Here is a 144,179-nt window from a genome sequence, read left to right on the forward strand (position 1 = left end):
CACAGAAACAGAAAGACCTGATTTCATATCCAGTCTTAGACACTCACTGTGTAACTCTGGTTAAGTCACTTAACCTTTGTTTGCCTTCCTCAACTACAATATGGGGGTGATAGTAATAGCAACTACCTCCAAGGGTTGTTGTGAGGATCAAATGAGATAATAATTGTAAAATATTTAGTACAGTACCTTGAACTATATATATATGTATGTATATATGAGTAGGCACTATATAAATACTAGCTATTATTAGGATTATTTCCCCCTCCCAAAAAATTAGATTATGACTTAAAAGTCTAAAGAAGTCTAAAAAGGAAGGAAGAAAACAAAGTACTGAATGAACAATATGAATCAGGGTATAGAACAGCTAAGTTATTCCTACATGCAAAAGAATACTAAGCATAAAAGATTCACAGTGTACATTTACAGAATGGAACAGAATTCAGTTCCAACTTATAACCACTGTTGCAGTAAGCCAGGAGGCTAATCAAAACAAAAAGCACTTTTCAGAATGGCCAGTTAGGTATATTGCATCACACCGCAGCTGGTCACTATCCAAACAACTCCTGGTATACATTTTTTGTACATAAAACAGGTCAGACTGGGGTTAAACATTTTGTAGGTGGCTGACTTTTCAATGGGAAGCTAGGTGGTGCAGTAGATAGAGCACCAGTGCAGGAGTCAGGAGGACCTGAGTTCAAATCTCACCTTAGACACTTGACACTCACTAGCTGTGTGACCTTGGGCAAGTCACTTAACCCTAAACTGTCTCATCCTAGGTCATCTCCAATCATCCTGATGAATATCTGGTCGCTGGATTCAGATGGCTCTGGAGGAGAAGTGAGGCTGGTGACCTACACAGCCCTCCCTCACTCAAAACAAAGTCAAGTGCAAGTCATGTCATCATTTCTCTGATGGCATGGTCTTCTTCGGCAATGAAGGACAAACACACACACACACACACACACACACACACACACACACACACACTTCAATTACCTTGCCAAACAGTTCCAACCCACTACATCCTTAGCCCTTTCAAACTTATTAGGTTGCCTCAAATCCTAGACACATCTAACCTGGGATACTCATTTGCCTGAGATCAGGAAAGAACAAACATCAAAGGGACAAAGGTAACTGTAGGACTTGGTACAAACCCATGTACTTGAGTTCATGCTTGAACTGGGAATGAGCAGTGGAAGACACAGTGGTATTGAGGTAGAGAAAGACATGCTTTTCCAGCCCTCATTGAAGTCACATGATGACACCTAGAGAGTTCCAGGCACATGAAAAGAGGGGACACCCAGGGGACTATTCAGGGTTTTGTGCACAATTTTAAAATGCTTTCGTAAAGTTGGTCATAGGCAGCCAGGAAGTTTCATCCAAAAAAGAAGTCAAGCTATGAGTCACTTGGGAGTTGTGGAAGTTTCCAGAACAGCTCTAGGTACATGGTGCCTGGGATGACCTTTACAGGTCAATTCAAGTTTGTTACAAATAGATGATATTGCCAAGGGTAAACGTGTAGAAAGAATAGAGAAGGTCAAGGACAGATCACTGGAGCAAACTCCTACTTGGGGGAACAGGAGATAAATCAACAAAATACTGGAAAGAAGCTGTCAAGTTGAAGGAGAAGTTATCCATTCAAACAGGGAAGGAGAAAGTTGAGCTGGGAAGAGGCATCAAAAACTGCAAAGAGGTCCAGGGGAATAAGAAACTAGGAAAATTACATTGAATTTATCATTTTTGAGAATACTGCATGAGCAGTTTCTACAAAGTGGTCAAGTTGGAAATGATATTGCAAGGGGTGGAGAAGTGAATGGGTTATTAGGAAATGCAGGCAGTGGGCATATGATTCTCTTCACAGTGGCATTATCATAGCCAATGCAGACAGTACAATTATTGCTGGTTTAATAACAGTAAAAAATAGCAATAAATTTACATTCCATGAATGATTGGATTTGTCAATGAATAAAATAAAGAAAAGTGCTGATGAACCTACAATGAAAGGTTTATGAAGAAATTGCATAATTAGAATTAAAATTGGTGGAATAGTCTTCATGTTTAAATGCAAGTTATAGAATGGAAAAAAAGGTTTTTCTTTTTAAAAATTAAAAATAATAAGATGATAAGCCTATATGTGATATATTGTGGAAGTAGTGAAAATAAAATAGAGATTTCCTCAGTATATCAACTTGTCTATATTTTCTAGTGTGATTATTAATGTACATATTTTATAACTTATTTTTCAAAATAAGCTTTTATGGTTACTGTCATAAAAATTTTGGGGTCTAAATATGTATTTAGTTGGTTTATTTATTCAACAGTATCATTTTCCAAAATACCTCAGAGCAAAATACTATGAAATCATCGGTGTATGTAAAATATTTAGAATGACTAGCTGTAGTAATAGATACTTTATATTACTTTTTTAAAATACGAGAATATCATCAAATGGACACATTCAATACCATCACTCAATCTAGGTTGGACCTTTTACAAAAGCCAGTTTTACATAATAGACTGAAAAATGAGAACCAAGGAGGGCAAAGAATTCCACAAATGAGACTCAACAAATTTTTGCAAGTCTGCCTTAAGTTTCATAAAATTCCCTGAGGCCTGAGATCATAACTGTTACTTTGTATGGGAATACAGTGCCCGTGTGCTTGCTTAGTAAATCTTATAGTGGTAAATAGAAGTGGGATGGAACTCAGTATTATCAGGAATATAGCCACTAAATCTCACATTGCAGAAATACTTAAAGCTTAATTATGATCAATAGATATCTGTTTTGGAGGATTTAATTCTTGATTTACATTCTACTCTTTCTTTTTCAGACCAAAACTCCCAGTAAGGAAATTTCCTTCTACCAATGCAGATTGGCAACTCCTCTGCAAACTTGACCGTCACAGGGTTTTCTTGTTCACTGAAAGGTTAAGTGATTTGCCGAAAGTTTCATACCACACAGGCCAGAAATCAAATGTAGCAGAAGGCTGGGCAATAATAGAATGAATTTTGCCAATAAAGTTCTCTTTATCAATTTATATATTTTAATCCGAGAGAAGATCCACAGTTAGGAACCTGCATAATTTCCTTGAGAATGTTTGCATTACTAATGTTGATATGTCTAATTTTGTCACTAAGTTAATTATTTAAAAAGAAAAATAACTTGCTTGCAACATTAATAACGCTATAAGGCAGTATAACTTTGCATTATTACTCTGAAGCGTAAAAGCAGCAAGGGAAAGTATTTGAAAATTCAATAAGCGGGCACATCAGGCATCAAAACGCTTCCACAACTGCAGTTTCTTTATTTTGGAAGAAAAATGTTCTAACCAGATATGTGGTTACGTATTCCTCTAGGGACATTCCATAACAAATATTAGAAAATTAACATTTGGACCTTTAACTTTTTCGTGCACATGCTCCAAATGTGAATATATGGGGGCAAATTTTCCTTTTCTATCTTTTCTTCCCCTCCCCATAGAACACGATAAGTACTCTGCAGTTTAGAGGCTGGAATCGGACCCCAGGAATTTTGATTTGCCACTTCCTGCCGGCTCTAGCACCCTGCTGTAGGTCCCGTTCCCACCCAGGCCGAAGTTATTTATTAGACTTTTGCTACTTATGTAATACAGTCCCGTTTAATGAAACAGTATAATGGAAATGAAACTGAAACTAGCAGCTTGGCAGCCAGGGTAAAACTCCTGGGGCTCGTTGCTGGGCAGCGGCAGATCCACCCGCACTCGGGGCACGGAGAGCGCCGCTGCCAGGACTTGTCGTTTAACGAGACCAAACAGATTTTGAAATAGGCTCCGACGCCGGGCACCGCACCGGGGGCTGGGAGAGGGGCTGACGAAAGGGGCCAATGAACGGCCATTCAGACTCTTTTCAAGTCGGGCCGCTGCGCGGCGGAGGCTTTAGCAGACACTTGCTTGAACCCAGCGGGGAGGAGAGGAAATAGAAGCAAGCGGCCGTTTGATGATCAGCCATAAATCAGAGCTTCTTAGGGACACGCAGCCGCTGGTCTGGCGTAGGAGGCACATGGCCCCAGTTATGACAGGGGGAGGAAGGCAGCTCCAGGGAAACTGCTGAGCTCTGAGACTCACAATCAATGCGGGCCCTCATCCGCTTCCCTCCTCCCTCCTCAACGTAGCAGCAAAAGCCTTGGCAGCTTTCATCACCTTCCCCACTCTTCCCCACCCCCACCCCTGGAATTAGGGCCCAGGATATGAGGCGTAGGGGTGGTGGTGGTGGGGGTAGGACCCCTCCCTCCCCAGCTGCGCAGAAAGTTCCATCCAGAGGTGACGGCTAAGGGGTCCCGCTGCGCAAGCGCCCTCGAGAGCCGGCCGGGGTGGTACAGGGACCCCGGCTGCCGGCGTCTCGGCTTTTCTGAGAGGTTCCAAATGTTCCCGCTAGCAGACACCGCGCGCACGTCTCTGGGTATTGGCCCGGGTCCCAACGTGTATCCGTGTGTGCCATGTCAGTCCCAGCAGCGCGCACACATGCACACACATCCACATTAGCCTCTTCGTCCTAGGCCAAGTCCATTTTAAAAGCAGCGCGGGTGAGCCGTCTCCGAACCCTCCAGACACCTCTCCGACACCCCCTCCCCAGCTCCACAGCCCCTCCCTGTCGCGTACTCCAACATCTTCCATCTCGCCTCCCCTCCGCCAGTCCCGAGGAGAGCCCTAGTGCGCAGTCGTGGTAACCAAGGCGGCGGAGTCTAGTGAGGATTTAAAATCAACAGCACATGCGCAGTGTGAATTCTGTTGCCGGCGAGGGCGGCCCTCCCTGCTCCCCCCTCCCCCTCCCTCTGCCCGCCCCCGGCCCCTCCTCCTCTTCCCCCCCTCCCCTCATTGGAGCCTCGGCGGCGGCCTCCGCCTCGGTCCGGATTCCTGCTCTGCGCTGCTGTTTTCTGGACTGTCTGTGCCTGAATAGCAGGGGCTGGAGAGTGAGCGAGAAGCCCCGGGCTTCGGGTAGACGTAGCACGCCCGCCGCCCGGTCCCCTCCTCCGGGGCGTCCTGTGCCGGCTGCGCGGCGGCTGGGCCCGCCCCCTCGGCTGCCCCCCCTCCCCATTCCCCCTCCCCGCCCGCCCCATTACAGATGGCCGCTCCCCCCGGCCTGTGGATAACGCCGCCGCCGCCGCCGCCGCGGCCCCCGCTCCGGGGCGTGTGACTCGGGAACCCCTGAGACAGAGAGCGAGCGAGAGACGCGGAGAGAAAGCCCGGAGCCGCCCGCCAGGAACGTGCCGAGAGCCGGAGCCAGCCCGCGTCCCCGGCCTCGACCCTGCCTGTCCCGGCCCCGGCCTCCCAGCCTCAGCCCAGCCCGGGCCCGACGCCTCCGCCACCGCCTGCGCTCCCTCCCCCTCCTCCCTTCCTCCCTCTCTGTCTCCCTCCCTCCTGTCTTTGCTCCCTCTCTCCTCCCACCCCGGCGGCGGCGGCCGAGACACCGAGGGGGGAGAGCGAGCAGCCGGCCTGGAGCAGCGCCGGGGCCGCACCGCGCGGCCGGCAGCGCTGGGTGTCTGTCTGTCCGTCCGTCTGCCTGTCTGTCTCTGGGGGTGGGGGGTGGGGGGGTGGGTTTGTGTGTGAGTGAGTGTGTGCGAGCTTGGGGCTGGGGGTGGAGGCGTTGGAGCCCGGAGGGCAGGGCTGCGGGGCTGTGCTCCGCCGCCGCCGCCCGGGAGAGCCAGGGGGCGGGGTTGCTGCCGCTCTTGCCGGCTCCCGAGCTTACTCTGTCTGGGGTGAGTGAGTGCCGGTCGGGTCTGAGTGTGAGTGAGTGTGTGTCTTGTGTGTGCGCGCGCGTGCAGGGGGTGGGGAGGGTTCGTGTGCTTGCAGTCGTCTCCGCTCGGGGAGGAGAGGCGGCCGGCGGAGAGAGGGTGAATGGATCCGCGTGTGGCCTGGATTCAGCCCGAGCAGAAAGGACCCGCTAATGCTCTCTGGATGCAGATCTGGGAGACCTCGCAGGGAGTGGGGCGGAGCAGCTCTAGCTACCCGCCGTATTTCTGCCTCAACTCCCCGGCCCTGGACACCACCGCTGCCGCTTCCTCCCCCTGCACCCCTGGCGGCGGCAGCCACAGCTGCACCCCGCTTGTCAAAGCTGGTCCTGTCGCGGCTCTCGCGGCTCCGACCCCCGGCGGCGGCGGCGGCGGCGGCGGCGGCGGAGGCAGCCTCTCCTCGGCCTCTTCGCCTCCGCCGTCCGCGGCACTGCCTGTGCTGCTGACCGGACTGGTTCCAGCCGCTGCGGCCGGGAGCGCCGACGGTGGGCGGCGGCTGCAGAAGTCTCCCTCCGTGTCATCGTCGTCGTCCACCTCTTCCAACAACGAGTCTGGCACCGAGAGTCCCGGCTTTTCCTCCTCTTCCTCGTCCTCGTCCTCGAGCAGCGCCTCCTCCGGCCGGACTCTGTCCGGGGGCGGCGGTGGTACCTTACCTGGCCGGGGAGGAGGCGGAGGCCCCGGCGCCTTTTTTAACTTCAATGAGAACAAACTGAACAATCTTAACAGCGTGAATGGCCATCACCACCACCATAACCCGCACAGTGGAGCCAACAGCAACCTCCTGGCGCCGCCGCCTCCTCCGCCCCCGCCGCAGCCGCCGCAGCAGCAGCAGCAGCAGTCCCAGCCCCCGCCCCCGCCGTCTAATGCCCCCGCCTCAGCCAACTCCATCCAGCAGCACCAGTACCATCCGGGCCGCAGGAAACGGGAGAATAAAGCTAGCACTTATGGGATGAACTACCTGCTGTCCGGGAGCCGGGGGGCTGCGCTGAACAATAACCACCTCCCCCAGGAGCAGCAGCAGAGACCCGGCACCCCCTGGAAGACCAGGACGTACAGCCCGGGCATCCAGGGGTGAGTCATGCCCTGCAGAGAGCGGACAGCACTCGAAGGGTTAAAGTAACGGGGACCTGGGAATGCAGGGTGGGATGTAATTGTTCTATTGCAGCCATAAATGTTAGGAAATGGCGTGCTAACGTGTGTGTGTGTGTGTGTGTGTGTGTGTGTGTGTGTGTGTGTGTGTGTGTGTGTGTGTGTGTGTGTGTGTTGGGGAAAGCGGGAGTGATCGGCATACCCTAATGTATTGAGAAAGGAGGGGCTTAGGGAGCAGTGCTTAGTTGGTTTCTTTCTGAAGTGCAACACTTTTATAGGGGGTGGGGTAGAGCAGCGGATGCTTAGTTATACAAAGTAGGGTTGAATGGGCTATAAAAATAACTAGAGAACTTGGGGATTAAGTCACAGCCCCTTATGGAAAACATTTATTCATCTATTGCCATAGTGAAGAAGGGCTGTTGAAGTGTACATGAAAGTGATTGTTGTTAGGGTGTTTAGAGATAGCAAGGAGATGCCCGATTTTAAATTTTCTGCTCCTTATTTGGCACAAAACCTGTAAAAGAGACCCGGGTGCTAGAGATCAGGTCTAAGTAGGGATCCAGCAGGAAGAGTTGGACAGACACGTGAATTGTAGGGTACCAGTCAAAAGTCACTTGTACTGAAACAGAGAGTGACATTGGTGCTGAATAATTTCCTTTGAAATTATTCATTTTCATGAATTTAGAGGCTCTGACCTTTGAGGTAAGTTTGAATATAATTTATAACTACTAACTTCAATTATTCTTTAAAAGGAGAAGTCTGGATTTTAATATGAGTGATAGTTCAGATCATGAAACTAACAGATAAAGGAAAAGACTGCTGGAGTTTTACATATGGCTTTTCTACAGTGGTACTGTGCAAAATTACTAATCACTTAGGAAAGGAATGGAAATTTTAATTTTTCTTCACCTAAGTATTCTCATATAAGTTGTCTTAAAGAAAATTGGCATGGGGTTTTGATTAGGTAGGTTCTATTGTTAGGATTGTCACAATTCCATTTTTTAAAGGGAAATATAAACAGCTTAAAGACAAGAAAATTGGGGTGTGTATTGCATTAAATTATAAGATTTTTCTGTAACAATGCAATTGAATAGCCTAAAAACAAATTCAGGAGTTATATCTTTTATATTACAGTTAAACTGTGGTTAAGTGGTCATACATTACATTAAAGAAAAAAAAACCTGAAACAGTTGTAGGTCTTTAGTCCCAGCTTTCATAGTGTTATTCTTTTACTGGAATCTGTGACTGAAAATATTTATTCAGTTCACTTAAAAAACTTTGTTATGTCTGAATTTTGGTGAAAATATTGAACCTGGAAGTTTCAAAAAAATGTGCTCCATTTTGCTGCTATCCTAAGTAATGAATGCGTAAAAGTATACTTCCCTTTCTGTCTCTTCCCTCATCCCTCATTTTGAGATTTGTATAATTGAGAATTTGGAAACAAAGGCAAAGGTTTTCTTCCTTTTTTATTCCATGTGAGTTCATTTCAATAAACATTTATTAATAAGTACTTCTTGTGAGTAAAGCATCATGCAGGTTGCTTGGGGCAGTCTTGTGTTATGGACAGTTAACATTTATTATTATGCTTTTCCAAGCAATCAAGCTAATAAACTATACTCAACATAAAAACTGTAACTTAAATCTTTTTAAGCAGGCACATGCAGATTTTGCAGCACTATAGCATTATTAGTAATATTGTTTATTGTTGTCCTACAAATGTGTGTGGGGAAAAGTGATAGTAAAGGACTCTGTTTAAACTAGATCTCTTTAAATCGTATTGTGTGTTTTTAAAAATTAGTTTAAGTACTTTGGAATGCATGGAAATTGATACTTGAAAGTATGCATGATACATTATAGCAACTTGCCCATAACTTGTTTCACCTGGTTTGAATTTGAAGTCTCAATCTGTGGCTACTGAGAATACTTGGTGGGATGATGAAGAGAGCTTTAAATTTTTTTTGTTTTTGACTTGTTAGAGCTTCCTAAGTAGAGATTGGATTTAGAAATTTGAATAGTATAATACTTATAAATTTGGTAGTGCCATTATGCTTAAAAGTTAAAGTATTTGAATAGAATTTGTCTTGTTAGTAAACAAAATTAGACTTGTATATCCTGTAAGTAACATCTTATTTACAGGTAATTAAATGCTGTCCATTTTGGGAGGCATGTCCACCATACATGTCAGTGCTTTGCCAAATGATTCTGCTGATTGTACACTGGACCCTAGTTGTTCTCACTGTTTTGCTTGTTTTTCATTACTTACCTCTCCACCAGGTTATAGGACATTTTGTGGAACGTGGAACATGGCTTATGCTACCAGAATTAGTGGTATAAACAACACCAAAGGTCTGTTAATTCTAGTGATCCTCAGATTGCTTTGGAACTTTTATCTAAAGTGTCTCCTCAAGAATTCACACTTTCCCCTATTTCCTTTGATGCCTTTTATTATTGTAAACTAAAGGCAAGCTCACTTTTGCATTAAAGAAAAGAGAGATTGATGGTTTGTTGCATACTTCCTGAAGGGGCTGAGGTAGTGGCTCACTTCTTATGTTACTGTCCTGTTACTTATACCTCTCCAATAATGGGTGAGAATTTGGAAGTAGAAAATCAGAGTTGTGTCATAGATTAAGGTAAAAAGACTATAGATCAAATCCTTATCCAGTTTGTATGTATGGGAAACCTAGGCCAGTCATAGACTACTCCTCATTCTGCCTTGGGGGCTGAACCAGCCAGATAGTTTAGCACTACAAAAAGGTCTAATCCACTTGAGTCTGAAAAGGAACCCGCTGGAAATAAGCAACAGATAAAACTTTGGAATTTTCTGTTGCTTAATTAGTTAACTGTGGAGGACCTGTTGCTGAAATTGCTTATCTCCTTGATAGTTCTAGATCTGGTTGTAGGATTAGGGTATGAAATTGTAGCTCTAACCCATAGTGCAATTGAACTTTTGCCTGATGACTGATGTGGCAACTTGTACTTTTCTGGAAAAATGTAGGGGGAAGTTCAGCATTGGTTTTCTACCCTTAGAACAAGTGCATTGGCATTATGAGTATTTGTCCAATCTGCTTGTGGAGTTAATTGAACCTTGATTGTGATAAGGCAAAAACAGGTCACAGGGTAAAGAGGGGAAGAATAAATGGGAACTTTCAGAAAGAAAAAGGGAATAGGTGAAATGTTTGCTTGGGTTTTGCTAATCTATATTGGTTCTATTAAATGTTATTATTTTTACATTAAAAAAAGCAGTTTGAGAATAGTTGATAAATTTGAGAGTTAGAAGAAGAAATTATGGCTGAAAGAGAAATTCTGTCAGTAGTACCAACAAAATCTAGTACCATTCCTGACTCTGAACTTCCTTGGGTTAATACCTAGTGTAACTTGGTCTTCTTTCTTGGCTTTTAAATACCTTGACTTTTTACCTATCTATCTCCCTGCCATCCTAACAGTCAGAGGGTGGCTGTGCAAATTTTTGTTTCGTAAGTCAGTAAAGGAGAGACACAACCTGGGTATGAGGGAGGTGGGGAGAGGTTAGTTATTGAAGTTATTGAAAGCCTGAGTAAATATTATAGAGAAGTGCCCAGGTATTTCTAAGATAGAAATGGGGTCAGTAGTTTCTTAAGTTTGATTCAATTCCGTAGGGTTAGGGATGTTTGAAATTGAACAATTGATGATTCAGAAAAAATACTCTTGAACACATGCAATGAAAAAGTCAAGGCTGCCACTTGTAGTTAATACTTGACCATGCCCTACATGTAGCTCTTGAACTTAATGAATATTATTATCATGTGTCATATATTTCATTGGTGGTTATTAGTTGTAACAGTTTTTGCATCAAGATCTTTACTGTTGCCCCTCAAGGATACTTAAGTTTGGTTTGTCTTTAATTCAGTTATTGGAAGAAAAAAACTTCTGTTATGTAGTGATTGTATATATGTTATGTAATGGAATAAACAATTGTTTCGACTTCAGAGAAGAGTGTTTTTTGGATTTATTTCTAACTTCTTTGTCTTGAATTCTTTCATCTTATTGAGGGAATTCAGAAAATCAAGGAAATTCAAAACACTCATTTCTCCCCCTCTCCATTTGGGCTCTACCTTTACTTATTTTCAAGATGCTTATTTCCTTTGTATAACAGATAATACCACTACTTTGTGTTTATATTTTCTCTTTTCCTCAGAATACTTATTCATACCTTATTATATTAATTATACTTTAAAGAAAGTTTAACAGGTTGCTTGAATATATTTTTTAAAAAAAAAACTTAAATATTGTTTTTCTGTAGTCAAATGTACATATATAGGTTCTCTGTATGTTCTATAATCTGATTCAGTAGTCAGATATATTATTTCCCAACTGGCATGTAGTCTGTTAAATGGAATGAAATTGTCTCAGCAGCTTTATGTTGTGGGGAAGGTAATAATCATTTTGCAGATGAGGAAACTGAAGTACAGAAAGGAATAAAGTGACTTATTCATGGTCAGACTTTATAGAACCAGAATCCTATTTTCCTAAGTACATACAAATAAGAGAATATTTTTTTTTCTAATGACTCACAGTGCTGATGTTTTAGGAGTAGCTAGGTGGTGTAGTGGATAGATACCTGGGCCCAGAAAGATTTGAGTTCAGATTCTGCCTCAGACAATTACTAGTTACTTAACTTTGTTTGCCTCAGTTTACTCATCTCTAAAATGAGCTGGAAAAGGAGATGGCAAAGCACTCCATTACTTTGCCAAGAAAACCCTAAATGGGATCAAAAAGAGTTTGATACAACTGAAACACAAAAATGATAAACTGATTTTTTATTTCAGGCAATTGACTGTTTTGGATTGACAAGGTGCAATTTATTTTACAAATATTAATCACCACCACCGCTGCCACTATCCTTCTTCCACTTATGCCCCACTCCTCATTTCTTTTCTTTAGATAGAGATAAACAGCCCATGTAGTATAAATAAAAACAGTGTTGGACTAAGGATAGTAAGTTCTAGGTTGAATTTCAAGCTGGTTTTCGTAGCTTTATGTGACATCAAGCAAGACACAATCTCTCTGAACTTTAGTTTTATCATCTGTAAAATTAAGAATTTATATTCCTTGAGGTAAGAAGCTTTAGATCAGGCTCCTACTCCATGATAAACTGGCCCTTCCTGACCTCTTACATAGATATCTACTAGTGCTATATGATGTTAGTGAGAATATGCCCATTAGGTTATGTGGGCAAATAAAAGACAAGTACAATATGAGGAAAAAATCCCCTTAGAACATCAAATTTGAATATTTATATGATAAAAGACTAACATTTCCTCATTCTTGAAGATAATTTTTATTTATTTATTGCCCGATGATTTTTCCAAGATTTGAATTCTAACTCTATAAAGTCTTTATGATGTACTGTACAGGTTTTTTTTTTTAAGGTTGCTACCAAAATTCTATTTCTTGTGAAAATAACATGGCTACTAGTTGTATGACCCTAAGCAAGTCACTTAACCCTGATTGCCTCCCCCTGAAACAACAATTCCCCCCCTGAAACAACAACCCTCCCCAATAGCATAGGTAAGCTAATTTTATTCTTTGAAGTATAAGATACAGAAAGTAGAAAATATTCTAAAAGTAAATAAACCTTATCAGTTGTAAAAAAAAAAAAAAAAGAAAAAGTGTATTTAGGTATATTCTGTAGTACTGAGAGAGACAGTGGGTATGATGGAAAGAAAACTGAATTCAAAATTAGGATGCCTGGGTTTGAGTTCTGCCACAAATATGTCCATTACTAATTATATAGTCCTGGGTAATTAATTTAACCTTTTAGAGCTTCAGGTTACTTTTCTTTACGATGGGGTTAATAACATGTAAATTCACAGGATTAGGAAAAAAGTGTTTTTGCAAATTTTGACTGCTAGTTAGATGTAGTGATTGTGGTTGTTGGACTGAGTCAGAAGGTATAGAAAATGACTCGAATACTTTCAAGTTATCATCCCCTCAGCTGTGACCAAGTCACTCTCTGAATTTGTTATGTCATATATAAAATACAATAAACTAGATTATTTATGAGAGAGCTGGACTCCAGGGGTTTGTGACTTTTTTTTTTTAATGGAGTATCATGGACCCCTTTGACAGTCTAGTGAAACCTATGGACTCCTCAGGATAACATTTTTAAAGAAAATTCATAATTGAAGGAAATACTAAGTTTCTCTTAGAGGTTAGTGAAAATAAAGATGTATTTTTTTTCTAGTCTAAGTTCATGGATTCCCTGACATCCAAGTCTGTAAACTTCAGATCAAGAATCCCTAGAATAATCTCAACACTCCTTTCTAGCTAAATTTATGATCTCATAATCATCAGTCTCTCTCCCATTGGTTCCTTCTCATCTGCCTTTGAATATGTTCAAATCTCCTCAATCCTTTAAAAAAAAAAAGCCTTCCCTTTACCCTGTCAGTCTTTTTCTCTTTGACTGCTAACCTCCTGGAAACAACAGTCTATGCTATACATCCATTCCCCCCACCCCCTTCTGTTCTTCAGCTTCTGCAATTCTGTTTCCACTAAGTACTCTACTAGTCTATTGAATCCATTCTCTCAATAACTCACTTTTCATCAAATTTAGTGCCTTTTTGGTAGATCCCATTTTAAAGGGAATAGTTGATTTCTGACAACTTCCTTCCTAGAATACTCTTTCTTCCTAAACTACAACACTCTTCATTCTCTTCATATCTCGTTAATAGCTTCTTCCAATTTACTTTAGTGATTCACCTTCCTAATCTCTTAATAATGGTGTTTCCCAAGTCTGTGGCTTTGACCCTTCGTATTTTAATTCACTTCCACTGTTTTGCCTGTTGTCTTGCTACAGTTGCCTTTCAAAACTGTATCTCTAGGTGGACATTTAACTTAATTCAACAAGTTGGTGATATTCAAATCGATTTATGATCTTACAGATTTGATAGTTTCTTCAGTGATGCAGATCACAACTGATTCATGCCAGTGTCATTCCTTTCTAATATTTCCCATTAGTTTACCACAGGTTCTGGTCACTGTGTTTAAGATCTTCCTCTGCTCCTCCTAGTTGGCACTATGACCTTCTTGTCATCTCTAGATCTTGTCATATGACCAACCCATCTTTTCTTATATAATTCCTTGATAAGGAATCTTTTATTCCTATTTTTCTTCAGAATTTCTCATTGATTACATTGCTGCTCACAACCACCAAATTCTTTTCCATTGTCTTTTGCGTGATAATAATTTGTAATTCTTTGGAGCACATTACTATTAGGCTGAGCATCTGGTGATGATTCCCCTCCCCCCCCCTTCCTTTTTGGCAACCCATGAAACAAAGACGATAATGATACAGTGACAAAATGAAACAATTCCTGACCTCAAGGAGATAACATTCAATTAGATGGAAACAAATTATAAGTACAAAATACATAAGCATTCATATGCTAATACAAAATATATGTTTGAAGTAATTTTGGAGTGAGGAAAGAACAATAACAACTTAGGGATCAGAAAAGGCCTAGCTAGTGTAGAAGGAGCACTTGATCAGAGACATGAAGGGAGTTAGGGATTCTGAGAAGCAGTAGTAAGCAGGAATCGAATTCTAGGAATGGAAGGAGGCCACAAAGAGTGGAGATGGAAGGTCACATGTGGGAAGCATCTAGGCCAGTTTGGTTAGGGGGGAGGAAGGAGATGAAATTGATCTGAAAAGATCAAATGTTGAGCAAGTGAATTTTTATTCAGTGTTAGAGGTAATAGAGAGCCAATGAGCAAAGTTTTTTTGAGGTGGGAGAGTCAATTTGGTAGCTATGTGGTGGATAGTTTAGAGTGGGAGGAACTGGCAGCTGGGAGATCAGTTAAGAGACTATTGCAAAGTCCCAGTGAGAGGACCTGAACCAGGTGGTAATCGTATGAGAGGGGACAGATCCAAGACTTGTTGAAGTGGTAGAATTGACATGATCATGATCTGCTATCTTGCATGGAGGATAGGGGGTAGGGAGTAAGGTAGAGTGTAGAATCAAAGATAACTTTGAGATTGTGAACCTAGATTGTGAATCTGGTTGACTTAAAGAATAATGGAACTTTTATCAGAAATAGAATCAGAAATCTTCCCCCTTTCAAGGGGAAAAAAAGACAGTTTTTTGGTGGGTATGTTTGAGATGTCTATGTTATATCTAGGTTGTGATTTCTAGCAAATATTTGGTGAGGTGGGACTGGAATTCAGGAGAGAGGTGAAGGCTCACTTTATAAAACACAATGCATGGCAATTGCAGTCATGTAATAAATTCTTGTTGACTGCATACAGATGCATATTGAACATATAAGAACTGATAGGATCACCAATGGAGAGAATGGAAGTGGTTGATTGTCCTTTGTTCTTGAAGAAGACCAAAATGATATCACTATGTTAGAGTCAAGTTACAGTGTGTTGGACTGTGGCTGCTCAGACCAATATGAGCTTGGAATGCTCTACCACAGGTCTGGCACAAATAGACCATGTTAACATTTGGGGTGGATTCTCTAAATTTGCACATCTTGCATTTCTTTTGAGCTACTTTACTTCTGCTTTGCTCATAGAGCACAGCACCTTCTCTGATGAGGGCTCACCGTGCTGGGCTGCCCTATGCCAGTGTCTGTCATGTCACACAATCAATTCCAGAGTTCTTAAGAGAGACCTTGAGAATGTCCTTCTATTACTTTTTCTGACCACCATATGAGTGCTTGCCCTGTGTGAGTTCTCCATAAAGTAGTCTTTTTGGCAAGCATGTTTGGCATTTGAATAACATGGCCAGCCCATTGTAGTTGAGCTCTCTGCAGTAGAGTTTGAATGTTTGGCAGTTTAGTTCAAGAAAGGATCTCACTCAGTGTCTGGTACCTTATCCTGCCAGATGATCCTCAGAATCTTCCTCAGACAATTCAGATGGAAGCAGTTCAGTTTTCTGGCATGGTGCTGGTATACTGTTTAGGTTTCTGTAGAGATTAGAAGATGCAGCCCTTTGGTGTAGGATGATTTCTAGCGTCCAAATGTTTTTTCTAGATTGAAACATTATTTGGGAATAAAAAAACAGAAAAAAATATTTCTTTTCCAGGCAAGAATGGTGAAGGTTTAGTTTACCATGCAATCCAATATTTTAGGTTTTGTTAAAAACTCACTTTTAATATGTTTATTTAGCTTTTTTGTGATTTTGGCATATGTATGGAAGATACCTTGTAAGAGGAAAATTGTACCCAGATGGTTTTTTTCTTAATATTCTATAGTGATAGGTCTTTGCATTCTCTGCATCTTTCAAGTAGGATGACAGAGATGTATTCTTCTATGGAATTTTGTTTGCAAAAGCCTGCTTTTTCTCATCAGAGATAGTTATGGAGATATATGCAGATTTTTTTTTCATGCCAGTTTTGTACAGATGGGAAAGCAGGCATTTAGTTCAGTAGGTATTGATCTCTCAGTTGCTTTTTTTTTGGTAATAGTAAGGTTTGAGATTATTTTTCTTTGCCTTTGATATCTTTTCATTTATTTGAGAGGAGAGAATTAGTCTTTCAACATCTTCAAAATTGTTGCTTCCAGCAAGTACCACCTTTGTATAGTCTTGTTTTAGTTTTCCATTTTCATTGTCCTCAGTGCCATTTCTCTTTTCTCTGCAAATATGTCCTAGATAGTAACAGAGATCAAGTATTGGGGATTCTTTTATGGTGAAAAAGTTTACTACCAAAAAAAAATCTTTGCAGATTTTTTCTGTCTTCTGTTGTCTGTTTTGTCCTTAAATGCCTTTGCATTTTCTTTAAAAGGATTTTCCTTATGTTAAAAATTTGCTTTTCTGAATGTATATAGCTGATTCAGGAGTGACTTCCTCATCAATCACTAGTTACTTAGGGTATTTTAAAATGTAACCATTTTAACTTTATTAAGCCTCTGCTGTATGTGAGGTATGCTTTTCTAGGCAGTGTAGATACAAAGACAAAAACGAAAATTTCTTTTCTGCAAGGAATTTACTTTCTGTAGAGTATGATAGCATGCGCAAATGTAGATACAAAATACATAGTAGGTAATTTTTTTTTCCTGGGAGGAATCAAAAGAAACTAAGAATTCTTAAGAGGGAAGGTGAGGAGGGGGAGGCATTCCAGGTGTGAGGAGGCAGCCTATGCAAAGGCACGATATAGGAGATGGAATGTCAAATATGAGTAATAGCAAGAAAGATAGTTTGGCTGAACTGAAGAATGTGTAATATTGCTGGTAGTTTTTAGTGAATGGTGGTTAGATATCTAGTCTCACTCACAAAAATGAATTATAATTACTCTGGCTCCACAGCTGTTAAGGGTGACCTGCACTTTGTTTAGAAGACATAGAGGCTCCCCTTCCTCTAACTGTATAGACTGAAAACAAAAACTTACAAAAAGCCCAGTTCTATCATAAATCCTTTTAACTGTTTTTTAAATGCACATATGCCAACCTTTCCAGCACTGGCTATAACTGCTTTCCTATAGAAACTACTAATGACTCTTAATTATAACAGTCTTTTAGGCTTGAGCACTGCAAACGGTTTGAGACTGAAACTGTTCTTTGAAATTAGAAAAAATTCTCCCCTTTTTCTGAGAGAAACCATTGTTAAAAATTCCCTTCTCCTTAATTAGTGAGAGCAATACTGCTGTATTTTCTTATTTGTATGTTTCTGGCATTTGTTGTATATAAATGTGCCCGTATTTGTGCTCTCCATTCAAAAAGGAATTATCATTATTGAGGGCAGGGAATAGTTGCTTAATTTTCTGTAGCACCTGTAAACCTGAAGGCTGGAGAAGATCAAAGAAGTATCTAAATTGTTAGCTTTAGAATCTTAGGACAACAGATTTTTAGAACCAAAATGGTCATTAGACAGAATGGTCTAGCCTATGTGTGTTTGTCCTTTGTTGTTGAAGAAGAACATGCCATTAGAGAAATGATGACATGACTTGCACTTGACTTTGTTTTGGGTGAGGGAGGCCTGTGTAGGTCACCAGCCTCACTTCTCCTCCAGAACCATCTGAATCCAGCGACCAGATATTCATCAGGATGATTGGAGATGACCCAGGATGAAGTTTGAGGTGAAGTGACCTGCCCAAGGTCACACAGCTAGTGAGTGTGAAGTGTCTGAGGTGAGATTTGAACTCAGGTTCTCCTGACTCCTGCACTGGTGCTCTATCCACTGCACCATTTAGCTATTGTTATTATTATTATTATTATTATTATTATTATCATTTTGATAGATAAGGAAAGGCACTTGGGAAAGTAAAGTGATTTATTTAGTTACAGTTAGTAGCAGAGCTAGAATTCAACTTATTTTTAACTTAGTGTTGGATCTGTGAACCATGCAGCTTTTGTTATCCAGCACTTTTCTAGTTAGAAGCTCTAAAAACTTTTATTGAAGACTAACCTTAACTAGACTAATTGACAATATTTTTATTAGAAAAGAGGCATTAAAATGGAAATTTTGTTACTTTTATGACAAGAAAAAAAAGTCTGAGTAGGAATATAAAAAGTGAGGTGACTCATAAATATTAGGAATGTTTAGGATTTACATTGCATAAAGTAATCAAGGAGAAAAGCAGTAGTAGAAATATACACCATAAATTATCCTTTAATCTCTTAACAAACTGAATACATTCAGAAACTGGATTGCTTTTTTTTTCTTTCACATCCAAATTTCCATTTTTGTAGGTTCAGAGTACACTGACAGTATGAAGTTTTAGAAATTCACAATGATAGGAAAGTGATTCAAAAGCCTAGTCAAAGCTAACTTGCCCTCCTTTTACTTCTTTTTTTCCACAGTCCAACTTTACTCTCTTTCATCTTTTTGCCAGTGCCCTGGACTAGGCTTTCTTAGCAGGGATCCAGAGTTAACTTCAGATTTGCATATCCACTGCTACCTTATTTGTCTCTCAGCTCTTTTTACTAACAGCCTGTGGCACTGAGGAAGTCACTTAAATTCATGAGCCTTATTTTTTCTCATTTTAAAAATGGAGACCATAATGCTTACATGTCCTATCTGATGTTCAGAGAATTAAATGAGAGACATATTATGTAACTATAAAGTATACTATGAGAGAGTAATACATGTAGCCGTGCACAGCGTGGTTTTTAAAATTGGGAAGCAGTTAAAATAAATGATCATGTCTAGTGCTTTAAATAATACTTTTACTTACAGATTTGTAAAACATAAATTAGGTTTTTGTTGTATTCTTCATTTTACAAAAAGTTAATCTTTAAAGACAAATATTGAGCCTCAGAATGCATTTAAAATGATTAAACATAAATATGTATATATGGAACATCTATTATATAAAGCTAAGTATTCCTACATATTTTTTAGGTTTTTAAATAAATGTTGCAGTTCTTCTTGGCATCTCTTTGCTTTTCAATTTCCAGTCAATTTTGATGTGGGGAGAGACTTCTCACCAGGTCTCAACTGTTTTTATGTAGGGATTGCAAAATTAGATTGGGGCATCTGCCAGGTCAGGGTTCTTAAAATCTCTTTTTGATGGTTCTTTCAAACCACAAGCTATGTTCATAAGTATATTCCCGTGAACTCTAAATACTTTAACGGCTATACCTTATGCTCTGTTTATTTTCAAATTGTTTTTTAATTAATACTGTATGCAAAAAGTCGTATTCTGATTTTACTGTTTTTATCATCCACCCACTATAATTAACTCAGATTTATTGTTTTAATAGCATATGAAATTTGGGAATATAAAGCCAGGGACAACCTTTCAGCATGTGTGTCTGTTGTATACGTATCTGACAGACTGACTGTGCTAGATGATGACAGAATACTGACTCTCCCTAATGGCTAATATAGTTTAGAGAAGGTTGATACAAGCATTTGAAAAAATTGATGATGGTAGACTCTGTGGGAACTAAGCTGGCTTTAGAATGGCAAATTTTTTTCAGTCACTGAGAGATGCATAATGTCATGAACAGCACATTGAACACAACTACTACTTTATTTTTCTTCCCTGGCATTTTATTTTACAGTTCTGTCTTTTTTTCAGTTCCTTCCCTATACTGAAAACAAACTTTTCTCAAACTCCTTTGTAGTGAAGAAGTTTATTGCCACAGGATGTCAGTGATTCTTCTGACTGGAGCTCAGCCTTTGGCAGTTCAGCCCTCTAAATAAATGTCTGTTGAGTTACATTATAGAATTCATGGAAGAATTCTGTAAATTAGAGAAGAGGGAGGAAAGTTCTTGCCTTTTGGGTCATTTGGATACTTTGCCTGATGCAGTGCAAGTAGAGGATTATGCCATTTAGATTATATTTTTACCTGACCACAGATGACTAATTTGAGAATTCTTTGTCTTTGGAGTTTAGAAAACCTTTGACATTTATGTGTGACCTGGAACAACTTATTTAACCTTCCTGGTCCCAGTTTCCTTATATGTAAACTGTGTTGAACTAGATGGTTTCTGAGGTTCTTTGTTGCTCTTGATCTGTGATTTTGTGTTGGATTTTAAAACTTGGTGAAATGAGCCACTAGCTGTTCTAGTAGTTTAGACAATGTTGAAGATGTTAAGCAGTGAAGATAGCTAACTTTATGGCATGATTCTACATTTGTATGGTGTAGAGTGACAGAACATAAGAATGAATGTATAGAAGATGAGAGGGGCACATTACCAAAGTCTACAGGGATCTTGGCTGACATAGGTCATGATACATCTGACTGCTAATCCCTTCGGATTCTGAATATCTTTTCCTTGAAGAAGCCTATACTTATTAGGAATGTTTTCTCTACAGCAAGCTAAATCTATCACTCTGTAAAGATTTCACATTGTTTCCAGTCCTGTCTGAGGGGGCAAAGCAGAGTAAGTTTAATCCCTCTTCCACATGAGAACTCAGATATTTGAAGAGTATTATTATTACTATATCCCTTCTCAAGGCTGTTGTTTAGGCTGAGCATTCCCAATTTCAGCTGTCTTCCTATGACCCATTCTCCAGTGCTCTCATGAAACTGGTCTCTTTTTTCTTAAAGTGTGATAGTATTTCATTATATTCACATACTATAGTGTGTTTAATCATCTCCTGATGGATGGGCACCTATTTTATTCCCAGTTACTTTTTCCTCCCTGCACCGAAAGTGCTGCTATAAATATTTTGTTATGTATAAGGCCTTTCTTTCTGATTAACCTCTTTGGAGTTGTGCTCAGTAGAGAGTCTGTTGAGTTAGAGATTGTGAACATTTAGTAATTTTTCCTAAAACCAAGAATTTTCCCTGAATAGTTAGACCAATTCATAGTTGTTCCAACAATGTATTAGTGTGTTGTCTTCCCACAGTTTTTCCAACATTAACTATTGTCACCCTTTATTATCTTTGTCAATTCAATAGGGGTAAAGTAAAATCCTCAGAGTTGTTTAATTTGCAATTCTGTTAATAGTATTTTGATGCATTTTTTTCATGGTTGTTGATGTGTTTGAGTTTATATTTTGAAAATAAGTTTTTTCTCTCCTTTGACCAAACTGGTCAAAGTGGAGAAATCTCTCTTTATCTCATACTGGGATTTATTCCCTGTATATTTTAAATGTCAGCATAGGTCAAAGTAGGCCTGCGTTTTTCCTCTTCCTATTTTTTTTGTGATGGAATTGTCCCTTAAATTCCTACTTCATCATTAAGGCAAATCACATATTAAGTAATTACTTTGCTTTTGACAGAGAGTTCCTGCAGATGGCTGGAATCTCCCATTATCAGAATATCATGCTTCTGTACCAGATTTTTGATCTGTTTTTCAAACTCCTCATCAAATTTTTCCTTTTGTCCAGTAAGTCCCTTTTGTAATATTGGAATGTAATATTGTAATAGGTCCTGAAACAATGTATCTTCTCTTTCTTTCTTTATCCTTACCCAATATTATGCAGTATATTTCCCCACTCTTAGATTCCAGGATTTCCTCAGTAAGCACCTACTATACACCTGCTGTGTGCCAAGCATTGTGCTAGGGGATGGGGATGCAAAGATAAAAATGAAGGAATTATCATACATGATTTCCACGTACCAGTTACATTCTAGTCCTGCTCCCATCTCAAACTCCCAACAATAAAAGCTAAAACAAATAAGCAAACTTTGAAAATTTTTAAGAAAAATTATATTGCCTATCTCATGAAAGTTGAAGTTAAATGTATAAGAATGTTTATTTTGAAAATATTTTATAGATGTCAGTTGTTATTACTTGAACATTTTCCCCCTTTACTTTGGATGTCTTTCTACTAAGCATTTTTATAATCTTTAGTTCAAAACATTATTTTTTAGTGACAAAACAGAAGCAAAATAGTCTCTGCTTGGTGGAAACTTATATCCTTTCAGGAGCTCATGTTTTCTTAATAGATGATTGTTTTTTTTCTCTTAAAATAATAAGATGTATTTTTTCCCAGACCTATTTTCTAGCTATGGGATTCACCACTACCATGTCTGTGATAAATGAGGTCAAATTTGCCTTCTTTCCTTAGGGATCTCTCATTTACTCTCCTTATTGCCTTTGTTTCATCTGTACAGTAGACTTCAAAAGCCATAGTTTTTATTGCTTTCTCTCTTCATGCATATTGTCCCTCATGAATCACTAAATTCTCTTTTCTGTGTTATACCTGCTTCTGTAGTACTGGATTTATGTGGACAGTTCCGCTCCCTGAATTTTTTTCGTTGTTTGTTTAAAGTACTTTTGATTATATTTGTGAGCCTCCAGGAAAACTTTTTCCCCCCCTAGGCCTTGTTAGATATACTTCATCCATGGTCAGGGACATACCTTTTTATAGTCTTCTTCTGTTGTCTTTGCCTATCCTCCCAGTCCTCTATAGTGATGGAAATTCCACCTTAAATCCATAAGGTCTAAAGGTTTTCAAGGACCAAGTAAGAGCGATAGGTCATAAACTGCAAGAACAGTATTAGTAAGGCTGAACTTCAGAATGAACTGAAGCTTTTGGAGAAAAAAAACCAAACCCAAAATTTAGGAAAAGTAAAAAGGACCTTAAAGTTAGCTTGGATAGAGGGTAAACAGTAAAGGGATAAAAACCATGTAGGTTGGAGGGAGCAGATGGTATAATGGTAGCTCAGTATAGTAGGATAAGAACTGTTTGGAAAGCCTGTTCTCAAAGCTTGACATTGCCACTTATCTGAATGGCCATGGTTAAGTTCCTTCACCTCTCCGAGTTTCCTTATCCATAAAATGTGTATAATAGTACTTGCAATAACCTTTTTATACAGTAGTAGGTAGGAAAAGAGTTTGTGAATTTTTATAGTTTTGTATAAATGTTAGTTGTTATTAATGATATTAGTGACATGAGAGGGAAAAACTACTTAGCTCTAATGTAATTTAATTTTTTTCTATGAAGAATGATCTTCACAGGAAAAATGGTTATTACAATGTTAAGAAGGAACTAGTATTTCAAGATAGGTGAAATAATTGCTAGGTTCTTAATTTCTTTGAAGGAGATCAAGCCTTCTGGACTAGAGAAATTGTATCACGTGGTATGAAAGAACTTGCAGATGGGATCATTGAAAGATTGTAATCCCTAAGGAATTTCAGAAAGCATAAGCTATGTCAGAATGTTGGAAATGGGAAAGTAATATCCTTTTTTTTTTTTTTAAGGGAGAAAGGTGGATTCTAGAAAGCATAATAGCCCATGGAGAATTTGAGTAATTACTGGCAGAATTGAAGAAGAAAAGAAAGTGGTAATCCTTAGGTGCTCCTTACCTCCTTGAACTCTTATTGCCCTTATAGAGAGGGCATGACAATGGAAATCCTTGGTTTTGTTTGAGTAGGGTGTTGGTCCTGAAGTCTTCAAGTTAGAAGTTTGAATATGTTTTTTTTTTAACCGTAGAAACATTGTGTTTAGGTTCTTTGGTACCATTATCATATCATTTACTTTTGAGTTTATTGAGGGGTCAAAAAAGCTTTTGTGGGTTGATTTGAGAATTTATCAATATTGTAATGTTTCTATTGGAAAATGGTTCAAAGTACCAAACACTGATTTAATAAATAAACTTTCAGAATGTGGCTTCTTTGTAAATGGGATACTGCTTGTACTAGTTACTTTTGCTTCTCCTCTCAGCCCCTGGGTGATGGTAGGACAAGATTATACCTATATACAGAGTAGAACTCTTTAAATTTTTATAGGTGCTACTTGGGTAAAACTTCTCCTGTACTTAAATACATCCCTTGTTTTTCACAGTTTATAGTACATGCAAATGTGTGATAACTGCCTCAAAGCTTTCCTCTCTGGGGCTCAGTGTAGGTTCTCAGATGGACTAGTGAATATTAGAAACATGTGGGATGAGATGTGTCCTATTTTGAATTGGAAAGCATTGATTTTTAAAGAAGGCTTGTAAAATAAGGTAAAACCTCTCGAGGGTGTGGGGAGAGTTAAGACTTAATGAAATTTAAGTAGTTTATTGATGAAGAAATCTAGTTCATTTTCAAAGCAAACCTGTAATTTGAATTAAGTCAATAAGCATGGCTCACTAAAAGGTCTTAGGGATGCCACTGTAAACCGATGACATAGACAGCTGGTGATGAAATATATAGAGCTGGAGTGCTGGACTGGGAGTGAGGAAGATCTGAGTTCAGATATGGCCCCAGACTTTGGCTGTGTGGTCTTGAATAAACCATTTAACTTCTGTCTGCCTCAATTTCTTTATCTGTAAATAGAAATTATATTAGCACTTTTCTTCGGAGTTGTATAGATGAGACAGTATTTGCAAAGAGCTTTGTAAACCTATTAGCTGTACTAGCTATTATTATTAGTTAAGTTTACATTCCTTAAAACAGGTTGGGGAAAGCAGGCCACTCCATTTGGAAGGTGGATTGGCAGTTAGAGACCTAGGTTTGCATCAAAACTGAATCTGAGCAAATTATTTAACCTAAGTAGGCTTCTTCCTTATTGGTAAAAAGTGAGAATCAATTACGTCTTTGAAGGCCTTCTTTAGACTTTAAGATGTTAACCTCTTGAGGGTAGGGACTTTATTCTTGTTTTCTTTGTGTTTGCACTGTACCTGGCACCTCAGAAAGGCTTCTTAATAAATACTTGTTGATTGAGTCTGATTATAGCTCCAGCAACCTATGCTTGAACTACTTGAAGTATCTGTCATTAAGTGGTAGTACCTCTTCAGGGTGACTAAGGTAATATCAGTTTTGGTCAAGATCTCATCTGTGCTTTTTCTACCAAAAATAGTCTTTTTAAAAACTCTACTGAATAACTTCTCCTTTCAAAGGTTAAATGACTTGGTAACTTCTGGGCACAGATTACTCTCCACAGTATTTAACTCTTAAAAATTCCACTTATCTAATTATGTATCTGCTTACAAGTGAATTTATTTTTCTCTCCACTATTGGGTGCCCCAAGGTCTATCTATTCTATTCTGTTTTCCAGGACAATTCTTTTGGAAGGGTGTTAATTATCTCCTTATTACATTCTTTTAACTCATTGAACATTTATGTAATAGTTCTTGATTCGTATTGGCTATTCTGTTCCTATTCTGTAGTCTAGATTTCTCTTTGCTTTGGTTCTAATATGACTTGCTATTTCCCTTACCAGAAACTTCCTCGTCAATTTGCTTCCTTTTGTGTTCCAAGGAATTCCTCCTCACCTCCACTTGAAGGAATCTCTAGTTTCCCCTATTGCAAATTCTCTCTTTCCCCTTCTTTTAGTTTGAATATATTTTATATTTACTTTTCTGAATTCTGTCTTCCTAATAGAATGGAAGCTCTGTGAAAGCTGAGATTTTTTTTTCTTCTGATCTTTGTATTATTCCCAGCACTTCAGAGCCAGGTGCTACATAGTAATGACTTAAATATTTATTTAACGAGTGACTCAATTTTCTAATCCCAAAATGGTTGCATGTAAATTTCATTACATTCACAGCTCAAACATAGCTCACCTTCCTTCCTGGTGAATTGTTATTCCATTATAAAATGTGACTTAGAAAGACATTTATTTTGACAGTACTTCCATAGATTTATTTTTACATTTAGGCTACAGAAATTAGGCTGTCTTCAAATGAACAGAGTAGCTTGAATCAAGGCTTTTAAAAATGAAGTTAATAAGAAAATTTGTAGTTTAAAATTTGGTTTTCAGTGAAAATCCCTGCTTGTAACTCAGTGAAAATATATTGATTTGTTTTTAATTAATGTTTTATTTAATATGTTGCTAATGCAACATATTAAAATTAACTTGTTTTTCAGTTTGTTCCTTTTGAAGTTTAAACTCTGTTTACTCATAATTTTTAAAGGCCTGTATCTTGATGTCCTAATTCATTTGCAAATAGGTCTGGTTTTGCATATAGGCTTTAAATTTTAGTGATTAGCCTGATAGTTCTTCCTAGAACTTTAATTATGTAAACAAAACATGGGAATGTTTAATTTGCTTAGTAAACTCCTATTTTCCCCTCTGTCTCACTGAATTGGGTTGTGAATGAGGTTTTCCTTTTATTGAATTATACTTAAAAATAATACTTGAGTAGTAGAATGAAAAGTTTTCCATGAAGACTCTTGTGGGAGAAATCCAGAGGATGCGCAGAAGTAAGGGAAGGAGGCTGTGAACTTTAGGAAGACTCTCCTTCTACTCTGCCCTGCTCCTTCTCCTCACCCCCCAAAGTCAGAGAAATCAGTCTGAGGTCCACATTGGGAGAAGGGAGAGGAACCATAAATTTAAAAGAAATAGAATATAAAATAAACAGAATATTTTAGGTGGTGACCTGGAGGAAAAGTGTGTAACAGAAAAAAAGCTCCATTGTCAGGCAACTGAAATGAGAAAGAATACTTACTTATTTGTAAAATAATCCTACACAATTATACAAATTTATGGGCAGATTAATTAGTTCAATTTAAAATCTTAGGTCTGTAAATCAAAAGAGAGACATTGGAGTATAATGGAGAAATAGTGGGCTTTAGAGCCAAGAAGACCAAGGTCAAAGTCTTGCTTTTGCCACATCACTGTGTGACCCTGGGGAGGTCATTTAACCCCTCAGTCATTTAGATAACTCTTAACCCATAAATTATAGAGAAGTTATCTATCTACCTTGGCAGAAGGAATTGTCTTACTTAGAAGTTTCTAAATTAGTGAAATTACAGGTCCAGTTATTATCTTTTATCTTTGCAAACCAGGATGAGTTAATACAAGATACTATGCTCATGTTAAACTTTTTCAGCTAGTATAAAGTCTTACAGTATAGGCACTCAGTTGAGGCTTTCAGGTGTTTATAGGAGTAAAAATATAACAAAAGAGTCTCAAAAGTACATAGCCTCAAATGTCTTCCTACACAAGTGCATAAAGTTTAGGCAGTAAGCAAAGGAGGTACAGATCCTAATACACAGAGGGAAATTTGACTTCATAGTTATTATTGAGACTTGGTGGGCATGAGATGGAATTTGGAACCCAGTCCTGGATGGATATACTTTAATTAAAAAAAAAAAACAGGTAAAGAGGGAGAATGAAGTAGAATTATATATTAAGGTGATATATTTATGTGAAGAAATCATCATGGAGATGAAAAGTGATGGAGTGCATCAGTGAAGAGAAAAAAAAATGATTACCTGGATAGAAAGTTAGTGATGGGGTGATTTTACTTATTCAGATTTCTCCAGGAGCTCTCTATCTCTCTCTCCCTTTCTTATCTCTTCCCAGCTAACAATGTCTTGACTTGACTTAATTATAATTTTGTCCTTCAAAAGATGAAGGAATCAACAAGGAAGAATTTTCTTTTGAATCTGATGGATGAAATCCGATGAAGTCTGAATCTCATCAACAGGGAGCCCAGGCTGGGTAGAAATAATGGTAACCTTGGGGTGAAGTAACAATCACTCTCTCTTAGAGTTTTTGATAGAAGAGAATAAAGCTGGACATAGTCTAACATGGATTCTTGTTTGGGGAAGGACACATTTCAGAGTTCAGAATAAGAACAAGTGGCATTCCAGAGGCTAAAATTCTGCAGGAATACTACACCAGAAGGGATAGGAAACTTCTACAGAATAAAATTCTGAAGATATAAAGGGAAACTATTCCAATGACAGTTAGAATTCAGTGATAATTCTCCTGGGCCTTCTCTTCTATATCTACTTGCTGACTTCATCAGATAGATAGCTCTGTCAATCAATCTATATCTTTCTTCATTCATTCATTTATCTGTTGCTTACTCTACGTTAGGCCCTATGCTAAGGCATTGGGCCTACAAAAGCAAAAAAAAAAAAAAAGGTGGTTCTTAAGAAACTTACATTCTAATAGGGAGAAAGACAACATAAAAGGGAATAGGGTTAAGTAGAATGGCGGAAGGAAATATGGAAGTGGAGCCAGCAGAAGGGTGAGAGGAGAGTGAGCAGGGTGGCTAGGTTTTCTCATTAGTACCTCCAGACTGGGACTCAACAATTGGACCAGCCTCAGGGTGGAATATTGGAGGTAGGGGAGGATAAACAGCCTGGTGGGATAATAGAGCTCCCAAGTGATAGTTTCTTATTATTTCCATGCTGATGACTTGCAGATCTACACATCCAGCCCTTATTTTTCTCCTGTGTTCTACTCACCATTTTCCAGTTGTAATTCTATAGGGATTGAAAACTCACCAAGTTGAAAGCAGTTCATTATCTTCTCTTCCTTTTCTTTTCTCTCCTGATACATTCTGAACTTCCCTATTTCTGTTGAGGGTGTCATTCATTACTCTTCTAGTTGCTCCAAGATTCTTAACCTTGGAGTCATTCCCATTACCATCTCTGTTAATTGTGCTTCCACAACATTTTCCATACTTTTACATATTCACCAGTTTTTTAGGTTTTGTTACCTCTCATCCGGACTATTTTAGTAGCCTCCTAATTGGATCTTTTTGCTACCAGTCTTTCTCTTCCTAATCTCTAATCCATTCTCTACATTTCAAGATTGTTATTTCTAAAGCCCAAGTCTTACCATATCATGCTGCTTCCTCAAAAACTCCAGTGGCATTCTAGATCGTAGGACCAATTAGAAATGCCTCTGTTTAGAATTTAAAGCTCTTCCCAGTCTGGCTGCAGTCTACCTTTCTAAAGTTATTACGTATTACTCCTCTTCAGACACTTTCTGGTCTAGCCAGACTAACCTACTTGCTGTTTCTTATACATGAAACATCATCTTCTGGAGTCTGAAAATATGTGCAATGTACAAAACTTGTGGACCTCCCACTTCTGCCAAAAGATGGGGTGAGGGTGTTTTCTTGTATCTTTTCATTCAAGCCACACTTGTTTTTATAATTTTGCAATATCCACTTTTGCTTTTTTCTTTATGGTTCTTTCTTTTTACATTATTGCTATTGTATATATTGTTTTCTTGGCTTTGATTACTTTACCTCTTTTCATGCTTTTCTCTGTATTTAATCACATTTGTCATTTTTTGAAGCAGAGTAATATTCTATTGCGTTTATGTCTATTTTGTTTCCAATTTTTTTTTGCTGTCACAAAAAATGCTGCTTTAAATATTTTGGTGTACATGAGGACTGTCATCACTGACTTCCTTGGGGTATAAGCCTAGTAATGGGATCCCTGGGTCGAGGGATATAGATATTTTAGTCACTTTGCATAATTTAAAATTGTTTTCCAGAATGGTTATCCTGATTCACAGCTCTACCAACAGTGCACCAGTACACCTACCTTCCCACAAACCCTTCAGTTTCTTCTGTCGTCTTTGCCAATTTGCTAAGTATGAGGTGAAGATTCAGGGTTGTTTTGATTTGCAAGTTTTTTATTAATGATTTAGGGTATTCTTTCATGGGATTGTGAATACTTTGCATTTCTTCTTTTGAGAACTGTTATTTATCTTTTGAAACTTATCTGGTGGGGAATGACTTTTGGTCATATATGTATGTATTTGTGTGTGTATATATGTATGTGTATATGTGTATACACACACACATGCAAATAAATATATATGTGTGCATACATACTTGTTAATTGTTTATACATCTTGGATTACTAATCTCCTATTAGAGAAATCTTATACAAAGGTGGTTTTTTCCTTCTGTTGCTTTCCTTATCTTAAGTATATTAATTTTGTTTGTGCAGAAGCTTTTCAGTTTCATGTGATCAATGAACTTACCTATTTTATCTTCTGTAAATTGTCTCTATTGCTTGTTTGGTTAAGAATACATCTCCTACCCATAGCTCTAAGATGGATATCTCTTCTAATGTTTTTCTGTAGTGTGATCTTTAATACTAGGATATGATAAATCTTTTTGTTTTTGTTCTGTTTGGCATTGATTTTGACCTTTATTCTAGAAAATCGATAGTTTGACTCATCTTGACAGTATTCCCGTGTCAAAAATAAATTGATTCCTGTCAAGTCAGTTTTATTTTTTGTTGGGGTATCTGTTCCCAGTCATGTCTATTTTTTTTGTTTCTCTTTTTGGAGAAAAAAAGTAAAATTCATAGATATGAGGCTTCTGGCATTTCCATGAGTCTTTGGTCTCTTTAATGTCCTAATATTTTCCAATATTTTTCATTATCTTCCTCTATATCCATCATTGTATGGAGTAATTGAGTAGTAACATATATATTGATTTAATTTGAAGTATTTTATCAAGTTCTTCACAGAATTTCTCTCCATTTTCATCCTCTTCAAAAGATATTGAAGCTTAAACTCTATTCAACTTCCTAGTATTTTCTTTATGTTTATTATAATGAGCTCTTTAGCATGAGATATCCAGATATCTTATGAAATGATTCTTGTTTGCCTCTCTATGAATCATCCTTCCATTTGAATGCAATTTTCTTGTAACTTCTGAATTCATTTAAAACAATAGTGTTGATTGATATTTGTTGCTAGGGAAGGATCTCATTATAGATGGTTTTTAAAAATTGCATTATGATTGTTAGCACCCTCTGCTGAGTGCTCTGCTACTGCACAGGCAGAAGATAGTCTTACAAGACTGAATGGCACAATGATATTTTCCTGTTTCATGGGTTACCATTTCCAAAGACCAAGTAAAAATCCAACTTACTTATTATGAGCCTACCTGTATATTTTCATCAGAATGGTTCACTAGGTACCATATCTGATATCTCTTCAATATGGTAGAACCTGCCAGAAGTTATACTTTGCTGCAACGTGGAGTCATCACAATATTTTGAGGCAATGGTGCAGAACTTTTGTGAAGGTACATTTAAATTAAAGTCATGAAATAGAGTCTCAAAACCAACTGTTAGCTTTTATATTTTTCATTTCAAGGCATCATTCAATTTACTGCTGTCTATTTCATTTCACTTGATATTTAATGCAGGTCGTCTTATTAACAGTCCTAAGAACTTTTGTAGCAGAGATAAAAAGCTAAATACAACCATGTTTTTTGTCCTTATAGAGATTATAATCTAGTAGGGGGATGATGATGGATAATTATAATGCAAAATAGACACAAGTGAATTAGAGTAGCAGGAAGATCTGGTGGAAAGAACTTTTGATTCAAAGGCAGAACACTTGGATTGTGGTTCTGGCTCAGTCACTACTTACCATAGCCATGTTTGGGTAAGTCATTTAGCTTTTTTGAACCTAATTTTCTTCTCTGATACTTGTACTGCTACCCTAAAGAGTTGTTGGGGGAATAGTATAAACTGTAAAGTATCGTATGAAATTGGGTTATCATTATAATAGGTACAAAGAAAGTGTTGAGAAGAAACACTCTCTTTGGCATTTGGGTTAGGCTTAATGAAGAGATATTTTGAAGGATGGCTAAGATTTCAGTAGATAGTGGGACAAGGGAACTCTAGGTGGAAAGAATAGCTGAAGTAGAAAATAAAAAATAGTTGACTCTTTATATTTAGGCTGGTATATTTAACACTGGTAAAGTAAAATGTAGAAATTAGGATGGTATGTTTTGAAAGGTATAAGGAGCTTAGAAAATTTAGAAAAATTAAGACATGTAGCATAGTTTTTAGGTCTTTTTATAGATCTAAAGTTGCTTTGTTGTCTTAGGAATCAATTTTAAAAAAGTGTTTGTTAAGTGACTAACATATGCAAGTGCTAGGGATAAAAGTACAAAGAGTGAAACAATCCTTATTCCTACAGTACCTATATTCTAATAGGGGAACATAATAATGGCTTGAAATTTAATATATTATCTCATTTGATCATGTTATATGTATATAATGACATGGTGTCTTTTTAAAATAAAATTCTAATATTTTGTATGCTTAGAGATGGGATAGCCTTAAAGAAAGCAAAGAAATCTTTATTTCTTTTCCCCTTAATTTTCTTCCAGGAGATGGGGAGAAGAAATCAGAAAATAATATTTAGGACCCTGCTCTTTCTCCTCCCCACAAAAAACTCAACACTACCACCATCACCACCTTTATGTGTGTAATGATATATGTCAATATATAAATTGATTTACTAACATACTGTGGCTAACTTGAAGGAAAAAATCTCTCCAGGAATATCAGTGGAGTTACAGATTATTTAGATAGGAAAAAAGTATTGTAACCAGATTGATGAACAGTGAATTAATGAATCATCATTTATCAAGGATATAATATGTACCAAGCTTTATGCCAAGTGCTGGGGATACAAGTAAAAGAGTAAAACATTCCCTGCTCTCAAAGAGCTCACATACTAATATGTGGAACCTACATATACAGATTTCTTCTCCGAGTTAGGTAGAAAGATCTAGTGGTCCTTATGATACAGCATTAAGCATCTTTAACGTTAGTTCTATTGATAAAACATTTGTTTCTTTTGTCGAGCTATTGCATAGTGCTAAGGATTTTGGTGAAAACTTTTTCTGGATCCTGGAATCCTGTGGCTACTAAGGAGAAGAGGGCTGCAGCACCTGTAGAGCCATTTCCTAGGTCACATCTGCACGTGGAGCGATGTGCTGCAGAAGCAGGTTGAAATCAAGACTGGTGGAGACACTGCTCTTTCAGGGGCTCTTAGACTTACCTGCTTCACAGTGGCAATTAGTATTATTGGTGGCAGGGATGATGGACCTCTTCTCCACAGGAGTTGTTCCCTAAGATGCTATTTCTTGACTGAGTACCCCCTTGTACCCTTGTGAGCAAGCCTTAAGATGTCCCTCTTTAGAGGTTTTAAAATTGCTATTTTGCCAAATCACTTTGTTGAAGTATTGTAGCTTATCTGCATTACTTGATTCAGCAGTTATTCATTAAGGTGCACCCATATAAAAGGTGCATAGTTGAAGACTCAAGGACAATATGAAAGGGCATGAGGCAGGTCCTTGCCTTTTAGGAAGCTCAAAAATCTGAGAGACTGTAATTTATGGCTAAACGAGTTCAGGGAAGTTTGTATGGGAGGAGATTGCATTAAGTTACATATTGGAGGATGAGTAGCATTTCAGCAGGCTGAGACAAGACTAAGGTATTCCCAACAAGGGATTAACATAAATAAAGGTTTAGAAGAGGGAAAACAATCGGATGTGTTGGAAAATGAGAAATACAGAATGATAAAATTTTGGTTTAATCTACTTCCTTACCGACTCTGAGTATGAATCCCTTCTACAGCATCCATGACATAAGTGGTCATCCAGTTTCCTTTTGAAACCACCCCATGAGGTGAAACCTATTACCTACTCATGTAGCCCATTCCTTTTTTAGACAACTAAGATTGCTGGGATGTTTTTCTTTAGCTACAATCTGCCTCTTTATACCATTACTATCTAGTTCTATCCTCTGAGGTCAAGCAGGATAAGTTTTATAATCCCTATTCCTTAGAGCAGGACTGAAGATATTTTCAGATTGCTATCATGTTCCTTCCCTATAAGTAGTCTTTCCTATATTAAAAAAAACTCCAGATCTTTTAACCAATCTTCTCATAATGTGGTTTCAGGTTTCTTCACTAATCTAATGTGCCCTTGTAATATTATGGAAAAGCAGTAACACTATTTCACTGTTTAATGGAAGTAATGTTAGATCTGTCTTGTGAATCGTCATGTGAATATGGCTCAAACTGAAACATGTATAAACCATCAGATAATACATGTGAAGCTCAAGAAAAATACTGCCAGGTCCAAAATATCAAATGTTTTGTTCACAAGAAGACACAAAAATCTTTATGTAATATTTACTTCTTGGTAATATTCTTTGTTTTGATCAATATGAAGCTACACAATAAATTTTTTATTTTTATCTGTACTTAAGAATTACATGGATAATGCAGTTTTTAAAATGCAGGTAAATACTACTGTTTTAGAAGGTGTAGCCTAATAGACTCATTGGAGCAACTATTGACCTTATAAGTAAAGATTACAGATTTCATGGAGAAAACTAAAGTGTAACTAAAATAATATAGGTTATAATCTAATTAGTTATAATGTCTTGCAAATTGAAATAGAAGGGCAATGATCTGCCTGGAGTTTAGAAAAAGAGGAGCCAGAGAATAAATTTTTGATTAATTCATCACTGTCCAGGATGGAAAATGCCCTAATTAGCAGTCAGACATTGAACCATTGGGGTGTATTATACTGTCATAGTTTGATGACACTATCCTTTAAGTTCATTCTGCTTTGCTTTGCTTTGATGATATTCACTAAACAACCTTCTGATCTTAATTGATTTTCAAAATAAACTGTCTCCTGAGTTGAGAATGTATTTGCTAGCTGATAAGACTATTTTGCTCTGCTTGATAGTTATGTGTTTAAGGATAGGAACTGGGCCTGTGATTTCATTGATATAGGAAATTCCTAGGTGAGGATGCTAGCTCTACTAATGCAGTTTTGGTACCTTCTCTTCAATTTAGCGTATTAAAGAGTCTCCTAGAGCACTGAAATTATAAGCAACTTGCTCAGGGTTTTGTGGCCCTTCTGTGTCAGAAGTAGTACTCCAATCTGAATCTTCCTGGAGTTGAGGCCAGCTCCCTATTCACCCTGCCATGCTGTCTCTCAGTTTTATAACACTATTTAAATAAAAAAGCTGGCATTCTTATTTTCTTATAATATTCTTTATTAATTTATTAAAAAAATTTTCTTACACTGAGTCAGCCCCCAGAGCTTAATGATCTGCTTCTACTGGTATAATAAAATTCTTGAACATGCAGATATGCCCAGATCCTGTTTTGACCCTATCACAGCTTTTTCAGCTTGATAAACAACTATTTGCCTACTATGTGAGAGATACAGGAGAATGATAAAAGTTGTATGAAGAAAAACAATAATTAGACATAGTTTTTGTCATCAAGGTTTCTATAATCTGCTGGGGAGATAATAAGTATATTTTTATACATAAAGTGATATGGCAGTAAATGCAAACTACTAGTTAGTCATTTAGCAGTATAATACAAGATAGCACTTTGTACCTCTCTTCTGGATTTATAAGCCAGGAGGTGGAGAGGTAATTATCAAGATGTGTCTGTGGGGGAAGAATGATCAAGGATACCATTGTAGAGGAGGTAGCATTTGAGCTGAACTAAAGGGATGGTAGGATGTGTGTGTGTGTGTGTGTGTGTGTGTGTGTGTGTGTGTGTGCGCATTCATTCATGTAGGACATCGTCCTCGCCTGTAGAAATGTTCTTCCAAGGCTCAGGTCAGGGGCCACTTCCTTCATGAATGTCACCCTATTTCACTTCTCTTTTCCTTAACTGCTTCCCCCCCACCCCCAATGTTCTTTGTTTTTTATATTTTTCTAGAGCATTTTAATAGTTTTCTACTTTACCCCATCTTTTTTTTTTTTGTATTTGGGAATATTATATTCCCTCCAGTAGACTAGATAAGTTCCCTGCGTATAGAGACACAGTTAATACTATACCTTGCACATAGTAGGGACTGAATACATTTTTATGGTATTAAATTTAATTTCAGGTATAGGTTGTAATGTAAGCAAATGTAAAAAAGCAGGAACAATCAAGAAGAGTTTGGGTGAATAGTGAAGAGTCTAGCACTTAGCACAGTGCCTGGCACATAGTTGCTTAATAGATGTTTATTGACTGATTTTGGCAGGATCTTTTAGTGTGCAAAGGGGAGTAAATATATGCTTTTAGTATTTATCATGAATCAGCACAGCTGTTAATAATACCTTTTCTCTTTCCTTCTCAAAGGTTCATTCCCTAACTTTTTGGACTCCATTAGTTTTTGCACAGAACAATTTATTCCAGATCTTTCCGGTGTACCTGTTTGCTACATTTATGATGTTATTTAATAGTGTTTAATTTCATTTTAATGTAAGGGCATTTGCTTTTTCAACTAATAGTACTTTTTAACTTGCTGTACAAGAGAACTTAAATGTCCACAATGTGATGTGGTAAACAGAGTGCTGGACTAGAAGTCAGTACTGGATGTTAAGTTCTCTGTCTGATACTTATCAGTAATATGATCTTGGTCAAATAACTTACCTTTTCTAAGTTTTAATCCCTTATCTGTTAATAATAGATAATAACCCTTCTATCTCATAAAAGTCACTGTGAGAGTAAATTTTCATAATTTAAGTGAATAGTACCTGTTTAAACTCTTAAAAACCCTAAATGCAAATGTGAAGCAGTAGCATCTTTCTTTGTTCCAAACTCTCATGCTGTTATCTTGATGGAACTGAATTATATTAATGATGATATCAAGCAACTAATGAATATTTTCTGAGTGTTTATAATGTGCTTAGCACTGTGTAGGCATCATGGTACCTTTTATAGTGATAGGTAGATATATCTAGTTGATGAATTAATATCATTTAAAAAAATTTTCTGGCATATTACAAAGTATCTTAAAGTAAAGGCAACTAGATGGTGGAGTCAGGACTTGGAGTCAGGAAGATCTAAGTTCAAATCCTGCTTCAGATACTTACTAGTTAATATGACTCTTGGCAAGTTACAACCTCTGTCTAATTTAGTTTCCTTATCTGTAAAATGGAGATAATAATCGTATCAACCTTAAACAGTTGTTATAAAGATAAAATGAGGTAATATTTGTAAAGTGCTCTGGGTTAGGTATTATAATAATTTTTAACTATTCAGAAAGTTATATTTGATATTTATAGTTAGACTGTATCTAACTAACACAACAATTAATCCTCTTCTGTTAATCTTGAGTATATGTAATGCTCTATCTAGCAGAGGTTCCCAAAGTGGGTGATACTGGCCCCTGGAGGGTGCTGGACCAGTCCAGGGGGGGCAGTAGGAGCCTTGGGTCCAACTGGGGGAGCACTGAATAAAAATAAAGGGGTTTAATAAAGGAAGCATAAGGAAAGAAGAAAAGTAAAATTTGAAAAACCATATATGTTTCATCTGTTGCATAGTAGAGTTAAAGTCATAGTGATTATATTATTTTCCAAATAAACACACAAAGTGGAAATTATAAGTCATCAGTGATCAAGTCAGCTGACAGGTCTTAACAAGGAAGTGTTTGCAGGTAAGCATGTTACACATTATCAGGAAGTCCAGTATGCATAGGCAGAAATATGTGCATGTACTGACTTGTTTACAATATAATGCTATATGATTACATGATACAATATCATGTCATCAGAATTTCAGTGCAGGAAAATCCCCCACAAAATTACAATTATTAAATTTAAGATGCTTCACTGAAAAATTATTTTATATTTTTTTTGAAATGATGCAAATTAAAAAAGCATTAAAGGGTTAAAGAAAGTAAATTTTCAGAGGAGTGCTAATTTTTTTTTTCTTTTGAAAAGGGGGTAGTAGGCCCAATAAGTTTGGAAACCTCTGTACTAAAGGTTACAGGCAAAGAACATGCTGACTTATGTGTTTCAAATCATTGACTGGTATATTTTGGCATGTTTATATAAGATTAATTCACTTAAAAGATAAATTAATATTTCTATAATACTTGAAATATATTGTGGCCTCACTTTAATCATTGTACTATGGAATTCAAAATAGAATGAAAATAGCCATAAAGCACTTTGTGTTCCTTAAAATGGTATGTAGTTCTGGTGCTTGTGTGTTATTATGGAAAGAGGGATGGACTTAAGAGTAAGAAAAGTTTTTTGTTTTTTTTTCTGAACTTTAGTGCTTATGAGATTGTGCTATGCTTATTCATTCTCTGCTACCTACCTTTGTGTTTGTCTTTTTCACGTTTCTTTAAAAAAATTGTTGATACTTTTTGTTTTTATATTATGCTTCTTCCCAGAGAGCTATTTTATTATAAAGACAAAACATTTAGCAAAACTAACCAACATATGGAAAAGTTTGATATTATACACAATGTGTTCCATATCTATAACTGTAAAGAAGGGGGAAGGAGTTGCTTCTCTTCTTTGGATGAAACTTGGTCATTGTAATTTCAAACATTCAATTTCAATTATTTTGTTGTTCATTCCATTTATATTATTGTCATTAAATGTTTTCTGTATTCTACTTAGTTTACTTTGCATCAAATCATATAAATCTTCCCATGTGTCTATATTCCTCATATAGCATGGTAATATTCCATTATATTTATGTAGCACAATGTGTTTAACCATTTTCTAGTCAATAGGCATCTTCTTTATTTCTGAGTGTTAACTATTATCAAAATACTAATGTAAGTATTTTTCTTTATATGGGGCCTTTCTCATCATTGACCTCTTTGGAATATATCTATATCATGTTTTAAAAGTCTTAGCTGGCCAGTGAATTACCTATGTATCTGCTTTTGCTTTTTCATTTTTTTTTTTTTTTCTTATTATTAAATTTATTTATTTAACTTTTAACATTCATTTTCACAAAATTTTGGGTTACAAATTTTCTCCCCTTTTAACCCCTCCCCCCCCAAACACCAAGCATTCTAATTGCCCCTATGACCAATCTGCTCTCTCTTCTATCATCCCTCTCTGCCCTTGTCTCCATCTTCTCTTTTGTCCTGTAGGGGCAGATAGCTTTCTATACCCCTTTACCTGTTTTTCTTATTTCCTAGTGGCAAGAACATTACTCGACAGTTGATCCTAACACTTTGAGTTCCAACTTCTCTTCCTCCCTCCCTCCCCACCCCTTCCCTTTGGAAGGCAAGCAATTCAATATAGGCCATATCTGTGTAGTTTTGCAAATGACTTCCATAATAGTTGTGTTGTATAGGACTAACTATATTTCCCTCCATCCTATCCTGTCCCCCATTACTTCTATTCTCTTTTGATCCTATCCCTCCCCATGAGTGTCGACCTCGAATTGCACTCTCCTCCTCATGCCCTGCCTTCTATCATCCCCCCCACCCTACTTGTCCCCTTATCCCCCACTTTCCTGTATTGTGAGATAGGTTTTCCTACCAAAATGAGTGTGCCCTTTATTCTTTTCTTTAGTGGAATGTGATGAGAGTAGACTTCATGTTTTTCTCTCACCTCCCCTCTTTATCCCTCCACTAATGAGTCTTTTGATTGCCTCTTTTATGAGAGATAATTTGCCCCATTCAATTTCTCCCTTTCTCTTCCCAATATATTTCTCTCTCACTGCTTGATTTCATTTTGTTTTAAAGATATGATCCCAACCTATTCAATTCACTCTGTGCACTCTGTCTCTATGTATGTGAGCGTGTGTGCATGTGTAATCCCACCCAGTACCCAGATACTGAAATGTTTCAAGAGTTACAAATATTGTCTTTCCATGTAGGAATGTAAACAGTTCAGCTTTAGTAAGTCCCTTATGACTTCACTTTGCTGTTCACCTTTTCATGGTTCTCTTCATTCTTGTGTTTGAAAGTCAAATTTTCTTTTCAGCTCTGGTTTTTTCATCAAGAATACTTGAAAATCCTCTATTTCATTGAAAGACCATTTTTTCCCCTGAAGTATTATAGTCAGTTTTGCTGGGTAGGTGATTCTTGGTTTTAGTCCTAGTTCCTTTGACTTCTGGAATATACTGTTCCATGCCCTTCGATCCCTTAATGTAGAGGCTGCTAGATCTTGTGTTATCCTGATTGTATTTCCACAATACTTGAATTGTTTCTTTCTAGCTGCCTGCAGTATTTTCTCCTTGACCTGGGAACTCTGGAATTTGGCCACAATGTTCCTAGGAGTTTCTCTTTTTGGATCTCTTTCAGGCGGTGTTCTGTGGATTCCTTGAATATTTATTTTGCCCTCTGGTTCTAGAATCTCAGGGCAGTTTTCCTTGATAATTTCATGAAGGATGATGTCTAGGCTCTTCTTTTGATCATGGCTTTCAGGTAGTCCCATAATTTTTAAATTGTCTCTCCTGGATCTATTTTCCAGGTCTGTTGTTTTTCCAATGAGATATTTCACATTATCTTCCATTTTTCCATTCTTCTCTCTTTGTTCTGTGATTTCTTGGTTTTGCATAAAGTCATTAGCCTCCATCTGTGCCATTCTAATTTTGAAAGAACTATTTTCTTCAGTGAGCTTTTGAATCTCCTTTTCCATTTGGCTAATTCTGCTTTTGAAAGCATTCTTCTCCTCATTGGCTTTTTGAACCTCTTTTGCCAATTGAGTTAGGCTAGTTTTTAAGGTGTTAATTTCTTCAACATTTTTTTGGGTCTCCCTTAGCAGGGAGCTGATCTGCTGTTCATGCTTTGACTTCATGTCTCTCATTTCTCTTCCCAGCTTTTCCTCCACCTCTCTAACTTGATTTTCAAAATTCTTTTTGAGCTCTTCCATGGCCTGAGCCCATTGGGTGGGCTGGGACACAGAAGCCTTGATTTCTGTGTCTTTGCCTGATGGTAAGCATTGTTCTTCCTCATCAGAAAGGAAGGGAGGAAATGCCTGTTCGCCAAGAAAGTAACCTTCTATAGTCTTATTTCTTTTCCCTTTTCTGGGCATTTTCCCAGCCAGTGACTTGACCTCTGAATATTTTCCTCACACCCACCTCACCTCCTGATCCTCCCAGCCCGTGTTTGTGGTCTGAGATTCAAATGCTGCTTCCAGCCTCAGGGCTTTTGGCGGGGGCAGGGCTGCTATTCAGTATGAGATTATGATCTGGTGCTGAGATCGGGGCAGGGCCACCTCTCAGGCTCAGTTCCCTCAGGGGGTTTATGCGCAGACCTTTCGCAATAGATTCAGATTCAGGCTCCCGCCCGCTTGGGGAGCCCCTGTCTGCAGCCGCCTCTCAGCTTCTACCTCCCGGGGGCGGGGGGGCCTGAATTATGGGGGCACCCCACTCCCCTCTCGACCCGCCAAAGAGACTCTCTCACCCACCCCTGTCACCTGTGGGTGGAGGGACTTGTGCGGCCGCTGGAGATCCCGTCCCTGAAGCCTGCTCGGATCTGTTTCTCTCGGTGCCGCAGCCGTGGCCGCAGCAGGTCTGGGCTGGGCTTTGTGTCTGCAGCGCGACGGACCTTTTGCGAGAGGTTTGCAGATCCCTCTGTGGGTGGAGGGACCCGCGTGGCCGCTGGAGATCCTGTCTGTGAAGCCTGCTCGGATCTTTTCCTCTCGGTGCCGCGGCCGCGGCAGGGCTGCACTCAGCTCCCAGTCCCGGCGCCCAGTCCGCAGCGCGAAGGACCCCCTGCGAGAGGTTTGCAGGTCTCTCTGGAACAGTAATCTCCCTCGCTCCAATGTTCTGTGACCTCTGGGTGCGGAATTCGCCGTGAGTTACTTCCCTGTAGCCATTCTATGGGTTGTGGGTTCAGAGCTATGTGTATGTGCGTCTTTCTACTCCGCCATCTTGGCTCCGCCCCCTGCTTTTTCAGGCTGTTTGATCTTTTCTCTCTCATCAGACTTCTTTTTGTGCCTTCATTATATCTTTCTTGAAACCTGGATTATGTCATACTGTGCTTGCTTTCCTCTCCTCTACATTAGATTCTAAGATAAAAAGGTCATTTCCCTGTGAAGCTACCTCATGTGTGTGTGTGTATGTGTATGTAGATGTATGTATGTGTAGATATGAAACAAACCATTCCTTCTTATTGGTAAAATCAGGCTTAAATTATGCGTCCTGGCCCAAGTGCCAGCACTTTTGTTTTTTTCCAAATCTCTTCTACTGATTTTGTGCTTTTGCAGAGTTGGTTTCTTATATATGTTTAGAGGAAAACTGATTAGTTTTGCTTTAACTTAATGTATCTGCTACTCATCAGTGCCATAGGCAGTTGGCAATGCTACTACAGCACTTTGGAGTCAATTTAGGACAAAAGTTAAGGATTTGGGAGTAATCCATGTAGATGGGATAGTTGAAATGAAAAGCATAGGCATGAATGAGATTAGAAGAGAAAAAGGATAGAGATCAAAAGAATGGGAAGCCTCAGTCTTGGGGAAAACTTATTTTAATGGAATAAAAGGAGAAGGAGGATTATCATAGGAGCTACCATATTAGGTCACTAACACTAAGCCCTGGGAGGATATGTGACTTTCCCAGGATATCACAGCTAATAAGTGTCAAAAGTGGGATTTGGACTCAGGTCTTCATGGTTTTAAGGCTGCTACTCATTTTAATACAATGATTAAGTGGCATTGGGTGGAGGAACTCTGATTTGTACATAAATCTTTGAGTTCCTTGAGGCACAAAGTTTAACTCATCTAGGTGCACACAGTAAATTCCAGTACATTATTTGAACCTAGTTGATTTGCCTTAATTCAAGCACAGCATTTTCCCTATTGTCCTAAGCAATTTTTGTAATCTGCCTTACCTATAATAATAAGTCAGATGTTTTTTTTTGTAGACTGGCCTAGAAGTTTAGCCACCACTTAATAACATTATTTCTGTGAGAAAGTACATTGCCTTCCACACATATGGCTAGTAAATAAACTTTTGGGACTGGTGTTTTTAAGTTTTAGGGACTACGTATGCTGGCTCAGTTTTTACAAGGGCTAATTGGAGTCAACTTCCATTTGTTCCCAAATAAAATAGTTTGACTCTTATTTTTCCCAATTATGCCTTTCAAAATATACATGTTATACATTGATTTTTCCTTGTGGATGAATTAGATACTGTCATTTCTTTTAACTGAGAGGTACAAGCACTTAAAAAGTAAGAACTTTTTTATGTTAAAATTGAGGGCACTGGCAACTTCTACTTTCAATTATGAATGAATGGTAAAATACCTTATGATTGCCCGTTGTACTATTATTAATTCCTCTAGAGGTATGCCTTTCTGAATGGAATAAATGTAGTCTGTGAAAACTATAAACTGCATTTCTATTACATGAATTCAGTTTTTCTCATTCATTTTCCTTCTGCAATCAGAGAAGTACTGTATAACTATAGACACTTGTAGTAAAATCACAATACAGAAAAATTTAAATGAACAAGTCTAGGGTAAATAATGTTCTGATCAAGCATTAATAATTGACAGTATACTTGAGGGGTTAAAGTTCAGATTGTAATAGCCCCCTCCCCCCCTAAAAAGGGTAACACAGAGAATATCAACTAATGACTAATATGCCTATTTTCTACTCTATTGAGTTTGATGCTACTGGTGTAGACTCTGGGAAAATGAAGGCTCTAGCGCATGATTGTAAATTAGGAAGAAAAAAACAATTTGGAGGCTAGATACTGATGACCTTATATTATTAATTTTTTGAATGAAACCATTTTCTGTTTCTAGATTTAGTAGATTAATTAGCTTTCTAAATGGAAAATTAACTGTTTAAGTTGCTATATTTCCAGCTGGAATAAACATAAGTTATGCTCACTTGGTTGGCACAGTAACCCAAAAAGTTTTTGTGAGTTGAATTGGTAAGCATGTTGGTTATTTTAAGTAGCTAAACACTACTATCTTGTGCATTTTTTTCTGACTCTGATAGCTAGGTAGTATACTAAACCAAATAATTGTTTGGATGTTTAAGTTACCATAAGCGTAATGTGTTGTTCAGTCTTACTATGTTTTAAGATGATGGTCAGCTTATTTTATTAGGCTTACTTTTAAGGATTTAGGATCCTTCTAAAATTTTAGAGTTTAATCTAAGTTGATATTAGCAAAGTTAAATACACCATTAATATTATTTCCTTTAAACATCACAACATACCCACCTTGGAAGTTTGTTTAAAAAAAAAGTGTTGCAACAAATGGTAGAGATATTTTCTACCATCCGTATGGTTTTATTTGTACATCTGAAGTTAATGTAGTTAATAGGAAAATGATATAATTGAACAGGACTTGATTTTTGTACAGCTTTTCCAGGCTACATTAATATTTTAATAACGTTTTATTTTTACTCAATTACATGTAAAAACAGATTTTAACTTTTGTTTTTTAAAATTTTGAGTTCCAAATTCTTTATTTCTCTCCCTCTCTCTCATCCCCTCTCCCTGAGATAGCAAATGATTTGATATAGATGTAGTCATGAAAAACACATTCCATATTAGTCATGTTGTGAATGAAAATATAGACCAAAAAAAATCCCACGAAAAGAATAAAGTGAAAAAGAGTATGCTTCAATCTTTATTCAGACTGCATCGGTTATTTCTCTGGAGGTGGATAACATTTTCGTCATGAGTCCTTTGGAATTGTAGATCATTGTATTTCTGAGAATAGCTAAGTCATTCACAGTTGATCATCATACAGTTTTGCTGTTATTATATATAATATTCTCCTGCTTCTGCTCACTTCATTTTATATCAGTTTATGTAAATCTTTCCAGGTTTTTTTCTGAAAGCATCCTGTTTATCATTTCTTATACCGCAATAGTATTCCATCAGACTCATATACCACAGCTTGTTCAGCAAGGTTACATTTATTGCATAAGGGCATATCTGAACAAATGTGTGGTTTGGGCTAAATGTTCCCTAACTGTAAAAAATATAATCCTAAAATTTGTATAGGTCATATTAACTCAATTTACCATGTAATTTCATGTGTTTTCAAATTTTCTCTTTTTCTAGTGATAGTTCAACGTTTTGGTCCTTTAGCAGCTCTATGAAGCTTTACTCATTTAAAGATGCTTAATTAACATTCATTACAGTTTTTCTTGCTTTTATTCTTTTATTCAGAGACTTCCGCCAATGTCCAGTGAAGGACCAGAATGTGCATATTCAGGATATGGTCTTAACTCTTTTAGTATTTCAGTAAGAACTGTCTTGGCATTCCTTTCTGAATATTTGTATTAATGACACAATATTTTGTTTTTATGATTATCTAATGAAATATTTTGACAACCAAAAATAAACTGGTTATGTAGAGTAAGTAGGAAAGTTGGAGGCAGCTTCTAAGGTTGTGGAATGACTTTAAGTGCTTTTGATATAGGGAAATTTAATGAGAAAAGGAAGGCATAAGAAAGTGTTAATTTATAGATTTTATTATAACTCAAGAGAGAAGCTAAAATAAAACTCCAACAAAGTGCAGTCCCTGAAAGTGTTAAGCAAAAAGTATATAAAGTAGTTATTGGTAATGTAACTGTACACTTTTGTATATAGGTATATATCCTCTAAAAAGTTAGTTGTTTGTCGTTAAACTATAGTTACAATATTTCCCATGATATGTGAAACCTTGTTGAAAAAAGGAAAAATTTAGTCTTTACTTCATGAAACATGTTGGCTCTTTATATTACCAAGTCTTTTTTACAAGATTTTCACTCTTTTTAATTTGTTCTAAAATTTTTAAGGAATTTATTGCATTCTCATTGTCCTAGAGCTTGTACACTTTCTAGTTTACTTTTTTTGAAAACCTAGGCATTTGCTTTTCTTCACTTCTGTCATCTCACCATTTCTGTATAATCCTTCTGTATAATCTCAGTGATTGTGACTCAGCAGTAGTCCTTCTTTGAGTACCTGAGGATGTAGTTTACCACAACGAGGTGACTTGAATTATTCTAAGGCATGTAGGTGTTCTCTTAATATCCTTATTTATCTCGAGTATCAGCTCCGCATTAACCATATTTGTTCTTTCACTTTCATTGAAAAGGTCATTCATTCTCTTTGGCCCACAAAGCAAGCTAAGAGAAGAATTGAGCAGCTGTTGCCTTCTCTTTGTTATCAGTTTTCATCCCATCTCCTCTTTTCCAAGTTTAACTTTAAATATCCATTTTTTTTTAACAAAGTTGTTTTTTCTTTCTTCACTAGGTTTAACTTGTTCTAATCTTTAGTTGTCCTTTATCTAGTCTTACAGAACTGTAACATTTTAAAAACTTTCATTAGTTTTTATTTTCTTATTTTTATGTTGTATAGAGGAATCTTTCCTTTTTTAAATTATAAATTCAGCACAGTTCAATAAACATGACTATTTCAATATTCAAAGACCAGAAAAAAGAGGATTGTATATGCAACTTAATTTCTATTACAATTTTTGAAAGTGTATATTAAATTTAATGATAACAATAAAATTTACTTGCTTTTCTGAACTTTCGTTTATTCTCATATGTATTTTTGTTTCATTGATGTACTTTTTAATTATTTTTCATTACTGTCACTACTCACAAATTTCTTCACAACTTTGCACCCCACCTCCCCCCATTAAAGCCCTTAAAGGAAGATAGTGAAGCAAACCATATTTGCACATTGGCTAACATCTAAAAATGTAAGCCTTATCTTGTGCCTCTAGTTCATCGTTTCTGCCAAGAGGAAAATATGAATCATCATTAGCATTTGAAAATCATAATTAGTTTCTTTGTTGAACACAGGGGTTAAGTCTTTCAGAGTTGTTTTTCTTTACGTTATTGTAGTCATGTAAATTTAACTCTGGATTCTGCTCATTTCACTTGTCATCAGTTCATATGTATATTTGCAGGTTTCTTTGAGTTTATGATCTTTTTAAAAACAATACATTAGTATTTTATTACATTCATTACTATAGCATTTGACCATTCCCCAATGAATGGGTACTCATTTTGTTTCCAATACTTTGTTACAACAAAAAAGACTGATACACACACAAACACGTATATATTTGTATATATAAATCCTTTCCTGCTGTCACTGATCTCTATGGAATATAGGCCTAATAGTGTACTGGGTTAAAGGATATGCACAAATTAATGGCTTTTTGATATATTTTCAAGTTGCTTTGAAGAAGGGTTGGACTAATTCATAGTTTCAACAGCAATGCTTTTGTATACCTTTTCCCCCCAAACCTCTTCAACAACTGTCATTTTACTTTTTTTTTAATCAATTTGGTGTATGCGAAGTAGAACCTCAGAGCTGTTTATATAATTTTTAATTTGTTTAGTTTTAAAAGTTATTACCACTTGGGGACATTTTTAGCATAATTGTTGATAGTTTGCTTCTTGTTTGGAAAACTGTGATGTTTGATTATCTATTGGGAAATAGCTCTTGTTCTTATTATTTGTATCAATTCTTCATGTGTTTTTTGGATATCAAATCTTTATCAGAGGAATTTACTGCAAATATTTTCCCCAGTTAACTTGCTTCTTTTCTAGTTCTAACTGTATTGATTTTATTTGTACAAAAACTTTTCAATATTATTTTATTAAAATTGTTTATTTTATCTTCTATGATAATCTCTGTCCCTTGTCAAGCAATATTATCCACAGTTGTGAAAGGTATCTTCTTCCCTTCTCTTCCTTGTCTTTACAATATGACCTTTTATATCGAGATCGTATATATATGTGTATATATATAAATACATAGTTTATTGTAATATGTTATGTCAGATTGAGCAAAACCTAATTTCTTTCAGATTGCTTTTTATTTTCTCAGTAATTTTCATCAAATTAGGAATCATTAACCCAGAAATTGGTATCCTTGGGTTTACTGAATGCTATGCTACTAATATCTTTTTATTCTCTTCAATTGATCAAAATATTTTTTAACCAGTACTAAATTGTTCTGATCATTATTATTTTGTAGTATAGTATTATTTATAGTATAGTATAGTATTACATAGTACAATATTATAGAATAGTATTATTTTGTAGTATAGTTTGAGATTTGATACTACTAGATTCCCTTCTCATTTTTTTTCATTGCTTCCCTTGAGGTTCCTGACCTTTTATTTATACACATGAATTTTAAAAATTCTTTTGATTAGTTCTATAAATTGTTTTGTAGTTGTGTTTACATTATATTTGAGTATGTGGTAGTAGGCAGTCTCCCAAATAATATGCTGTCCTTATATTGATGTTTCACATTTCCAGCTAATTATTTTCACATAATATGCAACTAATTATTTGGTACTACATAACCTGCAAAGATCAATAATTTTGTTTTTTCTTTGCTTGTGTTATCCCCCAGTTTCATTATCTTGTAGTGTTTTAATAGCTAGCATTTCTGCAAGTATATCAAAGAATAGTGGTAACAGTGGATATTCTTGCTTTATCCCTGATTTTAACGGAAAGGCTCATAATGTTGCTCAGTTATGAAATTAGCTCCTGATTTTAGATAGAAATTGTTTAAGGAAGGCTCAATATCTTTCCATACTTTTTAATTTAAAGAGAAAACAATGATAAACCAATATTGTATTTTATCAAAAGTCTTTTATAAAATCTATTTATAAAATCATGTGATTTTCTTTATTTGATATGATCTTATTGATATGATCTATTACATTTTTAGTTTTTCTAATATGCACATGCATACACACACGTGTGCATACACACATGGATATTATTTCATTTTCTCAGGTGCTTTTAAGCATAATGTACATACCTAAGTTGGCTGGTGAGTTCTCTGTGCATTTATATTGATGTAATTATATCACTCTCTTTTCCCCTCCTCATTGGAATTATTTCTCTTTGTGAATTTAGACTTTCAGAACTGTCTATTCCTTTTGGGTAGACTTCTGTAAATTTTTAGACCATAGGATCCTAAGCCATCCTTCCTCAGAACCCTTTAAAAAATTGCTCCCCTAAAATCTAGGTGCACATCAGATTATGCTTGACTTTTCCTGTTTTTCGTTGTCATTGGAAAACCTTCTCCAGAAGGCTCTCCTCATTTCCAGCTCAGAACCAGTCATTCCTTCTTAGTGAGAGTAGTATCCAGAAGAGGATTTCCTCTTGTTGGTTCCTCCATTTTTGAAGGATATAATTTTCATGAAAGTAAATCAAGAAACTATTTACTGTACTGCTTTGGGAGAGATAGATCCAGCAGATATGTAGATGTTTAAAATTCTTCTCTCACTACTATATTATACCTCTGTGCCAGCACTGTGATGTTTCCTGAATTCATCTGTTTTCTTATTCTTTCATCACATGATATATTCTGATGACAAAATTATTTGTTTCTCTCTCCATTGATCCTCACCTGAATACTCTCCACCTAAATGCTCTTGTTCCTGAATGTCATTACATGAGTTCATATTCTTAATATACAGTTTTTTTCTCATCCTCTCACCTATTTTACTTCCTATTTATTTTGAACAAAGTATGCCCATTCAAAGAGATTCAGTGTGGTATAGAATGGATGGATAGTGAGTCAGCTTTGGAGTTCAGAACACTTTAGATCACATTCTGTCCCTGACCATACACTTGCTTTGTGACACTGTATAGTTTAATCTCTCAGTTATTCAGGAATTTCTCCAAGACCATAAATTATAGAGCAAGTGCTAATCTATCGGATCTTTCCAGAAGGAGTTTCCTTACTGAGAATTCTCTTTACCAATGAAAGCATGGCTCTGGTTTAAAAAAAAAAATCCATCCATATCCATATTCCAGTCATGGGTTCTATCCCCCAAGAGCCTTAGTCCTAGTGCTGTTTTGTTAGGTCATTTCTTGCCTCCTCCAGCCCCCAATCAGAACCTCTAGTTCATTTTGATTTTAGCATAAACTTTGGATATTTGTGCATATCTATTATAGAATGGCCTATAATTTTATAGATTTATGTCAATTTCCAATATATTGCTCATGTCAAATTTGTGTAAGATTTTAATTCAAATATTTTTTTTCTCATCCATATCTTAAGACAGTCCTCTTTAAAGAAAAAAAATATTTCAAAGACCTATGTCATTTAACAATCCTTAGCTCACATTAAAAAAAAATCTTATTAATGATGATATCATGAGACACTGTCAAATGTCTTGCTAAAGTTAAGTTATACTATATTAATAATATTCTTCTAATCTACCAACCCAGGAACATTTGTTTAAAAAGCCACTGGTTTTAATCTTCTGCAATTTGTTCTTAGTGATATTATATTGGCAACACTAGTGAGCATTGCTTTCTTTTTTAAGCTCTCAGATTTGTTTTTAGTAATGTTTTGTTATGGGGTAGATATTGTGGAGGTAGAATTGATGGAATTTAGCATCTAGATTATATGTTTATTTTGGAAGAAGGAAGAGTTAAAGTTGATTTCAAAGTTACAAGCTTGGGTGACTAAGAAAATGATCATGCCATCAGAAAAATAAAGGGGAGAAATAGTTTTTAGGAAAAAGAGAGATTGGTTTTGAATGTGTGAAGTTCTGGTGTTTTGGTGGGACATACAATTAGTGGTATTTGGAAATATTGAACTGTAATTAAAGCACAAATGTTTGGGGGTTTATTTTCAAATAAAGATTTGGGATTCATAGAAGTCACTATTGAAGTCACAAGAGTATAATTAGATCAGTAAGTAAGAGCATAGGAAGAGAGGAGACCCAGACCAAAAATAGTATTTTGAGGAATATCTATATTTGAGGGTGAAGAGAGATGAGGAACCAGTGAAATAAATGGGAAGAATGACTAAAAAAGGAAGGAAAGAGTATTCAGGTGAAGGGCTGAGCCATAGTCTTATTCTGCAGACAGGTCAAGGAGATTGAGAACATATTTAAAAAGTCAGTGGATTTAGGGCTAAGAATATCCCTAGTGATCTTAGAGAGAAGCCTGTTTCAGTAGACTAATCAGAATGGAAGCCAGATTTCAAGAAGTTGATGAGTGAGCAGATGATTAGGAAGTAGGTGCAACAGGCTTAAACTGTTTTTTCTAGAAATTTAACTGTGAAAGGGAGAAGGAGGAGGAAAAGGGGACAATAGCTTAAGGTTAAGAGTGTGTCTATACCACATGGTGGTGTAGTGGATAGAGCACCAGTGCAGGAGTCAGGAGGACCTGAGTTCAAATCTCACCTCAGACACTTGACACTTACTAGCTGTGTGACCTTGGGCAAGTCACTTAACCCCAATTGCCTCATCCTGGGCCATTTCCAGTCATCCTGATGAATATCTGGTCATTGGATTCAGATGGCTCTGGAGGAGAAGTGAGGCTGGTGACCTGCACAGCTTTCCCTCACTTGAAAACAGTCAAGTGCAAGTCATGTCATTATTTCTCTGATGGCATGGTCTTCTTCGGCAACAAAGGACGAACACACACTATATGTATCATGTATAGTATGTGTGTATATATATATACACACATATACACACATACATACATACATACACATATATTTAAGGACGGGGCAGTTAATGGTGTTTGTTAGACTGAAGGTAAAGAACCAGTAGAGAGATTAAAAATTCTTTAGAAAGGTAGAGAAGACGGAAGGAAATTAACTCTTAATTCCATTAACTCTTACTTAAGCTTATAGGCAAGCCCCATGTGAATCCTATCAGTTTTGCTAGAACCCTTTTTTTTACTGGGAATTGTTTATGATTATATCACTAATTTTTCATTTTTGAGAGTTAATTTCTTTTTTCCTAAACTATCTTTTCTTTAAATGAGCGTGAAGACTTGAGTCAAATTTTTTGAAATTTGCCTTCTTTTTAAGACTTGTGACTATCTGACAATGTCTTCTCTGTTAACAACAATGTTTATATTTCTGTAACTCTAAGAAGACATGATCCTTTTCATATGAGGAATACAACATACTTTCTGAATTACCATGTCAATTCAGTCACCATTCATAATGATGCTTTTTTAAAATTTAAATTTTTATTGAGATCTTTTGTTTTTGCAGCACTTTCTCATTTCCCAGTTTCCCATTTCCATTTCGTCCCCCGCAGAAAGATTTCTCTTATTCCAAAGAATAAGAAAGAGGGAAGACATGTTAGCAGAACAATCCAGAATAGCAACTAAGAACAAGATTATGTGCAGTATACATCTCTGTCTCTACATGAAGAAGGAAAGTAGGTTCTTACAGTCTCTTCTTTGGCAATAAGCTTGATCATTATAATTTCATAACATTCAATTTTTAACATGTTTTTTTTGTTTGGTCCATTTATGTCATAATTATTGTTTATTTTCTTGGTTTAGTTTCTTCAGTTTGCATCAGTTTGCAAAAGTCTTCTCAAATATCTCTGTATTATTGTTATAGCACAGTAGTATTACATCACATTGATGTAACAAAATTTGTTTAGCCATTTCCTAGTTGATGGGCCTCTACATTGTTTCCTGTTTTTCCTACTGTAAAAAGTGCTGATAGGAATATTTTGATATATTTTGGACCTTTTATATTTTTTAAATCATTGACTTCTTTGTGGGGGGAAGTGGTTTGAGGGTGAGGATAATTATGCCTAACAGGAAGATCTTTGGGTTAAAGTAGATTGATATTTTAGTAATTTGCTTAGCAAAATTTCACATAACTTTCCAGAATGATTGTACAGATTCCCAGCTTTATCAACAGGTGCATTAGTGTGCCTTTCCTTCCTCAAGCTCTCTGAGCTTTGACTATTCCTATAGTCAGCTAAGTGATCTAGTGGATAGAGCATTATACTTGGAATAAGGAAACCTGAGTTCAAATTCTGCTGCAGACATTTAGTAGTTATGCTACTCTGGGCAAGTCATCCTTTGTCTGCTTTAATTTCCTCATCTGTAAAATTGAGATAATAATAGCATTTACCTTCCAGGGTTGTTGTTAGGATCACATGAGATAATGTATTTAAAGTGCTTTGCAAATCTTGAAGTGCCATATGTAAATACCAGCTATTATCTTCATCTGTCATTTTAAAATTTAATTTTATTTGTATTTCTCTTCAAATTAGTGATTTGGAGCAGTCTTTCATATGGTTCATAATAGTTTGCAATTCTGCTTTTGAGAACTGTTGGTTCATATCCTTTAACAACTTCTCTGTTGATAAATAGTTCTTGTTCTTATGTATTTGTGTTAGCTATCTAGCTATCTTGAATATTTAGCCAATATCAGAAATATTTGCTGCAAAATTCTCCCAGACCAATTAATAACTTCCCTTCTTATTCGGGTTGCAGAGATTTTTCAATTTTATGTACTGTACATGAGCTGTTTTATCTTTTGTGATCATCTTTTTTGGTTAAATACTCTTTCCCTAACCTAGCTATTCTTCTGAAATATACCTGATCAATCAATAAGCATTTATTAAAAGCCTACTTAATATGTGACAGTAACTGTGACTCAAAAAGAGGGATACAAATCCAATGAATGAAATGATTACTACTTACAAGACTCTTACATCTGGTTCTCTTAATTTTTTAAAAATAGTGTGACTTTTCATATTCAGGTCATATATGCAGTTTGAGCTCTAGATGCTGATTTCCTAATTTCCACTAAACAACTTTTCAGTTTTGCCAGCAGTTCCTGTCCAATAGGGAGTTAATCCTCAAGTCATTAATTTTCACTGGCTTGTTGAAAACTGGGTTAGTAGATTGTGATTCTTGATTATCTATTCTGTTCCACAGATACACTTTTGTATTTCAAGCCAGTACTAAACACTTTTTTCCCTCTTGAAGCAATTGGAGTTAAGTGACTTGCCCAGGGTCACGCAGCTAAGTAAGTGTCTGAGGTCAGATTTGAACATAGGCCCTTTTGACTGCAGGACGAGTACTGAAGAGTTTTTTTGTTTGTTTGTTTTTTTTAAATACTGAGCCTCACACAGGTTCTAATGAATAGAACACAGGTTCTATTTATGTTTGGCCTGGTCTGGAGCTTTGGAGATTTGGCCTTCATTTCCAACCCAGGCCAGTTTGCCCCTCTTTCAGAAAGCTGGAGGCCACGAACTCTTGGGAGTGTAACATACATTAATGATTAACTTAATGTGGATACCTGATTGACATTGCCCATTGTACCTCAGTACTCTTGATCTCAAGAAATATAGTAGCCTCGTCCTCCCAGATAGCTAGCTAGGATTGCAATTGTTCTTTACCAGATCTGGCACCAAACAGTTACTACTTTGTAGTATAATTTGAGGTCTGGAAAAGCTATTTCTTCTTCATTTCTACTCTTTTAAGCAATTATTTTTCTTCAGCTTCTAGATTGTCCTTGTAATGAATCTTATTATTTTGTTAAACATTATAATGTGTCTTTCTTGGTATAGAAATAATATAGCTCTTCACAGATAATTGTGCTTTTTACAAACTGAAGGTTTATTTCAACCTTGTGTCAAGCAAGTTTATCCATGCTATTTTTCCAATGGCATATACTCTTATTGTGTCTCTGTGTCACATTTTGGTAATTTTCATACTGTTTAATACTTTTTCATTATTATTGTATCTGATCTGGTGAGATGTGATGATGATCTTTGATGTGACTATTGTAATTGTTTTGAGGCTCCCCTAACATGCCCATATGATACAGTGAACTTAATAAATGTTATGTGTGTTCTGTCTACTCCTCTACCCTGCAGGTCCCCTGTTTCTCTCCCTGTCCTTGGTCCTTGCTATTCCCTGAGACACATCAATATTGAAATTAGGACAATTGATAATCCTACAGTGGCCTCTAAGTGTTCAAGTGAAAGGAAGACCTAAAAGTTACTCACTTTAAATCAAAAGCTAGAAATGATTATTAGTGAAGGAGGCATGTCAAAAGCTAAGATAAACTGAAAGCTAGGCCACTATCCTGATCAGTAGCCATCAACATCTAAGCAAGACCCTCCAAAAGCAAAAAAATTATTTACTCTCGGAAGGCTTAGATGATTTCTAGCCAGTTTGTTTTTTTTTTTTTAGCAATAAAGTATTTTTAAAATTAAGGCATGTACATTTTTAAAAAATATATACTATTACACACTTAATGAACTATACTGTAGTGTAAACGTAATTTTCATATGCACCAGGAAACCAAAAAATTGATGTGACTCACTTTATTGAAATATTTTCTTTATTGCAGTAGTCTGAAGCTACAATATTTCTGACTTTGCCTGTATTTTCATTGGCCTGGTTGGTGAATATCTAAAATAATGTAGACAGGATTGTAATTTTTTTTATGTTCATTTGGACCAGCCATGGGCAATGAATATCCCTCCAATTATTTGTCATTTAAAAAAAAATGTTTTGCAGCTTCACATGTCTATTTTGTATATTTGTTATTTTGCATGGTGATTCCTTTTAAATTATTTCCTTCTGGATTTTGTTAGTATTATTTTGAAATGCTATTGATTTTGTGGGTTTATTTTGTATCCTGTTACTTTTACTGAAACTATTCATCTCATTTGTATTTGATTCCCTGAGGTTATCTTAAGTAAACCTTCACATCATGAATAAATGGTAGTTTTGTATCTACTCTGTTTTTACTTTTAATTTCGTTCTCTTGGTTTTACTGCTAAAATTTCTAAAACTCTATCAAATAACATTAGGTATGATTGCTTTATTAAAATAATTGTATGATTTTGGGGTGTTCTGTTTTAAATAATTATTTATACCAATTGTTTTTCTAATGGTAAATGAACCATGCTTGAATCCCGTTAATATCCATCTTAATCATAATGAATAATTTTTGGATATATTATTCTTTTTGTTAGAATTTTAAAAAATAATATTCGTTGGTTGTAATAATTTGTAGTTTAATTTTTTGTCTTTTTTCTTCTCAGATTTAAACATTAAACTCTTATTTTGTCACTTTTGTGTCATGTGTTTTTTTTCCTTCATTTTTAGGACCAGTTGGTACAGCATAGGTAGTAATCATTTAATTATTTGACAGAATCACTAGTAAATCTTTCTGGATTAAGGATCCCTGCTCTGTCTTCTCTTCCCCCTCAGTAGGTCCTAGTTCAGTTTCATTTTTTGAAATTGGATTAAGAGCTTTATTTCATATTCTATTAATTTGTATTTTTTTATATTTTAGATAATCCTCCACTTCTTTCAAATTCTCTGTCACATACTTGTATGGGTATTTATAATTTACGTTCTCTGTTGTGATTTTGTTCTTTTTACTTCAGTAGTTTGATTCTCTTCCTTCGTCTTTTTTAAGAGGTTTATCAATTTTGTTAATCTTTTGAAAGAGCTAGCTTTTAGGCTTTTTTTAATGTTACATAGTTCTTTAATTTTCCATTTAATTTTTCTCATTTTAAAGATTTTTTAGGATTTGTTCATTTTCTTATTTGGAAAATTCCATATTCAGTTCAGTGACCCTCGTTATTTCTCTTTCCTTCTAGTTCTTAATTTTATTTTTTGATTTATTTCTAAAGGCTATATTCATATTTTTCTATTCTCTCTCTGTCCCTCATGGGGTTAAAGTTTCTGAAGTGCCAGCTTTGAGCTCTCTTGTTAGCTCTAATTTGTACATTATTACCTTAGTAGACCTTACCTTATCCTCGTTTTTTTTTCCTTTTGCTATGCCCCACTTTTAGAAATAAGGAAAATAATATTAGATGGCAGCGGTACCACAGAGTCATTCTGTGTCCCATATCATAAGGTTTGGTCCCATTTCTTGGCCTCCTCATGATCAACCTCCCTCCCTAAGGACTTATATCATCTCATCTCTTATTCCATGATTCACCACCCTTACTACTAGTGGTGCCCACTGTCTTTAGGAACTAGACATACTCTCCCTGCTTCAGATTCTGATCTCCTACCACAGCTGCACACCTCTTACCTTGAGAGAATACTGTTCAACAGGAGAAACTCCCTCCCCCTTACCACTGTCTCTTACCATTCATTGCCAAGAGACAACAATAATCATCACCCATGGATATTATCACCTATTCCTTTTATTTCCTGCCTCCTCTTTTCCCATTATGCATCTTCCCACTCCACTGTTCTTTCTTGCAAAGACATTAATTTACAACTTTAAGGAATCAGAGTACTTAGTCCTTGGCAAAGAAGTGCAATTCTTTTAATGTTAGCTTCTTCTGTTTCCCTGATACAGCTTTAACCTCTTTGATCCTTTTTATCCTTTGAAGGCCCTCATTTATTCTTTGTTTTACATAGATCATTCTTTAACAAAACAGAAACAAAAACCTATAACCTGTAACTATGAGAAAATTTCATTAGTCTTTTCTTGGTGTGGTTTACTTTCAGTTCCATGCTGTGTGCGCACACATGCACTGTGTGTGTGTGTGTGTGTGTGTGTGTGTGTGTGTGTGTGTGTGTGTGTGTGTGTGTGTTTAAACAATGATTAGTTTCAGGTTTGTAGCATTAGTGGTCATTTCAGCTTGGGCTGGTTTGCTTTTTTAATATTAAATTCCATTCCTCTAATTTATTGTAAATACAAACAATACTGTATTGAAATTACTTTGCCTTCATATTTCAAAGATTTTCTCTTCATGACTTCCAAAATTTGCTAATGCATTTGTTAAATTTAACTTTTGCATCTCTCGCTATTTGAAGCATGAAGGTTTATCTTGGTGTAGTACCTTGTAGATTCCCATGATTAGTGCCCTGTCTGCATTTGGAAGTTCTGGACTTTAATTATATTATTAAGGTTTTAAAATTCATACTATCTGAGAGATTTAGGATCTCTAATCACTGGACATATCTTTGATGTCAGTCACTTTAATTTGTATGGAATTCATGCCTTCTTTTAGTATGGATACCTTTTGCAAATCTTCCACAATATTTTCTTCTACTTCAGTATTTTTTGCGTTCAAATTTCTCTGTCCCTATCTCTATCTCTCCCGTAGTTTCTATTACTTTGGAAATATTCTTGATCAAAAATACAGTTTTTCCTACTTAACTATGTAGGTTTTGATGTAAATTTATTCATTTTTTTTGAAAGAGTTTTACTTCTCTTAAGTCTCTCTGGGATTTCTTGCTACTTTTCCATAATATACATGGAGTCCATGAGTCTCTTTTATCAGGCAACGTTAGTTCATTTTCCTTTTTATTAAAATTGTTCAAAGTATTTCCATTTCTCAAGGTTCTATTCATTCTTCTTTCTATTTTTATGTCTTCTCTGGCTCAACTGCATATGAGTTAGGTTTTTACTCAGGCTTTCCCTCTTAATATTATAGTATTTTAACTGTCTTATATTTGTCAGTTCCCTTTACACAGGTGGACAAACCCCTGAAGGCTGATTTATTTGGTGGCTTCACCCTCTTCTCATTAGGGAATATTAGATCAGATCTCTTGCATGAATAAGCTGGGAGGTGGGAGGCGGTTTCCACCTTGGTTTCCAGTCCTATTACCCTCTTTCTCCTCTATCCTTTGGCTATATGTCCTTTACACCCATGTTTTCAGGCCAGCCTCAGTTCCTCAATTCAGTTCCCCCACTCCAGAATTGGTGCCTGCTGCTTTTTGTAGGTTGTGTGTTGAGAAGAACAATCAAAGTCACTACCATGGTAGGGAAGGAGGTATTCCCATAGTTGTCCCCTGAATCACAACCTTGGGAGTTTGATATTATGCTCCTTGAGGCAGGCATTTAATAGTTGGTTGAAGTTAGTGATACTGAGTGAGAGCTCTTAAAGTATTAGTTTCCTGGGGTTAACTCTTGAGATTTTCTTTTATCTGTCTTATCTTTTGGATTTATTTAGCTGTAATTTCTCCATACCTAGTACATAATTCCTTTCCTTTGAGGTTTTGGTGTTGAAGAGGTTTACAAAAAGTGGCTTCTGCCATCTTGCTGGTAACATATCACATAATGACATTTTGAAAGAGACTTCATATAAATATAAAGTTATCTATTTTTAACTTTAGATAAGAAAAAAAAAAGACTCCTTCCTCATAATCTCTTCCCTCTCCCCGCCCCAAACCTCTTCTTAAGAAACAAAGCTCAACAAAGGTTGAAAACTAGAAGCATCAAGAGTCAAGGGAACAAAAAGATATTTCAAAAATTGCTTGTTTAGACATGTAAGATGTTGCAAATGATTGTGAAAAACAAACAGACATATGGTCAGGAAGTTTTTGTCAAAGTATTCATTTAAAGAGGCAGTAATTTAAAATATAATTTTTGCTTGTCAAGCTAGCAGAATATGGTATGCTAGACTAGAGTTGGAATGGGTGCTTTTTTTTTTCATGTTTCAGAAATTTTCAGGTTTTGGGTCAGTGGCTTAAATAGAACTCTTATACAAAGCTATACTTAGTTATAACAGATTTTGCTGTGCTTGTCCGGTACTCAGTTTCCTCCATTCTTAGTCTTTGACTTTTAAATTTTAAAATTGAAAGACTGTTAATGTACTACATACAACTCTTGGTGTTGACTTCAATGAGTTGTCCATAAAATAAGTTCTTTTCTGATTTTCTCAGAATTTCTGAAAACTCTTAAAATTAGCTGTATAGAATAACAATCTTTTTTTAAAAAATGTTCTTTGGCTTAGCTCTACAGACATGTTGATTTTGAGTTCAAATCTTTTGGATTTAGGCTCTCTTTGTCTGCCTGTTACTTAGAAGTTCTGTGAAATGCAGATTTCTGGAATGCTTTAGCTGTGCTGGAGCTGATTAACTGAAGTTATAATAATAGTAATTGATACCTTTAATTATATAATGTTTTTAACCTATTTTCAAAGCTTTTACTCACTTTCATTCATTACACTGAGAAACTGTTTACTAAATGCTGCCATCCATAAAATTATTTTTGTCCTTATACCACCCCTTCAAGCTAGGGTAGGGCATGTTTTATTCCCTTTTTACCAATGCAGAAGTATGTTTAACATGTCTCAGGGTTCAGGTGACTTGTGTAAAGTTTTACAAGTAGCAGGAAGTAGAAGGAGGGTCTCTTGAGTTCAATCCCTGTGTGATTTCCTCCTAGCTGTTCTTTTATATGCTTATAATCACCAGTAAATTTAGTAAAGATAAACTCATTATAAGTGAAAAATGGAGGATCTTTACTTTTGTCTAAGAACTGCTTTCTGGGAATGTCTTGCACCAAAGGAGGTCACATTCTATGATTTATTAGATGTCCTACAGAATTCCTTGAGGCCAACAGGGGTAAGCTGAAGTTGCCTAGGGGTCACTCTCTTTGAGATGTGTCACAGGCAGGGTCTGCATCCAAGTCTAAGTAACTTTAGATGCAGTACTCTGCTCCATACTCAGCCACCTCTGTAGGTCCATCTTACTGATATAAAAAGTCTTAATAAAAGATGTTTCTATAGGTTCATAATTAATTCGTTAATTGTTCTTTCTATTTGTGTAGGCAGTTTGATCTTTACAATGATTAATAGGTTATAGTAAATGTAAAACATAATATATAGTGCTTTTAAATTGCTCTCGATTCATCTGATAAAATATATGGTTATGTAGTAACAGAAAATTCTATTGTAATAATAAATGTACTAAAATTATTTGATCACATTGCTTTTCTGCCCATTTTCTCATAAATTCATTCCATAAAAATTTGACTTATGCTCCTAAATAACTCTTTTCTGTTAAGGTAGTATTTACATTTGAGTGATGATTATTACCACTCTGATAAAAATTGATATAGTTTAATTGCATTCCAAAATGCTACAATTATTTTTATTCCATAAATCATGAACAAAAGGCATTGGCTCTTATTATTCAAGCAGTTTGAACCTCTGGGCTACTAAAATACGGTACCCCACAACCACCCCAAGGGTTTTGTCGGTATGTTTCCTGCCTATCTTTTCAACTTTTTAAAGTGTTGTTTAAAAAAAACAGCAGAGCACTCATATAAGTGGACAGCTTGTTGAAGTCAGCACCAGAAGCTGTATGTAGTACAGTAACGGTAAAGTGGCATTGTTTTGCTTTCTTTTTTTTATTTGACAGAGTATTTTAAGTCAGAGAATATAATTTATTTTTCAAGTTATTTCACTAGCAATGGAATCTGTATGTTTACCAAATATAAACTTTTCAATATAAGCACATGAATTTTAAATATATATATTTAAAAATTTTGTAGTACTAGTTTTAGTCTTTTCTGCCTCCTAGTTAACTTCTGTAATAAAATAACAGACATCTTCTTGGCATCTGTGGTACCAAATTGTCATCAGTAATTCTTTCCTATAAAGGCCAATAGTTAGATGTCAGTTGCTGATAAAATTTTGACTGGAAAGATAAGTGATTGGAGGCAAGTAGAGGTGGTTAAGCCTTTTGGAGAATATCTATTTTAGACATATTATTCAGGATTTGATTTAGAAAAATAAAAATAAGATAATGCCTTTTAAAATCGTTTCTTGCGGTTGCTCTCCAGTGTTCTCTTTTGGAGAGAATACCTTTGGATGTTTATTGGATTAAGTTAAGCAGTGCTAATTCTAAATGACTTTGAGTTGTTTGACTGTAGTAGAATTCTGTGACCACCTATCACATCTATACATATATGGCATTTTCTCTCCTATGTATCCTTTCCCCCCTCCCTCTTGTGCTTCCCTTCGCCACTACCCCACTTTTCCCATATCTTCAGAACCAAATCCTTTTGCATGACTTATTTTAGTTTAACCCAGTTATTACTAAAAATGTGACATACATTTAAGTATAAAATAACAATAGGATTTAAAAATTATTCCTATGATTTGTATATATAACTTTAATAATGCTGTTAAGAGGTCTGTATTGTTAAGCAAACTTGGGAAACTCATTTATACTCATAGTAATGATTCTTTCCTTCTCCCTTTTTTTCCTTTTTAGGCTTCATGAGGAAATAATTGACTTTTATAATTTCATGTCCCCCTGTCCCGAAGAAGCAGCTATGCGAAGAGAAGTAGTTAAAAGAATAGAAACTGTCATAAAAGATCTTTGGCCTACGGCTGATGTAAGTGCATATTTTCATGCCTCTGTATGATTATATAGGTAAGTTTAAAAATATAATTGTCACAAAGAATCAGATTCTTTTCCTAGTCAGAGTGCCACCAAACAGACATCTTATGAAAAGGTATGTTTTTTTTTCCCATTGTTTCTGCCCTAAAAGTTAAGAATTCCCCAAACATTCTAATTTCCATTAACCTGTGTGCTCTCTGAGAAGCAGTATAGTGCTCAGTAGGAATAGAATTGTAGAAGGAAAGGCCTGAGTTTAAGCCTGGATTCTTCTATTTCTTGTTTTTTACATTTTATAAAATGAACTATTAATTGCATGTTTTAATACATTTTTAAAGTTTAATTACTGAACTATCTTGACCTACTTCTTATATGACCAGCACTGTACTAGGCACTGTGAGAAAGAAACGATGTGCAAGGCATGGCTTCTGCTTTAAAGGAGCTTATAGTAGACTCAGTAAATTTATCATTTGTGCTGTAAAACTAATTTTTATTTGCCCTATGTTTACTTTAAATATGTCAGTCTTTATATAGCACTCTTTGTACATCTTTGTCCAGATCATTTATAAAAAAGTCATGAAGATAGGAGTAGTTCCAGTAAAGGCAGTGTAACATAGAGGATAGAGTCCTGGACTGGAAGTCAGGAAGATTTAGGCTTCTTCTTACTCTTCTCTTTGTGACTTTGGGCAAATCATTTAACTTCTCTTTGCCTCTGGCACCTCCCTGTAACTTATGTTTTAAGTCATGTATGTATGTATGTATTGAAGGAGGCTTTGGTGGATGGAGTCCCACATTTGAAGTACCTTGTGTTTATGAAATCACAGATTCTTGGTGTATAAGACTATTCCCAGTTACCATTCCATATACCTCTATTTGTCTTTCTCTTTTCCATTTTTTTTTGTTTAACCTTAATAAAAATAATTTTATCAGTTCCATGGTAAAGAAATATTTTTAAAACATGCTTCATGGCTTCCTGGTAATTGTTTTATTTTTTTCCTGATGGTGTCTTGGTCACATTGCCACAATTATAGTTTCAAACTTCTTTTCTCCTTCTCTACATCACTCTATCCCAGGCTTACTCAGCAGAGACCCTTGAGGCCCTCTGTGGTATACTACCTCTTCTCCTTTATTCTTTATTCAAAGTCCTCATCCTCTGTTATGCCATAGTCTATTTCTTTTCTTCTGTCTCTGACAAAGAAGTTGCCCTCCTTTCTAAGGCTCACATCTGTTTGTTCCCTTAATACCTTCTTTTTAGTTAGCCTCTCTCTCCTGTTAAAATTCTTTAACAACCACTCCCTTCCCTATGGATGGCTGGGGTCTCCTTCATCCTAAAAAAAGCAAAACAAAACTTCATTTATTTGACCATGCCATTTCCTCATTCTTTTTTTCCTAGATCTTTTTTCTTTCATAGCCAAATCCTGGAAAAAGACACCCACAGTCATTACCTCCACTTCTTCCACTCCTACTCAGTTTTCGCCTCCTCAGTACCTGGCTCCACTATCATGTACTGGAATCAGTTCTTTCATAGGTTAATAATCTCTTAATTGCATCATTTTTCCTGACCTTTTGACATCTTTCAACACTGTCAACCATTCCTCCCCTTAGTGTACTTCTTTGATTTTCATTTTTCTCCTAGTTTTCCTCCTTCCTGTTTGACTATTCCTTTTTATACTGCTTTGTACCATGCTTCTCCTTATCTTCCCTCCCCTTCTTCATCCTAGGCTCTATTTTGGGCCCTCTTCCCTGTTTTCTTTATTCCTCCTTCATTGGTGATTAGTTCTAATGGGTTTAGCTATTATTTTGATGCCTACGACTTTCAAGTTAATGCCTGGCTCCAATTTCTTTCCTGAACTCAAGACTCCTCTCATCTACTAGCTATCTTCTGCTTTTTGTTTATCTGGGATGTCCTATAAGCCCCTTAGACTCAATTTGTCCAAAATGGTCATTAATAATTCTCTTCAGTAATCCCGATCCCATTTCCAGATCTCATTATTTCTCTTGAAGGAACCACTATCTTTCCATTTGCTTAGGTTGATAAACTGAGTCATCCTTGGTTTTTCTGGCCTTATACTACTCCAACCCTTCATCCAGCCCATTTCTAAATTTTGTTATACAGTACCTTTGAGTTTATTCTCTTATCTCTATTCTTACTTCTACTACCCTGGTGTTCAGGCCCTTTTAACTTCTTTCCTAGATTATTGTAGTGGCTTTCTGATTGGTTTTCTTGCCTTCAATTTTTTTCTTCCCTAATCCACCATCCATAGACCTGCCAAAATAATATTCCTTATGTACAGCTTTGACCACGTCACTCTTCTCTTCAAAAATCTTCAGTGACCCCCCCTATTGCTTACGCACTCGGCCCAGGATTTTGGCCTTGCTTTTCTGGCTCTAGCCTAATTTTTCAGATTTAACTTCACATTACTGACTTTTACACAATGACATTACTATCAAACTGACCTAGTTACTCTTCCCCAAACTTGGTTGCTCCCTGTCCCCAGTCCTTTTCATAGGTATCCCTAATGCCTGAAATACTCTTTCTCCTTACCCTTGCCTCTTAGGATGCGTAACTCTTTCAAGGACCAGTTCATCTGCCTTTTCTGATCCTCCTAGTTGGTGCTTCTCTTTTCCTTCAGATTATCTTGTGTTTAGTTATCTGTTTATGCGGTATATCTTGCAGACTTCTTGAGGTCATGGACTGGTGGCTTTCCCTCACTTTGATGGTGGTATTGTATGTCCCTAATGCCTTGCACAATACGTTGAACACAATAGGCATTTAAGTATTTATTAAAAGAAATTCAAGTATAGCTATTCAGAAAATCTGTGTGTTATAAACTATGGTCAGCTGTTCCTGGTTATCTAAATGTAAGTTTTTTTACCTTAAAGAATTTTTGATAGGTTAGTCAGGCATGAGTTCCTTTTACTAAATTGTTTCCTTGAGCATTCAGTTATAGACTTTACCTCCTTACTCATTATGAAAATAAGATTTAATCATTTCTCAGGGTCTATTGTAGAGTATTCTTGTGTTTTATAATTCCTGGCCATTTGCCACTTATTCAACACAGTATCTGTTTATAATGACAGGTTATACATTTTGGCCTGTAGTTATCCAGTTTCACCATTAAGTGCCTTCTAAACACTTGGCTCAGCGTCATCCCATTAAAGTGATTTTTCAATCTCTAGACGAAGTCTAGAACATCCTGTACATTTATCATTGGTTGCTATCTCCACCTTACCCATATGAAAAGGATAATTTGAGAATGAGAATCTTCTTTAATGGCTTCCTCAGTGAAAAGGAAGAATTAATTTAGTGTTTATTTTGATTTCTTATTTTTTGAACTTTGCTCACCAGTCCATTTACTTATCTTGCTGCCTTTCTTCCTTTGATGTATAAAAGAGACTTCTATTATCAACATATGTTTTTCTTGAACTTCTAATAAGGTGTTTAAAAAAGGATATTTTTGAGAAATTTACTTAACAATTCTTGTCCTTTCCCTCACCCTAACCACCTAAATTAATGCCCCATGATTTCCTTTTGAAAAATTGAATGATTAATTTCATTGGTTTTCTATCAGATCATTTAGTCTTAAAATGTATAGTAAAGATTTTTATCCTCTGCCTAGTCCCCACCCTTTTCCAGTTTTAATAAATCCTTTAAAAAATTAAGGAAACTGCTGATGTCAGTTATTACCAAAAGTTTAGTGAATTTGTAATGATTTTGATTTAGCAGCAAGAAAATATGATTTCTTCTTTTACTGGTGAATTTTCATCAGTAGATAAATGTATTTTGTAGTTCTATGAAATTATTGAAATTACAGAGTTCTTTGCCTTAGGATGAAATGAAAATCACACACACACACACACACACACACACACACATACATATATAAAATTACACAAATACATCAGTCATTTTTATTGAGATTTTATTGACCCAGGCAGTATCCTGGTGTGTAATCAACTTGCTGTTCTTATTATTTCAGGCTCTTAAACATATAGTGCCTGGTTTGTCTGCTTATTGTGCTTTAATATATAACTCATTTTAGGGATAATTTGTTGTAGCAGTCTAAAAATAAATTGATTTTTAATGCTCATTTATAGCATTATATAATAAGACTATAATAAAACTTTATGTAGCCTATGAATATTCTTGTTATTTTATCATCCTTACCTTTAGATTGTTTCTAATAGAATTTTTAGAGTATCCTAAAATTTGAGAATTAGAAGAGACTTCAGTGGCCATCTACTTTAATTTCTAGTAAAAGGAATCATCACTATAAAACACCTTCCTAGAGGTTATCTAGATTCTGCTTGAAGGCTTTCCAAGTAGGCAAAAACTACCACTTTTTAAGGTAGCCATTTTCACTTTTGGACATCTCTAATTGCTGGGAAATTTTCCTCCCAAAGTCAAGCCTTAAACTCTTTGCAATTTCTACCCACTGTATTCGTCATCTGGCAGTAAAAAAAAAAATACCTTTTCTACTTGATAGCCCTTTAAATCTCTGCCTCTCCTCCTCTTTTTTTCTCATTACCAAATATCCTCAGTTCCTTTTATCCAGTCTTTATATGGCATGAATTCCAGGTCCTTCACATTGATGGTTTCCCTCACCTGGAATCTCTCCAGTTTATTAATATCCTTCTTTACACAAAGTGATCAGAACTCAACACAATCCTACAGATATAGACTGACTAGGACAGAAAGTGGAGGAACTCTTGCCTCCTTTTTTTTTCCCTGTTAACGAAGCCCAAGAGTGCATTTTTTTATTTGATTTTTTGACAGCCATGTTGTACTGCTGAGTGAGACTGAATTCGTAGTCTACCAAAACCCCCAGATCTTTGTCACAAAAGCATCCCTCCCTCAATCTTGTACTTATGAAGTTAGCTTTTTGTTAGTGTAAGATTTACATTTATTCCTATTAAATATCATCTTAGTAAATTCAGCCTAACACTCTGATCTGCTAATATATTTTTGGGATCCTGACTCATTCAGTGTGTTAGCCATCCCTCCCATTTTAATGTCATGTGCAACTTTGATGAGTTTTACATCCTTATCTTTATCTAAGTCATAGATAAAAGTGATCAACAGCATTAGGCTGAACCCATATTTGGGGGTTACTTCACTGCAGAATTCTTGCCGTGTTGACATTGAACCATTAACAGCTACTTTTTGAGGCCGGCCATCCAACTAGTTCTGAATCAATTTAATTGCATTATCTTCTCCACATTTTTCCATCTTTTCCATCTGAGTAATTTGAGGTTTTTTTTTTTTGGTCAAAAGTTTTGCTGAAATATACATAAACTATATCTGTGGAATTCTCATTGTTTTAGTAATCCATCAAAAACAAAAAAAGGAAATCATGTTTATTTGGTATAACATATTTATAATGAAGCCATTCAAATCACTTTTTCCTTTTCTAGATATTTACCAATCATCTCTTTAATAATCCATTCTAGGATTTTCCTAGGAACCAAAGTCAAGTTCACTGACCTGTAGTTTGCAGATTTCTTTTTTTGGGGGGGATAGGGGATTTGGGGAAGTGGAGAAATCAAAACATTTGTCCTTCTCTAACCTTCTGTTACTTTCCCCATTTTCCATAGTTTTTCCACATATTAACTCAGCAATTACTTCTGTGTAAATGTCATGTATCAGTATTTTTGGATATTTGAGTACTTTTGCAGATGGGCTGGACTTTGAATTAGGAGAGACCTTGATTCAGATCCTGTTTCTGACACTTTTGGTGTGATTTTCACTAGGTGACTTAATTACTCTGAGATTCATTTTCTTCTCTTCTAAAATAAGGGTGATATCTGTGGTTGTTTTAAGGATTCATTGAATAAGAAAACACTGCTAAATTTAAAGTGCTATATAAACTTTGGCTATTATTTTTATTTTTGTTGTGGATGAATTATGCCAATTTTGATGTTCTTACAAATATAATTGCTTCAGTGATTTATTTTGGTTTAGTAATTTAATGTCATCTATCATAGGGCTTTAAAAAATTACAGTATTTTAAAGTTATTTAGGTGGAGCAACACGACTAATTCTTTGGTTTTGAGAGCTTTAGAGATTCACACAATGGGAATGGGAAGTCAATAAAATAAGAATGTTCATAGATTGCAAAATATTTTCTTACCAATTTAATTTTGATCTGTGTTTTATTATTAAAATTCTAGTTTAATTTTGTATCTAATAATAAGTATTTTTATGTTAAACTTGTTACTTTAGTCAGAACCTTGATAGTGAGTTGCTTTGAAATGTTTCAGTAGAGAATATCTTTTTCTTTCAGGTTCAGATATTTGGCAGTTTTAGTACAGGACTTTATCTTCCAACTAGGTAAGTTAAAATTTTTACTTGTTTTGTTTCTTAATTCCCATTATGTGTTGTGTGTTTATGTGCATTAAAGATGTAAAGAGATGTTTAATTTTTTAAAATTTCAAGATTACATATCATATGATTATAGCCAAATTAGGAATTGATAAAGAACCTAGGGGAAAATGGTGGTAAGAAATGAATTTCTTGGGATTTCAGGTTTTATTATAATTTTATGTTCATAGTTCACAGTTTTAGTTTTGCACTTATTTAAGGTCCCAAACTCTTCATTATAAAATGAGAGGGTGAGCTACTTGGCATCCTTACCATCTAACTCTATGATTCAATGATCCTAAGTATGAGGTTTTTTTTTATAATTCTCAATTTTTCCCATTATAGGCCTTTTAACTCATAATTATGGGTAAGATTTGGCATAATTGCATAAGAAATTTCGTTAAAAATTTGATTTTAAGAGTTAACTCCTGTTCTTCTGACCTATTACTACCATTTTCAGATTGAGGGAGAGATCATATTTGAAATTTACGAGGATTCTAGATAACCCAGGGACATCCCGAATTACATTTAACAAAAGGTGAATGTGACTTGGAAAAACACAATAATCAGTAGAGAGCACAGAAGTGTGAATCAGGAGATATTGGTTTTCTTTTTAAATTATACCTGTAGGATGTTTAGAAAACTCCGTCACTTTTCTATTTGCCATTTTACAATGGGAAATAAACTGCCTTTTACAAGTGATGCCAGTTAGTGGAATTATTTTAGGCTTCTAAAGATCGAGTGAATGATCTATTTGTACTAAATGTTATGTGTTGTTCTACTTTAAGAATATGAATAAACTATTTATTGAATATTTTATTAACATCTTCTCTACCTTTTGTGTAGTGACATAGACTTAGTAGTCTTTGGAAAGTGGGAACGTCCTCCTTTACAGCTGTTGGAACAAGCGCTGCGCAGACACAGTGTGGCTGAGCCGTGTTCTATTAAAGTGCTTGACAAAGCTACAGTGAGTATTTTTTAAAAGTAATGAAGCAGGTGGTTTTAAAGGACTAAAAATATTCGGTACAAGTCTCTGTTTGGGTCCAGTAGATTATATGATTTAATATGTTTAATTTTTCAACATTTAGATTATTTTCTAGGTTAGAATTTGAGTGTATATAATGTCACTCTTTTGGTAATGTAGTCTGTAATCATGATTACCAGCTGTATAAAAACTTAATGGAAATTTTAATTATGAGTAGAACAAGAACTAGCAAACAATCAAGATTTTCATGGCAGAATACTATAATTTTACTTAAACTTAATTTCTTCCTTGTGGAGAAAGAGATACCTCAAGTTAGAAATCCTGTAATCATTTAGAGACCTTGAAGATGGTAGGCTGGGGGCATGTTAGGTTTTCAGTATGCTCCATTATGTTAGTAAGCTCCAAAATAGTGGTATTAGTGTAAACTCCCAGGAAGGGGAATTGCAAAGGAACTTTGTTAAATATTTGCTTAGTTTTCAAACTGAATAAAATGTTATCCTCACATTTCACTACTTATAGTATTTAGAAGGGTAAAAAATGTTACATCTTTATATTGATGACCAATGAAATTATTGCTGATAGAGCAAGTTAAATTTGTTGTGATTCTTAAAGCCGAATTAAAGTGTTTGGACATCCTAAAACAAGATGTTTTAGTTTAAGTACACAATTTAGACTATTAATAGACAAAACATTTTTTCGTTGCCTTATTACACCACTGGCAATTTTTGTGGGAGGGATGCACCTTTACTCTCTCTGCCCTGGGGTACTTACTTTTTCCAAACTTACCATTCCGTAAAAACAAGAATAAATAAGATCCCAGTCATCTATATTTCCTGACTGAGTTGTACTTTCTTTTTTTCATTTTTTTTTAAATTATTATTTTTTAATGTTTAACAATCACTGCCATACAATTGAGATTTTATCCCCCCCACACCTACCCCCCACTGCCCCCCTCCCTCCCCATGACTGCATACAATTCTGTATAGGTTCTACATATGCTTTCCTATTGAGTATATTTTCACTATAGTCATGCTATGTACTCAGACTAAAATAAATGAAAGAAATCATATAACAAATCAAAACATGATACACAAAAACTTACACATACACAAACATAATCTGCTACATTTTGTGAATGACTTCCATATTTCTTTCTCTGAGTGTGGAAGGCATTTTGCCTTGAGAACCACCTTTGGGATTTTTTTTTTTTATAAGAAGTTTTTGCGTTATTACAAAATTCCAAGTCTACCAGAAAAAACTCTCGCACACTGTGGTCGTTGCTGTGCACAGAGTTCTCCTGGTTCTGCTCCTTTCACTCAGCATCAGGTCATATAAGTCCTTCCAGGCCTCTCTGAAGTCTTCTTGTTCATCATTTCTTATGGCACAATAGTACTCCATTACATTCATATACCATAATTTATTCAGCCATTCCCCAATTGATGGACATCCCCTTGACTTCCAGTTTTTGGCAACTACATAGAGTGCTGCTATAAATATTTTTGTACATGTGGGACCCTTTCCCATTTTTATGATCTCTTGGGGATATAGTCCTAGTAGCGATATTGCTGGGTCAAAGGGTATGCACATTTTTGTAGCCCTTTGGGCATAGTTCCAAATTGCTCTCCAGAATGGTTGGATGCGCTCGCAGCTCCACCAACAATGAATTAGTGTTCCATGAGTTGTACTTTCTTGTAAAAGCATTTTAGTGTGGTCGCGAATGGTACTGTTTCAGCTCTGTTACTAATTATGAGGCAGCTAAAGGGCACACTGAATAGAGACCTGGACTTGGATTCAAGAAGACCTAAGTTCAGCTTCAGCCTCAGATCCTTACTAGTTAGGTGTCCCTGGGCAAATCACTTAACCCCTGTCTACCTTAGTTTTCTCATCTGTGAACTGGGAATAATAAAAACACTTACCTCCTGGGTTTGTTATATGAGGATCAAATGAGATAAGAATCGTAAAATACTTAGCACAAAGCCTGGCATTTAGTAAGTGCTATATAAATGTTATTTTTATAATTATTACAGTGATGATGAGAATACTAAGCTGTGCGACCTTGAACACATTCCTTAATCTTTTGGGGGCTCAGTTTTCTCACTGGTAAAAATGAAATGTAGTTCCAAGATCCTTTTTAGCTGTAGAACTTTAAATTACTGTATTATATCACCTGGATGTTTTTACTAAATTGTACTATATGCAAAGTACTGTAAGTGCTGTGTGTTTGTAGTTGTTTTGAAAGGCAGCATTCGTTTTCTTGACGTTTTTTACATTTATGGTAGTCCAGTTTATGATTACAAGATGATGTAGGATTGCAGTCTCCTCACTGATGGAGGGAGGTGTTATTGCTAAGTCCTTTTTGTCCAGCTGCTTGTTATTTTATTTTCTAAAATGTATAGAAAGTAGCAATTTTGAAAAATCTTATTAAATAACTACAATTATTACATAGTAAGTCAGTAATTTCTTTAAAACTTTTTTCAGGTACCAATAATTAAACTCACTGACCAGGAGACAGAAGTGAAAGTTGACATCAGTTTTAATATGGAAACTGGTGTGAAGGCAGCTCGGTTGATCAAGGATTATATGAAGGTATGCTTATTATGCTTAAAAGTTGAATCTCCAAAATGCGTAATGAGTTTTAAGACTTACTTTAGTTACTTCATTTTAAACTCTATAAGAAACAATACTAGATATGGCATATATTTGGAAAATGACTTAGTTTTATTTTTAATGCATTATTTTTGCCCTGGTTTGTGCTACAAAGTTATAAAGTATGAGTCCTTTTCTAAGTAATTATAAAAGTGCTTTTTCCACTTGAACTTGAGTATTTCTGCCACTATTTACACTACAAAGTTTTAGCTGAGAGAATCCCATTCAAAGTAACCATGTAGCAAATTTGCATCTACATTGTGAACTGTCTTGTTCTATTTTTAAATTTGAAACAAAGTAGAATTTTGTTTCAAAAAAAGTTGTTAAAATTCTCTTTCCAGTATTTATTGGTAGAAATAACAGAAGACTAGCCATATTTATGAATTTAATTCAGGATTTTTAATGTGGTTCAGTAATCATAAATTAATTGTGAGTATAATACTCAGAAATATAACATTGTCTATTATTCAGTTGTAACTATTACTAAAAATTAAAAAATTCAAAGAAAAATATATCCTTTGAAATGCTCTTCATTTTGATTAAAATGACCTTAACATTTTGCTTGAACGCTCGATTGACTGAAACATTTTTAAAGCGATAGCTTTGTCTTGCTGTAGATTTTAAATGTCCTTTCTTAACAGCAGGACCAAAATGGGTGAACTGTAAAGTTATAAAACTTCCTTAATGTGATTTATCTTTCAGAAAATGTTAAACTAAAATATACTTAGACTTTTTAAAAAATATATTTTATTTTTTTCCCCAATTATATGTTAAAACATGTAAACTTTTGAGTTCCAAATCCTATCCCTCCTTCCTTTCTACCCTTCCTAAGATGATAAGCAGATATAGGTTTGTATAGGCTTTTAAAGATTTCTTCTTTAACCTAAGTTTTCAAGTACTATTATCCTGAATTATCAGAATTAAAAAATTAGACATCAAAGTTTTATAAAATTTCTGGTGTTTACAAATCACATCATCATATACTTTGATGGCTCTATGATCTCACTGATGTGGATCTCCCTGCCAAAGTGCAAAGCAAAACCCACGCATGCCTGCATATTCTGTAACTCTTACCTAGGTCCTCCCATAAGTTCTCCATAGGAGACCTGTCCAAAATACTAGGGGTCATTCCCCACAATTCTTCACATTGCTTGATTACTAGTGAAATACATAAACCATCTCTTTAAGAGAACCAGCTCTTGAGACAGAGAACTTAGATTCACATCTTACCTCCAATGCTTTTACTACCTTTATGGCCTTGGACAGGACACTTAGCCTTCCTGGGCCTTATTTTCCTCATTTGTAAAATATGTGGGTTTGACTAGATCCTGGGCCTCTGACATCTCAGAGACCTTCTAGATTCTGTGATCCTATTTCTCTATTTTTGCATAGTTTTCTCTGATGATATCTTTTTAAAAATTTTAATTAGTTTATTTTTAGTTTTCAGCATTCACTTCCATAAGCTTTTGGGTTTTAAATTTTCTTCACCTCCCTCACTTCCTCCCTCCCCAAGATGGTGTGCAATCATATATAGGCTCTACATATACATTCTTATTAAATATATTTTCATATTAGTCATGTTGTATAAAAGAATTAGAATGAATGGGCGGAACCATGAGAAAGAAAAAAACAAAACAGCAGAAAAAGAGAAAGCAAATAGTATGCTTCGACCTGATGCATTCAGACTCCATAGTTCTTTCTCTGGATGTGGATGGCATTTTCCATCACGAGTCTTTTCAAATTGTCTTAGGCCTCTGTGTTGCTGAGAAGAACTAAGTCTATCAAAGTCCGTCATCTGATGATATCTATTTTAAACCATTCCTGTGGAATTCTTCCTTGGTAATAAACTGCAGCATATTTATGCTCACTATCTTCTTCTCCACTGCCCTTGGAATGACCCTCAACTTTAATTCTTCAGGGACTATAATGTTTTGTGACTCTCAGTCATCCAATACTTTTAGAAGAATATTGATATTTTAAAAATGTACCATTGTTTCAAGGAAAAGATTGGAGTCATTAAATTTCTCAGCCTGTTCTTCTCTTCCTATTTAATTCTGGACCCATTATCACTTTGTACTATTTGTCCAAAATATTTTTTGGACCAACTTTATTCAACTATATTATTAAAATTCTGGATAATAGGCATGTTTTAGCCACTTTCTTTTTCCTATTTGAATAGTTAGACTGAATTCGGATTATAGATCTCATTTAGGATGCTTTGCATTGTCCTAAGGGAACAGACTCCATCCCTCTTGTCATTTTATCCTCAGTATGTGGTACATAGTAGATACTTAATAAATATATAATTGATTTTATAGCTATTGATATTTCCTCACATATCTTTTTTTTGGAGTTCCAAATAAATTCTAAGATTTTTTCCCTTAAGGAATTGTGATATTTTGAAAACTGAGCCCTTGTTCCTTCAGAATTAGACCTGTTCCAAATATCTATGGTGTGGTCCAGCTGTTTTTTGCATCTTTAATTTCTTTACAGCCATTTTTATGCCCCCTTCAGGATTGTTCTATTATAGTCCAGCATAATGCCTCATTATTATTGAAGACAATAGTTTGCCATATAAATCTTCATAGATCTTTTCTATTGTTTGGTTTGGTTGTACTTCTAATTTCATTGTTACCCACCCATGGTATGGACTGACTTAGTTGGATTCTTGTCTAACTTTTTGTAAATTTTTTGCCTTCAATTGCTATTTTTAAAATTTTGAACTTAAAAATAAAAAAAAATCCATATAAACAGCAGAACACAAAGGATTGTATGTGAGACCAAGTCTCTGATTCATACTTTTTAATTTTTTTGTTTGTTAAAAAGTACATGATAAATTCTACACATTATATTTAAAGCTATACTGCTTGTTTGTATTTCTTTCTGTTCTCTTCCATGCATTTAAACAAAAATGTTTCAGTGGGTAGCTACTTCTTTTGGTATTAGCATTGCTAACTTGTCCTCTCCATTCAATACTCCTCCAACACTCCAAATTTAAAAAGTGAGAGAAAGGGGTGTGGGAAACAATCTTTGTAACAAATATGGGTAGTTAAGCAAAAATAATCTACCTAGTGGCCATGTCCAAAAGTATATGTGTCTTCCTGGACTCTTTCTGCCCTTTGATCCCCTCGCCTTTCTTTCATTAGATTGCTAATATGTTTCATCATATGACCTTTGTAGATATGATTGGTTATCACACCGATTAGAATTCTTGAGTTTTTATAGATTTTTTTTTTTACAGTGTTGTTATCCTTATATAAACCATTGTTTTGTTTTTTGCATACTTTATGTCAATTCATACTCCAAAAGATTCTCTGCAAATTTTCTTCATTCCAAATGGCACAATAATTTATAACATTCTTATGTCACAATGTGTTCAGCCATTCTCCAATGGATGGGCATCTCTTTTAGAATATAATTCTTTGCTTTGTTTTTTCTTTTATCTCTCAACATCAAGAAGTTTGTTGTACCTGCAGCTATTTCTTCACCAGTATTCTCCTTTTCCTTAACCCTGCACCCCTCATTCCTGATGGTTGCTCTGTTGAATTTGATGTATTTCTGCACCAGATTGTTTGAGTGGGGGTGTGTGTGTGTGTGTGTGTGTGTGTGTGTGTGTGTGTGTGTGTGTTAAGCCCTTCTTTATCTGTTTCAGTTAAAAGTGAGGTTCATTTGATGCCCATTTCCCACACCTACTTCTCACACATCTCAAGTTTGAAAAAGAATAAGTTCTAATACTTTTTATATTAATGTATTTTTTATATTCTCCCTTATTTTCCAATTTGTTTTAAACACTCAGAAAGGGACTAATCTGGCCTTAGGACTTGTATTTTTCTGAGTTAAGTCCCTAAATTTTCTTTGAAAACATTAAGATTCTGAAGATAGGATTACATTATCAGAAGGCTGCTTCCATTTGCTCAGATAAAATTTATCTTTCTCACTTTCTTTTAATTCTTGTATTGACACTTCAGAGCTCTTTCTTAGCTCTGGTCTTTTCTTCAGAAATGTTTGAAAATCTTCAATTCCATTAAAGGTCTATTTTTTCCCCTCTTGTAAGATGATAGTTATCGTTTGCATGGTAAATTATTTTTGGTTGCAAGCATATGTCTTTTGCTTTTGAAATAATACTTTCCAAAATCTCCTTTCATTTAAATTAGGAGCTTCCAGGTCTTTTGGGGATCCTTGATTTCATCTTTGGTACTTGCATTGCTTCTTTCTGGATGCTGATAGTATCTTTTCTTTGATGTGTAGAAGCTTTGGAATTTGACTGACATTCCTAGGACTTTTCTTGTTGAAGTTCTTTCAGAAAGTGATAGGATTCTATCTTTTCTTTGATTTCTTGTACTAATAGATTTGGTTAGTTCTAATTTATGATTTCTTTAAATATATATTTTAAAAATCATGGTTTTTCAGGGAAAGTGATGATTTTTAAATTGTCCCACCTTGACCTGTTTTCTAGATTGTTTGTTTTTAGTAGCAGATAGGTTTTTCTTCTTTTTGCTTTTCTCAGTCATTACATTTCATTTTTAAAAAATATTTCTTCCTATCTTATGTAGTTATTTATTTCAGTCTGGTCTTTTCTAGTTTTCAGGGAGTCCATTACTGGGTAAATTCTACTACTTTCTGTTCTAAACTATTCATTCTCCTGCCAATTTTTTCCTTCAGAGCTTTCTTCTTCTTTTTTTAATCTCTTAATTCCTTAAAAGATAAAAAAAGTAGATATTCATATAGTCCTCATGGAAAATTGATTTTTTTCTTTGAGTAGCTGCCAACAGTTGTTACAGAATTACTTTCTTCTTTTGGAAGATCTCTAAATTAGCAATAATTTTTGGTTCTGATCAGTGTCTTCTTTGGTTTACTCATGAATTTGGCTTTCGTTTATGAATTTTGGCTTTATATTAGGAGCAAGTTCCATGACTGCTCCACTTTTGGGTGGTGTGGTTGCCATTCTTTGTCTAGCACTTAGCACAGTGCCTGGCACGTAGTAGGCACTTAATAAATGTATATTACATTGAATTGAATGTTGTGGTGGTGGTGTTGGTGTTGGTGTTCATCCTTTGTTGCTGAAGAAGACCATTTCATCAGAGAAATGATGACATGACTTGCACTTGACTTTGTTTTGAGTGAGGAAGGGCTGTGCAGGTCACCAGCCTCACTTCTTCAGAACCATCTGAATCCAATGACCCAGATATTCATCAGGATGACTGGAGATGACCCAGGATGCAGTGGGAGACCTTGGCCCCTTTAGGCCAAGGTCTGTTCAGGTACTCACTTAGGGTGAGGTAATGCCCATTCATTGAATAGGCCTGTTTAAGAAGTAGCTCTGAGTTCATCACCAGGTGTTCTGCCTACTGTCAATGAGCCTCTCTATATTTTGTTAGTTGTGTATTGCCAGGATCTCATTTGAGACCTCTGCTCTGGTGGAATCTTCAAAGAACTAGTGCTGAAGAATGTGGGGCTTCTCTATGCCACAAGGGGGCATCATAATAGGACTTGGTGGGGCTCATATGATTTTCAAGAAGCAAATAAAAGTTGATGGCTCTATCATAAGATAATAAACATCATAACTACTCTTGTTGTGTTGTTTCAATTGTGTCTGACTCTTTGTGACCCCATTTGGGATTTTCTTGTCAAAGACACTGGAGTAGTTTGCCATTTTCTTCTCTACCTCATTTTATAGATGAGGAAATCTAGGCAAATAGGATTAAGTGACTTTCCCAGGATCACACAAATAATAAGTGTCTGAGGCTGGACTTGAACTCAGGTCTTCCTGACTCCAGGCCTGGCAGTCTTTCTACTGTTCCACATAGCTGCCCCTTACCACACTTAGTTATCTCTTATTGTTTGTGAGAAGTGTTGGCAAAAAGATAACTATAAAAATACCTGAAGCTTTTGTATCAACTTCTGTTTCAAAGGATGAGGAAATGGAGAAAATCTACCAAGATCTACCAATAAAACACACTAAATTAAATCAACATATAATTTAATATTTGGTGACTTCTATATTAAATTGAGATTAAGGGAAAACATATGGACTATTTGTGCCCAATCTGTGGTAGAGCATTCTAAGCTCGTATTGGTGAAATTATTAGCCACAGTCAGACACACTGAAATTTGAGTTTATCATGGTGATGTCATTTTAGTTCTCTTTGAGAATGAAGGACAACAACCAACCAACCAGGGGAAAACATAGAAAAGTTTGTTGGAAAACATAAATCAGAATAATAAACAAGGGACAAAATGCTTACATTCTATATAGACACTTCACTCCAGAAAAATACTTGGAACTGGATATGGAAAACACCTAGCATCACAAAACATGAAATTAATTACATTTTAGCTGACTAAAACTAATGTGGAAATCATTACATTATCAGCGAGCAGAATTTAAAATCAATACCAAATTAGAAAATCAAATAAAAATGAGAAGATATAGCACTCATCTTGGTCTGATTGGAGCTTCTTTATTTAACCAAACTGTTCATCTCTTAAAATGAGAAATGTATAAAAGAATAGATGACCCAGATTATCACCATTTCCTATAGTAGTTTAAGCACTGTAAATCAGTCCCTACACCGAGAACCTAGAAACTGCTTCATCTAGCAAACCTTTAATTTTCTTGCCAAATGGAGAGAGAAGGTGCAGCCAGAGTAAGCACTGATTTATAAATGAATATAATTTCTTTCATAGAAACCCAGTTCTACCTGTCAGTGGCTAGATAATCTCGCTGGGAATATTTGGGTGGTGATTACTCCTTTGAGTATGGATTGAAATCAATCTCTATGACCTTTTTCTGCTTTGAAGTTCTTTGATTATTTTAATCTTTTTATAATTTAGCAACTGTGCCTTAATTTGTTTTGTGACTTTGAGTTTTCACCAAATTTTCCTAAAGTACAGGATATATCTGTAGCTTTATAAAATGCCTAAGTTCATGGGAATTTCACTTGGTCTATGAAATTTGCAGCCTTTCCTTTCTAACAATTCATTTATTCTTCTCCATTTTCCCCCAGTGTGGTCCACATAGACGCATTTATTGTCATTAAGCATTTATTGAACATTTAAATTGAACTGGAACCTACTTGATATCATATTAAATTTAGAACTAGATAGCATTCTTTTTCTTTTTCACTCTTTTTTTGCTAGCTTATCATTACTTTCTTACCCCCTCATCCCAACTGTGGATGTTTTCCAAGGCTCTGCCCAGGAAACTTTTTCTCTTTTCCCTCCACATTCTCTCACTTAATAACCTCATCAACCCCCATGGGCTGTATTATTATCTCTATGTAGATGAGTCTCACTTATATAGATCCAGTCTTACTTTCTCTCCTGACCTACAGTCAGTCAGGAGACTGCTGGGCATCTCTTTCTGGATTCAGGTATTTCAAATTGGACATGTCTGTAATAGAAATATTTATATTTCCTTCCTCGCCTATTTTCTCATCCTAACCTTCTCCCTTAAACACTCTCTTCATCTGCCCTTTATATTTCCATCAATAGCATGTTGTCCTTTTAGTTAGTCAGGTTTACAACCTTCACATCTCCAACTCCTAACTCTTTCCTTTAACCATATTCATTTAGTTCTCAGGTTTTATTGATTCTACCCCCCCAATATCTTTTGCCTTAATCCTCTTCTTCCCATTCAAACTGTAACCATCCTAGCTCAGGCCCTTCTTACCTCTTGACTGGACTGTTGTAACAGTCTTCTAATTATTCTTCTTGGCTCCAATTCCCACTCCCCTCTCCTCCCACACTAATCTATCTTCCACATAGCAGCAAAAATGATGTTCTTAAGCCACGACTATGTTGTTAACCCCGATCAGTAAACACTGTTCCATCTAGCATCAGATAGAAGCTTTTCTGTTTGTCTGTTAAAACCCTTCACAGCCCAACTCCAATTAACATTTTCTGCTTTATTATACATTATACTACCCTTTCTTATACACACACCACTCACCCTTTTTGTACTCTAGGATCTATCCAAAGGCCCTATGTTGCAGTCCTAAATCTGAAACTGAATGAAAATATTAAGCATAATGACCACCTTTCATTCAGTTTCACATCACTAAATTCATTCTGGTTGCTTCATTTTGAGGTCAAATTGGAAGAAAAACTGAATGGCTTACTTTGTATTCAAATTTAAAGTATATCTGCTTTGGAAAAGAGGTTATACCTATATTGAATGAATCAGATTGAGTGCTACCTTGTTGATACGTAAAACATAGATATCAAATATACTTAATACTTTTTAAGTGTGGGAACCTTTTTTTTTTCCCCGAATACTAATGGCTCTTAGCTTGTTTTTCAGAGACTAGAGTTATGCACTTCTAATAAATTTCAACATTAGTACTCTGTAAAAATCTTCCTAGTAGAAGAATTGTTCTTTAGTAATTAAGGTGCTAAAATTTACAACTAAAAGCCAACGCTTTGCTTATTTAGATTGCATCCAAATGTAAAGATATTTACAGAGAATGAAAATGGACAGATCATTCATTTAACTGGTTCAGTCTCACCCTATAGCTTAATGATCACAAATTAACATGGGATAATGTAACCATAGCCTATTCTGAGCAAGATAGCTAAAGTTAGAAAGCTCTGGAGTATCTGCGAAATCAGTTGAGGAATAAATAATGAGAAAAAAATAAAGCATTTATTAGAGGCTTTTGTTTTTCTTGACTATGCATGTGTATTACAATGGTTTCAGTTTTCTTCCATTTTTTATTTAGTAATCTCATTGGGTTTGGTGGGATAGGAGACAGGGGAAGGGATAGGGATCTCAATTTTTTAAAATGAGAAGAGAATATAAGGAAGGCCAGGAGGAATCACTGAGAAGCAGAATAGCTTTGAAAGTTACATGTTGAATTTATAGGGATTGTGGTTAAAATAAAAGCAAGCTTTGCATAATAGGAGATTCACAGTTTGTTTTATAAACTCCTACTGCTTATGATATAAATGGAAATACTTATTTTGGCATTTGGTATTTAAGTTTAGAGGGTTTTTTTTAAAATAAAGACTGTACATATATATATATATATTTGTGTATGTATTTAAAATCTACAGAACACAAAAAGTGCAGGAGACATAAAATTTATTTCTACCTTTTTAGTGTATGGGTATTTAAAAATTATGTAAATTCATTTCTTTCTGTCTTTTATTTTTATATTGAAATGTTTGTATTTGATTAAATTTACAACAAAAATTAACAAAAAGATGAATTAGAAGCAATATAGACAATTTTATGCTGAAAAGCATTTTATTGAAGATACTGAAGTTCAGCCTCCCATGCTACTTTAAATTATAACTTTTTTATGAGGTTGGGGAGAAAGTGAATCAAATTGACTTGGTTGAGAAAATCCTTAATTCTCTCATGTATTTCTTAAAACAAATAATACTTTTTAGGAACTTGGAGAAGATAGCTTTAGCTCTGGGGCTAGATGTCACTTGAAGAAGAGAGGTGAACTTACTTCTTCAAAAGATGTCTTTTCATTAAAAGCTACTTAAAGCTACCTTCCTTGCCCCATTCTCCTCTTGCAGAAAAACAAAACCAAAACCAAACAGAAGTTGCAAAACTTTTACCTTGACAACCCAGCTGGTGAAAAGCAACTTTCAACTATTTAGATACCTAGGACAGCTCCTAAAGCCTTTATGTAATCCACTTGGAGGTTGTAACGCTTTCTTTTATCTCCCCCTTAAGATATTATAGAATTTATCTAAAATGTATTAACTGTAGTGCAACTATTTTCTTTTATTTACAGAAATACTCATTGCTGCCTTACTTGATTTTAGTATTAAAGCAGTTCCTCTTGCAGAGGGATCTGAATGAAGTTTTTACAGGTGGAATTAGCTCTTATAGCCTAATTTTAATGGCCATTAGCTTTCTACAGGTAAGTAATTTCTTCTTGGTCAATTTTTAAAGATGAAATAATATCTGCTTTATATTATAGTTATCCTTTATTTTCTTTTGTTAGGAGATAAAATGTTTCTGTCCTTTTTTCCTCAGTATCTCTTTATTCTTATTCTTTTTTTTTTAAACATATGGCTTATATATAAAGTGGCTTTGCATAAATAAACCTGAACTTTGTGTATAAAAATTTAAGTTTTGGCTTATACTGAGTAATATCTCATTCTGTTTCTACTGGAAGCACCTGGTAGAACTTTCTTTAGCCTGGTTCCTAAAGTAACTGGGGAGATCATCCTCACTTCAGTTCCTGGCCCACCCCTACTCACTTGCAGCTCTAGTTAGGTGTAATCAGGTGGTATATATAGGGTATAAACTACCCCCAAATGGGGAGAAAGAGGTTTCCCCCTCTCTCTCATAATAACATAATAAGAGGAATTTTTCTGTGTTAGACACTATCAGTCTTTTTTTTTTTTTTCCTAAATGGTGTTCTACTGTTGGGTTCAGTAAGCATTTGTCACGTTTTGTATTAAGGGCTGGGACTATTCATAAAGATAAAAATAAAACAATTCCTTCCCTCAAAGTGCTTATATTCTACTACTGTTGATTTTGAAAATTTTCACTTAAGATACAGTATGGCTGTATTTAGTAGATTAATTTAAAATATGGTACAGCTATTCTTTTATGTCAAAGGACTTGAATATCCTTTCATTAAAAGAAGTTTGCTTCATCAGTAACATTTTCAAGTTTTCCTTGAGAAAATAGACTAACTTAAATGCTTTTTCCCCTTCTATTTTCATTAAGCACTTTTCCAGGGCAGTTTGGTAAGGTAAAAATTTTTATTAATATGTTTAGAAAAGCTACTAATACTTATCAAGTATTTTATTCTATAATAATTTCTTTAGTAGATCTCCTGAGCTGTAGAATCTTGCCAGTGTTAGGGCAGCGTTGTGTACTGGAAAAGCATTTAAGAACTGAGATTTGAATCTCATTTCTAGTACTTCGCTACTTAGGTGAACTTGGACAAGTCTCTGAGCCACTCTGGTTCTCACTTTCTTCACCTGCAAAAATGAGGGAGACACTAGAAAATCTGGAATGTGTCTTTGAGCTTTAAGTGCTATGATCTGAGACTATCAAAATTGTGGGCTCACATCCAGATCTAGAGCTAGAGAGGGCTTAGCAACCATGTAGTTGATAATTTCATCTTACAAATGAGGCAACTCTGAGGTCCAAGGGGGTTATATTAAGGTCACCGGAGAGGAAAAATTTGAATTCAGGTCTCCAAGACTCCAGATGGTTGCTCCTTAGAATTAAGTACAATCTTAGTTTTTATAAGGGACATGAGGAAAATTCATTGTTACTAAAAGTGTATCTTTCAGTACTCTGATAATATGATAGACAGTCCTTAGTAGGTGCACCTACTATACTCTAAGCACTGTTCTGAGAGCTGAGTATGCAAAGAAAGTTTTTTTATCTGCCAATTGAGAACATATGGAGTCTCTTAAAATATCCTTAATTCCATGTATTTGTGTATGGATATACACACATATACGTAATACATATATACATATATATACACACACATACATATCTACACACACATATATAAGTCTACTATAATAAAACTACTACTATTTAATATTGTGACCAAGACAATGATATACAGAGGTTTAATAATCTTGTGAAAAATATTACTTAAAATTAGAAGGAATCATAGAGTTTCTCTAATATCATTTTACAGATGTGGAAACTGATGCTTTCAGAGAATGAATGGATATGCAGTTTTTTTTCTTTGAAACATAGTAGATTTAATCTTTGGTTTATGAAAATGGTCCTCTTTAGTTAGTATTTCTCTTATATTCACTCTAGTAGACAGTATTTTTCCTCTGATGGCTTCAACAGCACAGAGGTAATTTAACCTTATTTAATTCCCAAATATACTTCTCCAACCTTTAACTTCTGTCCTGTTTTACAGTTCCATATTTACATCTGCCTAAAAGATATCTCCACTACTTGTCACCTTGAACTTATCTAAACATTAAGAGACAGCCTGGTATGATGTATAAAATATGTAGTGTCAGAAGACCTGGGTTCAAATTTCAGCTCAGCTTCTTACTATCATGATGTTAAAATCTCTTTCCCTCTCTGGACCTCAGTTTTCTTATCATAAAATGAGGGAGTTGACTAGATGATCTCTTAATATTCAATTTACCACTAAATTGTATTATTCTGTATTAATTTTTTTCAACCTCTACTTCTAAACTTGTGTGATAATTGCTTTTAGTCTCTTAAGATGGAAATCTGACTCATATTTGAATCTACTCTCTATCCCCTATAATGAGGCTGTCACCTAATAATTTTCTTTTACATTGTTTGTAACTCATCTTTCTTGAGAAATAATCTTCATTATATAATATCTGTATTGCCACAAGAGCTTTGTAGGTGGTCTATACTTTTTCTGTACAATTTGATCTTAAAATCAGGAAATGAAAATCTTATTTTAAATTCTGTTATATTACCTAATCAAAGGTAGTATGTTTCATATTTTTCTTTGGAAGAGGTAGGACTAGGACTGTTATGCCTTTTCCCATACCAAATATCTGTAAACAGTATAGTGTGGAGTATTAATTTCTGTATGAAATTATTTCTAAAGAAAATTTTGTGGACTACATAGTTCTGATTAGTTTCCTTGTATTCTTGGCCTTAGGCTACTTAGGTAGCCCAATTATTCAAAAAAGAAAGAATAAGCACTCTCTAGAACTTGGTAAAACTGATATACTTTATTGTTGTGGTCTGCGTACTAGGACAGAGATTGTCACTTAGCATCTTTATATTCAGAGAACCTATTACAATGCCCAATTGGAAAGCAATTAAATTTGTGGCTATTTAATTGAATAGTATTGCTTTAGGTGTGACAGGCATTGGTATCTCTTATTACTGTGTTAGAGACTATGTAAGAAGGAGATATCGAGGTTTTTACAAAGCTTTTTCAGGAAAAGCTGCCTTTAGGACCCCTTTCCTCCTTCTTAGCCATCTCTTCTTAGTTGCCAGTTGCTTAGATTTCGTATAATCTGAAATTTTCTCTTTTAAGTAAAATGTAAGGTGGCTGAACATAGTGTCCTGAAGCACATACTAGTTTGTTTGAATAGTGGAAATATGCTTATTAATTTTTACACATTAGGTCTGTTGGTTTCTGTTTTACATAAAATGTGAACTGTTCATTCTGGTGCTGCCCCCTTTTGGCTTTACTTCAGAACAGTCAAAAATATTATACTTGGAGAGTCAATCCAAGCTAATTTGCAGGATCATAAATTTATGGATAGCTGGAAGAGTCTTTGGTGGTCATCTGATCCAACAGACTCATTTAATAGATGAGGAAACTGAGGGCCAGAAAGGTTAAATGCCTTGCCCAATATAACACATGTAATAAACAATAGGACTTTGGTTTAGGGTAGTAAACTGTTCAAGGTCTAGGAATAGAGTAATTCTGTTTTAGCCAGTATTGTGAATAACTTTGAATTATCATTTAAACCGCAAATAGATGGCCAATTTTGAAATAGGTAAAATATGCTGTAAAATGTATTTTACATCATAATATGCTAAATATAATCTTTGATTCAAAAAAGAGTTCAGATTCTTTCAGAGTCTTAGGATCATAAAAAGCACCAATTAGTGATTGTGAGAGAAGTGCTGGCTGATATGAGATTTCAATCTTCTAGGATGCCTAGCCAACAAAGAGTTGATGTTGCATGACGTATTTAGAAGATTCACTGAGATCTGTGCCAAGAGGAAATGTGTTTCTTTTGCAGTTGCATCCTAGAATTGATGCCAGAAGAGCTGATGAAAACCTTGGAATGCTTCTAGTAGAATTTTTTGAACTGTATGGAAGAAATTTTAATTACTTGAAGACTGGTATTAGAATAAAAAATGGAGGTGCCTATATCGCCAAAGAAGAAATCATGAAAGCCATGACCAATGGATATAGACCATCCATGTTGTGCATTGAAGACCCTCTACTGCCTGGTAAGACCAAGTGAAAATCATTAAATGTTCTCATTTTCATTTAGTCTGAGCAAGAAATCATTCTTTGGAAAGGACCATTATTCCTCCATTTTAAAATTTAGGCATTATTTTATTTAATTATGAAATGCAATGAATATTGAAAGTTGTGAAGATTTCTAGGTGTTAAAGATTTCTAGTTAGCGGTAATCTTAACCAGGATAATATAATATAAGCCACGTCCCCTCCACTGTCTTTCCCTCTGAGTTGTGAAGATTATGTATTAATTATGGCACACCATATTATTTTTGTAAAAGAAAATGATTTTATCTAGGTAAGTGACTGATTCAAATGAAATCTGCCATAGTTTATAGCATCAAAGCTTACACCAAAGAAGGTGTTAAATTCTGTCAAGTATATGCCTTGCAGTGTGTAATTAGTTTTAAATTTAGGTTCTCCTTTCAGGTACATTAAATCATCTTAGCTGTCATAGTATGTCAATTTTGTCTTAATGGTTGAGTACAAAATAGTTGATTAGGAGATGCTAGTTTTTGCTTAGCTTTGTTTTTCTTGTAAATATGTAAAAATTTTATGACCACTTGTTAATCATTCATTTTCAAGGTGGGAGAAAAGGAGTCACAAAACATAATCTAAAAATCATTTATATTTTAACTTAGATTATAGAGGTAAATACATTCAATTATATAATCATTCATCCACTTGTTTCCTCACTCATATCCTATTGTGTGTATCATGCCCTGCTATTAGACACTAAGATTTGTCTGGAAAGTCAAGGCCCAGGTAATTGCTATGGGTAATTGTGAACTGATTAAAGAAAATGCCTTGTGTAAAAGTAAATACAAAAAATCATCTGGATAATTGCTCTTTAAATACTTTGTAGATTTTTATAACTGTTATCTTATTATAGGAAATGATGTTGGCAGAAGTTCATATGGTGCCATGCAAGTGAAACAAGTTTTTGACTATGCCTACATTGTTCTTAGCCATGCAGTGTCACCACTAGCAAGATCGTACCCAAACAGAGATTCTGAGAGGTAATATGGGGTCTCTTATGTTTTTGGAATTTTCTGGAATCATATATTCATTTACCTACTGTGATAGAGTTGCTGTATTCCTTATTAACATCTAGAAAGGACTAGCAAAAGCAGAATTTCTCTGATTACAAATTGATGATCCAGAAAATTCAAAATCTAAATTGTGAATGTAAGTAGAACTAGCATTTACTTTAGGGTCCTCATTTTCTCAAGTGATCCTGCTTTGCCCTTTTCAAATCCTAATCCAAACCTGAACAGTTGCTAGCTAATTAATTTTTATATTTTATTGTCTCTACAAGGAAGTCTCCAGTTTGCCAAAATTTAACCTATGTAGAAACTGAACATATGAAGGGGGGAGGTTCCCTGAATAACTATATTCCCCCTCATGTCTCTTCTGAGTCAACACCTTTTTTGTTCCTTCGTTTAAAATACATGAGTAGTAATTGATTCAGAGCAATAGCTCTCAGACTTTTTGGTTTCAGGGCCCTTTTGCACTTTTAAAAATTGAGGACCTCAAAGAGCTTTTGTTAACATGAGTTATATCTCTATTGATATTTACAATAATAGAAATTAAAACATCTTAGTATTATTATGAAATTAGTTTTGACCTTGAGGACCCCCACAAAGGGTCTCAGTGGCTCTCAGGGGCCCCTTGACCACTTTTTAAGAACTTCTGACTTAAGAGAATTATCTTAGTGAAGTAAAGAGAATAAGCAACATGTTCATTCTTGAGGAATCTACACTTTACCCTGCATGCCTCCTCTTCTCCCCACAAAGGAGCTTCTTTCACTTGGGCTATTTAAGAGCAAGAAGAGAGGAGGAAAATGAGATCCTGCTGGAACCAAGAATGCATTTTGCCTTGAAATATGTTATTATTTAGGTATAGTTGAAATCGTAATTATCATTTTAGATTACAGTTTGGGTTGAATCAATCTTTGTGGGTTGGTCTTAAAACCTAACTGCTTTTTATGTTTCTATGATGCTATTCCAAACAACCAACTTTATAAATACAATTTTAGAAGACAACCCATTCATAAATTTGGGAAAGCCTATGTGAACTTCACACAATCTATTCTGCTTAATATATAAAGTGATCTTGAATGGCTCTTGCTTATAATTTTATCATTTGACAATGAATCTCCTACCAAGGTTATTAGAAAGATATAGGCAAAATTCTGGCACTTTATTGAATATATGACATTTGACAATGTATGAAATTTCCTGTCTAGAGACATGGTTTTATCCAAATGAAATTTGAATTTTGGTGTATGTAGCATTAATGTCCACATTAAATAGATTTTGGGGTGCTACACTATTTAGAATTTTGAGTTAATTAAAGAATTTTTCTTTGCAAGGGAAATTAAGAGCAGCTAGCTCTAGGCCTGAAGAGGAGAGGGCTAGTATGCAAATAAGGATCTTGTTGAAAACAGCTTCCATGACATGATTTCTTTTTTTTTTTTTTTAAATTATTTTTTAATGTTTAACAATCACTGCCATACAATTGAGATTTTATCCCCCCCACACCTACCTCCCACTACCCCCCTCCCTCCCCACGACTGCATACAATTCTGTATAGGTTCTACATATACTTTCCTATTGAGTACATTTTCACTATAGTCATGCTATGTAGTCGGACTAAAATAAATGGAAGAAATCATATAACAAATCAAAACATGATGCACAAAAACATACACGTACACAAACATGATCTGCTACATTTTGTGAATGACTTCCATATTTCTTTCTCTGAGTGTGGAAGGCATTTTGCCTTAGAGAACCACCATTGGGATTTTTTTTGTTTTAAAGAAGTTCTTGCGTTATTATGAAATTCCAAGTCTACCAGAAGAAACTCTCACACACTGTGGTCGTTGCTGTGCACAAAGTTCTCCTGGTTCTGCTCCTTTCACTCAGCATCAGGCATGACATGATTTCTTAAGAGGACTTAAGCTTATAGCAGCATCCAGTATTTGAAATGTAAACAGGATTTTTACTTAATAACAAAAATCAAGGAAATTTTATAAAATGTTAGCTTCTTTGTAATTGCCTTTGACTTAGCAAGCTGTCATGTTGACAAATATTATTTAGATTAGCTGGTTAGTGGGAAAGATACAAGGTAATTTTCAGAAATTTTTAAAGTAATCTTGAAACTTTTTCTTCAAAGTACACTAGGTAGAATCATCAAAGTAACACAGGAAGTGATTGACTATAGAGGATGGATCAAAGAAAAATGGGGAAACAAAATTAATCTATCACCTGATCTTGGTAAGAAAGATAATATGTTTATGATGATTTTTATATTTTTTCAAGATAACTAACATTTTCTCAGTTGTACATAACAACTGAGAAACTGTTGTGTTCATTTTTACAAAATTCTTTAATAATAATTACACAACATAGACTATTTTGAGAAAATTTTTTTCCTCCAATTTTTTTTCCTTAATAGATAATAGGATAAAAATAAAAGAGCAGATAACTCCATGTAATGGGGATCAGCCTCAAAGCAGAGACACAGAATCACCCTTTAGCCAGCGTTTGACTTTGCCTTTGTCTAGCACCCAACCTCTTTCCTCTGGTTCATCTGCTTCTTCTGTATCTTCACTTTCTGGAAGTGATATCGTAAGTATGGATTATTTTGTGGTTTGTGGTCAATGTAAAGCACCTGTTAATAGTGTGATAATACCTTCTTCTAAAGATACCTCTTTAACACACTGCAACGGTGTAATTAGTGGTAGATGTTAAAAATCTCCCTTAAAAATTTTTTACATAAGAATTTCAATGCCAAAATTCCATATAAATATTTCCTTTAAAATTATCATAAAGACTTAAGCCTGATTCATTGCTACATGTAGCACTGTTTTTATCTATTTACTTACTATGTGGGGGATATGATCCTTGTGGATCATAGCATCTATACTACTTTAAAGGAAAATCAGACAAAATTTGAATTTTTTAAATATTGAATTTACTTTTGCTAGTGAGAGACATCAAGTAAAGACTTGCATGATGTTATTAGTTATTTATGTGTCCTCTACAATATTTTTTATTCTATTTGAATTCAAGTTTTGAAATTGCTTCATAGAAAGTACAAGTAACTTTGTGAGTTGGGTTTCAAATTGACAAAAATACCAGACTCATTAGCTTTCATTAGCCTAAGATCTAGTGATTTTGTTTGTCATTATTTGTTTTTTGGAAAATAAGCTAATATTCCTTTTATGAAGCTGCTTTTCCTTTCTAATTTTTCTCTACAAAAAAGGATTCTGATACACCACCTTGCACAACTCCTAATGTTTACCAATTTAGTCTGCAAGCACCATCTCAGCTTATGGCCAGTTTACCTACAGCATTGCCAATGCCAAGTGGTAAACCTCAGTCAGCTCCTACTAGAACGTTAATAATGACAACTAATAACCAGGTACAATTATTTTTATATTTCTCTAAAATGTTAATTTTTCATTTCCTGAGTACAGAATTCCAGTTGGTTGGAGATATCTCGTTGACAGAAATGGTTCCCCAAAACAGTGGGTTGGTTGTTTGTTTTTTAAAACTGTGTTGTTGGATGAGGAGTACAATGCTGTCTTAAAGTAGGTAAACTAAGAGGATTGGGGGATACAGAGGAGAAGTTATGGAGGACAAAATATAAACCTCATCTAATCAGGAACAGTTCTGAATATGAAATGGGATTGGAGGATTTTAAAGTAGTCTTGGGAAGAAAAGGAATAGTTTTTAAAGTGAGCTTTGTGGTGTATTTATACATATTTTTGTACCTGTCCATACCCTCTCACCTATGTAGAAATAAACATCTTACTTTCACCCATGAACATTTTTTTCTCCACGATCTCTTCCTTCATTCCTGTTTCTTGTGAAGAGATGACCTTTTTTTTTGCCAAGGCAAATCCCTCTACATGAATCCTTGGTTTTATTCCTTTCTGTCTTCTTCAGCAGACCCCTTCCTCTGTCATCCATTTTTTCCTAATCTTTGATTTTTTAGTGTCTATTGGCTCCTTTCATGATACCTCTAAATATCCCCCCATCCTTCAAATACTCTCACTTGGTCCTGCTGTCCCAAAAGGTATCCTTTATATACTCTCATCTTCTTGACTAAACTCCATGAGAAGGCCTTCTACAATTGGTTTCTCATTTCCTTTCCTCTCACTGATTCTAAATCCTCTACAATCTGGTTTTCAGGATCCTTGTTCATCTCTCTCTCTCTCTCTCTCTCTCTCTCTCTCTCTCTCTCTCTCTCTCTCTCTCTCTCTCTCTCTCCTTTCCCCTCCCCCCCTCTGTTTTTGGAGACAATCATGATTAAGTAACTTTCCCAGGATCACACAACTAGTAAGTGTTTTAGGCCATATTTGAACTTTGGTCCTCCTGACCCTAGGACTGGTGCTTTGTCTACTGTGCCACCTAGCTATCTCTCAGTGATCTCTTAACTAATAAATCTAATGACCCTTTTGCAGTCTTCAAATATATTCACTTTTTCACTACCTTTGACACTCTTGATCACCCTCTTCTCCTGCAAACTTTCTCCTCTCTAGGTTTTTGTGACACTGCTCTCTTTTTGTTCTCTTCCTACCTGACCACTGTTTCTCTGTCTCCTTTTTTGATTCTTCGTTAAAATCATGCCCACTAACTGTCGGTGTCTTCCAAGGCTCTTTTCTGGACCTTCTCCTCATCTTCTTACTTTGTGGTCTCATCAGTCTGATGGGTTCAGTTTTCATCTTTGTGTGACTGATTCCTAGATACGTGTATTCAGCATTAACCTCTCTTGAGCTCCAGTTTTGCATCAGCAATTGCATTTTGACATCTCAAATTGAATGTCCTCTATGTACCTCAAACCTAACCTGTCCAAAACAGGACTTATTATCTTTCCCCGCAAATTCTTCCCTCTTCTGGACCTCCCCATTATTGTCAAGGATAGCACTACCCTTAGTAACCCAAGCTTTTGTAACTGGGGTATTGTCCTTGACTGTTTTCTCACATTTCACAAATCCAATTAATTACCAAGTCTGGTCTTACCACTTCTCATTGTCTTATGTACATGACACAACTACCGTCATGGTTCAGGTCTTTGTTATCTCACATCTAGAGGCAACAGCCTCTGGTTCGTTTCCGTATCTCTGGTTTCTCTTCACACCAATCCATCCTTCATTCAAGTCAAAGTTACTTAACGTCCTAAAACTCAGGTCTAATCATGTCATCCCACTCCCAACTCAGTAAATGTGAGTGGCTCTTTATTACCTTGAGAATCAAATGTTCTGGCTTTTAAAATGATTCACACAACCTTGCTCCTTCCTCCCTTTACTCCCTTCCACATACTTTACAAGCCAGCAAACCTGCCATCTTGATGTTTCTTGTACACAATACTCCATCTCCAAAGTCTGTCTTCTTGATGACTGTCCCTCTTGCCTGTAATTCTCTACTATGCCACCTCTACCATTCTGGCTTCTCTGGTTTTCTTCAAGAGTCAGTTTATGTATTCTCTTCTGCAGAAAGCCTTTTCTTCTGAGATTATCTTCAGTAGGCTCTGTATATATCTTGTTAATACATAGTTGTTGCATATTGTCTACCCCACTAGAATGTGAACTTTTCAAGAGCAGGGACTTTATTTTTGTTGTTATTTGTATTTCCAGTGTTTAGCCCAGTTTGTGGCACATAGTAAGTGCTCTATAAATGCTGATTGACTAGATTTTTTCTCTTCTCTTTTTAATCCCTTTCTTAGTTGTGTCCCATTTCTCTTTCCCTGTTCCTATCTCCCATCTATAACATTCTGTATGTAAATGCAAAAATATAAATAGACAAATATGTGCATAGGTATATAACAGTTAAGACTCTAAGTCAAAAGAAAATGTAGCTAATTTATGAGGAGTTTATATGGTTATTGAAGGGGTGTAGGGAAGTGGTGAATAATCCTCAACTACAAGTTAATAATTTAACTATAAAACCCGAAAATAGTTGTGTACTGAAATCACAGAAATAGTCCACCTATCTTCCTTCCATTAAATGGCTTAATTTCAGTAAGTTATGTCTTGAAAATGAAACACATTTTCGCTTTCAGAAATGTTAAGCATTTAATACACATGCCACAGGAAAACTTTTCCCTTTTTGATTGATTGATAGAATGCCCTGGAAACAAATTCTGCCTCTGATATTTATTATCATATGACTTTGGACAAGTCACCTAACCTCCCTGGGCCTGATAGTTTCCTCATCTGTAACACTAAGGGGTTGGACTAAATGACTTCTGAAGTTCTTTCTAGCTCTGTGATTCCATAATTTTTCTTTAATAGTATCTTAATCTCTCGTAGAGTGGGATTGTTTTATCAGTAGGATTGCTTTATAATGAGATCCTTTTGATAATTTAGTAGATCTGTTTATTTGGGGATGGAGGAAAAGGGGACTTTGTTACATGTGTCTTAAATCCCACATAGTGAGCAATGTTTTAGTGTACATAGTACTTCGCTCTCCATATTTAAATTTTTCATTTTTAACCATTTTTTTGAAACTTAAAGCTATACTTTCTTCCACTTTATTCACTGTTAATTAGTTTTTAGAACTTAGCTGGTATATAGGGCTTATTCTACTTTTTAAGTAATTGGGAAAAGGATTTCCCCCCCTTTTTAGATATGATTAGTATTCCAAAGGAAAGATTTGAAAATACTTTAATTTTGTATGTGTTTCCAAATTGTGCTTTGGAAGAATATACACGTGGGGGAAAGTATTCCCTAAGTAGGCAAGCTAAAAGAATTTCAAAAACTTTGTAGTAATTTGGGCATAAAATAGAATATCTGTTTCCCAATGCTTTTTGAATGTAATTTATTCCAGTGTAGGGAAATATGACCACATTTGGTTCCATACTTTACATGATGAATATTTATTATTAAAAAAAGAAAATATTGATGTGGGACATGTATAAAATTTTTTGAGTAATTTCAGACAATTGCAATTTATTATTTTAACACTCAATATTTGATGCCAATGAGGAACAAGTAAAATTATCTCCCTGGCTGAAAGTGTTTTCTTCTTCCTGAATTTTTCTGAAACACTCTCTGGCTTCTTTGCTCCACCACACTTTAACTTAAATGTTTGTATGTATGTCATATCTCCTGTTAGTAGATTGTAATCTCCTTGAGGGTAAAGACTGTCATTTTTTTTCTGTCTTCCTGTTCTTAGTGTCAGGTGTTTAGGCAGTTAATGTTTCAATGAAATTAAACTGATTTGGGTATTACATGATAATATGGATTCTGATAATTAGTGAAAACTTCCTTAAGAAACAACCCTTGAAAACCCCACTTTTCCAAGCCTCAGTTGGTGTAGTGGAAAAAGTGCTCCTTTTGAAAGGTGTAGGCCTATGACCAGGTCTGCCACTTATTACCTATATGACTTAGTCAATTTATCCAGTTTCTCTGGGTCTCAGTTTCTTTATCTGCAAAATTAAGGGGCTGGACTAGATGATCATCACAGTCCCTTCCAAATCTGTGATTTCATGATCCTGTTTTCTCTGGGGAAAATTTGAAAAAATAATTCTTATCATATATATAGAGACAATTCCTTGTGAACACAGGCAGAGTACAAAGTGTATCAGGTGATGAAATAACTTCTCTAACAGAATTATAGAATGCTAGAGGTGGACAGGATTTCAGATATGGTCTCTGTCTCCCTCATTCTATTGATGAAAAAGTTGAGGTTCAGAGAGATGATGGGACGTGCCCAGGGGCACATAAGAAGTGAAACAACCAGATGTTGAGCCAAGGATATTTGGTAATCTGCCCATGACTCCTCTGCAGCCTTACCTAAGTTGAAACCACTCCTTAGTCCTTTAATTAGATTTTTGTGCAAAGCTTTCAGGATAGCAGCTTAGGATTTAAACATACCTCAGAGATATCAAGGGTCCTCATGAATTACACTAGGAAGTTTTCTCTCCTTTCCTCCCCCCCCAAATTAATTTTTTTTTACATCAGTCACTTTTCATTATTACCCTGTAACACACACTCTTCTTTTAACTTTCCCTTGTAGACAAGAAAAATACAGTTAATAAAGGAACCATGTGTAATATTGTATACAACATTTCACACCCTGAGTTTTCTACCTCTGTACTGAGATGAGGAATATAGATTTCATTTTTTGTTCTCCAAGAACCAATATCATTTGTTTAAGTACTCTGAGTTCATCTTCCTTTTAGTGTTTTTTAAATTATTGTAGTCATATATATTGTTCTCACTTCTGCTTTCTTCCCTCTTTATCACTTTACACATAATTCTCTATTTCTCTCAATTCTTCATTTTTATTTTTAAGACATTTATATATTGTTTCATAATTATTATCCTATATTCTAATATTCTATATTATTTTCATATGTCACAATTTGTTGATCCATTTTCCAGTTGATAGGCACCCACTTTGTTTCTTTTCTTTCTTTTTTTTTTTTTGCTGCCAGAGTACTGCTATTCATATTTTGGTATGTATGGGACCTTTCTGTCATTGACCTTGTGGTCAGGAGCTTCTCACAACTCCATGAAGGGATACCCCAGTTAGTAAAAATTACAGGGAAGAGTACACACCTGGAGTGGAGGGGTCCTTGCTTTGGTTCTTAGAGCAGGGCTGTTTCAGTTTTGTGTAGTCATCCAATGGCCTTTGAGAACCTAATTAAGAGTTTATTTTTACTCTTTATTTGGGGTTAAACTTGTATTGATCTCAAGATAAAACTCAAAGTCTGAGGGAGAGCTTTTGAGTTTTTTTCCCCACAGTGGAAGATATTGACATGTGGAAAAATAATATGGCAAAAAGTGTCATTGCTTTGCTAGTAACCACAATCCACAAGCCATACTATCAGATCAACTTTTGGAATCATTCATTGTGATAAGGAACATATTCTTACTTAGTGATACTACATACTTACAGTAGGAAAGTTTATCTTCAAAAGAAAAATGATAGTATAGGTCAATTTAAACCAGTGATGTCAAATTCAAATAGTAGCAGATCCCTGTAAATGGAATCCCTGCAGGCTCCATCTTGACTCAGAAAACCACAAATTGACATTATATTGTATCATTTTTATTTTGTTAGGCATTTCCCAGTTGCATTTTGAATTTTGCTGACTGCTTGAGGCCTGCCCAAAGCCGACTCTCAAGTTTGACAGTTATGTTTTAGACCAGGGTTGGGGAAACTGTGGCCTTGAAGCCACATGTAACCATCTAAGTCCTCGACTGTGGCTCTTTGACTGAATCCAAATATCACAAAACAAATCCCCTTAAGAAAAAGTTAGTAAAACTTGGACTTAGTCAAAAGGTCATACCCAAGGACCTAGAAGGCCATATGTAGCTTTGAGGCAGTAGGTTTCCCACCCCTGTTTTAGTCCATTCTCTTAATATTGAATATTAATAGTAGTATTCTAACATGAAATAAAGTATTTCTTGATTCTGAACCAAAATTAAATTTATGCAGATTTGTATTACTTTGTGAATTGATCTTCTATATTGTACTTTAATAATAACAACAGTTTTAGGGTTTACAAGTACTTTACATGTTATACATTCATGTAATATTGTGCTTTAGGATTAAATTCTCACACAACCCTTTGATGCTAATATCATCATTTTACAGATGAGGAAATTGATTTGGGATCATTGAGTTGCCTAGGGACACACTGCTAGTAAATCTGAAGAGAAATTTAAACCTAGGCCTTCCTGCTACTTTCCTGTATAGTGAGTCTAATTCTAAATACAAGTGATTACTTTAGGCTTTTAATAAAATTAGCTACTATAATGTACCTTTGTTCAAAAGCCATCTGCAAGAATTTCACTTTTGTAGTTTTAGTACACATATTTAATTGATTAGGATTAAAAATTTACTTTTATTTAAACTGTTCTGCTATTCATTGAATGTTTATTACTATTTCTTTTTATAGACTAGGTTTACTATACCTCCACCTACCTTAGGTGTGCCCCCACTTCCTTGCAGACAAGTTGGTATTGAAGGGACACCATCTTTGAAAACCGTTCATCACATGTCCTCTCCTGCTGTTCCTTCTACATCTCCCAACCCACTCTCAAGTCCCCATTTGTATCATAAGGTATGCTTCAAAATCACATTAATATACTATTTGAATTCAGAGTTTTAGCCATCATAATATATTCAATTTAAAAAACAACTATTGAAAAAAATTCTTAATACTACTGACTAGATATTTCACTTACAGAGTTTTATGACAAATCCACAATTTTCTAAACATTGTACAATGCTAACATTAGTATCTTTTAGGCAAAACCTATTCTTGACAAATAGGGTAAAGGAAATTCTGTTAAACTTTAAAGCATATTAATTGCCCCAATTCACATTTTTCTCGTCTCCTAATGGTCTCAGTTTTTGATGTTCTTACACCTATTAGCAAATAGAATTTCAACTTACTAAGCTATTAAAGTAAAAATACTTTGTTCTCTATTAACAAATTGCTATTAAAAACTTGATGTCATGATAAATGCTTCTTCATTTGTTAAGGATCAAGAGAAAATAAATACATTATTTTTAATCAGATAAAAAATAGTACTTTGAGAATTAGAAGTAGTAGTCTTGGTCATTGCTTCATAACTTGCATTCTTGACTCTTTCCTACTTAACAAATTCTTTCATTAAATGAAAGCTTTCTAGTTTTTGTAATATCCTGAGGATTTCTCTTTTATCTACTTGTAACTCCCCTAAATATGTATAGCCTAAAGTAGTGACAGAACTGTCATACAGAAAACAGATAAGTTAAACATAGACTGTGTGTGTATGTGTGTGTGTACTGAGTTTGAGGAAGAGTTTCTCAAATATGATGGTGATGAGATAGTATGCCATGTAGGCTTTGAAGGTAATTTTTTTCCTTAATGATACAGGAACTTTACAGTCTTAGGACTGATTTATTATGGGATGTGTTTATCAGTGACAAAAATGAATTCTTCCTTTTACTTATCCTTCCCTCATTTTTTATCTAGCTTCTTTGTTCTTGAAATCTAATTTCATTGTGGGGGGGACAGAAATGTTACACTTCTCCCCGCCCCCAGACTTGTTACTCATTCTGTCATGGAAACTTTCCAGCTGTTACTTGAGTTTACTCTTGATTTGCATTTAGCCTATTTCTGAAGAAGTTTCTTTTGTGATACTGAATATCTTGTGATACTTCATGAAACTGAATTTCTAAAGAATGAGTTTTAAACTTTCAAAATCTTTGAAATTAGTTCGAAGTGCAGGATTTGACAGACTGATTTAAACCTAAGTATAAATCATTGTCTTACTGTTACGGTCTCTCTATAAATAAATGATTTTAGAAGTTTTTATGTGGGAAATGGGACTAACAGCTTGATGTCTGTGAACTTAAATTATGTGTGTGTTTAATATTTACATAACATTTAAATTGTTATTCAATTTTAGGATCCTTTTGTGCTACACTTACCAATTTTCAGTTTTCTAAATAACACATACCTTTTTATCCTGTAGTTGAGACAACTTCTGACCTTACAAGGTCACATTTACAAATGTGCTTATAGTTACTGTGTTGGGCTAGCTATATCATTGAGAACTTTTTATCTTTTTTTTTAGCAGCACAATGGCATGAAATTTTCCATGAAAGGAACTCATAATCATAACCAAGGCAATGGTTACAATCCTGTTGGCAGCAGTGGTATGCGGCAGCCTGTGGGCAACAGAGGACACCACCAATATAATCGTACTGGCTGGAGAAGGAAAAAACACACACACACAAGAGACAGTTTACCTATTAGTCTCAGCAGATAATGGCTCATGTCAGAGTTATCTATCCCCAATTTTACAAACTGAAGCTGAGTGACATTGGACACTAAACTGGGGAACTGAGACCAGCATTCAGCACATCAGCGTACGGGTATTGTGAAATATCTGCAGCTGATTATTTTGCATGTTTCTTTGTGTGGTGGTTAAGTCCATCTTAAAGAAAAAGTAGTTGTGCTCATCTGTGAAGCCTTATTAAATGTGGAAGTTGTTTTCTGCCTTCCCAGGATTATTCATTCAGTGCCGAAGCAGCTCTTCATAAAGAACTGCAAGGACATTAAATGCTTTGGCATTTTTGCTGTAGCTGCATTTGTTCCTTAGCAGTTTGGGTTTCTTATTTTTATTTCTGTCAAAGAAGCAGAGGAGAGTTAAACACCTGAAATTTTTTCCCCAGCAGACACAGTTGGGAGTTTGTAACTGCCCTCATGTTCTGTTTCAAATTTCAGAACTTTTTTGCTTTGTAAATATTGAAGACTTATAATTTGTGCAATAACTCAGAATTTTTTAATTTAATTTCATATTTTCACATAAGTTATATTTAAGGGAGGAGGGAATTTTTTTTTTAAATCTTATATCCTTTCCCAAGTTGCATTTTCTAAGTTGGGTTTATAGTTTTGGCAGGTTGAATGTCATTAGAAACAACACACTGAGGGGTTTTTGTTTTTATTTTTAGCCTTTTTTGTTTTGTTTTGTTTTTTATTTTCTTTGGTAAAATGTGAGGCTTCTTGATTCATAATGAATGGGCAGAGTTGGTTTATGGTTTTATGAAGGAATTAAGCTCCAGACCATTTTGACCCTGCCTCATTAGCTCATTAGTCTGGCCTCTGTCAGTTGTCTTGCTCTGACCAGTGAGTTTTAATTGTTTTTTTCCTTTTTTAACTAGACAACAAATCCAGCAATTAAAGTGCCAGAAGTATAACTTTCTAAGGATGAGAAAAGGGTTGTCACGATATAAAATCAAAAAAAAAAAAAAACCTTAAAAAAAATTTGTGAATTTTGAAATGTTCCAGTCAGTTTTAGTAATGAAACAGAACCTGTAATGACTCGGGGCGGGGGGGGGGGGGTCTGCTGAACATCATTACTGAAAAAGGTTTGCCCAGTTTTAGGAATGTTGGAGAAAGGAATTATGTTGATTCCATTATGGAATCTGTATAGCAGTATGCATTAGTTCTGTTAAGAGCAAATATATGAAAAGTACTTCATCTGCTCAGTGCACTCTAGGAAGTATCTTTTAATGTATTGCAAGAGAGCACAGCCAAGGGTTGCACACATCTGAGTGACTGGCACTTAATTTACAGATGCATACAGGTATACTATGCAAGTGTATTCTGCCATGACAACCACTGTCTTTGTTACCTTTTTTTGAACAAGAATATATACATCCTGCCTAACCCTGAGTTTTAGAAGCACCACAGTTGTCCTGGGAGTTGGTTGCATCTCATATGCCATCTGACTTCCCGTTTTTAAAATGAGGGGTTTTAGCCCTGCTAAACACTACAGGTGGGTTGTTTTTTGAAGTCCACTAGTGGAGAATGTTGAGAGGAAAACTTATTACCATGACATCTAAATGATGTAGAGAAGTGGGAAGTTTTAGAATTGATATCTGAATGTTAAAATAGGCATCTAGCATGATAAAGCTTTAAAATGTCTGTGGTATGCCTTTTGAAGCAGGACTAGCCCACATTGTCATTGGAATCTATAAACTGCAACTGCAGATTTTTTAGAAGGAGGGCATTCCAGAATAGAGTAGCACATTTTTCTGCAGTTCTTGATGATTGAAACTTATCAAAAATATTTAAAAATATTTAAATTGTGAACCTATTCATAAACAGATATTTATAAAGACTGATACATAGGCCTATACTACTAATCTTTACACATTAGCAATATTGAGTATAAACCTACATTAAGGAAACCACTACACAGACTTTAGTTGGTATCTTATGTAGTGTGCATTTTAAAGCTAGATTCATAGAACACAGGTATCATGTTCCATTTCAGTCATGGTGAACCAAATGAATTGGCCTGGCTACCACTGTGGTTATGTGCTACAGGTTTAAAAAAAGATATCATGTTTAGATTTTTTTTTGTGTGGACAACAATGTGGAAGCTAAAATTGACATATTTTTATGTAAAGTTTTTCTATTCTTTGATTTTTAATAAACTTTGGAAACCACTTTTGTCTTTGTCTTTGTGGATATATCTCTTTCTTAAATTGCATGTTTTTATGGTTTGGACCATTTAAAAGAGACTTTAAAATATCATAACTTTTAATAGTTCCTTTCTCTGTATTCTCACAGATCACTTACTCTCTCACAGGTTAATAACTCTTATTCCAAGTATCTTAATTTTAGTAGGATTTTAGTCAGTTTTTCCAGACCTCAGCTTTTGATGAGTTGGGACAGTTTTGTTGGTATAGTGAAAGTGTGCATTTCAGATTTCAAATCAAGCATCATCTTTTTTAGAAGCTCAAAACACTTTAAAATTGCTTGATATGATTTTATTTTAAAATCTAGGTGTGTTCTTAATGGAAATATTGTCTCAAATTATTCCTCACGTTGTAATTCAAAGAACAGTATACTTTCAGATAAAACAACCTTACTGTGAAGTCTTACTCTGTTGACTCTTCATGGAATAGGAGGGATCCTGTATTCATTCCGAAAGGCTATGCCAGTGAAAGAAAAGCTCCTGAAATTCCTACTTACCTAGAAAGGCTTCAAATGCAGACCTAATGATAGACTTCTGTGTCTTTCACCTGGATCTAGTAAAATTCAGAGCATATTCATCACCAGAAGTTGGCCACCAGATGACTTTTCTTTGGTGGAGGGTAAGGTATGCTTCAATGGGAGGGAGGGGATGAGAAAAAGAATGTCCCAATGTGGATAAATCATAGATCTTCCCAAATATTCAAGTAAAGATGAAATTTAAAATAAAGGTAAGTTTTAGACATTGCATTTCTTCAAGCAAGAAAACAACAAAATGGCATTAAATTTAGCTTCTCTCTAGAGAGGAGTTTGGTTCCCTCCTCATCTCTTCCCTCCTTTTCATTCCCCTTCCCTTCTTCTATTGTGTCCCTTTATTTTTCTCTCTGTCTCTGTCTCTGTCACACACACACACACACACACACACACACACACACACACACACACACACACACACACACACACACACACACACTGACCCTTCCCATGAGCATTCTGATGAGATGAAAGAATAGCTACTTGTTCTAGATTATTCTGGCAAAGTCCAGAATTAATTTTTATCTGGCATTATCCCTTGTCTTTCTAGGTTCTGTGAACTTGCCCTTTGACAAGAGCAGGAATTGTATAAATTAACAATATTAGATGAGCACTAAAAGCAACCATTTCTACTTCTTTCATTTTCCCCCCTTTTCCTCTGGAGTGTATATGTTGGTGAAGAGAATTATCCAAGTATCTTTTTAGACTTATAAAAAACAGCAATTTGTGAATGAGAAAAGTACAGCTGATGCTGCTACTCAGAGTTGGTTTATTCCAGGATTTGCTGGAACTTGAAGTTATGAAAACTACATCTTATGACTAAAAACTCTTTCCCAAAAGGATTCATATTTTCCCAGTGGAAAAATGTTTTCTGATTTGCTTAAATGGATCAAGTTTTTAAAGAAACATTTAACAAGGTCCCATCACAGATGTCTTTAGATAAGCATATTAACCTAAGTCCTTGGTCTCTGCACAAAACACTCACTGACATTTATAGTATTTAAGGACTCAGAGGGACCTTTGATGTAATTTCTCCCCCTCCCTGACTTCCTTTAGTCAGTGCAAGGTCTAGGAGGGTGTGATTTATGTAGGTCAGTCAAGTCATTAGTTAACAAATATCTGTTATGTGCTCATTACATGTCAAGAATTGTGCTACTCAGTGGGGCACGAAGAAAGGAAAAAAGTCCTTGTTCTCAGAGTAGACATTCCAAAGGAAGAGACAGCATGTAAATAATTAGGAAGGTACAAGATATGTGCAGAGTAGACATAGAATGGAAAAAAATGCATTAGCAGCTGGGGAGACTGGGAAAGGCCTCCTCTAGATGGTGAGGTTTGAGTTGAAGGAAATATGGGAAACAGACAAAAGGAATGTGAGCATTCTAGGCATGGAGATAACGTATTGTGTAGTTGTTGGGAGGCCATTGTATCTCAAACATAGTATGCAGAGAAGTTTGGAAAGTAGGAAGGAGCTAGGTTATATTCGCTATAAATCCAGAGTTCTTTCTGTTTCATTGTGTAGGTAATAGACACTGGAGCTTCTTGGGAGATTGGAGTATGACATGATCGGACCTATGCTTTAGAAGAATCACCTTGGCAGCTAAGTAAGTGGAGATTAGAGACAGGGTGACCAGTTAGAAGATCATTGTAGTAGTTCAAGTGAGAGGTGATGAGGGCCTGAACCAGGGTTGTAATTTGAGTGGAGAGAAGGGGATACAGTTTTAAGATGTAATAAGGCTTGGGGTACATTTTTTCTAAGAAAAATAAAAGTTGGCAATGGATTAAGATATGTGGAGTAAGTGTGAGTAAGGAGGATAGCAAGTTTGTGAGCTGAGGGGACTGGGAGGATGATAGTGCCTAATAAGTCCTGAAGGAGGGAGAATTTATGAGGAATTAGCTCTGTTTTAGATGTGTTGAGCTTGGGGCACCAATACATTATCCAGTTCAAGATGTACAAGAGACAGGAAATTTGCAATGATAGCTCAATAGAGATCTTAGGCATATTTGTCTGTCTGTCTATCTCTCCATCCATCCATCCATCTAAAAGAACCCAGGGGAGTTGATGAAATAATCAAGTTGACAGTATGGAGCAAAAAGCAAGTTGCAGAATCAGGATAAAGCCAATGATTTTTACATTGCCTCAGTAGTTTTTGTGAGAAGCATAATACAATGAAAGTTTTAATTGGACGTTGGAGACTTAGAACTTTTTTTTGTAAAATTTTAGGTATGTTTTCAGACAAGTTAGGTTTAAGGTTAGCAACAGGCCCCAAAACAAATTGTAGAATCAGCTATTTGAAGAGATGTCTAGATTCCCAGCCTGGTTATAGTGGTGAGAACATTGAACATTGGGAGCTCTGGCTTCTAGTCTGACTTTTACCTCTCATTGTGTTAGTCATAGAACCTGAGTAAGTAATTTAAACTCTCTGGAATTCAGTTTGCTCTTTTGTAAAATGAAAATGGATTAGGTAGCCACAACATCCCTTCAATTCTAGTATATCTTATTTAAATCCTTATTTCAAATTGTCCCTTAGCAAATGTATTTTTGTAAATTAGCTTGGAGCCTCAGTTTATTTGGGCTCCTAATAAAAGGCATCTGGATCCAGGTAAGTAATATATATTAAATAAGTCATAAAATATCTATATAGCTGCACTAAATGAAGGGGAAAATAGTTTTGAGATACATTTAATCAATTTCTACAAAAGAAAAAATTAAAAGATCCTACTATGTCATTGGTTAAAGCTGTCTTTGGTGCATAAGTATAGTGCTTAAGTCCTTGCCTGTTTGCCTTTTGGAAGATCAAGTGGTAAAAAAAAAAAAATTACAGGCAAACCCAAGAATTCAGCACTACCTACAAATATCTTCAATGTTTGGAAAAGTCCAGCGAGATCACACCTTGACTGTAAATTCCTTTCAGTCAAACTTGAACTGCTTTAACTTTCCAACTTGACCTGATTGGTAACTCATCAACTAATCGTTTCTCGGGAGTATATTTTCTTTTGTTATTCTCACTAGCATCATAATATATTTTACTTCTTCAAGGCTGCATAAACATATCCTGTTATGTCTTGGCAACTTCAGCTGGGATTAAATGGGAACACTGAGCCAAGAGCCCAGGTGGTTTAGTAGAGAAAAGAGGAGATGAACTAGTTGGACAGAAACTGCTCAATAAAGGGGAAGAAGCAAAGCCATATGAAGGTTCTAAGGAGAAAGGTCATATTAGCATAATGGTGGTAGGAAGAATTAAAGGGCTGATTGTGAGTTATGGTATCCAGGAAATAAGAGATTAGGATAATCTAGTCAGGAAAGACTTCCTGTAGCAATTTGACTTAGAACAGAAGTGGTGGTTCAGTTGTTTTCTTTGCAAAGATACTGGAGTAGTTTGCCATTTCCTTCTCCAACTCATTTTATAGATGAGGAAACTGAGGCAAACAGGGTTGAATGACTTGCCCAGGTCACAGAGCTAGTATCTGAGGCTGGATTTGAACTCAGGTCTTCCTGACTTTAGCCTTAGTCCTCTATCCACTGCTCCACCAAGCTGCCCAGGAAAATTAGTATTTAAGTTATTCTTGGGAAATGGAAAAACATCATTATATATATAGGCTGTAAAAAAGAGTCACAGGTTAGCCTTGTTTAAAGAGCTAATAATAGAACAGCAGACTAAACAGTGGCTAACAATTTCCTCAACAGTGGGAAAATTTTAGGAAGACAATTCTATCTAATAGGGCAAACATAGATTAAAATTTTCCTTTTTAAAAATTTATCCACTTCCCCTGACTTCCCACCATCCTTGCCTTTCTTTGTTTCTTACCTTCTATTTTGCGTTTCAAAATTCCATAATATTTATGTGTTTTTCAAATACTCTTAAGAATGGTAAGTCCTCACATCTATTTGTAGACCATCTTTCTGAAATACCTCATGGTTTCTCGGGATGACTAATTCTTAAGCAGGTTTTTGCTTTGTTTTACTTGTGATGGCAAAGAAGGGGATGTGTTGATATCTTGTTTCTACATTACCTATAGTTCCCAATATAGCCCTTCAACCACTCACTCTGTGGGAACTATTTTTTTTTATTATAAAGAACTAAAAAAGAGGAAAACATAGGTTCAGTAAAACTAACCATATTGTTGAAAAACATCTGACCTCATATGCTGGTTTTATGCCCATAGTCCCTTTCCTCTGCAAAGAAGTTGGACAGGGGGTTGTCTCATATCTTTTCTTTGGGTCCAAGCTTGCTTATCACAACCTCATAGCATTTAGTTTCAATATATTTATTGTTCTTTTTATTTACAGTTGTCAATATTGTTTTGCATACATAGTTTACTGAACTCTCATGTCTTCCTGTGTGTCTCTATGTTAATCATATTTTTTATTCCATTACATTCACATACTACAAATTGTTGAACCCCATCTCCCTCAGTCAGCAGACATCAGTTGACTAGGTGAATTACTTCATATATGCATTGAAATAAATTGGGGAAAATTGATTCATTTCCTGTTATTTAGTAGGCTGTCAAAACTTTAAAATCAACATCAGTGCTAAAAATTGGTTGTTGTTGTCTCTCTTTGTATGTATAAAATTATACGAGGATTGTTTTGTGTTAAGGACAATTTAATAAACACTTGTTAAGCACCTACTGTGTGCAGAGCTGTACGAAGTGCTAGGTAAGATTGAGGTTAGAAAAATTAGTCCTTGCTCTCAAGGGAGACAGTATAGAGGAGAAAGCTGTGGATAGCACTTTGAGGGGCACCCACTGTAAAGAACTGGGAAGAGGAAAAGCCAGAGAAGGAGCTGCCTACAGAGATTGGTATATGAAGGTGGTCTAATATCTCAGAAGGTAAAGGAGGCAGGAATGTCAATCAATATCAAATGTTTCAGAGAAGTCAAGGAGGAGGAAGAGTGAAAAAAAGACAACTAGATTTGATGATTAAGAGATCACTGGTGACCTTTGAGAGAGTAGTTGCAGTAGAATGGGGATGAAAGCCAATTTGCAAGGGATTGTGGAGTGAAAATTGAATATATCAGGTACAGACAAGTTTTTCAGTGTGTCAATGAAAAGATTAGGAGTAAGAGATCACATACACACAGGAATGGAGAATAGATTTAAGATTTCATCAGTATTGTAGACACTCTCTACCAATGCAAGTAGGCATCTTTTCTGCAACTTATAGTCTAAGAGAATTTTTTTAGAGCCCTAGAAATATTGTGAGTTAAGTGACCCAGGATCAAACAACCAGTAAATGTCAGAGGTGAGACTTGGACATGGGTCTCCCTGACTTTGAGGCTTCTGCAATCAAATAGGGCATATTAGATAACTACAATGTAAAATAAAACACAATAAATTCCACCAAAATGCTAAGAAAGGTTTAAGGAAAGGATATTCAAATCCAAGGAGTAAAAACAAAAAAAGAAAAACTTCAAGAGAAAGGTGTTGCTTGAATTAGACCTTGAAGTACAAGCAAAATTTCAGTAAGTTAGGGTTACAGGGTGAATGGGGAGAATATTCTCAAAATAGCAAATGCTGTGAGGAACATAGAGGGTGGGGAATCCAGAGGATATATATATATATATGTATGCATATATATATTATATATATGGGGGCTGTTATGTAATAGCTAACTCCTGTTGAAATATAGAATGTGTGAAAGTCAGTGGTATAAGATGAGGCTGGAAAGGTGCTATGGTAGTAATTGCAGAGAACCTTAAATGCTGGACTAAAGTTTAGACAGTGTGCTTAGAGAACAGGGAGTTATTGAAAACCTTTGTGTCTACAAGTGGCATGATTAGATCAGTTCAAAAAGAAGATGAATCTGTAGTCATTGTGAAGGATAGATTATGGATAAGAACAGAGGTAAGGAAAAGGGATTGCAATAGTAAGGTAAAAGAACTAGACTTGGAGGATCACAGACTTTAAACAGTTAGAAGGGATGTCAGAAGCCATTTAATCCAGCCTCTGTTGGGTCAAGAATCTCTCCCTCCCACCTCCCCTCTGGCATAAGGATAGTTTGCATTTATTTATAGAGTGTTTTAAGGTATACAAAACACTTTATAAATATTCATATCTAATCCTCACAATAGTCCTGTGTGCTATTAGCCCTACTTTAGAGATGCAGTTCACTGAAAACCCCAAATCTTTTTCAGACACACTGCTATCTAATCACCCAGTTTCAATATTGTTATTTTGAAATTTACTTTTTGAATCCAAGGGTAAGTTTTCATATTAATTCCAATTACATTTCATTTCATTTGATTATGCCTAATGTTTTATCCTCTTGGGGTATTTTTGTATCTTGATTTGTTATCCAATGTGCTAGCTATGCCCCTTAACTTTGTGGCACCTGCAAATTTGACATCTATGCCTTTGTATGAATAATTGCTTTTTTTCAAGGTGCTGAACTGCACAGGACCAAGGACAAATTTCTCTCCTCATAGAAACCTTCATTGAAATTGACACCAAATAATTAATTAGTACCTTTTAGTCTCACCAACTACTTTAGAAGCTATCCACTTATAATCTTCTGTGACCTATATTTTTAATCTTGTTCACCAGAATAGTATACACATTTTATTGACATCTAGAAAAACCCTACTTATGTTTTTTTCCCCATGATCTAGTCTCATAATACTATCAAAAAGGAAAGGAGTTTAGTGGGGCACACAACCTGTTCTGATGAAATGATGCAAACTCTTTGTAATCTGTTTACTTTTCTAGATATTCACAGACTCTCCTTCAATTATATATTCCATATGTTTGCAAGGAATTGGAATTTACAAGAAGAGACTCAGAATCATGAAGTGAGTTGTCTAGTAGTTAGTTGCACAGATGGTAAGTATTAGAGATGGAATTTGAACCTAAGGCTTCCTGACTCCAAGTCTAGCATTCTGTGCCATATTTGGTGCATTTGTATTTAGACATCTGAGGCCATGGATTTTTTTTGCTAGCTCTTTTCTTTAATTGTATCTTCTGCAGGTTTCTGGGTTTCTCCACCATTTGTCCCAACATTGTAGGTATTCTTTGTAGTATTTAGCTAGATTCATAGGCATTTTCTCCCTTCCTCTTTCTTTTCAGTTTAAAACCTCTTTGATTAGATTTGCAAGACTCCAGAAAAATATACCTTTATAAAATATAACTTTACCTCACTTTACTAGGTGATAGTATTATTGTTGTATTTTAAACCATGGACTATAAATCCAAAACTCATTCTCAGATACCAGATTTGTAATCAAATCTGTCTTTCTCTTCTGAAACTCTTGCCTTCTTTCTTAGTCAACAATGATAGAAACACTCTTGAATCCCTAAGGTCTCCAGTCTTATGACCAATATCCCAATCTTAGTAATGCTTTCTAAATTCCTTCTGCTTGTACCATTTATGCATATATGAATCACCAGAAAGCAAATAGTAGCCCTCATATTGGATATGCCTTCCTGAATATATGCCCTGGGATGAAAGCAAATGTCTCCTTTGTTATTTTGAAGTAAGTATAGAGTTTTTCTTCTTCCTCTGATACTCACTGGATGATTGTTATAAAAATATATGTAAAGGAAAACTTCAAGCATGAATATGTAGGATAACAAGGGGTCAGTTAATGGTCAATCATTCCTTGGAGGACAAGCAACATCTTCCTCTTCAGATTGTCCAGCTGCATCCGCTTTGAGGATAAACTCATGTCTATTACTTGAATTTAAGTGCTCAGTGACCCTTCTCAATCTCTTCTAATTTCCTTAATCCTCTAATTTCTTATCGTAAGTCACCATTTTTCTCTGTCTTTTCATCTTTCGGTTTTTACATTGATTACTTTCTATTTTTTTTTTAAAGAAATAACCCAGAGTGGAGAAATGTTCCTGGAGCCCTTTGCCTTACCTTCAAGGAGGGAGACCACATTGGTGATTATGGTAAGAAAATAAATTGAGGAATCACTAGAAGAACTGTGATAAATATAGAGTCAACAGGACTAGACAACTAATGGATATGGGAGATAAGAGAGTCAGAAAAGTAATTTTCATTTTTTGAGCATTAGTTACTGTCAGAAATTGAGAAGTCCCAAAGAGGAACAGATTTTCATAGAAATATAATAATTTAGTTTTTGATATGTTAGATTTGGTGTTCCATGGTATATTCATGTGGAATAATCCATATAGAATAAGAATTTGTATCTGAGAGATATTATGTACCTACCTATTAGGAGTAGGTACATACATTTAGCAGTCATTCACACAGAACCCATGTTACCAAATGAGAGAGTGAATGGAGAAGTAGAGAAGAAGACTGAGGAGGTAACATTTCCAAATGTAAATATTAAAGTGTTGAAAAGTAGAATGAAAGCCAGGAAAGGAAACAGAGTAGAAGGGGAACCAGGAAAATGTGATATCCTGTAAGACAAGGGAAGAGAGATTATCAAAGTAGGATTACCCTCAGTGTCAAATAGTGGAAAGAGGTCAAGGGGGATGAGGACTTTGAACAAAGGACATTAGATTTGGATGTTAGGAGATCATTAATGATATTAATAACAGCAATTTCAATGGAGTGGTGAAGCTATATCTGGAGGGGTCAAAAAGTAGGTGTTGAAGTGGAGACATCACTTATAGAATCCTTTCCAGAAGATTTTTGGGTTTGAAAAGGGAGTAGGTTAAGGGAAAGGGAGTGTGTGTGTGTGTGTGTGTGTGTGTGTGTATTCGTCATTTGTTGCTGAAGAAGACCATGCCATCAGAGAAATGATGACATGACTTACGCTTGACTTTGTTTAGAGTGTTTAGAGGGAGGGTTGTGCAGGTCACCAGCCTCACTTCTCCTCCAGAGCCATCTGGATCCAGTGACCTGATACTCCTCAGGATGACTGGAGATGACCCAAGATGAGGCAGTTGGGGTTAAGTGACTCGCCCAAGGTCACACAGCTAGTGAGTGTGAAGTGTCCAAGGTGAGATTTCAACTCAGGTCCTCCTGAGCACTGGTGCTCTATCCACTGCACCACCTAGCTGCCCCTGTGTGTGTGTGTGTGTAGATAAGGGAGGGAGGGAGGAAGGAAGGTAGGTAGATAGATGAGGAGAGAGTAGAGGAGAGAGAGATTAAAGATGGCTTGAGAGAGAGAATGATTGATGGAGTGAAGGTCCTGAAGAAGCAGAAAGGAATGGAATTAAACTCTTTTTCCTCTGCTTACTTTGGTTCCGTTTCAGCCTGCAGAAAGATTCAGTTTGCAGGGATGTTTATCATGTAGTGTTAATGATAATACAGTAATAATAACCACTAGCTTTTTATATAGTGCTTTGAAGTTTATAAAGTGCTTTACAAATATTATCTCCTTTGATTTTCACAAATACCTTGGGAGATTGGTACCACTATTCTCCCCATTTTATAGATAAGGAAACTGAAGCAGACACAGGTTAAGTAAATTGCCCAGGTTCAAGCAGCCTAAAAGTGTCTGAAGTCAGATTTGAACCTAGGTCTTCTTGTCTCCAGGTCCAGTGCTCCATCCGCTGAACCACCTTGCCACCTAACAATTTTCATCTTATATACTCTGTCTGCAACAAGCAGCAAACTAAGAAACAGAAAGTGGAATATGAATTTGCATTGCAAATTATCAGGACCTAATTTGACTCTTAAAATAATAAAATAAAAATGAAATAATGTTTTAATGTAGAAGTGTTATTTTCCCATATCTTGTATGGATATTTGGCTTTTAACTATTGACCAATTTTCTAAGAAGCAATTTATAGCAAATTGTATCCAACAAGCATTATTCAAAAAAGTGCTTAAACACTTGACACCTTGAAAACCAATGTGCTTCTATATAGTTAAGTGGCACTTCCTAGTCTGTTGTCATTTATTGACAAAATCATCGTAAAAAGGAATAATTCAGAGACTTGCTTTTGATAAGTTGATAATTTTTATGACCCTTGAAAAGACATTTTTTCAGTGTTTGTTGGAAGGGTCTTTGCTGCTAGCATCATGTTAAGTTTCTCTTTAGTTCTAACTCAAAGTACAAAGACAATGTGAAAAATGGTCTCTGCCATTAAGAAACTTAAACTCTAATGATTTTAACATGTAAACAGATAAATGTATGTGTGCTCATTTGAGAAGGAGGAGGGTACTAACAACTCTAGGGGATCAAGAAAGGTTTCCTCTGTAGGAGGGGATACATGAACACTATGTTTAATCAACACACCCATTACTTATTTCTAGGTAGATTTGTCCAGTAAATCATTTAAAAGCCATGTAAAATGTTCTAAAATATCAGTTAGATCAAATATTTAGTTTTAGCTTTATTTTATATTTTTATAGACTCAATTTAAGTTGAAATATAATAAAAAGAAAGTACAATGAAGACTGTATATTAATAGTTTCACTAGTATTAATGAATGTGACAAGACACAAAAACCTTAGCAATTCTTTTTTTGTGCACAACAATTCTTGTGAACAGAAGTAGGAAGTCAGCAAAACTGAAAGAATAACACATCTGTCTATTGTGAAAATGCATCTACAGATGTGGGTTCTTTTTGTGAAAAAAAGTCCAATTTGAAAAAGCTGGGATTGGTTCAAAACTTGGATCTGCCATTTCCCAAAAACCTTTTCTTGATACATCCTATAAATTTCTTACTGGAATGCCAAACAAAACAGGTTCCACACTATTTCAGAGACTTTATAGAAGAACTAAAACAGAGGGGAAAAAATGTAAATGGTTCATTGTCATATGAAATGATATGTTCTAAGATAGTCTCTTTTACATTTTGAAAAACGTCATTGAGGAATTAGAAGCCTTGCCATCCCCCTTCAGTATGCAACTGGCTGAAACTGTAGACATTAATAGACAATGCAGCCAGTTTCTTGTGTTTGTTCACTCTGCCATTTTTTTGATGGCATACTAATGCCTTAAAAGGATTTTTATTTTGTAAGTCCCTTTGGGAAACAACAAGGGCCATTAACATTTTGGAAATGGTAGAGGTTCCCCCTCCCCCCCAACCAGAATTTTGACTTGAAAGAAAAGTTTTATACTTTTTGCAAATGTGGAATTCCTTGTTTGGTAATAAGTCTAGTTTTGCTAATTTAATGAAAAAAGCAGCTCCTCATGTCATTGTTACTCGTTTCTTACAGTAACATGATACTGGCAATAAAGACTTCCAACAACCCTGATAAAAATCTTATCAAGAGCTATAAAAGTTATTGACTTATCAAAAACAAGTCTCTGAATCATCCCATCTGAAAGGTGATTTTTTTTCAATAATGACAACAGATTAGGTAGTGCTGCTTAACAATATAGAGGTATATACTATCTTTCAAGATAACAAGTCTCAAAGCACTTATTTGACATAAATGCAGAAGTTTCACTTTTTCTGAAAGGAAAAATCCAGCATTGGAGCACTTTGAAAAGAGATTTTTATCTATTTGTTGGTTTATCTAGATAAATTTTTTTGACCATATGAAGCAGAAAAAAATCAATTCAAGATCCTGAAGTCATCGTTATGGATTATACAAGCTTTCTTGAGCAAGCTGCTAACATGGAAGAGTAGAGGCTGACATCTCTGAAAAACTTTCAAATGCTGGGGAAAATGCTTTATCAATATTGGAGTTGAGGTAAGATTCTCTATCAATTTCTCTGAAAAGAAATGCCTTGCAAATGCATGGAAACAATTAGGACACTTTTTTTGGGGTGGTATATGAGACAATCAGGGTTAAGTAACTTGCTGAGGGTCACACAGCTAATGATTATTGTCCTTTGTTCTTGAAGAGGACCAAAATGACATCATTATGCTAGAATCAAATTCCAATGTGTCCGTCTGATCAGACCAAAATGAGCTTGGAATGTTCTACCACAGATTGGTCACAAATAGTCCACACACAGCTAATAAATACTAAGTGTCTGAGGCCAGATTTGAGCTCAGGTTTTCCTGACTCCAGGACTGCTGCTCTATCAATTGTGCCACTCATCTACTTCAACTTAGAACACTTTCTAAAGTTATTTCTATTTTCATAGCATTAAAGTTGAATGAAACATAAAATTCATAATCCATTTCTTTCTGATATAAATTATATTATAGATGTTGACTTATCCAAATATAAACTCAAAAAACCTTGGAGAATTCTGGTATTCTTTGAGGATACCCCTATCCTCACTTTATAAAGAGAACTATAAAAGTTTTAATATTCATTGGCAACAACATCTCTTTGTTAATAGAGATTTTCAACATGTTATCATCAAAATAAAAAAATTGAAACCAATTAAATGTCCAACTTGATATGCTTGTTTGTTACCTTGTTAAAAAATTATCCCACTCTTTAATATTCTTTTTGATGTGAAGAGAAAATAGCTTTCAAGATGTAACTTTCTTTAAAATATAAAATTTAACACCTACATTTTGAATATATTCCTCTTGTTATTTATGCATTAGTAAAGAAGTATGTGTTACTATATCAAAAATTTTTTAAAAAGAATTTTACAACTATTTTAACAAAATCATTTTTCTTTGTCAACTCCTGTATATTATGCATCATTTAGAAGTATTATTCTGAGAAGTCTATCACATTTGCCAAAGATGTTCATGACAAATGGAAGACTAAGACAGTTGAAATGGAAAGAAAAAGAATAAGGTCATATTAAATTATTTCTTCCCGACCTTAATCTTCTCTTCCCTGCACCAAGAAGCCTTTGTTAGACTAGCTGAAGAAAACAAGATCGGTTGTTCTTTATTCTTCCCCTTGAGCACATGGATCTGGTTAGATTGCAACGTTACTTTATCATCCTATAGTCTTCCAAACTGCCTCTTAAACCATTAATTTTCACATCCTATTTCATTTCAGTATCATATGAAGTCATTTTTTGACCTAGATCAGTGGAGGAATTATCTTCACCTATGAGATCAGAAATCATGAATGATTTCTTATTTCTCCCACTTGGCTACTCATAGTAGAGCTACAGAACAATGAAGGCCTTCTGAGGGTGGAGAGGGAAAAGAATAGCAAAGTTCAAGAATTAAGCTGGGAATTTGATAACTTACTTCTAGCTAATTCCTGGCTAACTAGGGATTGATCGAATTGGAGTAGTATGTGAAGCAGTTTCTTGGAGTGATAATACCAACAAGCAGATTAGTAAATTGGTGAACTAGAAAAAAACAAACCTGTACAGGGAGCCAATTTTTATTAGTCATTCATTCCAGGTCAAAATTGGAAATTCCAACCCATTTTACCTTTGTTTTGTGTGTTGTACAATATAATCTCATTACTTTGGCTCCTCTTCTAGAAGTTTGATGAATTGGCTGTACATGTCCTTGGTTGACATATACCTTTGTACTACCTATGAAAAACAGGTTTGCTACACAGGGTATAATGTAATTTAACTTATTTAGAAAGAACAAGCTCTTTAGGAATTTTTGAAGCACTTGCTTATATGTAAGAAAACTGATGTGCTCCAGCTGAAGATCATTTCTAATTATTCACTGAAGCATATGTCGCCTTAGATAACCTTTGGTTTGCCTACTTTAAGTTACTGTGTGAAATTGAAAATCAATATTTTTTTGCATTTTGTTCATTCATACTGGCCCATCCCCAGTTAGCCAGGATTATTTAGGTTTTTCCAAATGCTAAAATGACTTCAATTTCCCATCATAATAAACACCATATCTTTTTCTCCAGCTTTGATTGAATACCAATATTTTCTATAACTACTTTATTTTTTTGTAGATTTACAGTTCAAAAACCTGCTTCACCCACAAACTCTGTAACATAGGTTTCCTATTTTAAGCTTCCCTTTTCAGAAATAATACAATAAAAATGACTAAATGGTTAGAAAATTGTAACTATAAGGAAAAACGAAAAGAAAACCATTTTGTCTAGAATATAAGAAGTGGATAAGTGACCTAATATTGCTCTTTATATGGATTATAGAAACTTAAAGTTCTTTACTTCTATTATTTTCTACAATGCGAGGAAATGGCCTTAAATTAAAATGTCAGTACTTGAATGGATATAAGATCATGTAGGTGCCAGTTGCAAACCTTACATGACTTCTCAGTCTGGGGAAAAGGAACAAGATCAGAGGGAACTTCTACAGTCTAAATAGCAAGAAAGGTTGGAAGAGGGGGAGGGAGGGAAAGGAATAAACACTGATATAGCTCCTTCTACATGCAGGCACTGTGGTAAGCACTTTTATACATACTATTTCATTTGATCCTCACAAGAACCCTTGGAAGTAGGTGCTATCATGATTTCCCTTTTACAACTGAGGAAAGTGAGGCAAAGAGCATTTAAGTGGCTTGCCTAGAGTCATATATCTTGGAAATGTCTGAGGGTGAATTTGAACTCAGAAAGTCCTGGCTCCAGGACTAGTGCTCTATCCTAATATGTCACCAGTTGCCTCTAGAAGAGGTAGGAAGAGTTTTTAAATGGGTGTTTAAGACCCTCTCACAGATAACAGATACAAAACAGTTACCTTTATCCTGGGTCTTTGGCAGTAGCAATTAGTGATTGAGGATGGCCAAATCAAATTCAGATAACTAGTCCATCTTGTGAAAAAAGCCTTCAATAAATAACTAAAGCTTCCCTCCAAGAGCTCAGCAATTGAGTGCTTATAAGGAACATGACAGAGAAGTAGTTGGTCATGAGATCTACCAATAAAAACGCCGAATACTAAAGTTCTCACTTCTCAAATATAAAAGTTAAAAGGAATTTCTACTGACCTATGATCATGTTCCATCAGAATCAATGAACAACTATGTGTATAGGTGAAGAGAAAAGGGAAGCAAGCATTTCCAGGAAACAATGGAAAAAGTATTTCAAAGTAACAAATTGCCTTTGAAGAAGCAAAAAAGAAATACAGACTTTGGCTGTTGATTCATTGTCTCACAGAATAATAGAATTAGAGCTAGAAAAGATCCTAGACTCAGAGGTAAAAAGAACCTCAAAGGTTATCTAGTCCAACCCCCTCAATTTACATCTGAAGAAACTGAGATCCGTGGAAGTATAAGTCAAAGGCACACAAATAAAAAGTGGGATTTGAACATGAGTCCTTTGACTCCAAATCCAGTACCCCTCCTGTTCCACAAAGTTGTAAAGTGGAAGAATGTGATACAGGGGAGAAAGACAAGAACAACCACTGAATACTTAGAGTAGAATGTAGCTCTTTGAAGTCAAAGCCCTTTTCTTTGTATCCCCAGGGCATAACAATGCATAAAAATAGCAGATGCTTAATAAATATTAAATTTAATTAAATTGAATACTTGAGTGGAATAAGAGGTATATATTTTTCCAGAGGAAGGTAACTAGGCTAGTGAAAAGACTAGACACCATGCCATGGAAGGATGAGTTGATTGGCAATGATTAGACTGAGTATTTGAAGGGCTGTCAGAGTGAAAAACGGTTTAGTAAAAACGGATTTTGTCACATAGTACAGTTTTAGGAAGTGATGGGTGGAAACCTATAGACAAATTGAGGCACAATTGAAGGAAAATTTTCTTAACACGTAGTGATATCTCAAAGAGGAATGTGTTGTCTTGGGAGTTAGAGAATTTTCTGTCTCTGTCTCTGTCTCTGTCTCTCTCTGTCTCTCTGTCTCTCTGTCTCTCTGTCTCTTTCTCTCTCTTTCTCTCTCTCTCTCTCTCTCTCACACACACACACACACACACACACACACACACACACACACACACACACATTCCTATTCAGATGTTCAAGTGTGAGTTGGACTACCCCTGAAATTCCCTGTCTCTGCTTTGTTCCATGTCTTTTAATAACATCCTTCATAGAAGAACTGAATATCCCTGATAAGGTCTGATGAAGGCAGAATAGAATTGGAAAATTACCACCTTATTTCTGGAAGTAGCCTCTCTTAATGCAGCCCAAGACTGCATTTACTTTTTTGGCAACCACATCATGACTTCCGACGCAGATTCAAGTAGTTCTCAATTCACCTATTTGTACTATCTTTTACCCTTCTCTCTCCATCTTGTATACAAGGACAGCATGATAGACTCTGTCCATGATTTGTTGACTTCTATCTATATGTAGCACCCCTTTGGGGATGCTTGGGAGTGGAAGGATACTTCATCAAGCATTGTCAGGGAGATGCCACATATGCTATGTGTCTCTAATATTCCTCTGACCTAACATTCTAGTGAGGCAGTCAAAAAGAGGGAATGAAGTTAATGTGGTGTGGTCTGTACTTGATGAAGCCATGCCACTATTTATTGCTGCTTCCATTTCCATACATCATGAGCAATGAAGAATTTTTCTAGGAGCTGAAGTCGTTGTTGTCATTTGAAGGGCTTTTATTTGAAAGGGGGATTAGATTTGCTTTATTTGACCTTAAATGTAGAAACAATTAGCAGTGGTTTGAGGTTGCAGATTTAGACTTGATATAAGAAAAAGTTTCTAACAATTAGAGCTAACAAAAGAGGAATGAGCTGCCATAGCAGATAGTGATTTTCTCATCATTAAAGATATTAAGTGGAGGATAGATGACCACTTGTCAGGGGCATTGCAGATGGTATTTATTCCTGGAGTTCAGGCTACATGCTATCTAAGAAAGGACCTTTTCAAGTCTGAAAATTTGACTCTCTACATTATTTGTGAACTTGTTTTTGACTTGTCTAATTTTTATGTTGCTTAGCATTACGGCCCCTTTAATATATCACTCTTCTGCTTTTGTTTCTTTTTGGCACAGTTGGTCACCAGCCTTAACATTTAGTTTATGGTTTCAAAACTATGTTTCCCCTACGTTTATTCTCTTTAAATTTTATAACAGATACCACTAGGTGGCAGTAGGGAATAACACAGGACTGAAGAGGCTGCACATTTCTAAGAATTAGAAGAGAAAATTGACCTTTTTTCCCTGCCAGAAATATCCTTTTATTTAGTTGCACTTGAAAACTTAATGGTTAAACAAAGCAATCAGATGAATAAGAGCACATTTTAGAATTAAAAAGTAGGTTGAACTGGGAACTTTCTATCTTCTCTTTAGATTTATATTTTTATTTTGTTCAACCCAAATTCTGTGCATAGATTTGGAAAAAAAAATCTTTCCTTTTAACTCAGTTTTATTTTAAAAATCACAGTGAGTTCTCTAAGAGTCGTAAAATCTCAGAGTTGGAAAAGACCTTTTTATTCCATTATGATCTATTAGATCATGAGCTAATTGGGTACAAGGACTATAACTTTTAAAAAAAAATCTTTATGTCCTCAAGACTTGCCTTAGTGTCATACTCATTTCAGATATTCAGTAAATGCTTGTTCATTGAATTCCCTTATTTCATGACTTCTTTAAATATATTTATGCTTTTTTGTCATAGCTTTTGCAGGTAATCTAATGATCCTTAAATTTCTCTTTAATGTGTTTTCCAGGACATTTGTTTTTGATATGAGGTATCTTGTATTTTCTTCTATTTCCAGTTTTTTAGCTTTGCTTTAATATTTTTGATTGTCTCCTGGAGTCATTAACTTTTATTCCATTATAATTTTCAAGGAGTCTGTTGCTTAGGTAAAGATTTGTATCTGTGGGGTTAGATGTTAATTCTCTTTCCAAATCTTTCCTTGATAGCTCTCATTTTTTTTCCTGCTCTTTCCTTGAGTGTTTTCATTTCACTTACGAAATAACTTTTTAACTCTTTCAAATTCTTGCTTCATTTCTTCTAAGAATTCTGGTAAAATTTGTGCCCAAAGTGTGTTTTACTTTGAGACTTTGCTTGAAGATATTTTGGAGTTATTATCTTATTCTGAGTTTGTGTCTTGGTCATCCCTATCACAATTTCTGCAGCAACAACACTTTATAATAGGATTCTTCATTTGTTTACTCCTTTTCCAGTATTACTTTCATAAATGCCATGTAATCCATTTTTTGCATGTTTTTGGAGGGAATTTCTGGGCCTTATTTGGATGTGTTTGGTTTTTTCTTATATCTTGTTGCTGCTGCTTTCTCTGGGTACTTATTGCTGTGTTCTTCAAGGATCTCAGAGGTAGTTAAAGTTGAAGATGTATAAGCTCTCAGTGTGTTGAAAGTGGTCTGGTCCAAGACAGGGTCAGAGTCTATCCTGTTCTAAGCTTTGCAAATTCTTGACCTTGGTCTGAGTGTGAGCAACACAATTTTAGGCTTGCTCATTTGGAGCTCTGGTAGACTCTTGCTGGACTCAACCACCATTAAGTAATTGGATGACTCTGTAGATTTGGAGTGAAAGAACTGTTGGTTCCTTTTTGGTCAGAGTTCCCATACAAGGTTATTCTGTTGCAGGTTTCAGTTCCAGCTAGAGGTTAGATCTGAGAACCCAATCTACTCCTAGGGACAGGGTCCCACTGCTGCTGTTCACATAAATTCACAGTTGTAAGCTCACAACTACTCCTAGCCCTGGCTCACCATTTCTAGGTGAAGGTCCCTTCCTCAGTCTAAATTGCATCTGTAACTCTGTTGGTGTTTAATATTATTACTGTACAGCATCAAACCCTGTCATGGTACGTCCAGGACCTCTTTCTGCCCCACAGCCCTGGCTGTTTATTGCTAGAAACCTAGTACCTTTGTGATTAGGCCCAGTTCCCAGTGTCCACAGGCACCTCTTATCTCCCCATGCCAACGTGGTCTGGGGGAAAAATGGCTATGACTTTTCCTTGGATTTCCGAATTTCTCAATAAGGAATTGTTTTGATACATTTTCTTTGTTCATGTCACTTTGTTTCTGTCCTCTGCTCAAAACTCTTGAGTGGCTATTGTCCTTGAATTATTGCCTTCCAAAGTTCAAACTCCTTTGCCTGGCATTTAAAGCTTTCAGTAATATAATATCACCTTATCTCTGTAGCCTATATATCAGTCCTGTCCATTACTTTAATTCTAGCAAAACTAGATTGACTGTTCTCAAAATATATGATGTGTTTTCCACAGAATATAAGTTGGGTACAATAAGTGGCATAAAAAAAAGATATCTTCCAGAAAATCATTCATTGGGAAGGGAATTGACAAGTATTAAGACCCAGAGATAAAATGTAGACACATTTACTACAAAGGAATCTGTACAATGTGAAGACCTAAAGGAAGACATTAAGAATTTTTGGTAGATCCTCAGTGGAGAATTTAGGAGAGCAAAGATATAAGAACTACAATAATTGTTACTCATTAGTTATAACCTATTTTCATCCACTTTATGTTCCTACCCCCACCCCATGGATCTCCGTGACTGTCTCTCTTGCTCAGCCACTTTTTGATTTCTTAGAGACTAAAGTACTAAGATCCACAGCTGTATATACACATATGCATGCATATATATATATATATATATACACACACACACACACACACACACACACACACACACACACATATAACATTATTGGAAGAAATGTTGGTATTTTGTTCCAGGGAAACATTGGAAATGTTTTGAATTTTTCCAAATAAATTGTACTATTTTTTATTTTCCCACTTTTATTCTAGTACCAGTAAATTGTCAAATTGCGGTGTCTATTTCAAGTTGCATATACTGATAAACTAGTTCTATGGACTGTCTTTCCCAGTGCATATCTTAACATGGACAGCAAGCATTCTTTCATTTGATTTTTCCTATCTTGATAGAACTGTATTGTGTGGTTGTGGATCTCAGGGACCTATTTTTGTTAATAATTGGGTCCAAAAATCTTCCATTTGTTTGGCATCCTTCCCTTTTTTAGTTATCCTGAAATAGGAAATGTATTGAAAACATATAAAACATCTAAACATGGAAAATAATTTACTATTTTTCTGATAAGCCAGTGATTTCTTTGATATAGGAAAATTCTGGTCAGGAAACATCCTCTGCCATTGTAGGTAGTTCCCTGTTCTGCAGTGTAAACAATGAATTGCCCAGGACGTTAAGTTACTTGCCCAGGTTCACCCATTCAGCATGTGTCAGAAGAAGGACTTAATGCAGGTTTTCCTGAATGTGGAAAAATTTATACAGATCATCTTGATGGATAATTATGATTAAGAATAGGGATAGGGACTGGGAGATTTATTTTCTTATATCAACCCAACCAAGGAATTCTGGTAATATATGGGTTATGTTCAGTGGGTAAATTTAAAGTATGACAGAAGGCATAAAAGAAAAAAATTCACAGTCCAACTAACTCACAATCTAGTAGGAATAATAATAGAACCTACTTCTCAGGGTTCTGAGGATAAAATGAATTAATACTGTATTTGTAAAGAGCTTTGCAAACTTTTCAATGCTATATAAATGCTAGGTGGTGGTAGTGATGGTGGTAGTGATAGTATGCATGGCTTCCTGTCTTCTAGAATGGCATCAAATTTTTCTTAGGAAGAAATGTATGCAAAAATTTTTTTTTTGTTATTCTTCATGCCTGACTTATTTGTTCCTCTTCAGGTTTTTTTTTGAGCTAGAAGGACCCTCTAGGAGTTCTCTCTCATGCTTGTGAAGCTAATTAAAATTTTGGTCATTGCTCTTATCAAAATTCACTGAAATGAACAATTATTGGAGTCCTCTAGGGCTCATCATTATTCACATTTCTATATAGCAACAATTTTTTTTTGGTACCTTCTGTGTGCAAGGCTCTATTCTCATTTTTAAAGTCCCAGCTTACGTCAGTTTCTACTGCTCTTCTGGGAGGTCTTCCTTGCTCAGTCGGGTCTCTGAATTTCTCCACTGGGTTCTCTTTAGAATTTGACAATTAATTAGTCACTTACAATATTGTGACTTTGAATTATTGAACTGTTATTTATCATTGCCAATTTAACTTTTCTTGTTTTTAGTTATTTACCCAAGTATAAGCTCCTGAAGAGAAGGGACCACATCCAGGGACCTTTTGATGTAGCTTAGACAAGACTTTCTCAGGGCTGATTTACTCACCAATGGTGGCACATCTGGAGTTCCCAGATGACTCATAGTCAGGATCTTAGGGCTGACCTTGATATAGAAGGCAGGGTATACATTCATGATACTTGTTACCATACCTCCCAAACTCACACTGGTATACTTTCCATTTATACAAAATCAGACACTCTGACCCCATTAACTTTTAAACATAAAACATTTAACTAAACTGTAAGTCAAAGGCAGGAATAATCAATCTTTTTACTCAATAGAAGAAAAAAAGCAGGAAGATTCAAACACTACAATTACTCAATAGAAGGCAAAAGCTGGAATAATAAAAAAAATTACACAAACCTGGGTCACGCTATCCTACCAATGCATCCGATGTCCATGAGGAAGATTGGGTACAAACTTAGAGAAACACAGCAGGAAGATACTTGAGTAGGAAAACTCAACATTCCCAGGGAAATTCACAATCCTGCACTACAAACCTTGGTATTTAGTACCCTCAGGAATAATATGAACCACATAAAGCCACTTCTCTGCTAGCTGCTTCTCATCTGGTCCTTAATATTCTCTCTTTGGGCAAAACTTCTCTTCTTGAGTTGATGAAGCAGTGAGTTCTTTTTTTCCCCACAGACACCGTTAAAAGGACCTGGAGGGAAAGAGGTGTTACACTCTGTCAGTGATAAGAAATTCTTTAAGCCAAAAAACTATCAAAGTTTTCAGATCTTCAGTAGTATACTTTATCCAGTCAGCTCCAAGTCTCCTCTCATAGCAAAGCACAGTTTACAACAAAACAGATACAAAACCTGTTTATTCCTCTGAAACCAGAGAAGTCAAAAGAAACATATGCATCCTGGAGTTTTCCTTCCTGAGGCTGTAGATGACACTAGAACAGACCCTCAAAACTTGCCAGGAGGTAGGGACCAAAATTAAAATAGGCTAAACTTCTTTGGGCCACAGATAGGTTTTTAGTGGCTCCCTTTCCAAGTAAAGGTATAATTAATGATGAAACTATTATGCAAATAAACCATGTTTAAAAAGGGGAATTTCAATTAATCTTAATTATACATATTATTTAATATTTTTTTTGTTTATCACAAAATCACATTGATGCTAAAAAAATTACTTTGCCAAGGGTTCAAGTTTTAATATATTTTTCAGGTTTTCTTACTGTTTACATTTAGTTAATGGGATGTATTACACTTATTGTCAGCAATCAATTTATCGTATTCTGGAATCATGTTTGAAATGAATTTCTTTAGGAAATTGAAAACTAACCTTAGTAGTTGCGTCATTTTCTGAGTTTACTTTCTTGAAAAACTATTGTTCCTCACTGAGATTTTTTTCAACCATTTGGACACTTTAACTTGTTTTTCATTGGTATCCCACTTGCTTAAGTCTGGATGCTTTGATTCAAAATGGTGATGAAGATCATATTCCTTCTGACGGCTATTATTTCTCAATAGACAAGGCACAATATTTTGTCTCTCATGTAAGTAAACAAAGTATTTATTTGTCCACTCTGGAATAAACACTCTATGTTCTGATTCAATTTTCCATTTCTTTTTATTGCCCATTTTACAAAGTCACCCCCAAAACTTTAATGTTAGAACCAAAAAAATCTCCACAGCAACTGCTCACATATAAAGAATTACTGAACTGAGCATCTGACTTTAGAGAGAGCACCAGATGCTCATGTAACTTGGAGGGCCACTGCAGAAGCCTTCGCGTCATTGCTGCTCATAGCTGCTCATAGCATAGTGGGCGTCAGCTGCGTTGGTGCATGGCTGCACTCACTTTGTCCCCGTTCAATGCCAGTAATGACTGGAAACATAGCGAAAAGATACGACTCTTGTTCCTCTCAGACTAGAGACAGACTGACGATGATTGATTGCCACAGGTCACATGCCAAACAGGAGAGAGTGTGCAGTGGCAACCCACCTGCCCAGTTACATGATGGGCACCATAGTGACTAGTGGAAGGCGAGGTGCATGGGGCATTGACAAAGCACACATTACATCTTTTCTTCCTTTTGCATTCTCTACATTTTTTTGCAGGCTGCCCCAAATTTGGTGGACTGCAAGTGGACCATGGGCCACATGTCGTGCAGGCCTGCACTAGAACAATTTGCCATCACAGCTCTTCACACAGCAGCAGGAGTTGGTTTTCCAGCAACTTGAGCTTCCAGCAACTGCTCCAGCATTTCTCCAGTCAATCAGTTCAACTATGCCTCTCTTTAAATCAGAGAGTTCCCAGCTAAGCAGCTGAAAAATGAGCTGTCAGAGCTGGAAGACTTCTATGTCTTCTGTCTCTGGGTGCTTCTGCTGGTGATGGTGATAATGCTGCTGCCCCTCGTCTCCTCCTCCTTTCATCTTTCTGTTTTCTTCCTCCCCTCCTCTTTCTCCCCTTCCTCTTCTCTTCCTTCTCCTCCCTTCTTCCTTTTCTCCTCCTTTCCTCTTTCCCCCCTCCTCTTTTTCCTCTTGCTTCTCCTACTCCCCTCTTCTTTCTCCTCCTCTTCCTGTTTTCCTTTTCCTCCTCCTCCTCTTCTTCTTCCTCCCCTATCCCCCTCTTCCTCCTCTTCATCCCCCAACTGATTTGTTTCTCCTTGGGCAATCTAAACAGTTTTCATAAGAAAGGGGCAGTACCTGGTATTTATGTTTCCCACTGCATGCTTGGGAAATAGAGGCTTGGTAAATATTTGTTGAATTATACTTGCTTCTGTGAACTTAATCTTGCCTTGGGCAAAGGCTGTTTTGCAGGTCCCTAAATTCTCTCCACCATCTTCCTCTCCAATCAGAAACAAGTATATAGCAATGCTTCAGTATTTCAAAAGTTTAAAAATATGCTTTATGGGGGGGGCTGTGAATACAAGTATAAAAGTTTAGTCCCAAAGATAACTTCTTGAATTTTAAATTTGAAACTCAAAATTTGCTAAGGGATTAGCAGTCATAATCAAAATCATAAAATTAATCATGATAATAATAATAACACCTCTATCTGTAGGACCATTAATTTTATTAGTTTGGAGTGGGGAGTATTTTTTAATAAAAAAAGAAACTTGAAAACATTGAAGGAGGAGATAATGACTCACACTTCTATCACACTCTGAGATTTACAAAGCTTCCTGAATGACATTAACTTCTTTGTCTAAACATGTCTGTCTGTTAACTGTTCATAGATAAAAGATTGTAGACAAATGACCTTACAGCTTGGGGTCTTGTTCTGTGGATCTATGGGTGACTTGCAGTAGCTTTGGCTACTTTTGTATTCTATGACCCATTATGTAGCTCATCAGAGGAGATAGTTGATGCTCATTTACTAAATGCCCTACATTTTCAGGCAGTGTGGAGACTGAGAATTTAAATTCTCAGGCATCAAGCACCTTGCTAGGTCCTGGCTGAAATATTTGCTGTTGTGGATCAATCTTGCCAAAGAGAGAGGGCACTCTTGTATCAGCCTTTGCTTTACTTCAATGCAGCAAAAATAAACGCTCCCTTTACTTTCCCTGTCTCAGTTGCTAGGGGAGGACCCTACATGCTGCTGTTTTTGAAGGAGTGATTTCTTTTCAAGTCACAGGGTGGCTCTCTAAGTTAGGTTTATGAATTAAGTTAATTCTAGGAGAGCAACATTGTGCCCAGTTTTTAAAATAGAACACAAAAAGGGTAGCAATGATTATCCATAACAATCTTGAACCTCCACCCACACCCACTCCTTTTTCTACTGAAACAGTGTCTGGGAAATCTCTACCATAAGAACAAGGGCATTTTAAATGAAACCTTGTTATTCCCACCCAGGAAGATTTGGCTTATTTCTTCTAGCAGTGGAGGGCCCAAACAAGGCAATTCAACTTTGATGTGTCATTTGTTCTATTGTTTTAGTGGCCTGTCAAGATTCATTTTTACCATAGTCATTGGTGGTCGTGACAGGGAAAGCTGTCAATTCCTGTAGCCTTGGAAAATATTTGTGTGTATGTTTTCAGCGGCAATGCAAAACATCTGAACCTGGAGTTCCCCATAACGCGTAATAATCAGCTCTTTCAGATCTTCTTACCTTCCTGGTGAAGACATGGAGGTGTTTGTTTTTGTTAGGTTCAGATTTACATACATATTATTGATCTCCAGATGATGATGAGGAAAGTGCAAAGATGAATGATGACCAGTATAGCTCTACTGGGGTAGGCTAAGAATGATGCTACTGAATTTATGTATTTCTTAACACTTTAGTATTCATGATTTCTTCAGGGCTGAATGCAGGAATTATGAAGCTCTGGAAATGGTTCACAATTTCTTCTAAAATCCTCCCTCTCTCCTCCCCTCTCCTGGGGATTCTTATCCCAACTCCCATCCACTCACCATGATAATATTAGCTAAATCACATCTTCCTTTAGGGTTCTATGAGATACCCCTGAGAGCCTGGTGGTGGATCTTTCTTTAACATATTCACTTTGGGCATCTATTTTAGTCAGCCAATATACGTTTATTGAGTGGATACGACATGTTAGGCATTGTGCTAATTGCTGAGGATGCAAAAAAGATAAAAAACAGTCACTAATTTGAAGGAGTTCATAGTCTAGGGGGGACTGTAAACAACTATGTACGAACAAGCTATATGCAGGATAAACTGGAAACAGTCGAGAGAGAAAACACTAGAATTAAAGAGGGCTGAGAGAGGCTTCCCGGAGAAGGTGGGATTTTAGCTGGACCTTCAAGGAAGTCAGGAGACAGAGATGAGGAAGGAGAGCATTCCAGGTGTGGGGGACAGCCTGGAGTTGAGAGATGAAATGTATGGAATAGCAAAGGAGACCAGTGTCACTGGACGCAAAGTATGTAAGGGTGAAGGTGTAAAATGTAAGGAGAGGAATCAGAGAGAAGATCCAGGTTATTAGGACTTTGGATGCCAAATAGAGGATTTTATATTTGATCCTGAAGGGGATAGGGAGCCACTGGATGTTTTTTCCATCTTTTGTCCCCAAAGAGGACCAATGATATCACAAGAATGATGCCTTGAATTGTTTGCAAATTGAATTTCAATGACGCAGAGCTTCAAAAATTTGTCAACCTCACTCTCTCATTCCATGATGTAAAATAGCAGTCATTTTCTGTTCCAGCCAAAAACTTTGAGAGTCTTCCCCTCCTAGACTAGAATTTATAGTCAGACCTGAACTGCAAACTTTGATACCTTGATTATTCAGGAGCAATGTGTACCACATAGTCACTTCTCTGTTAGCTTTGTCCCTTCTGGTTTTCACTGCTCTCCTGCTGACCAAACCCGCTTCTCTTTTGCTCTTTACTTGATGAAGCAGTAAGCTCTTTTTACTTGTAGCCACCTTTTACAAGGTATGGAGCAAAAGTGTTACACTCTGTCAGTAACAAGTTTTCATAAACCAGAAAACTGCTAAGTTCCTTAGATCTGCAAATAACAGATTACACTTTAACAGCTGGGTAGAGGAAGGACTTGTGTCAGGGAAACCAACCAGCAGGCTATTTCACAGGTCCAGACATGGGGTAATAAGAACCACCAGGTTGGTGGCAGTGTCAGAGATAGTGCCAGTGATTAGAGCTTCATTATTATTTAACCAAGTAATAGCAATTAACTTTTTATAAGGGATATTTACTAAGATAGAAATAACAGAAGTACAAACATTTCCCAAAAGCAGCCAGGGGCAGAACCTCTTCTGTATTCCTCACCCCCCTTTTTAAAAAATTTGTTATTCGTTTCAAACAAATATAAAATGAAAAAAAGAAAAAAAAACACATTTCCATGTACACAGCAGAACATAAGAGAGGATTCAATAGACAATACATTTCTATTTTCACTAAACCTGTTATAAATCCTACACATTGTTTTCAAAGCAATCCAGCTTTTCTGTGCTTCCTTCTAGATTGTCTTTTCTTCTCTGCTGTGTAATTTTTATTTTTTCTTCCCTTCTTCCTCCCTCCCCACTTTAGAAAAGGAGACAATTAAACATGGATGTCTATACTTATACATACATATCTGTAAACATAAATACACACGTATCTATGCATACATACATGCACACATATACATATATGTAAGACCATACTATACACATTTCTATTTGTCAATTCTTTTTTTCTCTAGAGTTAGATAGCATCTTCCTTCATAGGCCTAAGTCTTTCCACATTTTTCTAAATCAACCAGCTCATTCTTTCTTATATCACAGTGGTACTCTATCACAATCATATCTTATTTGAGAGATTATCTATGAAAGTTTCCCCCACCTCAATTTTCTGCTTTCTTTCTTATCTTGGCTACATTGGCTTTATTTATCCAAGATAATTTTAATTTAAGATAATCAAAATTATCCATTTCACACTTCAACAATGCTCTCACCTTATAATATAGTTTAAGGTACATTTATTCCCTTTGTTTCTTTGAAATTCTTGACCTTTGTTCTTCCAAATGAACTTTTTAAATTATTTTTTCTAATTCATTGAAATAGTTTTTTAGTAATTTAATTGGGATGGCATTGAATAAATAGGTTAGTTAGGTAAAATTGTCATTTTTATTATAGTGGCTTTACCTATCCGTAAACAATTAATATTTTTCCAGTTGTTTAAATCTGAATTTATTTTATAAAATATTTTTTGTTTATATTCATGTAGTTCCTGTGTTTGTTTTGGCCAGTATGATCTTAGATATTTTATAGTGCCTAGTTATTTTAACTGGTCTAAAACAATATTCAATAATATTGGAGACACATAGTGCAGTTTCCCTATTTTTCTCTTTTAATGAATCTGTTTTAGCTTTAACTTTGTCTGCAGTCATGATTTCTACTCCTGCCTTTTTACATAATAAATTCTACTCCAGTTCTTTATTTTACGTCTGTGTATCTTTCATTTTTATTTTGCTTCCTGAAAGTGACATATTGTTGAATTCAGATTTTTAATCTATTCTGCTTTTATGTTTTATGGGTAAATTCATCCCATTCATGTTCTAAATTATAATTACTTATTCTGCATTTCCCTCCATCTAATATTTCCTTACTATCCTTCTTGGCCTATTTACCCTATCCATCCTCACTCTCCTAATTTACTTTTACGTGCTTCCTTGGCCTGCTATTCCTTAATCTATCCATCCTTCTAAGAGTCCCTTATCCTTATCCTCCTCCCATCCTCTGCCTCAATCTGCCTAACTTTCTAAGTGTTTCTCCCTTATCTCCTCCCCCTCCTAATTTTTAATCTACACAAACTTCCTCCCTTATTATATTCCCTTTCCCTCTTGTTTCTTTTTAAACTTAGAATTATAAACCCTTCTCAATGTATTTGTTGTTCCCTCTTTAACCCATTTCTGATGAGAGTAAGATTTCAGCACTACTAGCCCTCCCCCACAACTTGCTTCTTCTGTATCAGTTCTTCCTTTCATGCCTCATTTGTATGAGATAATCACTCCTTTTTGTCTCTCCCTATGTATATTTTTAGAATCACTCCATCATACACAGCTCAACCCAAGCCTTTCTTCCAAACTACTCAAATACTGACAGTCATAAGAGTACTGATAACGTTGATATGTATAAGAAGTAAACAGTTATTGAGTCCACTGTAATTACTCCTTAATGTTTACCTTATATTTCTCCTGGATCTTATATGTCAAAGTTTCCATCAAGTTCTGTTCTTTTTGTTACAGAGAATCTTCTCTAAACCACTTTGGTTGCTGGGAAAAGTGGGCTCACACTTAAAAATGTTTCTAATAAAATATTCTTTCTCCCACCTCCCAGTTCACTTCTGAATGGATACAGATGATGGGCAGAGTAGCTCCCTGGTGGCTACCTTCAATCCACTCACCACAGAATATTTAGATTGGGCTTGGCTGCCCATGAATTCTAGCTCCTGAAACCTGAGTGCTCCTCTCACCCTTCAAAACCCACAAGGTCTCAGCCATCTCTAATATTAATTTCTTTATCTAGAATCAAGAAAAAACAAACACAAAAAGGCAAAGATCAGAGATTCATATTTACAGATCATATGTTGGCTTCAGGACCTCCTACTCAGAAACTTAGGGCATTTCTGCTTCATTCAAACCATCCAGGAGGTAAAGAAGGTTTGAATTACCCTTTTGGGGATCTTTGGTCAAACCAGGTCTTCCTGACTCTCCAAATGCAGTGCTCTAGTCAGTATACTGGACACCCTCTGTTATAAGGGCAGAACTTTGTAAACTATAAAACATATGAGAAATATGAGTTATTTTTACTTCCTCCAGACCCTTTAGTGTCTTTTGTTTTCTCCTACAGATATTTGCTTACAGATCTTTCCTTTAGTAAACTTACCATTGAGATAGAGTATCTTATACAGAGTATGTCTGAAAATTGATTGATTACATGTGAAAGGTCCATAATTGAGATTTTGACTGGACCTGGAGAGTTGTAGATAGGCAAGTGATTTACAATTGCTTCAAATATCAGCTAATTGCAAAATACCTATACTGCAAGGTATTTTATTTTGGGGAGAACCACATTTAGAATCCAAACATTCTGATGCAATTTTATAGGGTCATTTTGTTAGTTTAAGATATGGATAGAAGATAAAGATTGGACCTGTGAATTCATCTTTATAGGGAACTCCCAAGTAAAGTAACTTTGCCAGTGCAGGCACTGTTTCTGTTAACTTGTGGTCTTAGAGAATTGCCTAGAACAGGGCTTCTTAAACTTTTTCCACCTGTAACCCCTTTTTGAATTTTGGCAGAATCCCTTGGCATTGTGGGGCCTGATGGAATTCACAGTGCAAAGTGCACATGGTTTATGTCAGAACCAAGGTTGCAGTGAAGTTCTGTGATGCAACACAGGCAAGCACTGCCAGAAACACCTTGGATTTATTACACATTTGATTTTTAATTAATTTTTGGTTGTTGCACATTCAGAAACTTTTTACTGTTACCACATTTTTTATGATCCCATTTGAGGTTGTGACCCACAGTTTAAGAAGCACTGACCTAGGATCATACAGGATCATATAGCCAGTATGAGGGATAGATAGGAGTTTGAACTCAGGTCGTCCTGGCTCTAAGACAAACCTTCTGTATATTATACTCCATTATCTTTCTTAATTTAAGATAATAGATCTCCTTGAAGTAGATGACTTAAGTTTTTTGAAAAGATGGGAACTGTTTCATGTCGCTGTTATCTATTTGATAACATAGGTAATGACTGACAGCTATAGTAAAGAAATCTAACTATCTATCATTGGTAGTGGACCATCTGAATAGCTCCTAGGGAGATAGTATGATGGAAGAAAAAGCACTACCTAAGAACAAAGAGACTTGAGATGGAGCCAAGATGGTGGAATAGGGGCAGCCACCCAGTTGAACTCTTCCAATATTCTCTTTCCAACAATTTAAAAATAAAACCTCAAATCAAATTTGGAGTAGCAGAGTCAACAAAAAGTTGGGGTGAGATTTTTTTCTAGCCTAAGAAAATTTAAGAGGTCAGAAGGAGAAGTCTATGACACCAGGGTAGAGGTCTGTCCAGAGCCTACAAAATTGCTAAAGCTGTGGCAGCACCAGAAGCAGCTTTGGAAATCTCAGCCCAGATGGTAAGGGGGTTGGCTGAGGTCAGAAAAAGATTGCAAAGGACTATTTTCTGGCATTGGATACAACTAGTTCTAATTGACAACTCTATTGCCCATATGCAGTTCTGGGTTGCAGTTCCAGAGCAGAGAGGAGCACTCATGGTCAGTCACAAGAGAGTAGGGACCATGGTTACAGTTCTAAGGGAAAGAAGAGCACTAGTGAATGCAGCCGTATGGAATCAGAGGCACTTCCTGGGTAAAGACCAGAGCACAGACTACAGGAGCAGTGATCATGCTTCTTCACAACACTGTGGAAGTACCAAAAACATTCTCTCCCCCAGAAACAGCTCTGAAAAAAGCAACGTGAAAAAGTGAAGCTTGGGTCAGTGCCTCCTCACCCTCAAGTGAGCAGAGCCCAACTTTAACATAAAGTTCAAAGTCAAGGAATATGCTAGAAAAATGAGAAAACAACAACAAAATTTGACCACAAAAAGCTACTACTGTGGCAGAGAAGACCGAGACATAAACTCAGAAGAAGATCACAGTGTGAAAATAGCTGCAAAGCCTCCAAAAGTGCTAATTAGACCCAAGCCCAACAAAAATTCCTGGGAGAGATAAAGCAAGAGATAAACAAGGTAGAGAAAATATTGGGAAAAGAAAAAACCATGGAGCAAGAAAATTATGAAAAGAGAATTAGCAGATTGGTAAATGAGAAAAAAATACTGAAGAAAATAATACCCTAAAAAACAGAATAGGCCAAATGGAAAAAGAGGTACAAAATCTTAAGTCTTTAAAAATTAGAATTGGGGGAGTAGAAGCTAATGACTCCATAAGACGTCAAGAAGCCATAAAACAAGTTTTAAAAGAAAGAAAGAAAAAATAGAAGAAAATGTAAAACATCTCACTGGAAAAACAGCTGACCTGGAAAATAGATCCAGGAAAGATAATTTAAGAATTACTGGACTACCTGAAAGTCATGATCAAAGAAAAAGCCTACATATCATATTTCAAGAAATTGTTAAGGAAAATTAGAGGCAGCTAGGTGGTGCAGTGGATAGAGCACCAGTGTAGGAGTCAAGAGGACCTGAGTTCAAATCTCACCTCAGACACTTGATACTCACTAACTGTGTGACCTTGGGCAAGTCACTTAACCCCAGTTGCCTCATCCTAGGTCATCTCCAGTCATCCTGATGAATATCTGATCACTGGATTCAGATGGCTCTGGAAGAGAAGTGAGGCTGGTGACCTGCACAGTCCATGAGGCTGGTGACCTGCACAGCCCTCCCTCACTCAAAAGAAAGTCAAGTACAAGTCATGTCATTATTTCTCTGAAGGCATAGTCTTCTTTGGCAACAAAGGATGAATATACTCAAGGACAATTACTTTGATATCTAAGATCCAGAGGATAAAATAGAAATCAACAAAATTTACCAAACACCTCCAGAAAGAGAACTGAAAATAAAAACTCCAAGAAATTGATGGAATCCTAATAAAGCTGCCCTAGCCCCAATATTCTAACTTCCTTATAGGCTCCACTGAACACCAGGGTCACTGCATCTATGTAGCCACTACCCCCCACCCCCCAATATCTTAACTTCCTCATATATGCCTCACTGCTCACTAGAACAATAGGTGTGTCCATGAACTCATATTTCTCACAGATACAGCAGGCATGTCCATGTGATGGAATCCCAGCCACTGCTTTTAGCTAATCATTGCCCCCAGATCCATTCTTCATGTTTCCCACAAAAACAGCAGGTGTGTCCATGCACTCAACTACAACAACCACAGTTCTACCACAACACATCATGAAGCCACAACAGAATGTTATAGCCAAATCCCAGAGTTCTCAGGTCAAAGAGAAAATACTTCAAGCAGCCAGAAAGAAACAATTCAAATATTATGGAGTCACAGTCATGATTACATAACATTTCATGGTTTCCACATTAAAGGAGTGGAGGACTTGAAATATGACATCTTAGAAGGCAAAGGAGCTAGAATTACACCCAAGAATCACCTACCCAGTAAAACTGAGTAAAATCTTTCAATGAAAAAAATAGATATTTAATGAAATAGAACACTTTCAAGCATTCTTGATGAAAAGACAAGATCTGGATAAGAAAATATGACATTCAAACACAAGGCTCAAGAGAAGCATAAAAAAGTAAACATAAAGAGTAATCATAAAGTACTCAATAAAGTTAAATTGTTTACATTCCTATATGGAAAGATGATACATGTAAATCCTAAGAACTTTATCATTATTAGGGCAATTTAAAAAGAGTTTGCATAGATAGTAAGGGTGTGAGTTGATTATGTTTCAAACATCTCTCCTCCTCCCCACCCCCAAAAATTGAAGGAGTGGAGAAAGAGTGAATTCACTGAGAGAAGGGGGAAGGAAGAGGTAGAAAGGGAAACTTTCCTCACATAAAATAGGCATGAAAGGAATAGCTTTTATAATGGAGGGAAAAATAGATGTGGTGGTGACAAGTAGTGCTTGAATTTCACTTTCATCAGAATTGGTTGAGAGAAGGAAGAATATGTATAAACACACTCAATTGTGTACAGAAATGTACGTTGTTCTTGGTGTTCATCCTTCATTCTCAAAGAGAATGGCATCAGGATAATGGCATGACTTGCAATTGACTTTGATTTGAGTAAGGGAGTGCTGTACAACGTCACCAACCTCACTTTCTTCTCCTAAGCCATCTGGGTCCAGTGGCCAGATATTCATCAGGGTGGTTGGAGATGGGCCAGGATGCAGCTTGAGACCCTGGCCCTTTTCAGGCTAAGGATGACATGTATTTCATGTGAGATTTCAGTAAGATACTATGTTTTGCATGACTACACATTTATAACCTATATTCAACTACTTGCCTTCTCAGTGAGGGGGAATTGAGAAGGGAGGAAGGGAGAAAATTTGGAACAAAAGAATTTTAAAAACAAATGTTAAAAATTGTTTATATATGTAACTAGGGAAAAAATTAAAATTTAATTTGAAAAAGGTTCAACAGATTGAACATTAACTTATCAAAAATGAGGAAAAGTATTGTTAAATGCTCTCAAAGATCATGATACAGAAATTAATAATGTAGAGAAATACATCTAGAAGAAACAGACATCACCTTTCAATTCAACGGTGAATTCAGAAAATAGTCACATACCAGTAGATTTGTCATATGTAACTGAAAGTGGTTTACCCCTAGAGAGAGATTATGAAATGGTGACGGTTTAGGAGGCAAACAAAAAATTTCACCTCTGTGGGTGAAATGAGCAGAAACCAAAACCAATCATATTTTTATTAAGAAAAAGTTATACAATAGGTAACAAGGAAGGGAAGGGGATAAGAGAATGGGGAGGAGCCTGATAAAGGGAAAGGGGGATTAAAGAAATCAGTGATTTGAAGCAAAATAAACTTTTGAGGAGGGACAGGCTAAAAAGATACAGAGTGAAGAAGAAACAGAAGATAATGGGGTGGAGGGAAATAAAGTCAGTAATCATAACTGTGAATAGAAAGAACTTACAGATTTCAACAATGTATTTACAAGAGACACACTTGAAACAGAAAGACACCAACAGAGTTAAAATAAAGGACTGGAACACAAGGGGGGTGGTGGAGCAATCATAATCTCAGACAAAGCAGAAGTAAAAATAGACCTAATTAAAAGAGATAATCAGGAAAACTACATTTTGCTAAAAAGGTACCATGAACAATGAAGTAATATGAAAAAATATTACAGCAAGTTTTTCTGATAAAGACCTCATTTCTCAAATATATACTGAGTATAGAATGGTGTAAAATTTATAAAAATAAGAACCATTCCCACCATTGATAAATGGTGAAAGGATATAAACAGTTTTCAGAAGAAGAATTCAAAGTTATCTATAGTCATATAAAAAACATTATAAATCACTATTGAGTTTATTGTTGTTCTTGTTTAATCATTTCAGTGGTATCCAACTCTTCCCATTTGGAGTTTTCTTGGCAAAGATTGGAGTAGTTTGCCTTTCCTTCGTCTCCTTATACAGATGAGGAACTGAGGCAATCAGGGTTAAGTGACTTGCCCAGGATCACACAGTCAAATTTAAACTTGGGAAGATGTCTTCCTGACTCCAGACCCGGTACTCTCATTGTGCCACTTAGCTGATCAGAGAAATGCAAATTAAAACCACCCTGAGGTATTACCTCACATCTATCTATCAGGAATAACAAATGCTGGAGAGGATAAGAGAAAAATAGGTACACTAATGAACTCCTAGTGGAGTAGTGAAGTGGCTTAACTATTCTGGAGAATAATTTGTAACTATGCCCAAACTGTGTTCTCTTTGATCCAACAATAGAGCTGTTAGGTCTGTATCCCAAAGAGATAAAAAACAAAAGGAAAAGTACCTACATGTATAAAAATATTTATAACAGCTCTTTTTGTGCTGGCAAAAAGTGGAAATTCAGGCTATGTTCATCAATTAGAGAATGGCTGAACAAGATGTAGCATATGATTATGATGGAGCGCTATTGTGCTATGAGAGATGATGAGGGGGTGGTTTCAGAAAAACATGATAAGATCTATATGAACTGATGCAAAGTGAAGTGAGAAGAACCAAGAGATGATTCTGCATAGTAACAACAATGTTATAATGATGATCAACTGTGAAAGACTTGGCTACTCTGATCAACCCAATGATCCAAGATAATTCTAAAGGACTCATGATGAAAATATGTTATCCACCTCCAGAGAGAGAATTGGTGGACTCGAGTTCAAAATGAAATATAATTTTCTTACTTTATTTTTGAAATATGGTTAATATGGTTTTACATGATTTCACATGTGTAATTGGCATCATATTACTTACCTTCTCAGTTGAAGAAGAGGGAGGATAGGAAGGAAAAGAATTTAGAACTCAAAATTTAAAAGAAAGAATGTCAAAAATACATAAAGGATAATTAAAAAAATGAGAGAGAAAGAGGGAAAGAGAGAGAGACAGCCAGAACCCTAACTGTTGGGTTCATGTGACTCAGTCACGTGTAGTGACCTACAATTTCACCTGGCTTCTCCTTTACCTCTCCCCACAATCAAACTTACTGTATTGTATAACTAGTCTCCCAATACCCCAGCAACCTTCCTTTTGTTTGCTTCCCCAAGTATTCTCATACAGGTTTGAGCATAAGGGTCAACACCATTTGGTGGCCTAATAGGATTTGCTTTCCCTAGTTATTTTATATAGCTGTTTGCTATTCTCAGCACCTTTCTTTATGCACAGAACCCCTCATCTGATCCTTATTGTGCTGGACTTTTCTTACTATGTCTACTCTTTATAATGTCCATCCTTCTTCCTTCTCCTCCTACAAGAAGAAAGTAATCCTACTTCTCTATGTGCCCCTGGGATGGGGTGTGAACAGAAGTTCCCAGAGAGAGATACTATTTCACTTTTGTCAGTGCTTTGCACATAGTAGGCAATAGTTGCTTACTTAATTTGGTTAACTAGTATTTGCCTAAGTATCTCCTTGCTTGACCCCACTCCTAAAGGATCTTATACTTTGGAAAGCAATACATAAAATCATCTTATCAAATGGAATATGGTAAGTGTGTAAGAGAATTATAACAAAGTGTTAATAGATTTCAAAAGAGGGAGGGATCAGTTCCGAAGAGGGCAATTAGCAAAATAACTGTGGGGGAGATAGCATTGGACCTAATTCTCAAAGGCTAGGTAGGGTTCCACAGGTGAAAGTTAGGAATGGAGCAGGGTGGAAGATATACCAGAGAGAGAGAATGACATAAGTAGCCATAGAAAGGGAAGAAAGCAAGGAATATATTAAGGAAATGGTGATTCTTCTTTGGTTGGAATGTAAAGCACATGAAGGGAAGTGATGTAAGAAAAGGTTAGAAATGAAATTGTAAGTGGCTTGGAGAGAACTTTGAATTCCAGCCTAATGAGTTTATACTTTATTTAGTAAACCACAGGGATCCATCAAACTGTTTTGAGTGGAGAAAAGATACAAACAGAGCTATGTTTTATGAGAATTAATCTGTTGATGTAGCGTAGGATTAACTGGAGAGACTGGCTAGGAGACTATTTCATTGGTCTAGGTTAGACATAATGAGGTCCTGAAACAGTGATAGCAACAGAGAAGAGGGGAAGAGATGGGTTTTGTATTTCAGAGGTACTACTAACAGGAATTAACAATTGATTGTGAAAGGTGAGAGAGAGGTATGAGTGAAAGATGACTGAGCTTTTTAAGATGGGCATGTGGGAAGACAATGTTGCTAATTTAGCAGAAATAGGAAAGTCTAGGTGGTTGAAAAATCCTGTTTTACTATCAACTTGGATAAATGAGGTTTCTTTGCAGAAAGAGACAGAAACAGAGAGAGAAATAGACCAGGTAATCTTCAAGGTCTCTTCTGGTGTCTGATTCTGTGAACCAGTACCATTTTTGTATTTATTTTTAGGGCTATACTAAAATACATTTAGTGTTCAGCATATAGAAACATATTCCTGGTGAAAAACATTTCCAGTGTAAGTAATTTACAAAATAGTCTTTCCTGCTTCTTTCTGCCTCTCCTTCCAGTTAGACACACACAAGCTTTCTGCTTGTTATTTCAAACCCAGCATGAGGTTATCAGCAGGCCTAGGCATGCCTGAGGCTGCCTTTGCCTTTCATAGGCCAAGGACAATTTGTAATACATTGTACCCTTGGGACTCCCTCCCTCCCTCCCTCCCTCTCTTTCTCCATTCTCCTTCCCCATCAATTCTTCAAATTATAATAGTGCTAGTGTCTCTAGAGGGGATGCAAGCCCTATACTTCACAATTGGTTTAGCTCCTCTTATTTTTATTCTATGTACACTGAAATATTAGTGGGGACCCACATCCTTTACTTTTTTGAAATACTGATAAGAAAGATAACTTTATTTCTTATTCCTGTTCAGATAAGGTGCTATATGAAGTCCATCCACTGGTAATTTTATGATTTTTGAAAGTCATGGTTTTATTTTTTTTTAATATTGAAATCTTTGTCCTTAGGAACACACTTATTGCAAGTTTGACCTTTGAAATCAAAATTAGCAGAGATGATTGTAGCAGCAAGCACCCTGACACATCAAAGGTGACCTGCTAGCACAGGTTCTTTGACCTGCTTTTCTAAAAGGAAAGTAACTTTTGTGGGGGTTAATCTTCTTTAATTACATATACCAACAGAAAATACAAGCAGAAAAATAAAGATCAACAGACGGGGCTTCTAACTGTCTGACCATAAGCCATACATACATCACAGATTAAGCTCCCAAAGCAAAACCTCACCTCAAAGTATACATATACTTTTCAAAGGTAGAAAGCATGACCCTCTTAACCCAGTGTCTCATTAACAATTAGCAAAAGGTATGCTTTTTAACAAGCCTCCCCTAATCAAGCTTCCCTTAATGGACTCCACCTGAGGCCCATTAGTGGGCAGGAGAAGATCTTTTAACTCGCATTAACATAAATCTCATTAACATTACAATAATTCTAAGAACCAATAAAAGTTCTAACACTGTTTATCCCTCCCAATCAACCAACTATTGTACACATATGTGTATCTATGTGTATAGATGTGTTTATACATGCACATTTTTTTCTAGCAACTGAATATTAAAAAAAAACTCTCAACCTTATCTGTCCATTATCTTCAAACCCCAAATTTGTTTTGTGTAAAAAATAACAACATAATTTAATTTATAGAGTAAATAACTTTTTCAGTTACAGATGCTTTCTCTACCACCATGTTCATTTCACTAAACTATTTCATGAAATTAGACCTAATAGGATCTGCTCAAAAAGATATTGAACCTCATTTTCTCATGTCAGATTAAGAAGACATCTTCTCTATCAAAGAGACTGTAGCCAAGAAAGATTGAAACTCCTGGAATTCTGACAGATTCAAGCCCCAGTTATTGATTCTTGTCTATTATTGATTGAATTGAGTTCAAAAATTGTTATTCCAATGATGATGTCTCATGAATAGCAGAGTTTCTGTAAATAGTGGGGCTATTTGAAGGAATCTGTTGATCAGGATCTTCCATACTGGTTCAAATCAATCTGGTTTTCATAAATGTAATGTTGGAATATGTTCCAGTGCTTCCATTCCTATTATTTACCACTGATAACATGAAAAGAGTGCATTATTTACAAGAGATACTAAAGACAACTGCTTCATCAGAGGCCTGATCCAACCCACCTTTCAGGAAGAATGCAAAGCTCACCTTTTGGAAAATGAATTTTGGTCCTGTAGGGTACCATTTGATACAGAGAGATTGTTAAGTAGCATTGTAGGTTTGGTTATTGAGAGGCCAAAACATTGGTGTTTGGTCAACTCTCTTAAAAGCTAGTTAAAACTACATCTGCCTCAAAGATTGATATTTTATTTTTTTGTTTATTCATTCACTTATATATTTTTTTAAATAACAAAGAAATCCATTTGTCCGGTGTGATAGCAAAACAGAAATCAGAGAAAGTATATATAGGACAATGTATACCAGGAAATAGAGAAGGAGCTCTCCTATTGAGAGTGAAGTAACTTAGCTCAGCCAAGAGAGTGTTCTAAATCTCACCCAAGGAAAAGTTCCCCAAAGCCTCTGGTGTGGAAAGCTGGAGACAAGAACATGATGAAGACTGCCAGCTCCTCTTGTGGAGCTTCTTCCCAGAGATTTTTTCAGCTACCAAAGTGGGGTGGAATTGTCCATCTTCTTTATAGAAGCTGAAAGCCAGAAGTGCCTGAAGCAACTGCAGAACCTGAAAAGCCTTAAGAGGCCCAATGAGAAGACTGGATGGAGTTTTTTCTTTCCCACTCTCAAAAACTCTGCCCTGCCCCTCACTCAGGTATAGGGCATTCATTTCTATGAATAAGGAAAAAAGAATCACTTACCATCCGACTTTGGGGTTACATTCTTCCCCTGGCCTTCCTATAAAATGAAGGGGTTGGACTATTTGATCTTTATATTTTTTCCAAATCTAAATCTATGATCCTGCACATTTGTTAATAATCCTATATACCACTGTCTTACTTGATTATGCTCCTAGCAGCTGTTACAAATAGAAGTCACTTTGGGAGATCTGAAAGAGCAATGTTCTATAGAACCTCTGAAGGCTGGGTAAGAGGAATACTCAAGCAGTCAGTCTTTAAGATGTAGCTTTTATGCCACTTGAGTTTCTCTTACCAAGTGAATCAGTCAACAAGAATTTATCAAATCACCTACTAAGTATCAGTTTCTGTGCTAGGGATACAAAGATAAAAATGAAACAGTGGCTGCCGTGAAGGAGCTTATATTCTAAAGGGGGGATACAATGTATGTATATATAGGCAATTGACTGAATACATGGGGTCAGTGAAAATAAGGAGTGTTGGATCGAGGTTGCTAACCTGGGTGATTGGAAAGATAGTGGTGTCCTCCCTCAACAGCATAGGAAAGCATAGGAAAATTCAGAAGGACTGGTTTGAGAGAAAAGAGAATGAGTTCTGTTTTGGACATATTGAGTTCGAGATACCTCTGGGTTTCCAGTGTGAAATTTATTGAAGGCAGTTGGAGTTGCATGATGAGAACTTAGGTAAGAGGCTTTGACTGGATATATAGATTTGAGTCATCTGCACAGAGATAATGGAGCCCATGGGAGCTGAGCTGAGGTATAAGTCTTGAAGGAAAATGGACAGCCAGAGAAGAGGATGAAGTGCCTTCAAGGCATGGAAGAAAGCCTATATGAATGCACAGAGGTGGAGAGTGCAGGACAAGATGTTAAAATAGCTTGTAAATCAGTCTGGCTGAACGGTATTAAAGAATACAGGAATAGGAGCAGTGGGAGAGGAGTATGGAAAAATGGGTTGGTCTGCTACTGTGTGTATTCCCCAGGGAAGTCAAAGACAGAAAGGAGGGGCCCATATATAACAAAAATATTCACAATAGCACAGTTTCTGATGGGGGAAAAACTGGGAAAATGTAGGTGCCCATTTTATTTTGAATGGGTTCATGAAACACCATGGCATATGACTGAAATAGCATATTATAGCATCATAGGAAATGATGAATGTGAGAAATTCAGGGAAACTTGAGAAGGCTTATATGAACTGATGCAGAATGAAGAAAGCAGGACCAAGAAAACAACATATGCAGTAATTATAACAATGTATATGAAAACATATAAAAGAGCAGGTAGGTGACTCAGTGGTTAGAGAGCCAGACTTGGAATTAGGAGGACCTGAATTCAAATATGACCTCAGATACTTACTACTTGTGTGACCCTGGGCAAGTCACTTAACCCTATTTGTCTCAATTCCTTCCTCTGTAAAATGATATGGAGAAGGAAATGGTGAACCACTACAGTATCTTTGCCAAGAAAACTCCGAATAAAGTCATGAAGACTGGGACACAACTGAAATGACAAGAATATGAAAACAACTCTAAAACATTATTAAATCCTTATTGATTGTAACAATCAATTTTCATGCTGGAGAACTCATGAAACACACCTCTCTCTTTTCATTAGAAAAGTGGACAAGTATGGATGTGGAATGTGATTTACTCTGTCAACCTGATCATTACATCTACTTGTTGTGCTTAAATATTTTTCTTGTTACAAGGAAAGGCTCATATTCCCCTATTGTTAAATGACTAAAGCTTATGAATAGGTTGTTTTCTAAAGAAGAAATCTACACTACCAATAGCCATATGAGAAATCTTCCAAATCACTAATAATCACTTTTAATAAGAGAAATACAAGTTAAAGTAACTGAGGTTCTTTTTCTCTCACAAAGATGATAGAAAAGGAAAATAATGCAAGTTGGAGGGGGTGGGGTAAACAGGAACATTAATTCATTGTTAGTGGAACTGTGAATGACTCAGTCATTCTGGAAAGTATTTTGGAACTATGCCTTAAAAGTTACTAAACTGTCCAGAGTCTTTTATGCAGGGGTACCACAACTAGGCTTATACCCACAAAGAGATCAAAGAAAGAAGAAAAGGACCCATACATGCAAAAATGTTTATAGCAGTTCTTTCTGTGGTACCAAAGAATTTGAAACTATGAGAGTGCCATTCATTTGCATCAGAATGGCTGAAAAAATTATAGAATGTGAATGTAATAGGAAGTCAGTGTCATAAGAAATGATGAGTGGCATTGTTTCAGAGAACTTTGGGACTTCTTATATGAACTGATACAGAATGAAAAGAGCAGAAGCCAAAGGACATTTATAAAGAAAACACATTATAAAGAAAAACAGCTCTGAATTCTGATCAACACAGTGACCAGTCATGATTACAAAGGGCCAATGATAAAGTATGCTTTGCATCTCCTGACAGAGAAACATGATGGACTCATGAGAATGTATGAAATGGCATGGATCTGGATTGATACAGGCAGCCAGGATCCATGGCTTATAAACACAAACAATATGCTTGCTCCATGCTGACACATCCAAAGATAATGTAAATTTAGGAGCTTATTGCTGGCATGCTGCTTTCTTTGTGTGATTCTCTATATATCAAATGAGTGCTGATCAGTTGGGTGCACATACCCCTACTCCCTGTCTCAACTGGCTGCCTTGAGAATCTGAATCCCTTATCTAAAGCTCCACTACCTTTCTTAGGTCTGGCCAGATCCAGTGTGAATCTACTAGTAGTGGTGCTCCTGCCTTGCAGAATATGATATAGATTTGTTTTGCTTAACCATGCATTTTTGTTACAAGGGTATTGGTTTTATTTTTCAATGGGATGTGTATGTTCATCCTTCATTGCCAAAGAAGACCATGCCATTAGAGAAATAATGACATGACTTGCACTTGACTTTGTTTTGAGTGAGGGAGGGCTGTACAGGTCACCAGTCTCACTTCTCCTCCAGAGCCATCTGAATCCAGTGACCAGATATTCATCAGGATGACTGGAGATGACCCAGGATGAGGCAATTGGGTTTAAGTGTCTTGCCCAAGGTCACACAGCTAGTGAGTGTCAAGTGTCTGAGGGAAGATTTGAACTCAGGTCCTCCTGACTCCTGCATTGGTGCTCTATCCACTGCCCCACCTACCTGCCCTTTCAATGGGGTAGGGGTTGTAGGTAGAAGGAAGAGGTAGATATTTGTTTATTGAAAAAAGTAAAATTAAGTTGAAAATATAAAGGAAGATTCTCTGTGTATATACAGTGCACACACATGTATATCTAGTTTAAGTAGAAGTGCTTGCGTTTATATAAACAACAACAACAAAAAACTTTACAAAAAGGTAAGTGGGAACCATTATATGGAGAATCTTAGATGTCAGGCTTCCTCAAATTCAATTCAATTCATAAACCTTTATTGCATTAAAGAAAGTAGACATTTGCCTGGTCATTTGTTCATTTCCTTTCAGGTGGTACTTGTGAAATTCAGGAGAAAGTTGAATTAAGAAAAGTTTCAGGGTTAAATAAGCTTTGTATTGGGAGAAGGTGCTTGTAGGAGACAACCAGAGAGATGGCAAAGCCTGATTTGACTTTAAGTAGACACCACAAAATAGACCTTTAGGAGACACAACCAAAGATGTATACTTGTTTTGGTCCTTAGTAGGAGATTTGAGTGTGGTACAGGTTGCAATAAATTTTTCCTTATTTTTTCACGATTTCATTAGATACTAACTAGAAACAGTGGGGGAAGGGAGTCACCCAACTGTGTAACAATAGCTGCACAACTTTCTATCTCTATAGTACCTGAAAATGTAAAACAGCAAGTTGAAATATACTTCATGATTGATAAAGAATCCCAAGTACAGTTCTGAAAGTAAACACTGCTAGAATTTAGCAGCCTGACATGTAACATTAGATTGATTTAATTTGCTTCTCATGTGTAAAAACATTTTGGCAACTTCTCCCTTTCCTTTTCTCTTTCAAAACACTGGCTATAGTCAGAGGAACTGAGTTCAAATCCCATTATCTCTCACTATCTGTGTGACTGTGGGCAAGTCATTTAATTTCTTTGGATTACTGTTTGCTCATCCATGAAATGAGGGGTTTGGATAAGATGGCCTCTGAAGCCTCTTCCTGATTTATCTCTGTGGTCTTGTAAGTCTATTCTGGTAGGCATGCCCAGAATTTGAAATCCCTTGGGTGGTAGCTACAAAGACTAAGCCTTAAGTGCAAAGTTGGGTAGACTCTT

The 144,179-nt window shown here is 35.9% G+C and overlaps 1 protein-coding gene across 4 annotated transcripts; it reads left to right on the top strand.

Moving 5' to 3' along the window:
• The first annotated feature begins 5,747 nt into the window (after positions 1-5,747).
• TENT4A (terminal nucleotidyltransferase 4A) lies at positions 5,748-98,960 on the top strand. 4 transcript variants are annotated; one of them, XM_072605393.1, is made up of 13 exons: positions 5,748-6,838; positions 61,168-61,291; positions 67,578-67,624; positions 68,501-68,621; positions 71,118-71,225; positions 81,035-81,163; positions 84,987-85,200; positions 86,105-86,231; positions 88,393-88,493; positions 88,675-88,847; positions 89,485-89,643; positions 96,136-96,300; positions 97,805-98,960. In XM_072605393.1, exons 1-13 carry the CDS (start codon positions 5,874-5,876, stop codon positions 97,997-97,999), a joined length of 2,628 nt encoding a protein of 875 aa, XP_072461494.1. In that variant the 5' UTR covers positions 5,748-5,873; the 3' UTR covers positions 98,000-98,960. The 4 variants fall into 4 exon arrangements, with proteins under 4 accessions (XP_072461494.1, XP_072461495.1, XP_072461496.1 ...); XM_072605394.1 differs by having other exon boundaries at positions 97,808-98,960; XM_072605395.1 differs by lacking the exon at positions 96,136-96,300.
• The last annotated feature ends 45,219 nt before the right edge of the window (positions 98,961-144,179 follow it).

Source organism: Notamacropus eugenii, chromosome 4, assembly GCF_028372415.1.
Source record: "Notamacropus eugenii isolate mMacEug1 chromosome 4, mMacEug1.pri_v2, whole genome shotgun sequence".
Lineage (NCBI taxonomy): Eukaryota > Metazoa > Chordata > Mammalia > Diprotodontia > Macropodidae > Notamacropus > Notamacropus eugenii.

Excerpts from the sequence above, each read along its gene's own strand:
- TENT4A (XM_072605393.1), top strand. The coding sequence starts at position 5,874 with ATGGATCCGCGTGTGGCCTGGATTCAGCCCGAGCAGAAAGGACCCGCT. Across the intron at positions 71,226-81,034 it reads TGATCAAGGATTATATGAAG|AAATACTCATTGCTGCCTTA; the intron begins GTATGCTTATTA and ends TTTTATTTACAG. Across the intron at positions 85,201-86,104 it reads TGAAGACCCTCTACTGCCTG|GAAATGATGTTGGCAGAAGT; the intron begins GTAAGACCAAGT and ends ATCTTATTATAG.